We start from the raw sequence: 121,896 nt of genomic DNA on the forward strand, positions 1-121,896 counted from the left end.
CCAGGCTGAACAGCCCCAGCTCTCTCAGCCTGTTGAGAGCTATATTGTATATAAAAAATTTTTTCCCAACATTGTGAAATGTTTCAGTGGTTTTTTTTATACCAAACCAGTGTTTCAGAGAGCTCCTCAATATAAGTACTTGGTATAGTGGTAACTGAAAGCACAGTAACTTTAGCTCTTAAACATATATATATATATAAAACTGGAAAATTTCCAGAATGTCAGTGTTATTCCAGTAGGAGATTTTATTGAATGGATCATGCCATTGTGCAGTTTTGTGCCCTCTACTGCAAAATTTTCATGAATTTAAAATAAATCTTTTTTAAAAAGTCTAATCCAGTGTAAAAATTGTCATCAGGATCATTCCTGAGAAAATCAGTGGCCTGTGGGAAAGTAGAATGAAAACCAGGATTTATTTCTTAAGTTTTTACCTGTGTAGGTCTTGAAGTCTTCGGACATATCATGCTTATTCCACTATTTGGTTGCAACAATAACATAGATTGCACCTTACCCTCCTAAAAAATGTGATCAAACAGCTGCTGTTACGGGACTGCTGTGACCTAGCAGTGCAAGAACACAACTGTTGAGCTACAAATAATCCCAGATCCCAGGTTCGGGATCATCTGAGGAACCTAAAGGTGCACAAGTCCATGGGACCTGATGAGATCCATCCACGGGTCCTGAGGGAACTGGCGGATGAAGTTGCCAAGCCACTGGCTATCGTATTTGAGAAGTCGTGGCAGTCTGGTGAGGTCCCCGATGACTGGAAGAGAGGGAACATAACCCCAATTTTTAAAAAGGGGAATAAGGAAGACCCGGGTAACTACAGGCCGGTCAGCCTCACCTCTGTGCCTGGCAAGGTCATGGAGCAGATTCTCCTGGAAACCATGCTAAGGCACATGGAGAGCAAGGAGGTGGTTGGTGACAGCCAACATGGCTTCACCAAGGGCGGATCGTGCCTGACCAATTTGGTGGCCCTCTATGACGGGGTGACGGCATCGGTGGACAAGGGACGAGCAACTGACATCATCTACCTGGACTTGTGCAAAGCTTTTGACAATGTCCCGCATGACATCCTTCTCTCTAAACTAGAGAGACATGGATTTGATGGACGGACCACTCGGCGGATAAGGAGTTGGCTGGATGGCCGCACTCAGAGAGTGGTGGTCAACGGCTCAATGTCCATGTGGAGACCGGTCATGAGTGGCGTCCCTCAGGGGTCCGTGCTGGGCCCGGCCCTGTTCAACATCTTTGTCGGTGACATGGACAGTGGGATAGAGTGCACCCTCAGCAAGTTCACCGACGACACCAAGTTGTGTGGTGCCGTCGACACGCTGGAAGGGAGGGATGCCATCCAGAGGGACCTTGACAGGCTGGAGAGGTGGGCCCGTGCCAACCTCATGAAGTTCAACCAGGCCAAGTGCAAGGTCCTGCACCTGGGTCATGGCGATCCCAGGCACAAATACAGGCTGGGCGGGGAATGGATTGAGAGCAGCCCTGGGGAGAAGGACTTGGGAGTGCTGGTGGATGAGAAGCTTAACATGAGCTGGCAATGCGCCCTTGCGGCCCAGAAGGCCAACCGCATCCTGGGCTGCATCAAGAGGAACGTGGCCAGCAGGTCGAGGGAGGTGATTCTCCCCCTCTACTCTGCCCTGGTGAGACCCCACCTGGAGTACTGTGTCCAGTTCTGGAGCCCTCAGCACAAGAAGGACATGGACCAGCTGGAGAAGGTCCAGAGGAGGGCCACGAAGATGATAAAAGGGCTGGAGCACCTCTCTTATGAGGACAGGCTGAGAGAGTTGGGGCTGTTCAGCCTGGAGAAGAGGAGAGGAGGCTCCGGGGAGACCTGATAGCGGTCTTCCAGTACCTCAAGGGGGCCTACAAGAAAGATGGGGAAAGGCTGTTCAGTAGGGCCTGTTGCAATAGGACGAGAGGTAATGGTTTTAAAATAGAGGGGGGTAGATTTAGATTAGAAATTAGGAAAAAATTTTTTACGATGCGAGTTATAGAACACTGGAACAGGTTGCCCAGAAAGGTGGTGGAGGCCCCATCCCTGTAAACCTTCAAGGCCAGGTTGGATGAGGCTCTGAGCAACCTGATCTAGTTGGGGATGTCCCTGCTCCTTGCAGGGGGGTTGGACTAGATTACCTTTGAAGGTCCCTTCCAACCCTAACCATTCTATGATTCTATGATTCTATGAAATAAGATGCTGACCTTCACAAAAGCCATTTAGAATTGCCAACAGATTCAGAATAATTTCTACCCTACCTCTTCAGTGAAAGCACACCAAACTTGATCTATTTGAATGGAACATAAAGGACTCTAGCTCTTTTGTTTCATCTCTGAATGAATCAAAGGCCCCATTTTATCAGGTGTCCTATGACTTTTCTGTACCAACAAAATAGCACTGGGGCTTAGGTGTTCTAGAAGCATAGATGGTGCTACTAGCTTGCTACCGAAACAAGAGTGAATTAAAACATTTTGTCATACTGATACACGATTATGCACTGTATTGAACTTCACAAGTGACAATACCAATCATGTCTTACTGGAGATCTGAAACAGAGCTGAGGATTTGCATGCATTTTCTGAGAAATTCTCAAAAGCAAAGGTCTTATTTTTATAGCAGTAATATTCTTTTGGGGCAGTGGAATTTTAACATGTGGGATAAGGCATGATGGGTAAACCAAACATCTCAAAGTGTTGTAAGTGGGCATTTGCTATATCTGAAGTGAATATGAAGCTCTCTTTTTAGCTCCTATTTAGCACTTCTTAGGTAGTTACAACTGTTACTGAGTTGTCATTAAGTTAATGAGAGCTTTGCTTAGTTTGAAAAGAGCACAGAATTTGGCCTATGAAAAGCTTGGGGCTTGGTCCTGTTCTTTGTATGCCTGCTAAAATAATATTATTTTTATCTATAACGTGTTGGGACTACACAAGCTCAGAGCTATGTTGTTACATTTGCTTGGGTTTTGTTCTTAAATTTTCTTGGGTTTTTGTTCTTAAATTCTGAAATGAAGAATTGCTCCAGGCATTTATATAGTGTATGATTAAAACTTAAAACTTAAGCCAGCCAGGGTTCCGCTGGCTATTGAGAAAAGCAGATGAAGGAAACATCAAGAAATCATTCTTAATTTTCCAACAGCCAAAATCAGAGCCCCTAGTTGGATGAAAAGTTCCCTTCTTATTGCCTACAAGTAGTTTCTGTAATTGGCAAAATTGCCTGTTATTGTTTTAGTGTATTTGGATCTCCTGCGGTAGGTTTTATATGTTTGAGAATTGACTGGAAAGAAAAGCAGTGGCTTTCCGAAGTCACTGTTTCATTCACACAGACCAAGCTGTAGGTATGAGATTAACAGGGTCTGACATGAATGGAGCTCCTTCTCTCTCAGGCCTATTGGAAAACAAAACACATACCGGCATACATTTGAGCAACTGTGAGTTGACTTTGGAGAGCACTGGTATTTTTACACGATAACAGTCATTGGATTCCCTCATAAGTCTTTCAGTTCTTCATTACATAAGGACTTTTCCTGAACTGCAGGGCAGAGAGCAGCATGTATGTAATCCCTGTTTCACACTGATGCATCACATGTGCTTTGGATTTCAAACATCAATATTTGTAGGAACATACAGTAGGGCTCTTTCTGTGAGCAGGGATTGGATTCTCACACTTACCACCCTTCACGGACTCTCCATAATTCACTGAGCGTGGGCTTTGCTTTTCTTTATTTAGATTTTTGTACTTTAAAATTGCGCCTTTATATTTAAGTGCTGTAGAACCCTCCAATACCAATCCAGAGAACTGCAATGTGACATTTACAAGGAGAGGCGTTCTTATAGGTCAACATTGCTGTGTAGTCGTTATGTCTTTCCTAAGATAATTGTTTTAATAGATCTTACTGGTGAGGTTTTCATCACCACATCTGCACCAATTTCAACGGTAACATTGATTTACAGCAGCCAAAGGATTAGCCTAATCTGATTCCTGTCATACCTGTAGACAGAGAAATGTGTAACAATATTTTTAAGAGTGCCCCTTTATTGACTGGTTAATTTGTCTGGAATGGTTTTTGTGGACTCATCCTCTAATGTTACAGAGGGAAGTAATAAACAACCACTGGTCTCATCGATTATAGGAGGTTATGGTGCAGAAAGAATGCCAAGGTTTGCATACCCAAAAGAAAGATGTTGTAATCCCTGAATGTAAGTGTGACGTCTCCTTGGTGGAATCTAGAATTTAGTGTTAAGTGCCAAGGCTCCTGGTACAGGTGGGCCAAGATAGGTGTTTCAGAATGGGAATCAAAGCAACCAGTGCTGGGAGCAGCAAGCTACATACAGTAACCGGTTGGAAGTGTTAAGCATGGAGCCTTCTCTGAAACAGAGCTTCATATTCTAGACGGCATACAGGTTCTTCTGTCCATTCAGGATCCACTGCTGTGAATCATCTCCAGAATATAGGCACCTACAAGTCTTCTTCCAGATAACTGAGCAGGGCTCATTGTTTTCTTTTAAAACATAACTGCAAGCAAGGCAGGACATGCCTTTTGTGTAACAATACAGTAGCTAGTAATTTCACCCAGAAAGGAGGAGAGCTGAGTTCTGTGCCTCCCCACGCTCTGCTGAAGTCTAAGGAGCTTCAGCATATCAGTTAATAATAAGGCTACGTACTTGTGTGAGGGGGAGTCACTTTTGACCCCTGCAGAAGCTTTCCCATTGCTTTCAGACTTCACTAAACATCTAAATGTGACCAATTAAGCTATAAAAGGACTATATTCTTCTTTTAGGAAGACCATGGCAAAACTAATCATATTAGTACAATTGCACAGCAGATGTTGGCAATGTATGTCTCAATTATTTCACCTGCTTGGGTTGCAGGCTTCAAAGATCTCAACAGAAGAAAGTGTCCTGTTTCTAAATATGCTGTTTGCACTTATCTGCAATTAATCTGTAAAGAAATAATGAAAACCTAGAAAGTAGCATTCTCAGAGAGAATTGCACTCTTTTTCTTTTGTGTGCTCACGATGAAATGCTTGTGAGTGCTTATAATAGCAGACAGCTTCTGTTAGCTGCCTTTCGCCTGCTGAGTTAAACAGAAAGAGAAATGTTAATGGTCAGAGCTTGTCAGCAGTACATTGCCATTCACGTTTAGTCACACTTCACTATTGTTTTGTGTAGTTGTTAGGATACAGATATTTGCAGGGTCAAAAAGGGAGTGGATTCATCCCTCTGGAAACTTTAATAAAGTTTCAGCTCATGCAAACCCTGCAATACCCACAAAAATCAGTACACTGGCTTTTTAAAAGGTGTATCAATAAGCAATGTGAGAAATGCTTATAATTTCTGAATTATCTGCATGTAGTATTTTCTACTCCTTTTATAAATTTGTTTCTACTGTAGCATAAGTAAGAATACATTCTATTTTGTTAATTTTTTCATCAAGTGATCTCAGATTTCTTCAGAAATACTGATACATGTGAAGAAAAAGATGAAAGCAGATAACACTCAGTCACGGGGTTCAGTAGATCGGAATTTAATTCCATTCCTTCCGTGACAATGGATTATTCCCTTGATCTTCCTGTGCCTGGATGTAAAATAGTGAATTCTGCTTTCCTCTGTGCATCTTGTATATTTATACTGCAGGATCCTGGAAGCAGAGATAATCTCTTGCTATGTCTTCAGAAGGTAACTTGGTGAGATCAGGTGCATTATCTGATTTTTTATTTGTGATGTGGAGGCTATAGTGGTCACTCAGAACTGAGTGAATACCATTCTGTAAGTCTAACTTACAATCTTACACTCTTTAGATGAGGATAAAATTTGCTTTCCTCTATAAATCCAGTTTTTACTGGCACCTCTGCTAAAGCACTTTCGTTTTTACTGTGATGAGTTTCAGGTTTGGCATGAGTGGGCTATAGACAGTTGATAATTTGACCGAATTTGAAGTTATTTGAACAAGCTGCTTCAAAGTTGCAGAACTTGGTGAGGAGGAGAGAAAGGTATTTTAACAAATTTCTTCAGTGTTTTTTTTTTCCCCTTTGCTCTGGCCTACCAATCAAACAGACTGAGCTAGAGATGTTAAGAGTACTATGTAAAATCTGGTAGACTACTACAGGGACCCTAGTAGGCTGTTGAACCAAATAGAGTCCTCAGGCTGTTGAAAAGCATGTTTGGAAAGTGACTGCATTAGGAATTTTGGAATAGCATGCCAGAATCCAGCGCATTCCCAGAGGGGCAACCTATTCTGGTGTTTCCTTGCAAGTTCATTAGGCAGTTGGTTCAACCAAAGAGGTTACAAGCAGCACAGTCAGGCACATAGCAGAGTGTACAATGACAGGGATGGTGAGGATGACCACTCTAAGGCAAACAGGGGTTCAACAGGCAAAAGGGATCTTTACTTGAGTGCATTTTTCCATTCCTAACTAGGAGAATACATATAGCGTTGTCAAATCCCCAAATCAGAAATCAAACCCCAAAAAATCAGGAAACTGGCTTTTCATGACAACCAAAAGAAGTACAGGGCTTTTGAGCACAAGAAGTTTGGAGCTTATTTTCTTTGCATCTTGGACTTCTGAAGACAATGTTGTTTTTTTTTTCTTCTGCAAGAGTTAGAAACACTCAGACTCACTCCTGTGATATATGTGCTTTTGCTGTTATTGTTTTTGGTTTATGGCCCAAAATGTGATGCAGCAATCAATGACATCCACCTGAGATTGCAGCGTGCTTTTAAAGGCACCTCACGTTATCACCACTGCTACTTTGAGATAAAAAAAAAAAAGGCTTTTGGAGGCTAAGTTCCTCCTGATGTTAGGCAGGTACACCGCAGAGGAAGCCAAATCCCAGTTTTCTCTTGTCATGAGTGGGAGAGGTGAGGTGTGCATTAGCATGGGGTGACAGCCTAGCTCCAGTGTGAGTTCTATGTCATTTTACAAAGGAATAAAAAGATATAAGGACTGGATTTTAGACCTGAACTTTTATTTGCAGAAGCGCAGTATGAATGCAAATACTAAAAAGATGCTATTTGCCTTGGCCTTTGCCCCACAGTGGCTGGTACTAAGGGAATGGTAAAATGTAGCTTTTCCTATCTCAGAGTAACCAGTGTCTTAAATCATAATTTTCCCTGTATATTGGAATCAAAAGCATTTCAATATGCAGGAAATTATTTTAATATCAGCAACAGCTGTTTGTTATTGAATAGTACTGTGAACTTCAGAAACACATGAAGTTGTAAGGGGTGAGATTCCAATTACTTGTCCAGTTTTGAAATTTACCCATCAAATGAAGAGTCAATGAGTTGGTACTTCACTGAGCTGCACTAATCTTAACTGTAACCCTAACCAAAGCTCATTTAATAAATACTACTGTGTACAGAGCCTCTGCACAGTACTTGATGTAGTGAACTGCTTAACAGTTCAGGCAGGTTTGCCCTGGCCATCGCACTATCTGGCCTCTGTTCTCCACCTCCTGCCCGTAATCCATTTCATAAGCCACATGAAAATGGCTTAAGTTTTCATGTTAACGTAAGGGTGAGTGAGCCAGTGTGGGAATGACAAAATTCCTTTCCATTCTTTCTGAGGGAGAAGTGGATCCAGTGATTTAGTGCAGAATGACCTAGACAGAAAGAGTGCATTTGATTTTTAGAATGAAACATAAAAAGGACATTTTTCTTGAGAAAACCTTTGTGGTTGAAAGAGTTGTTTTAAACTTTCTGCTTTAAATCTTTGCTTGCTCCCAAAATACAGTCACAGGAATGGCAAGTAGGATAAGGATAGTTCATTGCTTCTGTTTATAAACTTAATGAAACCTTCCGTGAATTATCTGGGGCTGATCAGCAGATAAGAATTCCAGGTATTAAAAATAGATAAGATATTTAAAATTCTGGTTTTGTGGTGCATTGCCATGCAAATGAAACATCCCAAAATAGCCTATCAAAAAACCTTACCAAGGACTTGTGAGACCCAAGTTCACATCCTGGATGTGTTTGTTCTAGAGGAGGAACTTCAGTGTCATTTTTCTTTATGCATGTGACTGCCCCAGTACAGACTTTTGCCTATGCTAAAGCCTGCTTTTGCAGTTTGATCAGAAATTCCATCCTGGACCCGAATTTCCTGCTTGAAGTTTCACCTCAACCACTGCAATGTGGAAGGGTGAATCAGTAACTCAGCGAAACATTTCTAGCTGAAAAAAATGTAAAAGTATTGAGCAGCTCAAAGTGTGACTAGTGCTTGTGCTGATTTGTTCAAGGATATTGTGTCTCTTCCCAGTTCTTTACAGTTTGAAAAAAATGATTGAAAGTCTTGAATACCTGCCCTAGATCAAAAGGCTTAAGAAGCTCAAATTACTAATCTTACCTAAGTTAAAACAAAACACCCACAAGAGGGAGAGATTTCTGTTTTAATCTGTTAGTAAAAAAAATATTTTAACAGTTTATGTAACAGAATATAATTCACTGGTGCAATAACTTGCCTGAAGTGTGGTGGATTCTGTATCAATGGCAGATATTTGGAAAGACACCCATGCCTGACTTAGAAAGACATGGTACAGATTAACCATGTGCTATAAATAACATTGTTGCATAAATCTTTGAGTGGATTTGTATAGATGATCATAGTGATCTCATGCAGTTTTAAAGTTTGCCTGTCTATGAACCAAAATATGTCCTGGATAATGCAAAGTTGCATATCCTGCAATACTCCGGCTCCATCTTTATCCCATATCCTGGAACTTCTCTTAGAATTATTTGATATTATTCCTACCTGGCATTTTTGTTCTGCTAGCTATACACCCAGGGGTGTCATGCCAGAGTGCGTAGCATACCTTACTACACCTCTGGGTGGAGGAGAATCCAGATATACTGCTGCTTTGTGTGTTATTGGCCACATGAATCGTGTGCCTTGAACTACTTATGGAACAGAAAGCTTAAAGATGGCCTTTCTTCCACTATTAATTTAACAGGTCACTTGATAAATATGGAGCCTCAGGCAGACTGGATTTAATGGCCTCAAAATTCAGGTATACTCAGAGCAAGGGTTTGGTGTGGATTTCCTTAGAGGTTTTGCCTTTCTTTTTTGTTGTTATGTTATGTGCTTGTTGGAGACTCTGATGCCTGAGTGAGGTGGGATGACCGAGCATCTACAAACTCTGTTTTACAAATTCTGGTGCCTACTACCGGTGTTAATTGACAGTGTGCCTCCTTCTGCCTTTCTGGTACCATGTAGTTCTGCCAAGCCACGTTGACTCAGCCTTACATCTCCTGGCCTGTGCCTCCCCTGAGGCACGGAGCCACATGTTCAGCTCCCAACACTGACAGATGAAGGTAAACACTTCACGATAAGCAAGTCTAATGCTCCTTATTTGCACACCTAGGAAAAAATCAAAGTCAGCCATTCATCTCTCCTGTTCAGTAAACACAGAAGCTAACTAGGCTGCACTGCATGTGGTTCCCCAGGGGATTGTTTTCATAAGACTTCTTGTGAGGATTTTTGTTGCTGATTTTGAAAACATTTTGAGGTTGGATTGCAATGTGATGTCCTCATTTACAGCCTTTCCTGAACCATAAATCAAGGGATATGTAATTAAATGAAACAGATAGTCAAAACCTTGACTAAGCTGTTTATTGAGCCTGGAAGGGAAAGGGATTCTGTGGTTTCACAAAGATCTAATATAAAGATCTACTTATAAAATGCAGTTGTCAGGGTTCAGGTATGGTGGCATTAATGCATGATAGCAGCTAGCACTGTATGCTGCCTACTAAAGAAAACCATTTGCCTAGTAAAAAAGATGGTGTGTAGGACACTTTGCAATAAGAAATGAGAGCTGTTCAACTCAAATAACTGTGAATTATTTGTTTGGGGTTTTTTTTCCATGAACCAGAACCAAAACCAAAATCTCATTTGTGCCCCTCCCACTCCTAGCATTTTTTCTAACATTCCTTGTAAAAGGGGAGATTTTTTTCTTCTTAGAATCATATGATGTGTTGCATCTTCTAAGATACTTTAAAAGTTAGTTTTATGAAATAAGATTACCTGTCAAGCAAAGTGCTCTTTCTAGTTGAAAAAAGTTTTGAATCGGAGGAGAAGAAAAATATCAGTTCTTCTTGCTGGAAACATTTTCCAAATAGATGTTTGTGAAATGTTTCAGTTGGAACAATGCTGCATTTTGAGATCTTGACAAAAAGTTTCTGTGAAAAAAATCATTGTCATACCTAACGAGCAAAAAGTAGATGAGATTCTTGTTTTTCATATCTCATATCTGAGTTAGTTTATATGCACTAAGTAAGTTTACCTTCTTTCCCTCCATCTACCGCTCCCTTCTGTAACATAATTTAGGCAATCCCAAACACCATGGTAATGATGGTCACTATTACAATGGTTTGAGTTGTTTTTTTAAGGCCTTATTCTATGATGGTGGAGTTTAGAATACAAGGTGAGAGGTCAGCAAGTCGCCATCCTCCATGATTTAACTGATGGGGCACTTTGCTGGGTCTCTGCATTGTAGTACATTGCTTTCTGGAGAAGTGGGTGCCGCTGTACGTCTTGGGAGTGCTGGGGCTGACTTTCTTGGTTCTCCTAGCTCCTGGAAACGTCCCATTGCAGACAGACTGATGGGCCCAGAGGGTACACAGGGAGTCAGCAAGAACCGTGTTAGAAGTCAAGTCTGGACACTCTTTTGCTTCTTTTCTCATGTTACCTACTGATGCTTGGTCAACTATGTAATGCACTTGAATGCCACTTTACTGTTTTCACAGTACGTTTATATCCATATAGAGATACATGTATACATGTTTGTTACATTTATTATGCAACTATTCATGTAGCCAAATAGGGTTTCCTTATTCTTAGTTCTGCCTTGGAGTACTTTTAACTTTAACCAGTTGAGCTTCATCAAGTCCAAATTGTGTTCTTCACCTACTTTGCAAATATATTGTGAGCAAAATTCCTTAAAATCATGGCAGTGCATCCTAGGATGGGTATCTTTTCCTTTCTTTTGTCCCCTTATATTCTTGGACCCCATATACCTCATTATTGTTTGTTGGAATCTACATGTAAGTACTAAGTCACTACTGTTTTATTCACCACTGCCTTCTATTTGCTGCTTTTTCCCTGGCAAATGAAAAAAAAATCCTTAAAGGACCACACATAGCAGCTGATGCGTTCTGGATTGCCCCTGCTGAGGACATTTCTCTATGTCCTGGCCATCTGACAGTATTGTCAACTGTGAACGTTTGAAAACTCAAACTAACCCTGGTGTCAGGGGATGTACTGTGTGGAACTACGGATCTCTTCAAGATTGTGGAGAAGTTTTGAAAAGCTGCAGCTTTTACTAAGGTGATCAATTCAAGATCCTATATGGATTTGGGATTATTTATTTATTTATTTATTTGAGTTGCAAGAAATTCCAAATGCAAGGTTGAACCTGAAATGGTACCACCCCTCAAGGTCAGGGAGATGATCTCTCAAAATTAGCTTTTCCAGAAATCACTGCAGGGTTGTAGTTAGTACTGGGGGTAGGAAGATGGGCTGTGTGCACACAATGATTCCCCATCTCAAGAGCTGGCAGCAACAAGGCAGACTCTTGTTCAGTGTCTCCAGGAGGGTCAGTATTCAACAGCTGCTACTATCAGTGAATTCAAGGTATGTTTGAAGAGATTATATTTTACCATCAATTCCCTCCACTAACAGTGATATGTGGCTTGAGAGTGAGTGAAAGTTGTCAGGATTGAAGTTGTATGGGAGCATGTGGGAGAGCTGGGAGCTAAGCATGGAAGTGGCAGCAGTGAGTTGCAAGGACAAACTGTTAATGAAATTTTACACTGGCATTAAAGTTATTTCAGTCTAGTTTTTAAATTTGTAATAGATAATAAAACACACATTTAAAAAGAGAGAGTGCTTAAACCATCTTCTTAATGATCAGTAGGATCTTTTAAACTTTATCTGATTACTAATGCAAGTTACCAGTTCTGTCTCTTCAGAACTGAGAAACATGTGAGAATCATAAAGTTAAAATTCCACACACAAAATGTGTCTAGTTGGTAACAACCATAATTATACATGACTTAAGACTTGAGGCAGAGGTGTTGTCCAGGTACTGATTAAAGATGAGATACTGTCACCAACTTTTTTTCTAAAACTGAGTGTAGCAAAAAGCTCCTTCCAAAATGGAGTTTTTGCAGTGATTCTATCCTGCTTATCTGTTGGTCTGTGATTAACTGGGATCTACTAGGCTACATGCTGCCTGATAGAATACACTCTTTGTGTAGCCAGCACAAAATACTGGCTTGAGACTCTTTCTTCCCATTCCAGAAGATCTTATTGAAAATTATTTTGAGTTCACCTTTCTAAGGGGAACAGTATGCTTGCAAATTGGTAGGACTACTTGGTCAAAGAAAGCAAGCAAGGCTTTGCTAGGAGGAGAAAATATTTCAAGCTGTGCATCATGTACCATGTGCATTGGTTGAGACACCAATAAGCCCCCAAGCCCTATACTTCATCAGGTACCAGATATCAGAACTCTATGTACACCTCTGGCTGGGAGTGACTTGTTTCACTTCATGCATCTGCAATGTGTGTGTGGCACTGCAAAGTGTCAGAGGCTTAATGCTCTTGCTGTGATGCTGGCAGACAGGTAGGCAAAAGGGCAGCATTCACTGGCTGTGCCCCAGTTGGAGCTGAAAATTCAGCTAAGACTAAAAGAAGAACTGGTACACAAAGCTCTGCAAGGGTATGTTCTGACTTGCTGCTTCTTTTTAAATGCTGCCTTAAATCTGGATGGTACAGCTGATGTTTATCTTGTGGAGGGCTGGAGTATTAGCAGTAAAGCTCTGGTATGAAATGGATCACCCTGAATAACCAGGAACTGCACTAGAAACATCCGTACCACAAAGGCTGTACAAACAGTACTGGAGGCAGGCCCCATTCCAGCAGTCCTTCTGTGCTCTGCAGAGGTTTTGAGTGAATGCTTACAATTAAGCATGTGTTGACATGTTTTGCTGAACAGAAATTGATTTAAGTAATACATCTAAATGTTCTCTGAAACTTGAGCCTCTGTTCCAGGCTGCACATGATCTAAATAGCAATAATTTAAAAAAATATACTGAGAAGCTGGCTTTAAAGAATATTGTAAATGCTGAGAGAAGGACATCTACAGGTAGAAATTCTCACTGATCTGAGGAGGAATTATTATGCCATGTAAATGTGTAAATATCTCAGAAATGGAGTAAGGGTTGGGATTACTGGCCTCTAAGTGTCAGCTGTGAAATGAGAGCTATTTGGCTATACAGCAGTCCTTCAGAAATGGTCAGGAAGGTTTCATTGTGTGAGGCTTCTTCAAGTGTTTTACAGGGGAGGCTAAATGAAGTATCTAGTGTGGCACCTTCATCTCCTGAGTTCTCTGATGTTTGTCAAACTGGAGCACCTCTGGCTACTGATTTGTTATCTTTGAACAGCGTGTTAATAATAAAGTGCAGCCTGCCCAGCTTTTCTGTTTTGTTTTAGCTCACAGAAGTGGAGGAGTCAGGCTGCCCAAAGCCCTAAGTGCAGCATTGTACTTCACCAGCTACAAGTGTATAGTGTCCCTGGAACTAATTCTTGGACTCCTCTGGAGTCGCTCTAGATTTACACCAGTCTGAGATGGGAATCAGGCTGTACAGCCCAGCAATTAGTCATTTCAGCTTGGGTCTGTCCTTTTTGTTTCACTATTCTGCCCAAAGCATCTAAGCAAAAAAGATATTGGAAAAACATGTGATCAACCAAATTTATTATGTATTAATTTTGTGCATGTGGGAGTTTCTGTGGTTTACCTTTTCTGTAGGTGGCAAGAAGCAGGAAGCACATCGATTTCTGGCACCGTGTTCACATCAAGGGAGGGAAATGCCATAGATCGAGGGAGCAGGTCAGGAAGGGTGGGGAGAGAAGCAAACCACATTCTGAACATCACATGCCCAGAGGCCATGCAGTGAAGTGGTGCAAATAATATTTGTTTGTTTGAAATGTCTTAATTTGACTGAAAGTATGTAACCCTTAGGGTCATTTTGCAAAGTTACACTTTCAAAAGTGAAAAATAAGAAAACTATTATTTTTTTTAAGTCAAATTAAAAATGTCTCAAATGTCTTGATTTTTTTTTCATCTATACCTGTTTCAGACTGAATATATTGCTGAATTTAGTCTAAATTGCCAAATTTGGTCTTGTTAACAGAAATCCCTTCTCGTATGTCTTTGTAGTAGTTAATAAAATCTCTGACCTAAGATTTTAATGTGATTTCAATTCATCACAGAACAAAACATAACATCTTTGGACCCTCCTGACCTCTAAGAAAACCACATGGTAAACACTAAATTCCTGATTTAGCTCTATTTCCCCCCACAGAGTCTAACAATTTTCACTGATAACTATTATCATTAGCTGTCATTAAATAGCTTATGTACTGAACCCTTTGAGATCAATGTCAGGGCCTTTAAGTGGGTCCGTGTTGTACCACTATGTAGCCAGAAACCTCAATGCAACATGTTGTCATCTGCCTTTCCCTTACTGTGAAAGGGGCGAGTTGCTATGCATTGTTGATTCAGCTGGAGCTCCTGGGTGGCCCATGTGCAATTGGTCACAGGTAGATATATTGCAGCAGTGCAGACAAAATCCTGGATTACTGTGCTGTGGCTCGTTCTAGGAAGAAAGGTGTATCCTACCAGCCAACTCGTGATATATAAAAAGTATTTTTGGCCATTGGTGCTGTTTTGGCACCCAGAAACAGGAGAGGAGACCAAGAGGATGCTGAAGTAGCAATACTTCAACAAAGAAGAATGTCTCCCCAGCTATTCTTCAAGTCTTTTTCTCTTTTCCTTCTATCCTGGCTTGATCCTACCGTTTTTTATCCAAGAATTGATTTTTATCAATTGATGATATCACAGTTTAATAGTATCAACTGTGCTACATATGAATGGACCAGGATAGGGCTGCAGTTCTTAGCGTTTGCAGCAAAATCCACTGGCCTCTGATTTTATGTATACAATGTATATAGATGGTGGATAAAGGCCAATCACCCAGAAAAGCAAAATGTATAATGTCTCTTGCTCACTAGACAGGTGGGGATTAGCCTCTCTCCTCATCAATACAGCATCCCACTTCAGGAAGGCCAGGATATAGGTGGGCTGTGGAATCTCACTGACTACAAGCTCATTGTCTGATACTGAAGATAAGTTTTTAAACATTATTTGAAAGGAATGGCAAGATATTTTGTTTTCCAGTTTCCACAAGAGAGACTTTTCCACTTTGTTTATTTCTCCAGCTGAATAAGTAAGGAATCCAAATAAAATTAGTACAGCAGAGAAAGAGAAGATAAAGGATCGCATGTAGAACTTTTTGACACTGGAACCATTTCCTCTCCTTTGTATACTGAAGTTCACTCACGTTATTGCTTTTGTGCATCAAATGCAATGCACCAAGGAGAAGCTCCTTGCAGGCCCTTTCTGTGTCACCCTCTTTGTGCTTTCTTACATTACTAGGGATGTTAGTAGATCACAGCCCTAAGGGCAAAACAAAGTTCATTTGGCCAAACGTGGCCTTTAAGCTAGGCTGAAGAAGTATACTAGTATAGTAGTGGTGATCTCTGAGCTGTCTCTCTGCAGTAGCTGGTTACATAACTTCCCCTCCTATATAACTATAAAATGTTTGTGCTTGCAACATACTTTGATTTCTTTGTAACTTTGCACAAACCACAGGTCCTTGCCTGCAGAAAGACATCTCATGGTTGGGAAAACACCTGCAGAAGATGGTCTCATTGTGTAGTACAGGCTCACTGTGAAACTGTTCCATCCTTTAGAGATGATGAGCACCTCTAGGTTGATATTGGACAGCTGATATCTAGAATATCAGGCACTTGGATGTTACCAGATTCACTTGCAGGGTAGAGCACTAAGAGAGAAAACCACTTTTTCTTACTCTGTTATCTCCTGTGTATTTGTACTGGTGAAAGACTAAGGAGTTAATATTCAACAGAAATCAGTGCTTAATTACAGCCTACAGATACTAATAGTACAAATAGTATAGAACACTAGAATGATACAGCTGGCAAAGACAATAATTGATGTATTCATTCTGAAAATGCTCCTTTGTACCTACCAAGATAGAAATCCCAACGTCCTCTCTCCTCCTTAGCTGGTAAAACAGCTCCCTCTACTGAAGCTATGTCAGAAGTCTCGCCTGTAACAACCTGTGCTTCAGGTTCTTTGCCAAGAGCATATTTATGAGCTACTTTTAAAGAACAAAATAGATGTTTTCAAGGCCAGGTGAGATGGTGAACAGATAAGGGGAAGACTTTTTGTCTTTCCACTTGCACCATATCCCAGCTGTTGACAGAGGTGGCACAATTCACCATGACCATTCTCTTATACAAGAAAATAGCAGTATCTCAATGCTTTTATCACAGTAGTTAACAAAAACCAGACAGCTATTTTCAGTAACACACTGAAGAGATGTCTAAATTTTATTTTTAAATGTGGGTAAAATATGTGAGATGAAGAATTTCGGAAACTGAAACCTGTTCAGAATAGAGACGAAAGTATTATGAATGGAGTCTGGCCTTGCATTCTAGAGACCAGAAAGCCATTTTCTGGCCATAGGCTGATTGCTTCACGTCCCTGGGATGGGTTCAGTATTCCCTTGGCAAACAGGGATAATATGAGGATAAGTCCTAATGACTGTAGACTGCTTAGAAGCATTAGTGAATGTGATTTTGAGAAAAAGCAGGCCCACAACAACCTCAACTAGTCTCTCAGTAGTAAAACATTGATGATAAGTATTGGCTTACTCCATTAAAAAACTTAGACCCTAACCCTACTGTTGCTTTAATATGATTGGATTTTCAAGAGCATTCACTGAAAAAATATGCAGACAGGAGTTTATACTTTACCTAATCATCATGGTAATTCTCTGCAATATAAAAATAGACATTAGTTTTCAAACTGTCTTTAACCTATGATGTGGATCTCCTTGGTCAAATTTATAGAAAGACTTAAAAACAAAAGAGATAGATAGGAAATGTGTCCTGTATCTGATTATTCCCTCCCTTTAGTCACGGTGCCTTGTTATAAAAACTAGCTGAAAAGGTTATAATTTCATTTCACTGCAAAGTGAAATAAAGAGCTGAAAAAAAAATACTGCATTATGATAACTCTGCAAAAAATATTTGGAACTGTCATTGTTTCAATCAAAACATTTCAACATTCAGAAATGAAAACATTTCATGTTTTTCTCTGCCTGATCTTATCTGAAATACTTTGTTGAAATTACACAGAAAATGGGATCTGGAATACAAAAAGATACATATAACCATATGGTGGCAGATAAATGCTTTGAAATGCTTTGAGGCAGTTCAACAAAATGGAATAGTCTGTACTTTTTGCAGAACAAACTCAAAAAGCTGATTTTAGTTTTCCTGACTCAAAGATGATAAGTTTTTAAAGATTTCTCAAAATATTGGTATGGAGTAGACCTTTTCTTATGCTTTCTGGCTGGGTCTCTAGCAAGTAGAGGAGCCAGATCACTGTCTTCTTGCTGCCCTACCACAACTGTGATCAGTTGTAATACTATGCTTATGATAGGCTGGCAGCTGACCCAGGGAAACCTCAGTCTGCAGATGTGTTGGAGAGTGTTGAGAGAGCAGAGCCTTTGAAAAGAAGGGATGGAAAGCCTTAGATGAAATTCTGGGACTTCAATTGTTTGTGGGGTGTGAGATGTTCTTGACAGAGACTGATAAAAGAGAAATAAACAAAAAACATGTGGCTGCCTTCCTATGTCTCTTTCCATTAACAGAGGTTCTGTGGGGATTGAGAACGAAACATGATGCCAGCTCCTTGTGCCAGTTCTGGAAGGAGCTGAAAAGAGGCGTGTATCTAAAAGCTGGGACATCTTGTGTTCCTCACCTTTTAGTCTGTCTAGGTGAAAAGTATTGCAGGTGCCTCTGGGCCTCATTTACAAATAGTTCCAAATCAGTTTTGCAGGAAATGGCCCCTCAAGTGCAGAGCGCAGAAGGAGAAGGTGTTAGGAGGATAGCAGTACTGGTTCATCTTCCAACCTGGCAACCAATTGTTAGACATCCCTTCCCAAACACAACTTCTGGGGGAGGAGGAGATCGGATACAGCAGCAGCTCCCCATCACTCAGGCAGGCTCACTGGGACCAGGGCAGAACAGACCTAGAATGAGGGGAGAAGTACACCAAAGATTCTTGGACAGAGCAAGGCATCTATAATATTATGTGAGTGTGTGAGAGGAAAAAGATGGAAAATATGTTTGCAACCTCAGGACTAATGAGGCTTTGGAAAGAACAGATGTGAGCTGTCAATGCAGAGCTGGAGTGGGAACAGAAGAAAAAGGCTGTTGCTAAAGAAGTTTAGGAGAGAAGACAGACAATGGGGAAAAGGGGGAGGTCTTTAAGCGGGAGGAAGGAAAAGGAGACAAGAAATAAAAACTCAGTGTGGGAAGAAAAGGAATAGGGAGTCTGAGAGGTTAAAAGAGAGATAAAAAAGGGGATTCCTTGAAGAAAGAGCTGCATGAATATGTAATGCAGTTTTCTGATTTGATCTCCAGAGCAAATGAGTTTCCCTACCAGTTCCAACTAGCTGACAGTATAAATTATGTGCAGGTAGCTGATCCTCTCCGGGACCTTCCTAATTGATCAGGGAGCCTCAGTTGGGCCTGTTAGCTTAAGCTGTTAACTCCACAACATTGCTATGCAGACACAAGTCCAGTGTGGGGCAACTGTGAATAAAAGTTTGAGTTAAGTCTACAGTGAAGATTTACTCTGTGCATTTACAGACCATTTACGGCAATGTGACAATGATCTCAACTGGAACTATGGGCTCCTAATGTAGTGCAGGTAATACTTAAAGGAGAAAAAAATGTTAGAAAGGGAGGAGAAATGAAGTTATGCTTTTGTGGTCCTTGCAGCAAATAAATGGGTAATAAACCTTACATTTCTTGTGCTACTGGTTTTGACCCAGAGAGTAGCTAATGAAGCCTTATTTTCTGCTTGAATGCAAGGAACAGACTTGCTGTTGGACTTGCAGAAGGTCATTCAGTGATGCTGGTGATTCATGGTAGCAGGACAGTGGTCTCCTGAGAGCAGTCCTGAAATCTGAATTTGCTAACTGGAAATAATGATATTGTGGTGGAAGACTCTCATCTGTTGCCAGAGACTCTCAGCGGAAGCTTGTTCCAAACCATGTTTACCACAGATGTCTCCTTTCCTTTCTCTCACCAAGATCCTTTCCTGGCACATAAACATGAGAAGGATCATGCAATTTGCCACTTCTCTTGTACAAACAATAAAAATCTTGGAAATTCTGACTTTACCCAGAAGAGGCTTTAGGGGACACAAATGAGCTCTGTTCACCTCAGTAGTGATTAAGTATCAATAAAAGTTTTATTTATGTGAAGAAGAACTTACTGACAGCTAGACCCATATTTGAACCTCTCCAACCTCTGCTGGAGTCCATGAGAGCTGAACTCAGGCTCCTTGTTCCTGCAGAGGCTGGGAGGTTGTGGAGACATTGTTTGTGACAGACACTGGGGACAGAACACAGTTAGGGACTTGGAGGACACTGCAGAAGGAATGTGAGAGTGTATGACAGGCTTCTCTTCTCTGCAACTTTTACAAGATGTTGTAGTGTTCTACTAGCTTATCTTAAACAGAATCAAATTAATGGTGCAAAACCTTCAAATGCTTTGAAATGAAAACTGCTTACAGTGTCCCATTTAGCTTGTTTTGATCACTGTTGAAATCTAGCAAGAGGTTACTGCCTCTGAAATTCAAAGTGATTCGGAACAGAACCTGAGAAATATTCCAAATATTAAAAACAACCTCCTTTTGTTTCTCTGGTGCTTACTAATGCCTGCCATGGAAAAGTGTGCAAGCCTTGCTCTGACATTGAATGTCAGCAGCTAGCATCTTTATGATAGTCCAGTTCTTATAAAAAAAAAGACTTGCTCCTCTTATCTCCTTTAGCAGTAATACAGACTTAGAGAGATTTGGTTTGGTTCTTGGGGATTTTTTTTGTTTGTTTTTTTTCGATGGGAAATGAGAGGGGCAGTTGGGCAAAACTTCTATTTTAAGGTCATAAGAAGGAAGTTGGCTTTCTAAAGCAATTAATTGGTACCCAGAAGAGCAGATTTTGTGTCGCAGGTCTACCAGATCCTTCTTCTCAGTGACTTACCGCAAAGTACATGGTGTTCTGACTCAGAGACGTAGGCTACAGAGATTATCACCTGCTTCTGTCTGCTTCCCTTCTCTGCCTTGAAGATTTCTTACCCCTTGGAGAGTCCTTACACCACTATGTGAGTAGCTTAGCTGATCCTGAAACATGTGCTTTATTGTTGCAAGTTAGCATGATTTATGGACAAAAACCAAAATCTCTGTTGGTTTCCTTGATATACCAAACTATAATTTGTAGTGGTTCAGGATGCTAATTTCTATCAGCTTAGCTGTCCATGCTGTATGTACATCTGAGAAACAAATAAGTTGGACAACTCTGTCTCTTATTTTAATCTATCTGTATGTTTGTGAGTTGAGACCATCAGCAGGAATGCTTCCATCTTTCTAGGGCTGACTAAAAGTTGGTATTATTCAGTCTATATTTGACTGAAGATTTTTTTTTTACTCAGCTCTTTCACAAAAATATTAATTTTCAAGAATCTCACTGAATTCCAGGAGCAATGTTGCCTCTGTTGATGTAGAGTGTGTTACACTTGTTTTACCTCTATGTTCCCATAAGACAGTCTGATCTGCTCATAGCTTAGAAACTAAGACTGAAGTCTTAGTCCTATTTCCTCCTATCTCAGTAGCTAACAGGGAGTAGCTGTACTTGTGCTTTCCCAAGTACAGGAATAATAGGAAATTTTATTCCACAAGAAAACTGGGTATTTTGTATTCTTTTCTCATCTTACTGGAATGAAAAAGTGAAATCTAGAAAATTGCTAGTGGAAATACAAAAAAAAAAAAAAAGAGTGAGTTTCTTAAAATGTTTCAGTAGTTTAAAAGCATTGCTTCACTTTGATTTGTTAAAATTCTTGCACTTTGTACATATAAATTAAATTTAAAAACAAAATTTCACATTATGAAGAAAAAAAAGTTAGTCACACTTGCACATATTTTGAGGTTTCCCTCCGCCAAGCGCTGTTGTTTTCCAGCAAAGTTGCTTCATTAAGAAAATATGAACAACCTTTAGAACATCATACCTGTTTTTCCTCAGGACTGGAAGAAGATGACAAGGCTGTTCACAGTATATTCTCCTCCTTTGCACATTAATGTCTTCTTTTCAACTATGGCCTTGGAAAATCAGGCTGAAGCCTACGTAAAGCATCCAGCAGAAGGCTGGGTGATGTAGAGGGTGTGGTAGCCTGCAGCGTTCAGAAAATAATCAGCTCATGTCCTCAAGCATGAAATTTGATTATCCTCTCTTTCTCAGACCACATCACTGCGGTTATGTCTAGCCTTTTAAAAACCCTGTCTCAGTGCTTAGCTCTGTGCCCCCTGCAGCAGTGAACACCACCATCTGACTATGCGTTGTATACAATAATCTCCCTTTAGATTTATGTCACAAGCCATTGAATTTCATTGACAGCCGCAGTTCACATCTCATGAAATGGAGTGAAAGGATGTCAGGAATGCATGTTGATTTTCTTCTCCTCTGTAACTATGAATTTTTTTTTTTGATAGAATTCTCCCCTTTTCTAGAATGAATAAGCAGAACCATACTTTTCCAGTTTTCATCCCGTATATGGACTGGATTTACCGAACAGTGGCTTACAGGGAAAAGTGAGAAGGCGAGTGAGGGATGGGAAAGCAGTTATCAATTTCCTCTCGCTGAGTATTTATCAGTTCACTGAAGCCCACGGAGCTGTTTATCTTTTACAAACAGATGACTACCCGGGACTTTGTAGAAGGCAACATGAGATGATGATAACCATGCTGCTTTGAAAAAAATCCAAGAGAACTTAATGTCAAAGTAAGTCAGCATCTGAGTCACATTAGCAAAGACACATCCAGTTCCCAGTTGGAGAAGAGCATGTGTTAGCCATAGCTTATAAAGAAAGAAATCTCAGATGCAAGTGAAATAGTTCAGCACTTGCAAAAGAAAGCTAGGAGGAAGGAGCATGAAAAAGTAAGCCATGGCAGGAGTATGTTATATTCTACCACCTGCATTTCTGGCTGCCTTCAATTGCCTAAACCGTTTGACATGAATGGAAAGTGCTTTTGAGCACCAGCAAAACAGCAACCACAAAGATTTCCAGGCAGATGTTAATGGACTTTGTACTGAAAGCAGTGAATGGAAATACTAGGAGATGTGGAGAAATTAAAAGTAGGGACACTGGAAAAATAACTCCCCCTTCTACTCTGCCAGCGTACACCTTACATGCTGGAAAATCAGTAGTCATTTTTAAGCATGATTGTCACCTTTTGAAGGCATTAGTACAGCTCCATTCCCCTGCAACATAGCCATCTCACAATTTTTAATGCTTTTGTTCTTTCACATGAAGTTAGGTGATAATATAACGCTATGTAATACTATACAAATTCCCATTGTACAGAGAACTGATATACTTTGAGCTGCATCCCAAGCATGATGCAGCTAAGACTCAGTGTTACAATGTCTACCTTAGATGACAGGTCATAAAATGCAATTACAGTCCTGAATTAGGTGATCAGACTCCCTACACAATGCAAATTGAGCTGGAAGTCTAAAAATGTGTTTTCTGTTCTGCTGTCAGATCTGCAGCAGAGCTGCTAGGCTGCACAGTAACTGAAAGGGATGAGTAAGGTCAAAACTGTGCTTTCGAAAGAGTTAAACAGCTAAGTGTGAACTGGAGCAAGACTCCACTGGCATATCAGACAGCCAATATCCATCTGTCCCCTTGCAGTGATATTCCACCATGCAGGTTGGAGAATGCCTAAGTGGTGAATCCTACAGTTATGCCAGATTGCGCAACAGTACCATAACAAAAAACAGTTTAATGAGAGAAAAGCTGTATCATGCTGTTTGAAAAGCTTGTTCAAATTGTAGTTCATACTCTCCATGTTATTTCTCTTAATTTTCCTAGTAATTTCAATTTTTTAATTGTTTTTTTTTTAAAAAAAAGTCATTTAAAAATAACTATGAAGCTCTCAAATATACTTACCTGTATGTCTTTTATACTTTTCATTTTTAAAGATTGAAAACTTTTAAAAGATGTCTTAGTACAAGGTGCATATATGGATTCAGATTATTTAGGAGACAAATGAAAGCATTTCAGCTGGACTGTAAGAATGTCCATGATATGTGGATAGAGCTGGTAAGTACTTCATGTTTGGCAAACTGACATCTAGTTAGTACCACCCTTTGCAGCTCTGTTAAAGGATAAAGGATTCAGAGAAAGGTTAGGTTGGGCTTCTCAGGGGATACACATTTGTATTCTTTAGCAGCATTGAAAAGATTTGTATTTGCTCTTACTGAAATGGGAGTTAAACATAAGTGGACTGGGTTACCCTCAGAAAAGACAGACATTGTTTATCACTTCAGCACTACATGAGAATAAAAGCCAAAAAAGTAATTTGCAAGTAGAAGCCAGAAGATTGGCAGAACATGTTTTTTGTTCTTCTCTGAAGATCTGAAAAACTTGAGCACTCTTCTATTGCTCTGGCCTTTGGCTGCAGTGGAGGTGATTGTTAATCTCAAATAGCTTCTTTGTATTAGGAAATAGGTCAGTCACAGAAATATTCCAGAATCCCTCCTAATTTACACCCTGCTACTCTGATTCCGTAGCCCATTGCCTATTCCTTCTTAATGGTCTTTCTCTTCCTCCTCTTTTCTGGTTTTAAATTTTCATACTTGAGTAACGTGACATTAAAAATCAAGTCTTTGATATTTGACATCTGGCATTTTTAAAAAAATGCCATTGTTTGGATAGTTTTAACAAGTTAAAGGAGGGAAAAGAAGCCTTACTTATTGTGTTTCTATCCTCCATCCAGTGCTGTGATGCTGTTAGCATTTATGTGTTCCTGCCTAAAATATCTTTATGCTTTTTCTTTATATGTTTCTGAGATAAGTAATAATTCTCTCTCCAGAGGAATCACACAAAATCTCTCCCTTATTGTTTCATTGTGGGGTCTGCAATCCTCACAGATTTTACAGGTTGTGCTTATTAGGAGGTATGGGCTCTCTGCATAAAAGCCTAGTGACTGCTTTGGTTTTCAACACATTTCTCTTGACATAATATCCCCTGAAGATGGGTTATGTGTCCTCTTGTGCTCACAAGCCAAAACTATTTCTATTCTATCCACTTGGACGACTTTCTCATGGTCTGCTTTTTTCCTGTGTGCAGATTTCCACAAACAATTTTCAATACAAAGGAAGAGAAACAATAGTATTTTAAATGGATCAGCCCTCCTTTTCTATGGAGATTAGTGAAATCCCTGTGTTTCTAAACTGTTTTACATGTTGATCTCAGTATAATGCTTAAGTTCATATACAAAGAGGCACAAGACAAGTTAGTAAATAATAAAGAGATGCATAGCGCTCTCTTAAATTTATCTAGACAGGACAGCAGGTGGGTCCTGTTACTGCCCCCCGGTATGTAAAAGGGGTTATGTGTGCTTCTGAAGCAAATCAAAATCATGCCAGAACAAAAGAGTCCTGAAAGAGAAGTCAGCTCCAGTTGGAAGTTTAAGTTTGTTCTTATGTAATTGAAACTGGAGCAAAGAGTTGGAGAGGTATAAATTGGATTATATTCATGGTGTGTGCTGTAATGGGGCAGCATTGGCAAATTGTTCTCTCATCTTTTGCCCTGTTCTGACTCATCATTACAAGAGACTAACTGTATTGCATGAAACAGTATTGCTTGGGAAAAAAGTCTATCCCATCAGTCCTGTTTCAGCAACAGAACGATTATCGACATGGTGGTATGCTGGGGAGAGTAAAAGCAAGCTTCAGCAGTAGCATGTGTGTGTCATAAGACAAAGAACTAACTTGAATATGATGTTGTTTATCATGATCAGTAAACAAGAAATTTATTGTTAAGAAATTGCTTACCAGAACCTCTGCACTCTGGAAATTTCAAGGTAATCATTGCCCACACCAGCTTGACTTTTTCTAGGCTTTATGGGGTTAGGTTACAAGCATGGAAACTTTCATGTGTTGAGTATGCAATGGGAGAACTCTCTTATTGTTCCTGGAACACAGCAGAAAAGCATGCTGAGAACTGGAAGAACAACTTAGCAATAAAAAAGGTGAATACAACAAATAGTTCCCAGGGTATGAGCTTTCAGGCAAAGCAAATTAATTTTTCATCCCATCTGGTCTGCAAGTAATGAGTGAACCTCTAAATAACCAGAGTTTGGTTAAGAATTCAAAAACTGGAATCTCCCTGAAGTCACGATCATATGACTCTGTGCTTTATCTCCAGAATGCCTATTCTCACAAAACCCAAGCAGCACAGCCCTCATTAGTATATGGTACTAGATTAGTTCCTGAAACTAGAAGGACAACAATTACCACCAAAAAAAAAAGAAAAAAAAATTAGCACCATCTGCTGCAGTCTCCAGGTTGTCTTTGAACATTTCTTCTAGCATGCTGAGTGAGGTTGTGATAATGTTTGCGCGTGAGGTCTGGTTAGACTCCATTCCACAGCTTGGAAGGCTGTCTTGGAGCAGGTATTGCATTTAGACTTGATCCTGGAATTGTATCAGAGTGCATCACTGGCAGAAACTGTTAGCTGTGTGGAAAGTGGAAGGGCTAAGCAAAGAGATCCTGGCATAAACAAGTGCAAAATCAGTATTACTGACCAGAATTATGAGTTAGCAAGCTGGAAAAGCCTGACATTTCTTTGGGCATGTCTAACTGGCATGTTTGCTGCAGATAACCCAAGCTGCCACTGACTTGGCCAGAGAACACAAGACTAATATTTTCCTTTGTATAAACTGTTCCTGAGCTTTTCTCCCAAAGTATTGGAACATGCTTTTCTTCAATATAGGCTGGCATGACTTCTTTTTCCATCTGTTTGGGGGAGAGGGGCAGGATGGAATAGATATTTTTATTTCTAAAAATAAACATCTCAGTTACACAGCCAAAAAATTGGAAACCTTCACTCAACAATAGTATTTAGAGTTTCCATTTGCTTTGGCTTCCTCCTCTAGATTCCAGTGTTGTGAAAGAGTATTTGCTATTTGAGCAGTACATGTTTATCTGAATGAAAGCTTATCATGCCAGCCCAGGCAGTCAGCAGAGTCCGCCCCCCCCTTGGTGAGAGTGAGATCTGTTGGTTTAAAGAACAAAGTGTGGTAGGAGGGACTGCTCTCCTTAGGGCATAAAAGATCACAAGGTAGAGAATCCAAAAGAGAAGCAGATCCCCAGGGCAGCCCCTGTAGGTCATCATAGATGTCTGCCCTTCCCTTGTGCTTGCTTTTTTTCATGTAAAGGCTGCTGCTTTGGCAAGTGTGTGGAATGAGATGACTGGTGGCACAATGACAATTGCAGTTGTAGGCGCTATCATCTGCCACCTACTGAACAGTAATTAATAAGGTCTGCCCTGAACAATGCCACTGGCTTGTCGAATACTGACATGTGCAACAAATTCTGAAGGGAAGAGACACTCGGTCTGGGGTCCCACCCATCCACTCCCCCTCCTCCTTCTCCTCTTCTCACCCTACTTAGAAGCATTCTTTTTTCCCCCTTTTTTTCTTTTTCTTTTTCTTTTTTTTTTCCCACAGTAAAGGTTACAGTGTATAAAAAGTTATTGCAAAACGTTTAGTCTCTTTGGTCTATGTTTCAAACAATGTCATGGACTTCATTGGTGTGGTATAATTAGAGCTCGATTCTGAATTGACAAAGAATGAGACTTATTTGTTTATGTTGATACTTTGCAGCTCTAAGATTTCTGTATGTTGCTGAAAATCACTGGTTGCTTCACTTTGTAAGTGCAGCTTTCTTTGCTCAGTAATCACCTTATCTGTATTTTGTCACATTGTTTTCAAGTTTCATTTTACTACAGTTCTTCAAGAGACATTATTAGCCAGAAAAAAAGGAAAATATTTATTCTGTTTAATCTGAGGGAATCATTGTATTGCTGCTGGCTCGAAACATTCAGAGACATACACTATTTTTAAGTAGCGATCCATTAAATTGCTGTCATATTTTCAAGGTAACTGCTGTATGACACTGCCAGATCTGCATTCAGTTCAATTAATGCTCATCACATAGTGGGGTAAACCGGGTAGAACTCCCCTGAGCTTGGTGTGGTTATAATTTTCAGAGAGCCTAAACTGATATTTCTACAACTGAATATGATATTCAATATGAGTTCTGCTATGGCGTGTAAATTTAGATTAAATTAATCACTTACTAATATCTAACAACCCAAATAGGCTAAGAATTGTATTGCTTTACAGATGTGAAACTCAGAGCAGTATTAAATGTGTATTTATCTCACACAGTACTGTGGTATTGCCCTACACAGATAGACCAAGCCAGCAACATTTGAGCAAACTTCAGGGACCAGAAGCAATAAAGCCATATAAAAGTGGCACTCAGTTAAACTATCATGCTGATTGATAGCCTTCATAGCCAAATTACAGTCCAGTATTGGGCTATGTTACTGTAAGGATTACACTGCATCATTTAGAAGCACTGGCTTGTATGGAGATGGCTGCATTTTATGGTGTAAACATCTCAGGATTGTACAGGCTACTGCTAGACTGGCTGATAAAATGCAGATGAGCAAGCACATTAAAGCACAGCCGGCTCCTTGAGCTGACTACATTACATGCATCACTAGGACCTCGGTTGCTTGTAGTTCAGTGTGACATAAACACATAGAAGGTCAAACATGGGCTGCCTACCTCCTACCTTTGTTCTCTTAGTGAACACAGTGATGATGCTTTTCTAGGCAGAATACAGTGGCTAACTTTTCTTCTTAATGTGAAGCATACTTGGGCTCATGCTGAGGGTTAATGATGTTCTAAATTTATTTCCCCATCATAGCGTAGCCTTAGTACAGGGATATGCCCAAACACTTTAAAGAGGAATTGAATTTAGTCTTTAATACAGGAAATTCTTCATGTATTTATCTAAAGCAAATTTGAGTGTGACTGTAATCAAATTTACATCTATTCTTAATCATGCTGCAATTTTCACTTTCCATTAATTTTATCAGTTATATCAGTTGTAATTTTATCAGATGAGTCCCATGAAATTGTAGACAATGTGCATTATGTGATAGCTGCTTTGTAAGATCTGGAGATAGATGCTATTGACCCACTTCTGTGGAATACAAGACTGGAGAAGAAGGAAGAGACTTCCCGCTTCTTCCTACCAAAAGTGGATATAGATAGGAATTAACTGTCCTGAATTTGGCCACTTAGGATGAAAGTGAGAAAGTATATTTTATATATGTGCATACATATATATATGTGTGTGTGTATGTGTGCACATTTTCTTTTGTAGCAGTAGTGACTTATGAGAAGATTCTGGAAACTTGGCACCTTTCCTTATCCCGGGCCTGGCATTGTGCCCACTCTGTATTTAGAAGGAGTAAAAAGCTTTTCAGTTTCCCCAATCCAATTCATTATGCAGCGGTGCACAGGTTGCCACATGTGTGCTGTTACAAAGTCTCATGCAGATGGAAATAGACCTTGTCACAAAGTATAGGCATTCATCACTGCTGATGCTGAGCTTCCCCACTCGCAGAGTGATTAGCTGTCTTGAAGTTCATTTACAAACTGATCAAAGCCATGAAATGGGGCTGGCTGCCTAATGCCTGTTTATTCCCTAATGCCATTTGAAACAAGTTGGAAGAAGACCAAAGGGTGAAGATTTTTTAATAACACAGGTAAGAAAGGCCTCCTACTCTGAGATTTGTAAATCCCTTTTTCACTAGAATAAAAGGCAACTTTTTTTTTACAATCGCATTTTCGATCCACATGGATCCAGCATATCAAAAAAGCCTCCCAAACCTGAGATTAGATAGTATGTGATCAGGCACTACTCAGAGCAGCCATTGACTGCATAAAACATGTGGGAAGTCCTTAGAAGTTGATTATTTCTCATGATATCTGGAATAGTACAAGTGGCTGGACTGGCTCTTTTTTTTTCTCTTTCTGATCTGGACAGTGCTAGGAACTTGCAACTTCCCTTGAGTTCACTAAGGTGCTAATGGAATATAGGCAGGATTTAAATCTCTGGTTTGAACTGAGGAACTTTGAGATTTATGATTATTCACCTCTGAAGACTGTATGTCCAGGAAAATAGGCAATGGAGGAATTGAAACTTTCACAAAAAAAAGGGCTGCAGTGTCACTTAGAGTAGTAACAGGCAATCTCTCTGTTAGCAACAAGAAGGGTTATGCTGAGTAATGCTATACTGACCTAATCCACCTCCTCAAATGTGAGTTAAGTGTTAGTGTTTTTTTCCTAGATCTTTTTTGGTTGTTCAGTTTGCACAGTACAATCAAATAATTGTTGTGACAGCAGACAGAATAATACATACAGCAGAGAAATCCAGAAACCTTTTCATACTAAGAAGATACCATGCCTTTCCCTATTTGATGGTGCCATGACACAGCAATATACCACCTGCCTGCATTTCACTCAGATGGATGGAGACTCCAGTTTTTTCCGGTTCTGTTCTACTTGAAACAGTGTCTGCTCAAATAGATTCTGTGCCTCATCTTGGCAGCTTGGAAAAGCTTGGTTCAAAGGGTCCCTTTTTTGTTAATAATGATTCTTTTTCATTGCTGTCTCTATGGCCCCTAGTTCCAGCTGGAGTCTGAAATGGAAGTACTGTGTTAATGCTCCACAGCACAGGCTGGGGTTTTCCAGCCCAGCCAGATGCTTTAAGTCCTGGAAGCCTTGCAAAAGAGCCTGCATGTATCTGCCAGTTCAGTTGTTGCTTGGTTGTCTGCAGCTGTGGAGGACTGGCTTTGATGGTCTGGATGCCCCCTACCAGTCCTGTGTTCACACATTCAGATTAAGATAGTTTGGTTGTGATTTAGACAGACAGAAAACTTTTTTAGATACTTTCCCAAATTTTACCCTACCCTATTCACATAAGATTAATACTGGCAGGTTGCAGTGTATCCTGAGAATCGTATGGCACAAAGCTGTAAAGGCCAATGCTGGAAGCAGATTGTTGCTTGAAGGGGAAGCAGTGGCTGTGCATTCTTCCTTTTTGTACTAAAATGGTATTAAACTTTACAAACTATTTTTTTCTGGGTAGCTGATTCCCCTCTTGTGCCAGATACTTTATGCTGGTCAATGTACTGAGGAGGCAGAACTCTGTCTTTTACATGCTTTTACACTTGCAAAGAGAGGGCTAATGATAACTGCATTGAGTGCTTTATTTATCCTCACTGTTCTTGCATAGGTCAGTACTCTGGCTTGTGATATGAGCTTGGTACAGAAAAAAACCTACTCTTATTTCTTTATTCCAACATTTTTTTGCATCTTTTATCCAACAACATGTCAAGTGTCATGCTGCTGCTGCGTGTAAGGTGAAAAGAGTGTGACTGCTGATTTGTCAGATAACACGAGAGATAAGTGAGTATGAGCTAAGAGCTGTAGACATCGGTAGTGCTAAGTTCTGTTATAAGTGTACAACTTACAGGAGAGAGGTAAAAAAGAAAGCAAACATCTTACTATAACCCAAGTCTAGGTAGGAACAGGGAAAAATTATTTGTGCCAGCCCTCCTCCTCTCTCTCCACTTTCCTCCTACTGTTTTAGTACCAAATATAACCCAAACCTTTGGAGTGTCTCAGCTATTGGAATAAGATGTTGTTTCATGTCTGGTTTCCATCTGGGTCTGGAGGCAGAAATGCCGTAATACCACAAGACAAGCCTCTTGCATGCTACTTCTGATCATGGACAGGAATCTCGCCTGCCCCCCAGGAGGGCGTAGATGTGTTACAGGATTAGCAAGCATCTCCCAGAGCTCTGGGAAGTAGTGCAGTGTCAGGCCATTAGCTGCCTAGTCTGTACTTTCTTGGTTACAGGACACATGCAAACTTTCCCAAGCAAATCTATGCAGCATATGAGGGCTTTCCAAACACAGAACTGGGCCAGCTCGCGGCAACTTCTGTGAGCAGATCATGAAAAGTATTGCCTAAAATGCTCAATAAAGGTGTGTGGATCTTGGCTGTTCTCAATGGTCTTCCAATTAACAGCTCTCCCTGTATGTTATTTTTAAAGTCACAGACAAATATATTAACATACGAAAGAGGACCTTTGCATGAAAATAAAAATGGTATTTTTGAAAATATGTGCAAATCAGTCCAAGTTTCATGGAGTATGAAGATAAGAAGTAAGAATGTGTTATGAAGATAAGTAAGAATATGTTGTGATGTTGGTTACGTTTGTTAGTTTAAGAGCATTCTTTGGGCTTCTGTATACAGCAGCAAAATCCCTCAGTTCTATCTTCCCTTACCCTGACAAAGTGCCCTCATTAAGGGATTAAAGATGTTATTGCAATACTATTCATAATGTATACACTTTGCAGCCCCTCACATCTGTTTTCTGCAGTATTTATCTAATCATCAACACCCTTATTCATATTTGCCTTAGAGATAACAGGGCAGGATACCAAAGGATTCCTGGTCTTAGAGGAAATGACAGAGGGTTGGTGTAATGCACTAATTAAAGACTTCAAGGCCAGAGTAGAGAAATCCAGAATTCTGTGGTGTGGAGAGACGCACAGGATATGCAGCACTGCCCCGTGTATAATGGCACAGGAGCGATCAAAGCCACTTCATAGTTACATCCCAAGGAATATGCCTCTGCCAGATTACCCAGCTTTTAATAAGTGGCCAGTGTTTGCAGCCACATGTTAAGGGAGATGACAGGTTCTACTTTGCATGTGAGGAATTATGAGCAAGCCGGGCAGCTCGTGAGAGCAGAGAGCTTGCTCTCAGTAAGGCACTGACAGGTCACATGTGAGTGAGTCAGACTTTGTTCTCTTCTTGCTGACCTGTCAGTCATTTGACCGTCCTGGGTTAAAGAGCTCTGATGGCAGAATAAAATACAGTATGAAGATGCAGTCTGTATTCTTTTCAGTATGTAATTTCAGATATGCCTTCCTGTATCACTTCTGCTGCTAATACATAGAGTAGAAGAATGTTCACATATATCATTTGTGATAGAACTGGGCTTAGTGGCCTAGATCCCTGAGTGGAACTTAGGTTTCATTTTAAAAATTCCCAGAGAAAGAGAATTATAGAAAATTTAACTGCAGAACAATAAACATACCTTATAAGACAACACTTTATATTTATTTCATATATCTGTTCCCTCTGACGTGTGTATGTGCTGCATAAAATGGATTAAATTAATACAGATGATCAAGTCAAAACTCATGAATTTAAAAGTTGGAATCATGGAATAAGAGTTCCCCCCCTGAATATTTTTCCAGTGTTATTTACTTTGTTGAAGCCAGTGGATAACAATGAAACTCTTCCACTGGAAATGCTGCAAGTAGTTCTATATGGCATCTAAATATCACTTGTGAAGCAAGAGTTAAATGAAACACAAGGAAAGATGTACAAGGAGAGAGTTAAACAGTAAGAATCTGTGTAATAAACAGTAGTTACAGAGTGTTGGCTCTTTTTGTGGCCAGTGTGACAAGCAATTTGAGCATCAAAAATAAAAGCTTCTGAGCTGCTAGACTTAATGAATTAGAGTCATACTCAGAAGGGACAACTGTAGCAAACTCAGACTCTTGTGAACTGACAATGGGATACTTAAAACAAGTGCAAGGACATTTCAGATGTCTAAATATTACCCAATGCTTTGTAGAGATCTCTATGGCAGAGAGTTTTAAAGAGACATTTGAAGAATTTTAAGGTCACATGCTCTGCTGCTTCATCTGGCTAATGTCACTAGGAAATCAATTCTAAACAAATGAGTGCTTAAGTGTGTGTTAAAAGAATTGAGAAGACTTGCCAGAATCAAAGAGATTCAAAGTTTAGAACAAGATGGAGCCTGAGCCTGCAAGAACAGTTTATCCAGCCTGCAGGCTACTGCAGCTTCTCTTTTTCCTGAGCATCTCTCAGCTGAGACAGACTACATGAATTGTTTTGGCAAACAAGTACTTTCTTCTGTTACAGACCAAAAGAATATCTTACAGAAGGGCATGTGATGGATCCCCTCAAAACTCATGTCCCATAGCAGAGTAAGTCCTAGTATGAGACTGGGGATGCATATTGCATGACCAGAATTCTCACATGCTCTGTGATGTTACTGACTGCTTGTTTGGAGGATGCTGGCCTCTGCTCACTCAATTGACATACTTGCAGTTACCCAACAGGCCCTGCCTCTCTAACTGGCTATCAAGCTTGTCTGCTTGGGAAGTTCCCATCTCCGCTTTAGAGCACTCAGAACATAAACCCATACAGAGCTTTTGTAAGCTTCTGTCACTGTATCAACAGCTCAGTTTGGTTATGAATTTAGGTAAGAGAACTAGCACATGATCATAGACTCCTCTGACTTGGAAGTTTAATAGAAGCAACTGGAACTGGCTACACGATAAAGCTTCAGTAGAAAATCTCTTTTGAGTTTGCTCTGAAGTTCTGCTTTCTTTCACCTTCTCCCCACACTATATCTCCTTCATTTATAGTGACTTGAATTAAACATCCCTACTTGAACTTTCCTGAACTAACAGAAGTTTTATAGTACAGATGAGAGCAGCTATTCAGACACATTCCTGTTTTCTGCACTAAGAAGTGTTTATCTGCCACAGTTCTCCCTCAGAAAGTGACCTGGCATAGTGGCATACTGAAAATTACCTTAAGGACAGGGAGTGGAATGACCTTAACAGAACTGGTTATAGTCCCAAATTAGAACCTCTGAATTTCAGAGGGGTGGACAAAAGAGACCCAGAGCTGGAACCCAGAGATGGGCTAGCAAACCGTCCCACTGCAGTAGGTAATGCTACTTCTAAATCTCCTCTGTATTTCCTGTCATCCATGCACAGGACCTCTGGAGATGGTTTACTTATGTGGAAGAACATGTTACACTAATTCTAGTTTGATTCTGATTCTCACAGAAGTGGATTGGGATTTCTACAGGTTTCAATATGACAAATGGTGGGGCTAGTGGTTCAAAAGAGCTGAATTCTGCACCTACTTTTTTTCCTGACTTCCCAGGTGATTGTGTGAAAGTCAGTTTACTAATTTCCTCTTTTTCTCTTTCCCTACCACTGAAGCAGGATCTCTTTTGTAAAACCCTTTAAAATCTGTGGATGAGAAGTGTAAGATACTGGTTCACAGTGGTGAGAATATGGAGTGTTATAGTTACATTATTAGCAAAGAAGGTGACTTTTTTTTTTAGTTTTCTGTATCTGAACTGAAGATTAGGACCTGATCAGAGATGTGATTAGTTAGTTTTTCACAACCTGGCTAGGTCTCTGTCCATCATGCCCTGACAGACCCAAGGCATTATTAAAGGGCAGGAGGCAGCTGCCTTATGTTCTGTTACTGTCTGGTGATCCGAGGAGAGACAGTGGCCAACGTGAATGACCATGATGAGCAGCACACCCTGCTGCCTGTCACAGTCACATGTTAATCAGGGTACAGTAATTTCTGAGAACATTAATAAATACAAATCACTCTCCAGGGGACTGCAATACATTATTTTACCTCTCAACAATAACAGACCTTATTATCTTGCAGGGAGAAGCTCCTGTCAGGGCAATCAAGGATGGCCACTTTTAATGAAGACAAATGATCTCCTTCAAAGGAGCGGCGAGCCTTGATTTGGCTTAATGGCTCACTACTATGAAGCATGGATTTAATCAGAGCTCCAGCTTCAGTCACGCATGGGCCTTGAAGTCAGGTAATTGGAGGCAGGTGCTAAATACAATTTAAATGAAATGTCTAGTTAATAAGGACAGTTTGAAACAAGCAATTTATACCCCTCCCCCAAGCCCCAGCCCTCTCAGGGACATGAAGGCAGCCAGCTGTGCTCAGGAACCAAATGACTTAATTTCTCAGCATTGCCTTTCTCACTCCCAAAACTGTGCTGCTACTTTTAGCTTGCCAGATGTCCCAATTGGAGTGATCCTCTTTTGGGTAAGATGGGCAACAAAGGGACTGTCAGAGCTTGGTATGCTTTCTTTTTTGTGCTGGAAGAAGCAGCTGAGCCAAAATCTAGACATAGATGTGGTCCATAAGATTCTGGCTTTTAAGCATCTCAAAGTCCAGGAAGGGAATGAGAAGGAACAGAATAGCAGAGTTTCCCTAAAATGCGTATCATTGTTCATCCCTAAACTGTGGATCTAAATGAGGGGGTTTGATTCTCCAGGCTGTGTTGTGTAGGTAGTTTTAGTTGGTCACAACAGCTATGTCAAATTTGGAGTATTTGTGACCCATAATGCCTCTCATAATCCAAACACCGTGGCCCCTTTCCTCCCTGCTAACCTGTTATGTTTCCTTACAAGAATACAATCACAGTTCATGTTTATATTTCTATCTTTTTTCTTTTTGGTGAGGATAGGGCAGGGAGGAGAGCAGATCCTCTGAACTTGTGGGTGCCAGCAAGAAACATTCCTAGAACCCATGAGCTGTGTGCAGTTCCGTTTAGAACCATGTAGGAATTGACAGTATCACTAAGTGTTATGCTTTAAAGGAAAGTCTTAAAACATTTGTGTTTTTATTTTTTTTTCCTTGAAAACCCAGCTCATGGAGTCGCGTGCTTATGAAGTAGGTGCTTATGGCTGGGGAAGAAAATCTGAACGTGTTATCTACAACAACAGCAACACCAACCCAACACCTCATTGAAAGAATAAATAGTTCTTTTAGAGTAAATCTCAACATTTTTAAGAAAGGCCTGTCTTATTTTCAGTCACTTGATGCCAGCAACGCTGAACCTTACAGAGAATATAGGGAATTATAGGAATTTCAGTGAATTATCACTAATACATTTGTCATATTCTAGATTTTCAGATATGAATCAACAGGAAAACAAATTGGGTTTCAAACTCTAATTATCAGTTACTTAGTATAATAAAAGCAATAGTATAGGTACCACAGGATCTCCCTTGCCCCTTTTAGGTCTTTCTGCCATCTCTTGAAATTAACTGTTAAAAGGAAGCGTATTCATAACAAAAACTAGATTTTACTTCTGAGGGAGAAAGTAATTAGTCACTGGATGTGGAAGTATTTTCCATTAGCAATTTTTTAAACACAGGCTGGAATACAACTATGCCTGTAGGGACTGCGTGACTGGGAGAAACACTTCACTACAGGGAGACTTCTATGAGTCTCATTTCTTACCCAAGGAAGTACACACAGACAAGCAAGGACCATTCATGCGATTAAGGAGACAGAGATCTCTACATGCTTTCTCAGAGTGGCATGTGCTGTTTTGCTTTGCAGTGGAGCTAGGCAACAGGGCTGCCTCTTTACAGCAGGATCAAAGTTATTAAAGCTGAGCCATGGTAGGTGCACCTATTTCTGGAAGCGTGACATGGCAGTGATACTGGAAATTGATTTCTCTCCATTAATATTTTGTTATAGCAGGACCATTCAAGATTAGTTGCCCTCTAACTAATCATTTTTAGAGAAGAATTAAAGTAATCCTTGGCTCAAATTGCTCATTGAACTGCTTGGAAACAATAATACTTCCTGGGGGCCTCTGCAGTTTTGTCTAGATTTCAGGAAACCAAAGAGGTTTTGGCTTTTCAGATACATTTTGAAATTCATTGTTGATTTTTTTTTCATTCTTTTCCCTTCATCTGTTTTTGTTTTTTTTTTTTTTTTAACTGGGAAAAAACGATGAGCTATAATTAACAGATGAGAAATAGAACAATCTTGAGAAGGCAAATGGATCAAGAAGAGAGTCAGAAGTAAAATATAGGCCTTTTAGATTAGAATTTAGTGTTCAGCTGATCAGAGTCCTGCTACTCTTGTGCTTTATGACTTGAATTCCTTCCAGTAGCCCCAAAGGTGTAAGATTTCCCACTAGTGACAAAACAATTAGCAGGTAAAATGTTCAGATGGCCTTTCAAATTTACAGCAACATGGATGTGATTGCAACTCAAGTAGCTGCAAAAGAGCTGCCAGCTATTAGAATTACTGAGTCTAGCTAAGTTGAGTACCAGAAGCAGTGGAAATTCGATAGGATCAGCTGCACCACAAACTGAACAAGGCTGACTGGTGTATGAGCAAGTGCACTGAGTCAGTTGTGGTCATGTCTGTCTGTAGTGGAGGAGAGAAGCATTGCTCTGAAGTGGCAGAGGTTTGTGCTTCCGATCCCTTAATAATTTCCTACTCATGTGTGTGTAGGTAGGGTTTGTTGTGGACTTGCATGACACTGAATGCTGATGAGAGGGAGAAAAGAAGGGTAATTTGATTTTGTACCAGAAGGGGACAGGTTACAATGTCTACCTTGCCTTTTAAATGTTGGATGTTTCTGTGTACCTGTCAAAGCAAGATGTTTATGTCAGGAAGACAAACTATTATTCTGTCAGAAAATGAAGCATTGGAAATGCTGTAATACTGTATTTAGTTGTTGGCCCAGCTGAGGAAAAAAGAGAAGTTCCCAGAAGAAGAGATGGAGTTTGTGATAACTGTATAGATCACTTTTGTTGATGTAGGGAAAAACAGTGGAGAGAAAGCCCAGACTGGGGTTGTATTTCCCCTCTCCTCCTCAGGAAGCAGAGTCGGGATCATGTAATCACGGGGCAGTGAATGGTTTGTGTGTGTTCTGTCTGCAGTCATGAACTATGTAAAAATATATGTACACAACTCTCAGAGACAAGTCACACCTTGATGATGAAGATATTCCAGTTCTAGATTGGAAGGTATTTTTGTAGGCCAGGAGGAGAAAGTAACACTGATAGCTGCAGTTGGCAGGAGACAAGACTAGGGTTACCTGCTGAGTCACAGAAATAACATAAAACTAACTCCTGAGCTGAATCACCCTGTCACTGTTGTCAGCTTGTCAGGGCACCACAGAGTAAGACCAAACTGTGTTTGTTCTTCTGCATGCCCTTGGCTGCTCTGTACAGTGTAGGGAGCAATGTGCCCTCCATTCCCAGCTACCCAGGACAAACAGGCTTTGCTATTCTTATGGTCAAGGATCTCTTCATTACAATGTCATTTGTGAGTGCTGGCACAAAAGAAACCAACTGCCATGCTTTCCTAGGAGCAAAGTTGCAGAAATAAGGCACTAGGCCAGAGGTTCGTTTATACTGATCAGGATTCATTTTCCCAGCTCTGGGAGTTGCTCACCATGAGGCCAAGTCATTTTGTCACAGTGTGTACTTCACTGTCTGTGAAAAGCCCAGAATAATGCTACCAGCTTCTCAGAAGTGAAATCATTTGAAGCCCTCTGTGAAAGGTGCTATACAAGCCCAAGTTGCTATAGTCAAGCCAGCACCAACAATACCTCATGGAATATGTGCCTTTCATGTTTGTTCTGGTGCCATGAGGAACAATGGCTTTTCAGGAGAATAGATGTCTGCAATTCATGGTGAATTTCCTTCCCTTCTCTCATTAAAATCCATTCATTTCCAGTTCAGCCTCTTCATTCTCAAACATACATCTTGGATATTTGTCAACTTCTATTCATTTTACTTAGCCTGAGCATCTAAGCTCTTTGAGATGACCATTTCCTCTGATGGCAGAGCCTTAAGAGTGCTATTCTGCCAATTGGGATACATTGAGGAGAGCCTCTTGGCAATCTAGCTCATTCTTGGGGACACACATATTTGAGTAGTGAGACCTCAGGCATTTATGCTGTGCAAGACACCAAGAGGCTCAGCACTCAGTAAAACTTAGAAGAGAACCACTGCCTTGAAAAGCAGGATGCTTACTGGCAAGCGTTTTTCAAGATGGGTATGGAAAGCTGGCTTTAGTGCCCAGTTTAGGTCATGACTCCCTGTGCAGTTTCAGGCAGGCCACTTCATCCCAGAGTCTGTAGCCTGTAAAGCAGTTACACAAACATCCTTCTTGTGCATGTTATTGTACCTCTCTGCCTGCTGTGATGGGTGTTTCAGGTAGAGGAGAGCAGAACAGTGATGATAGTGTTCCCCAGTAGTATGTGAAGGGAGATTGACTCCTTTCAGATGAAACTATCCAACAGCAGTGAAATCATAGCAGTTTTGCCTCAGTAGCAATTCAGCAGTGTTTCATTCACTGATACAAAGAAAGGCTCTGTTCTGAGCTCCTTACGATTGCCTTTTTACCCTGTTCTCTTGAAAAGGTAAAGATGCTGTACGTCACTGGCACTCAAGAAGGAGGCTTCTGCTGCCATGACTCCAGAGATCCTTGAGAGCTTGGTGACATCTGGTGGGAACTGGAAGGATCACAAGCCTTTTGTGATCGTCACTCTCAAGTAATTTATAAAAACAAATTTTAAAACTATTCCCCCAAAAACAAGCCACAAAAATTTCTATTGACTTTATTCTCAGAATCACAAGAGTACAAAATGAAAACATGATGCTGTAATGGTACGTAGTGAACATTATATTATTTAGAGATCAAAGGGCTTGAAATTCTGGTGGGACATAACAGAGCTGAAATATGAGGAATTTGGCATTGTATTTTTGCAGGCATGTAAATGTCATCTTTTTATCAGTCTGGCCAGAATATCAGTATAAAAAGCGAATTATGCAGGCCACATTTGCTCATAATGCAGTGCCAGGCCCCTGTGATATAATCAAGCTTTCTCCATTGTGTTTAAACTTTGCACAAAGCACATATTTGCCTTAGCCTGGAAAGTATCATTGTGGTATGTTCAGCAACCCACTTGTGAGCAGTTAGATATGTGCATCCAGAGCTTGGATTAGGTGTGTGTCTTGCGATGAGCACAAAACTTCTGTGAAGGGAAGGATAGCGAAGTTAATGTTATATCCAGGTGAGGAAAGTGGAAATGAGTTGCTTGAAGTTTAAATTAATTATCTCATTGTATCTTCATGCAGATGCACGTGCATGAGTTTTGCCATTTTTTTCTACATCTCTTTAATCCAAGAGACGTGAGCACTGTTGCCTTTGCTCTCATTTCTGCAAGTGCGCTTTTTGGATGTAGCTGAGTACTGCATTTTTGCAGCTTCACAAGATGGAGCAAGTAATAACCAGCAAAATTTTCTTCTGGTGTCCTTTAGGTATTAGAACAATATGTCTCTTGAAGACAGAGGATTCCCTGCATTTGCCAAGGGTTTTGTGAGGATAAAAGGGAAGGAGTCTGAAATGTTACCAATCTATCTCCTTCATCCCTTTTTAGGATTGTAATGGGAAAGAATGGATATAGAAGGAAGAAATCAGGAAAATGGTGGTCAAAGTTTTCAGAAGCAATTGTGAAGGCTACACCACAGATTCAGCTACTACTGAGAATCCAGAATGTGAATACACAGCACTTCCTGAAACTCAGCCCCCCTTGATGAATACTGGACTGGTGAGTTTAAACAATCACAGCCTGTTGCTGCAGCCTGTTTATCTTTTCATCCTTCCGTAAGAAAGAGTTACATTAGTGGAGAAAGCAGGGTGGGTTTTCAGGGTGAAATCCATCAGGTCTAAAGCAGATATCCTCTTAGCTACTTAGGAGGAAGATTTTCACTGTAAGGATTCAGGTTGCTTGCCTTGAGCTCCTTGGACCTCTGCCTCCCTTCCCATGTCAGCTCATCTTTGTAGTGACATCATGACGTAGTATCACTGCTGATAACCTTATTAGCAGAGCCAATTGTCTGAAGACCTCTTATAGGAGGCTCCTTGCCATTGAATCAGCTCTGGTCCTATTGTTTATGACAGCACTAAGTGACCTAATTCACTCCAGAAAGTCCATCACACATATCCTCACAGGGTGATTTTCCCCACTGATACACCACTGTCACCATCCCTCCTGCTAGTATTCTGCTAGCCCTAGCCTCGTGTTCATGGAAACACAAAACTGCACACAAATGGGGCCCTTACTGAAAGCTCATCTAGTTAGTTAGGGCATAGTGAGCACACAGCATGAGTCTAAAGCTACTTGGACAGACCTTAGGCCTTTAATATAGCAGAGTCTTTGGAATTTAGTGTTCGGTGAGCCCATTATTTTAGCTTCCCTTACCAGCACTGGAGCAGGAAACAGTTTTGCTGATACTGAGGGTTTCGTGGTACTATTATGAGACAGTGGTAATCTGTTAAGTCCATACCTAGAGAGAAATCCATGTTCTCCACCAGGCTACACACATGGGGCAGAAAGATTCTCTTGCACAAAGCACAGACAGCGACAAAGGCAAAATCCCCACTGACAAAATCTCTAGTAGCTGTAAAGTGGTACTTAGTTGAATGTTTTTGATTCTATTCTGTAGACAGCAGTATTACATACCTGCATCCTTGTGCACTCACATCTAAACACACACATTACTGTGTCTTAGGTTGAGGAGTTAATGGATGTCTTGTTTTAGTGTAGATTATTCTGTGATTTGGCAGAGGGTGAGAACAAAGAAAAGAGGACAATACTCCAAGGAGTTAAAGAAAGGTCAGAATTCTCCCCGCCTGCCTCATTTCCTGCATAATTTGTTGGCAGCCTGCATCCATCATCAGACTCCTCCTGTGACATTGTAGGCTGGTGAATGCATCCATACTAGTGACAGTTTTCTCCCAGACTCGTAGAGATTGTATGTGTCTGTGATATGAGATGCACTGGGAATGGGTATAATCTCCTTCTTCTGGAAGCCAGGGCAATTGCAACATACAGGGTTGGTAACCCTAGCTGTTGAAGAGGTAACTGAGAATTAAAAGCAGATCGGTCACATCCCAGTCAGTGTTCAAAGAACAGTCTGACAGGAAGAGAACTGTTGGAATTTTGGAGGGAGGCCTCAAAGGGAATTGAACATGCATGAATTATGTGGCTGAAAGCTGTGGAGAGGGAGAACAGAATCACAGAATCATAGAGTAGTTTGGGCTGGAAGGGACCTTTAAAGGTCATCTAGTCCAACCCCCCTACAAGAAGCAGGGACATATTTGACTAGATCAAGTTTCTCAGCTCTGTCCAACCTGGCCTGGAATGTTTCCAGAGTTGGAGCATCTACCACCTCTTTCATCTATCACCTGTTCCAATGCTTCACCACCCTCATTGTAGAAGTTTCTTCCTTATGTGTAACCTGAATCTACCTCCTTCTATTTTAAAACCATTACCCCTTGTCCTATCACAACAGGCCCTGCTAAAAAATTTGTCCCCATCTTTCTTATAAGCCCCCTTTAAGTATTGAAAGGCCATGATAAGGTCTCCTCAGAGCAGCCAGAACACATCTCACAAACACATTAGTCACAGATCGTTTTTGCTTGAATGTAGTTACACTTTAAATGGTGGAAAAGAAGGGCTGAAGGTATGATTAAACTTTACGAACCTTGCATTGGTAAGAAGTGGACAAGTGAATGGGACCAAATGAGCTTTGATTAAGGACCAGCCTCGTCTATCAGCAACAGTGTGGTACAGGTCCTAGAAAGGCTAAGTGGTAACCTAGACTGTGGTAAGAAACTTTATTGTCTGTTCTCAGTCCTGTATATGGATTGCTTTTTGAAGACTTCTCAGGGAGCTGATTTGTGTAATGATTTTGAGGTAACTTGGACTTAAGCTACAGAGAGCAGCAGCTTTCATAACATTTTCTCTTCCCTGCCCAAGGCCGTAATCATTTCAGCTGGCTACAGGCTATTCATGAGTGCAGTCCTGATCACTTGGAGGTAGCCTAGCTGCACTTTGAATTCCTCAAGGACTTTACAAAAAAACTGTGAGTCAAGATGTGCAATCAGAAGTGGGGTGTGCAAATCTATTGCCCTATGATCTGAACAACTAAGAGGCAAGAACTGTTGACAAAGTGAAAGGAAGAAAAGTTTTGTTTAATGGATATTTTTAACATATTTACTTGTTGGTGGTGCTCCCATCTTATTCTGTGTCCCTCTTAGAACTCCGAGGAGATAATTGAATTTCACCAGATGCTTTGATAGAGCTCAAGCCAGTATTATGTAAGTACCTAGGAGGAGTCCTTGGATAATTGAACCTGGCCTTTTGAGCCACTGACAAAGTCTAGCAGAAGACATAACCCCAGGAGCCACCCACACTCTTAGCAAGGGATCTAAGATGATGAAGGGGAGTAGGTGGAGAAGTCTTCATGAGACTGAAAATCTCAGCAGGAGCTGGCATAGAGTGCTCTGGAATGAGCTGCTGTTGCCTAGAGCAATGTTGCTCTGAAGGAGTCAAGCATTTGTATTGAGCTGAAAGGAGTGGTCATCCCACTACTGCTGATATCTCAGGCTTTGTCTGGATTCTGATTATGGGAACAGTTTTAGACCTTTTGATCTAAAATTGCTGTCAAGCAAAAGGAATGATGTTCAGTCTGTGCTAAATGGCTCAAGTTAGGTGATACTAATAGAATTTCCAGCTGTGAAATAACCACTTTGTTCCTACTCACTGTTCAAATGATACATTAGCAGAATCCTACTCTTTTCAGGGGACAGACACATGCAGCAGAAATAGCTTACAGTCATGTGAAATGTTTCCCTTAATGAAGATAATTAATTTCCTAATAATAGAGACAGATGCTTGCTGCATTTACCCGAACTTACACACAGTGGTGGAGGGGAATGTGTGGTAACTGAAAACTGCAATAATGAAGAGTATTTTATGCTTTGTATTGTCTTCCTCATGTACTTCCTCGATACTTTGCAAGTATTACCCATGACTCATGCATCTCCTCTAAGACAGCAAAGCAGTAGACAAGGAAAATGAGGCCTGACCTTGTCTTGCAATGGATTATAGATATGGTGAAGAGAGGAACTCAGGAGTTCTGGAGGAATATGTATAGTGCTATTCTAAGTTAAGTAAACTAACTTTATTTCTTTTATCTACTGAAGGTCCAAATTCCCCAAAAGTCATTCAATTATTTCAGCTTAGGACTCAAAAAACCATCAGAAAGCACTGTTTGTGTTCCTGTTGAATACACAGCAAGAAGTTTTGCCTGGTTTCAGTGGATAAAATAGGTGTGAGATGGAGGCAGGATAGTTTAGTGAGAGACCGAGGTTCAGTTCTTGCCTCTGGAACCATGGCAGCCTCCTGAACACCACGACTGTGTTATCAATAGATGGTTCCTTTGATGACATGGTGCTAAACTTGGAGTAAAATCTGGAGCCAGCCAAGTGAGGTTTGGAACTTCCCTGCAAAGACTGGACAGTTTTGGATCTGTTGTTTCACTCAACATTTCCAGAAGTGTGTGAGCTGAGTTTCTGTCTGCTATAGGCATGCTTTTGCATGTGATACTGGTTGTGGCAAGATTCCAGGCCAGGCACACTCTCTCCTGATACTGTAGCCAAAGTTCCTGCTATTATCAGCTCTTTTACATATACAATGACAGCAGTTTCCTTGCACTAATGGTGTGGGTTTACTTTGTGAGTACTAGTGTTGCTATAGGTACATTTCCCTGATGTTCGTTATTTCCTATAGTGTCCTTGTCACTCATCCAAGGATTCTGGCATGTCATTTCTGCCTTGGGAGCTATTGGTCAGTGCACTGAATGGGCCAGGATGTACTGCAGCTGATGCTTTGCCTGGGCTAAATCTACTTCAACCATGAAAAACATGGTCAAGGGAACAGGAGCTTTTTTTTTTTATAGCAATGTAATGGGAAAGGAAGGCCTACAATCAATCGCTAGGGCTCCTTTCCAAGAGGGCTGAACAGGAAGGAGGAGGAATTATTATCTCTCAAGAGCACAAATATAGGGAGGGGAGGGAGCACAGGCAACTTCAGTTAATTGCTGGGTTGTGTAATGAGCTGGGGTGCTGGACAGCTACTGTCCCCATTGTGTCTGTTGCCTGGTTGGGGGTGTACTGCTCTCAGGCATTTTAGCTGGTTTTTGGGTTTTTTTTTTGTTTGTTTTTGAATGGTTTAATGAGCAAGCTAAATAGTTGTAAAATTCAGAGCATAATCCCAAAAAGTTCACTGTCCCTCAGGCGTGCCTGTATCTGGTGCTGTGCAGAAGGGACAATGAATTCTGAACAGCCACCTACTTTCTATGGGAGGGAGCTATGTACAGAACTCAGTTACACAAAGGGAGACACTGAAGAGAAAAGACTAGCTAACAAGTAGCTAAAAGACATCCAAGAGGTACTTCAGACTCTGCTTCTTGTCTTCAGCTCCCATATTGGCTTCTCAGGCATTTGTCAGTACCTAAATGGTATTAAAACAGCAGCCCTCTTGTGCTAGTAGACACCAAAACCCTGTATCTTCTGATTTCAGTAGACATGCAGCTGTTGGATGGAATTTTGTACTTTCTCCGAGTCAGTATTAAGGCCACTATAATCATACTAAGGCCACTATAATCATGTTAAGGCCACTGAAATGATTCAGAAATTGGAATGTCTGTCATATAAGAAGAAACTGAGAGACCTGTGGTTGTTTAGTGTGGAGAAGAGGATGCTCAGAGGGGATCTTATCCATATGTACCAATTCCTAGATAGGAGGGAGTAAAGAAGTAAAGAAGGCAGAAATGGATGCCTCTTAGTGGTATCCAGTGACAGGACAAGACACAATGGGCACAAATTTAAATACAGGACATTCTGCTACCAATTGGCTCGGCCCTGGCCAGCAGCGGGTCCGCCGTAGGCCCGGCCGAGTTCATTGAACAAAGGGGAGCAACTTCTAGCAGTTTCTTACAGAAGCTACCACCTTAGCCCACCCTCCCTCACTAACTAAACCAGAACATTCATAAAAACAGTTCTTGTAAAACCCCAGGAAGATTTGCTATTACTTATAATTTTCAGTAAATGGAGAAAGAAAGTGCTTCGTTCCAAAAGCACCCCTGCTTTAAGGTCAAGAGCAAGTTTATTCATAAGTTAGGCTCTTGTCAGATTTGGACACAGATCTTGTCAGATTCCTAGATACCCTTTTCTGAGGCAGACCGAATACTTCATTATCACTGGTTTAGGGTCTGTAGAACCAGCAGCAGTATGGCTGTCAGCAGCGTGCAGCACCTGCCTGGCCAGGCAGGCACTTGCCAGGCTAGAGTGAGAGCGCAGCATCCTGCCAAGCCCGTCTTTTGAGTGAACCTCGGTGAAAGTTCATGGAGTGGTTCTGTGCCAGCGGCTCGAGGGACGGATTGAAATTAACTCTGTCGCAGTAGCGATTTGCCCACAGATGGCAGTATTTGCTGTTCTTTTGCAGTACGAGCGGTATTTGCAGTTACTGTATTTGTTCCATCACAGAAGATTCTGTTGTTCAGTAAGGCCATAAACTCCAACCGAAAAGACAGTCAGAGAAAACTTACTGCCTCATCTTCCAGGCTTTGTAAGAAAATTAAAATGAAGCCTGATTGTATTAGTATAAGTTGTAAAAATATGAGTTGGTGCTTTTAAAAGTCAGTTATTGAAACCTGACAAAGCTCTTGTAGCCAATAGCACTCATTTTGGCATGTGTCAATATTTTAAGGTATCTTGCTTTTGGAGATGAAGAATTAGAATACACAGAGCCATCAACATCATGCAGTCCTGAGTCCATGGAACTCAATGAAGATGTTAAAGAAAATGGAGACACTGGTTTCCCACTACTCACACATGATTTTATGACTTAATAGCTATAGATGGTTGTCCTTGCTATACTTGCTTTTAAATTGATATGAAATGTTAGATGTAAAAAACAGTCTCAGTGACAGTAAAACAGTTACTTCCTCAGAGTAAGATGATAAGATGTGCTGTTCCGTGGACCGAGCTACTGTTTGAACGTAGAATATCACTGACAAGATTTTGTGCTACAGTACGAATCTAAGGACTAGCAGGTGTTTACTTGTTTTGAGTGCTTGTTATGACAGGCACTGCCTCCAACAAATGTGTCCTTTTTGTTTGCATTTGTACTGCAGATTATCCTGATTGGTGCCTAGGCGGTAGAGTAACATGATTTAGAAATACAAACAGTATTTCAGTGCCACTTGAGAAGTAAGCAGTGTGACCACAGGCACAGACCAATGTTCTGTACTGTAACACATCTCTTGCATGTTAGGATGTATGCAAGTTACTGTTAGAGGATCTGTTGGAGTGAATCTGGAGGAAGGCCACGAAGATGATCAGAGGGCTGGAGCCCCTATCCTATGAGGACAGGCTGAGAGAGTTGGGGCTGTTCAGTCTGGAGAAGAGAAGGCTCCAGAGACCTTATAGTAGCTTCCTAGTACCTAAAGGGGGCCTACAAGAAAGCTGGAGAGGGACTTTTGACAAGGACATGTTGTGATAGAACAAGAAGTAATGGCTTTAAATGGAAAGAGAGTACATTTAGGTTAGATGTAAGGAAGAAATTCTTTACTGTGAGGGTGATGAGGCACTGAAACAGGTTGCCCAGAGAAGCTGTAGATGTCCCATCCCTGGCTGTGTTCAAGGCCAGGCAGGATAGGGCTTTGAGTGACCTGGTCTAGTGGAAGATGTCCCTGCTTCTTGCAGGGAGGTTGGACTAGATGACCTTTAAAGGTCCCTTCCAACCCAAACTATTATATGATTCTATGATTCTATGAAGTTCCATCTGACCACTTTATATGCTAAATAATATCACATCAGAAATGGGCCAGAGCAGTGTGATCCTGTGGTCTGTCTGAGGAAGGATACTTTTGTGTAGGCACTGAATCAGAGCTTATATCATCTGGGTTTAGTTCCCATGTTTTCAAAAAACTCTGTAGACCTTAGACAAGTCACCAACCCCTGCCTTACTTACCTATGGCTGAAATGGGGCAGTAGATCTTCCTTCCTTTCCAATTTAGCCTCACCTGTCAAGTAGTGTGAGGTCTTTAAGGAGTGGTTTATCTCTTGTTCCAAATGAATGGATATCAATGAGCCTTGATCTCCATGGGAGTTTTGTATGAATAAAGAACACAGAACTGGGACTCTCATTTGTGCTATGTATGGAGGAAAATGGTGTATGAGCTGCTGGATGTAGCCAGACTCCCTTATACTTAAATGCTTCTTACCAGTCTTCCAACTGTTCTCAGTTCATCTACACTTTGAGCTCAGTGGCCCCATCCGTAGAGGATATGAGTGTACCCAGTAGTGCAGTGTGAAAGAGGAAACCTGTGAGGTGCAGAGAATCTTGTTTAAGTGGTTTGGCTTATTCAGGAAGTCTGCAAGTAGAGCTGGAAGTTGAATCCCTGAATCCTACCTTTGAAAGGGAAGCTGAGAACAGATGGATCCTTAGCATCTCCAAGAGAGCATATACAGCAGCCACATCTGCCAAGCACTTTCTTGTGATGGTTCGTTGTTTATTTCTGCAAACATAGTGTCTATTGTAGGAAGAATCTGTGTCTATTATTTCAGTCTTCCCCTCCTCAAAATTTATCTGCTGTCCCTAGGCTGACTGTCAGCAGTGAAGCTCATGAGCGGTGCTAGTACTGAGGTGACCAGCCTTTAGCATCAAACGTGTGCAGGACCCTTGCAAGTCTGCAGTTTTCTTAGAATGTTTTCAGGCTGTACGTTGAGAGACTTGCTCTGTAGGATTGCTTTGGGACTGTGACAGATGGAAGAGCTGTCGCCCAGCATGTGGTAAATTGCACCGATCTGGCTCTGCTCAACGTTGTTTTGAAAGGCTCTGAGATTTTCTGTGGATGAAAGTTTCTTATATAACAGATTACAAAATATCTGGAAGGACAGTTCTGTTTCATCTTACTCTGCTAACAGTCTTAGAGGATGCGATCTGTGTAGAAGTCTATGTCTCATCCAAAACAAAGTTCAGTCTGAGTGAGGATGTCGTTATGGGGATCATAGCCATAGTATCTATTTAAAACCATTTAATTATTATAGTCCTAAAGGATAAGAATATGGGATATGGCAGAATGTCTGAGATGTCAGTAATACCTGCTTTAAGGGAATGTACAAAAGGTACTATCATCACATAATCTGCCCTTAAAGAAAATTTAAATATGAGCCCCAACTAATAAAAGATTACTTTCCCTAAAGCTCTAACTGGTCAGTAGTTACATTATTAGAACTGCTTTTTCATAGAAAAAAATTGAAATGAAATGCAATTCAGTGTTTTCCGAAATAATTTTAATATCCCTGTAAAACAGGAAAAGCTTCTGTCAAACAGCAAACACTTCTGTTGAACAACTGCAAAGATGATGCACATATGTAAAGGAACAAATAACACCATAACTATTGTCTTCTAAATCCAGACTGCTTGTTCTAAAACAAAGGAAAAACACCTTTGATAAAGTACAGGAATGTTTTCACTGAGAAGCTTTTTAAAGTTGTTGTGATATAAAAAATGAATTGTGCATTCATGTGCAGTGTAGTGCATTCATTGCATAGTAGTACATGTGCAGTAATTAAAATCAAAGTGAAAGGCCGAATACCAACTGAAGGTAACAAAGTTATGAACAAAATTTTGGCTGATGACACTTGACAAAACTGTGCAAATAGTACTTTATATGCAAGATGAAAATAGTAATTGCAGAATGTATGGAGTGTAATGCTTCTGGGAAGGCTCGAATTCAATGAATTTAAGACAAAACATTGAATTATGTTTATGTTTATACCCATGTAAGTGCAGGGTTACTCCACTAATTTAGTATTACTCTGGATCTCTATCAATATGTTTGAAATTAGAATCTGGTTTACATCATAAATTCCACTTCTATCTTTTCCTGACATTCAGCAGACTATTTGAGGGCAGAAAGAAAAAATGGCCCTTGGCCTTAATTATAATTGCATTACAATGGCTTTTTCTAAAAGTCATACTTTTAATTTATATTTAATCCCTCATTCTTTCTGTAACCATAAACCTCTCATTCATAAGGAAAATAAACAGCTATTTTATTGTCTTGGTTCCACTGCAGTTTTATATTCAAATACCTGTTAATATTTTTTCCTTTAATGAAATCAAAGAAATTTTAAAAATATGTACAATTAGTTAAATAAGTGCTGTTATAACTTCCTGTGTTTAAAAGTTACTCTTTCAATGCACATCTAATAACTTCACTTCCATGTATATCACCTTCTAGATAAAGGGCTTAGAAGTAGTACTATAGAAACGAGTACAATCTTACAAATTTGAACAGCGGATTTCTGCTCAAATCCATTCAAACTTACACTAACAGAAACACTTTTTGTAAGAGAAATAAACTGTACAAAGTTATTTACTCTAATTTAAAGATCTAATTGACCCCCTACTAAAACCAGTGGGACTTCCCATAGATTGGTTCAGATCCCAGGTAAGAATTACAAGCTAGTTAATCAATGGAAAGGATCGAGGGAAGAGGAAATGTATATGCGTGCCACAATGCACACAGTCATTTCATCTGGCTTAGTATTCCATTCCTTTTTACATGGATGCAAAATGAAAGAATACTGATGCAATCTACAGCTGTTCATATTGCTGGGAAAAATTAATATTCCATCAAATTATTAGAATGCTCTTCCTGCTTTGAAGAGAACCAACTAGGACTTAAAGGCATCCTATTTTTCTGTTAGTTTCTTGATTTAAGATGTGTAGTGATGGTGGTGGAAATTCCTGGGCTGGAGTGATGACTGGAAATAGTTCTACATCGTTCAAGGAAACAAACATAAACAAATTGAGTCCACACAAAAGCATAACTACTGTAGAAAATACTGATTTGCAGTCCAGAAGCCAATAGTGCACAGCAATATATAAGGGACAATTCATCTTCCATCAACACTAGCAGAATCTTAGATCTTTATACTTGCCCTCTGGAAAGTAAAGCTAACTCCAAAGGCTGCTATCTCCTTGTCACAGTCCCAAAATATTTTCCTAACAGTTAATAGGTGTTATTACACAGCACATGCAAATTTTCCATGGCAATGTAACAGCAGTGTTGCAGTGCTGGCTGGCTGCTTCTCCAAACTGTGAGCCAAGGCTTACATGACTTACCCAGAACATATTAAGTAAGATTGTGAAATGCCTTAGAAATAAGAGTAATCTAACAAAGCATGTCATATAACACTTGTCTGTGCTGGCTTGACATCTCTATAAAGCAATTGTTGAGTGGTCCCTGAAGTCCAATGGCAATAGGGAAGAGTCATATTGCAGTCAGTAGGAATCCACTGCTTGAAGGTTCTGAAGGACTTCCAACACAACCTCATAACAGAATAAATACTCATCCTGCATGCAGAGACACCAATGTGAAACACCTGGTTACATTCAACATAAATTTTAAGCAAAGAAAGATGGACTGGCTGAAGTCCTGTTTATAACATCAGCATCTTTGTAACATGGATACAAAAAGATATTTAACAACATCCTTGTTCTTTTTGTTCTATCAGTTGTAAAAGTTCAGGAACGCTTTCTTATTCAATGCAGTACATGTAAGCATGTGCTCAAGTCTCATTTAGGTCAGTGAAGATTGTATCTTTGCTTAAATTTAAACCCATGCTCTATCATTATGCTGAAAAAAATATATTAAAGCATGTGCTAAAATATTTCCCTATAGGAAGAACTTACCCTAGTCTTGTCTTGCTTTTCTTCCCACCACCTGTTTGCTCTAAATTGAGTTAGCCACATCTTGTATTTTCCTGTGTGAAAACTCTTTTCAGGGATAGGTTTAATTAAGCAGTAGAAGGGTTTACTGAAGTGATGATAACTCATCAATAGCAAGAATTCAACTGAAGGCCGCAATTTTGCAAGGTAGAGTTTATAGTATCTCACCTGTTTTGTTGATGATCCCTGCTTTTCTTTTTGCTTAAAAAAAAAGAGGGGAGGGGGGCTGGTATCGGTACTATATTGGTGCTTTGCTTTTATTTAAACTAGTTAGTAAGGGACAGACCTTTCATATTTAAATCTAGACTCCACTTACGTGGAAGGCTGTTATTGTCCTCACATGAGAGGGCTTTGAGCTCCAGATTTATCAAAGCATGTGGATATGTACCACTAATTGAAGCTTTTAAAAATAATAATCTAGTTGAATATTGAGAACTTACCTTAGTTTGGATCATGCCAAAACGCTGATCTCTCAAATCTCTCACTATCTGCTTGATGTTGAACTATCAGAAGAGAACAGTTTTTATTTTGTTGACATGTAAGTTATAAAGAAAGATTTAAGCATGTTGAGATAGGGAAGCTGTGACTCAGTTCTTTTACAAATATTATATTTGTAGTTATTATCTTTGTTGTTTAAAATAACAAAAGCTGAGTTTATTCCATTTTGTTAGAATTAATTCTACCAGGAATTACTCCGGTCTAAGATACTCCCACATGTTGTTGACATCCATACCAGTTTGTAATACTTAATGATGATCTGTTTGGTACTTACACATAGATCTTTTTCTATATAGCTGAGCAGAACTTCAATACACAGCAAAACTCCACTTCTTCCAATGCCAGTGCTGCAGTGAGCAACAATAGGTCCTGTACTGTGAGCTTTTCTCATGTAACAAATAAATTTTACGAGCTGCTCAGCCAGTTTGGGAGTATTGTTATCTGGCCAAGTGGTAAACTGCAAATGACTTATAATGTGCTTCTCTTCTGTCTGGAAGAGAAAGATCAGAAATGTTAAAAATGATCAATCCTAAGACCGATTTTCAAGGAATTCCACTGATAAATTTTCCTTCAGCCTCATTCTTAGTAAATTCTTTGTCTACCCTACAACCCTATTAAGGTTTCTTTCAGGTTTTCAGAAATGCACTCAGAAGACACAGACCTAGGAAATTTACTTCATATAATTTTGATGAGATACTGAAGTTACTCTGTTGCCCCAAAGGGATGTAGTTATCTTATTTGTTGTTTAGAAGGGAAAACCAAAAACATTTATTATCATATACTGTTTACTAAAATTGTTTTTGTAACTGAACTAAGTCATATTGATAGAAAAGTAGTAATAGTAGCCGTGATAGTAAGATCACAAATGCTATTCTGGCTATCAGATATAAAAGAACAATTTGTGATTAGATACTCTAACATAAAAACTGAATCAACTAAAAAATTGTAAACTAAAAAGTTTACAAGAATAATCATAATGTAGTTAAAATAAAGAGTATTGTTGATTGAATGATCTTGGGACAGTATTTCTTGTTGCCAGCTTGCCAAAACACATTAAGCTGAATGCAAAAGAACTACTTTACCATCAGAAGAATTTGAATGCATGTCTGGATTTCTACTGAAGTAAACTTGTGGCTTTCTGCAGTAATTTGATACTGGTCCAAGACAAACATAGCAAACATAACTTGTCCATTGAAATAATCACATATAATGGCCCAACTTCCCACATTAATAATCTTTTGAGAAGACTCATATCAAATGCTTTACTATGGTTCACACTCAGTGACATAAGATGAAATGTTTTCTTCATATAGAGAAATTGTTTTCTTGATGGAAAAAGACAGCAAGTTAGTCTAGCACAAGTACAAATCTTTTAAGTATTCCATGAGTTAATATATCCTGCAGAAATTTTTGCAAACCTTTAACTAATATTGAGGCAAGACTCATGGACATATAGTTGTCTCTATTTCCATGTCTTACACCTGGTTTCTGTATTTGTTCAGTTTCTAAAAATTTTCTGCTAGATTTGTAGTATCATGTATACTCATGTCTTTTCATGAGTGAAAGAAGTATCATTTATTCTAAATTCTAGGTTGAAAACCACCTTCTTCCCCTCTTTCCTTTCAGCCACCATTACAGAATATGAACCCACTCTGGCAGCCCTTACCCATTTGAATTGATGAGAACAGTAAGCAATTCTGCAAAACACTGAACACACCAGCTCTATGACTACTTTTGGACTAATTCTTGGACATTCTTGTCCAAATGTATGTAATGTTGGGTTCATCGCTTGTGCAATGAGAAAAGAAGCAGCATCTCATTAACCCTAATTTCATGCCTGTTATTCAGATTTTTACATTCCTAAAAAAACCTGAGCAAATATTATACAAGAAGCAAACAATAATACTAGTATTTACTCATGTAAAATATCTAATCAATTTAATTGTATATGAAAGTATTAAGTACACTCAACTTACCTGCTTGTTGATCATTTCTATTGTTCTAATTATGAAGTATTCCAGAATCTGGTAACGGTCTAGCTTGAGATGGAAATTAGCTAGGTCTATAGAGTCATGGGGAGGTTCAGGCCAGTATCGATGGCATTTGACTTGACCTAGCTCCACTTCTTTTGTCATCATGGCAATCACATCTGATTTGCTCTCCCAGACCATTTGCCAGAAATCAGCCATAGTGGATGGCAGAGGCCCTTGGGTTATAATATAGAAATGTTCTTCTTCTCCAACTTTCATTCTAATGTAACTTGCGTTAATGTAGCCATTTTTTTCTCCCAGAGGAACTCGTGTCTTATCATCTGTAAAGAAACAGAAAGTTGCTATTTTAGCTGTCAATCTGAAACAGAGTTCTGCCATCTCTAGCACTCAGGACATAGGGAACCTCAGCCTCTAGCAGCAAAGTATGCCTCTGGATTTCAGAATGTATTTGGCTGGTAGCACTAACATTAATCACTGCTAATAGGAATTCCCACAGATAAATTGTATGATTCACTGCAATTTTATTTCTCTTAAGATACTTTCATAACACTCTGACAAACCTTCTAATTACCATAGAATTGATTGGCAGTAATTCAAAATGGTGTCTCCAACACTGCTTTTAATATATGGCATGGGAACATTGTCACAGGATATTGGTGTTATAAAACAGGAAGCTTCTGAGAATGAATGTATACTGTATCACTAATACAGAAACAAATTTTGCATCTATTGTCCTGCTGCTGCAGCTCAGAAAGACATCAAGGGTCCAGAAAGTGTTCTGTCATACTTCTCAGGGAGTCATTGGCCAGTACATTATTTTTTTTTAAATCCTTGTTAACAGCAGTTATTCTACTCTGAAAGCTCTGATTGGATATTATGCTTTCAAATACATCTGAAAGAATCTTTGTCTTTCCAAGAGCTATATAACTGCATGATTTCCACTGTACTTTTCAGAATTCCAATGTGTCACAAGCAGTAGAGGTAGCTGTACATTTAAATAAATTTAAAGAACTGCTATTATATTTCAAGTTACACTTGCCTACAGAAATGTAGTAGATCAATATCTCTGAGAAAGAGGGAAAGAAAGACCAAGACAGCTGCATTGTGGAAGATGATATTTCAGAAAATTACATATTGTGCAATGCAGACATCCGTACATGAACTCATTAGTGGAGCTCTCTGTGACTAAGGATGTGGTGGGATTTGTTTGCTACATCTCAGTGTTATAGCTGTTTGTTTTCCAACGTCTTTGTTCACTGAATGTACATTCTCATTACTGTGCAATACTTACACGGAAGAATATCTTGGTATCTGTTTTTATCATGGTTTTCTGGTGCTTGGCCAGTTCTGCAGTCATCTATTGGTTTCACATGTTCTAAAGCCTAGATCAAAGAGAAATAGTCAATCCATGGTGTTCACATCCTTTACAGACAACCTTTACAGAGTCAGTATGAGCAAATTTTACTGCTATGTGTGACCCAAAACTGGCAAACAGATTTCTTACAGAAGAGAATCAGGACATCATTCTCTAAACTTCTAGGCAAGGAATTCAAATTGTTTTGTATTTTCTTCAGCCTGCACAAAATTTCTGGGGTTTTCAAGTGAGATTTCCAGCCTACATCCTCAGCTCCTGTCATTACAGATCCCTTATATTGCTGTAAAATAGATGTTTGGAATAGTGTCTTGGCCAAATGTCAGAATTCATAATTTATAACATGCTGACTGCAGCACCAACTATTGCACTGTTAACAGGTAGTGAATGTTAGTGAGTACTTTTCAGTGACAAAGTGGTGTATATAGGGAACTGCATCAATGATGTTAAGTGCCAATCATGTGGTTGTTAAGCACTTCATAGCAGATTTAGAGGAACAGAATGCAGTGTAGCTGGAAGCAGGAACATGCGAGTTAATTTCATTTACAGTTTTGAGGTACCTTCACTTTTCTTTATTCTTTTACCTATTTGGCATGCATTGCACAATGCTCATCTATAACGTTATGCCCCTATACAGTGTATATGGACTGAAATACATGTGACAGTTCTTTAATGTCTTTGTCAGTTACTACAGCTTTTACTCACATAAAATATCTATTGGCTTTGGTAACAATTGTTTTCCCTATTAGATCTTTATGTTTTCTGAGCAGACGTGTGACTCAGCATATAGTATGCTATGCCTACATCAGTAACGGAATGGAATGAATGGAAATTAATACATGCCCTTGAGCCTTCAGAGAAACTCAGCAAATCCTATGCACTTGAGCCTGTGGGATTTTGTACCCGCAATGTCAGACCTATAAAGCAAGTGAAAGAAACTGATAACATTTTTATTACTATGGAAAAGTGGTAGCAATCTGTTTCACTGGTGATGGGTACATCCTTTAAAGGAAATTCCAGTACTGTGTTGAAGAGTTGTGAAATAATCTGTTCTTTGGGAATTTGCTGATAACTGAGTACTCTATTTATATAATGAAACAAGATATTTTATATGCTTTTCTAATTTTACACTTTTTCATTATGTATATGCCATCAGATGTAATTATATGTTTTCATTATCTATGGAGGTATGTTAATTTTTCTTTTTAATTTTACAAAGTTCCTGACCTTAATAGCATCTTGTGGCAATGAGTTTCATGGATCACTGGAGCATTGTGTGAAACGTTTTCCTTGCATTTACTAAGTGTTTCAACACTAGTGAATCCCTAGCAGCATGGATTTCTTGCTTTAATGCAGTCTCTAGAATAGTTCTTAGCCAGATGTTCAGCAGAACTAAGGAGGTAATAGGAAGAAGTCAGTCTAGGACAAAGTGGTTCATACCCTACTTTTGTATATTATTTATTTTTCACTCCATGTGGGCAATATCTTTGAGCAGGGAACAGTGTAAGCCTGACCTGTGTGGAAAGAGAGAGATCCAAATACTGTAGCAAGTGAATCTCCCATACAGTATGCAGAAGGCTGCTAAAAGTCACTTTCTTAGCTCTGTTAAACACTCAGATCTTAAAAAAAAGAATCACACTTTACCATAAACTCCGTTAACACCTCTTGATTCTCAATTCGCAACTGAAGGCCTCGAATAAGACCTGTGATGTCAGTCCTGGCATCCACTCCAGTCAGTGATGGTTTAAAGTTAATTAACTGAGTCAGTTCATCTCCAGAAGCAAAGGTTCCACCTATATATCAACAAAAAAAATAAAGGTGTTTTTAATCATTATTGGTCACAGTGCAAAGTCTTGGCTTTAAAAACTAGGGAGCTGCACTACTTAAGTACATTTTGATGCTTATACTGTGGAAGTGAAACAGGAAAAAAATATTTTTGGCTTATTTATGTTCGCAGCAGACAGAAGAATAAGTCAGCACCATGGATACAACCAGCACCACATTTGATATAATTTGGAAGCAGATCCAACTATTGCAACTTATTGCCTCATACAGTTTCTAATAATACAGTCTGATTTAAATAAACTGTTCCTGCAGAACTGTAAACTTTAATACTAGCTTATATTGGTATAGGAGACTCTGGCCACATCTTCACAGGGAATTATCTTCATGTTTCCAACTTTCCTGAAAATTAGTATTGCCACACTCCACTACTAGGAATAAGCACTGCAAATTCTTCCTCCCTGAAGTAAGAAAATGTCTTCTGTTCTTTTCATGTTACCTCACACTCCACTTCAAGAACAAGATGTGAAGTATCTTTGATGCACGAAAATGAGGATTCAGTTTTACTAATTAACTCATCCTGAAGTACATGTTCTGATCCGAAAGCTGACAGATTAAGAAGATGGATAAACATTTATATCTCCAGAAATATCACTACTCTACTGGAGCAAAACTGGAGTAAAACAGTAACTTGTTTGGTAAAAAATAGTGGTTTGAGGCAGAGGAATTACAGAGTTTGTCCTTTTAGTCATAGGCTACTGTTAGCCAACAATAACATGCCAGCTGTCTCAAAGAAAACCTAATGATCTGTTCCACGGGTTTCTGGTAGGCTGAATACAAGTAACAATGCTCTGTTTTCCTCATGTAAGATGTCATTGCTACTCTTAGCTAATCTCTGTTAAAAAGGTGTGGTGCTTGCTATGCTTTTGTTCGGGCTACAGCTTGCACCCGTCTTGCCTGAGCGTCTAAGACACCTTCTGTTCACTGTCTGTTCTCTAACTCTCACTGACATGAGGGTGTTTCTACTAACTAATTGAGAGTGCCAGTGAAGACAGATCTCCCACTGCAGATGGAGTGTGCTGTTTCCCGTACACCTCTCTTTACTTCCAGATCAAGTGATATAAAACCCCCAAACTTTGAGCATGTAGTAGAGGATAGATTGGTTATAATTTTCTGTTTGCTAGCCAGCACAGCTTGGTGGTGTGAGGGAGATAACTGTGGTTTACTCCTGATGAGAGCCAACAGGAATGCATTGCTTCCACAGGGCAAGAAGCAGCATTCTCTGTATTTCAGAGAATCTATGGGATACGCAGAATCCTCACAAGTTATTCTTGTTTGGGACAGAAGCAGCTTAATTTCCTAGGAACAACTAGGCAGATTCTTTCTGTAAACTGCCTTCTCATATCAGAGGGGCTTTAGCACCTGAGCTGTGAAAGTGCTTCAGTATGTGTTTAAGCATGTAAGTTCTAATAACAAAGTTATTATATGAAGTGAAATTTGGTGATTCTTGGAACAAAGTTTTGAGGTAGATAGATAGAATATGACCTTTAATTCTCTATTTTTTGTGTATTTCATTTACTTGCTTGAGGAGTTGTATGGAACAGTGAAGGAGAGAGGAGGATGATTTCAAAAACCTCTTGCATCCAGTGATAAAAAGCATATTTTGTACCGTCGAACTTGTTCCATTAATTCTCAAAGACTTCCTTGTCATTGCTTTTTGTATATAAAAAAGGCTTTCTACTACATCCAATTTATCTACTGTATCTCTTGTAAGATAATCCATCTGCTTTTATTTTATTCATTTTGGGACAAAAAAAAATCTAAATTTTTAAATTATGCACTGGGAAACTCCCACAAATTTGCTTCTGACCCAAATTTTTTTTTTTTTATTTGGCCACTGAGTCATTTCTTTGCACCATCCAATAGTGCATAACATGAACAAATGTCATTATGTTGTTCAAATTAATTCAACAACTTTCTTTTTCTTTTCTTTGCTCAGTTTGTACACCTAATTGAGTACAATCAAGGTATTCAGAGATTTTCCTTTGGGGAAGGACATGATATAGAACATTATTTAAAAAAGAAAAAAAAAAGAAAATCCCAACCAGAAACTAAAAGAAAAGACACAAAAAATCCCCATTAAAAAATAAAAATAAAAATTTGCTCCTCCTTTTGAAACTGAAGTTCCAAAGCAGAGGCGCTCAGAGCAGTAGCAAGTGGGTGATGGCCACCAGAGCTGCCCTCCCTGTGTTCAGCTAACTACACTCAGACGCATGTTCCTTCCTTCTAGCAGTTCTCCAGAGGAGCTGGAGAGCTCCTGATGTAGGTCATCTTCTTATGGATGTTGCAAAGGTTTGATAGCCTTCATATGTATCAATGGTAAAAACTGTGTCCTGAGTGCCCTGGCCTTTGAGACACAAAGAGCAAATTCTTCACTTATATACAAGGGTTTAGTGTTGTTCTCACTGTACATATGCAGAGGAGCTGGCCTATAATGTTAAAGAAACAAGAAAAGTTTTTGCATGGTTACTTCGAGGTAGAACAGAAATCCTGTGGGGCACATCATCATCTTCATTGTTCCAGCTGTCTGACTCAGACTGCTGACTCTCTCTCCTGCAGCCTTCGCATTCTGCAGATTTCTGTGACCTGTAAAACAGCATTAGTTGAATGGTCTTATGGAAGCAGAGGAAGCTTTGGTAATTTGAACTGTACAAAGGTTTTGATTTTAATCTATTTTTTATCACTTTTAACTTGCTTGAGCAACTGTTTTCAAGAATTAGTGTGAACTCTGAAGAACATAAGTTCAAGGAGTAATAGCAGCATTTTGTCTGGAGTAGTGTTTGCAAATATAGCTAGTGAAAACCACTACTATCTATATGTGGTATTTTTTTTTTCAAAGAGTTAAAAACATACGTTGCATAAAAAGCTGCCCCAAAGTGATTTGAAGTAAGGTTTGTCACGGTTATAGACAATTTTTCATGTATGACATTTTTCAGTTGTTAGGCAATCATAGCTAAATAGCCTTTGCTTGTTACGGTTTCCTAATGTACTTAGAAAATTTTAGAGCACTTAAATATGTTTTAGGTAGAAGATACTCCTGCAATCCAGAATAAAACTATAATGTGTGGAGAATGAGTAAAATACTCCTCTACTGGCTAACTGATACTCTCAGACCCAACAACTTAACTGTGTTAGTAGGCTTAAGTATGTCACAGTCTTACATTATCCCATCCTGTGTATGGTCATAATACATAATGGTATAAATAGTAAAAGGTACACTTAAGAGGGAGAATAAGATCATAAGTAGCAGCTTTGCAAATATCAGTAACCACTGCATGCTGTGCATGTTCAAGTTACACAAAGCTTTTGCAAGTAGAAAACAGAAATATCAGAAAACACTGGTAATACAAAGATTCAGGTTAGAGGATAGGCACCAGAAAAACATCCTATTTGCAAAATAACCAGAAAAGATACTTGTTATCCCTATATATGATAAGATAACTTTGTATTAGCTATAGATACATTTATGCATCTTGCACACAGAGCAAGATAATTTAATAACAATCACACCTCATTACCTGGTATATCACAAGATAATGTTCTATTAGGATTGAGATAATAGCAAGTGGTACTGAGCCATGTTTACATGGATGTTCTCACTTGCAGATGCTCTCAAAGCGTCTTTCAAACTTTATCTCTGCAAGCAGGTAAGTTAGGGAAGATTTAAATCCCTAATTGATTGGCTAAATATTGTTCTTACAAAATTTTAAGTTTTAAATGTACATATTTAGTCTTTTTTTTTCCATTTATGTGGGTTACAAGTGATAAAGAAAATTATCATATTTCATATATTCTGCATCATTGTAATAGATCAACCGCCCATGTCTTACCAACACTCCATTATTCTTTGATTGTACAGTAGATTTAATCATACTGTAAAGCATACTTAAAATTTGAAGTAAAATTCTTCTTTTCTTATACTATGTACTTTGGAGTAACATCTTCAAATTCTCATGATTCCCAGATGTCTGGAGTTCAACATCTGTATCACTACAGCCACAGTAGCACAGAGTTCAGCACAGGCTTCAAGACCTGCTTGGAACACTTAGTAAAACCCACGGGGACCCTGGCCACACCAGCGCAATAGTGCTACCACTGTTCTGTGTCCTCCTCAGCTAGAGAGGTTAAAGCTAGTTCCAGCTTGTCTGCATGAGCTTTTACACCCAGAAGCCTCCATTTCATTTGTCTTAGTAGTTGTGTGGAAGCTGTTTAGCGACTCTTACTGCAGATGGAGCTGCATTCCAATAGAATGTATTTCTGTCATTTGGGACACATGAGTGCATTGGCATACCATATTAGAATAGCTCTGGAAAGAAAAGAATACATTATCCATACTATTTATTTTAATAGTTTTACTGCATTTGAAAGAGTTACCTGTCTGAAATGTTACTCATTATATCCTTATAGTCTTGTCCAGCCAACTGACCTTGCAGAGAGAAATTGTGTGTACTTTCTGGATCCTGCAGGTTTAAAATTAAAAAAAAAAAAAAAAGCTGTGAAAAATTGGTACACAGAAGCTTCAAGAATATAATTACTTTCATCAACATTCTTTGTTATATCTGACAAAAATGTGTCCTTCCCTGAAGACAGAAAGGTAAAATAGAATAGTTTCCACTTTCAGAAGAAAGTGTGTAACTTTGATCCAGCATTGCAGTATGTACTAGAAGTAAAAAGCTGCATCAGCTGTATTTGGGATTTTCATAACAATACAACCTCCAGACATCTCAATAACTCAGCATACATGACTAAATTTTGGAAAGGTTCATGTTGGTTATACCCTCTCTGATCTCATAAAGAGATCATGGGAATCATGAGTCACACTTTACTCTTCACCTCCCAGCTCCTGGCAGCAGAAAGTACCAATGTCTGAGATGGAATTGTTGGTAATCATTTCCTTTTTTTTTTTATCTCAGACACAATGATGCAGCTGTTAGAAGCAGGGTGCAGCTGCTCTACTGAAGAACTCAACTAACAGAGAAGGCAGACCCTTGATCACCCTGCATACGCAGCAGAAGCAATGTATTGGTGGCTGGTTTTCCATCCTAGAGGATGATAAGTGGGTCTTGCATTTAAATGATGATGCAGCACATCTGCTGTTAGCATGTGGAAGTGGCTCCTTCTCAGTCATAAACCTTGATAGATAATTATATAAATTTTAGTTCAGAGTGGTGTTTCTTCTTCTTTCCCTGATTAATATTCCAGATGCACTCAGAAACCATCCTGGCACGTTATACAGTATAAACTACTGAATGCCCCACAGAATCATAAAAATAGCTGCCACTTATACCTTATTTTCTTACTTTTGTGCATGTATTTCCCCATTAGAATAGGGGAATTCATGGCTGCCTGCTTAACCATGAATTCATTTACCCAACTTCTGCACCTGCTGACTACACTGACTGGAGAATGCTATATGGACTTTTGTTTTTTATTTGACAAGGAAAGGTATTTTGCATCTATTTTTTTTAGTAGCTTGTCATTTTTCAAAGTCTATGTCTTCAGAGCAGATGGCAGCTATGCTTTATAAGGTGAAGCATAAATAGTTTCTATTCATAGGAGACAGCTAAAAGCAAGCTGGAAATAATGAAGAAGAGAGAGTTAATGGAACCAGTTCAGCAAAAAATTTAAGCATGTGCTTAAAGCTAGGCATGTTCTGTGCTGAACTAGATAGACTTGACCACATGTTTCAAACGAAATTTGTGCCTTATTACCTTGCTAATTCAGGGATCTATCTCCCTGGAATAAACGATATTATTTCTTGGGTGTACTTCTTTGTCAGATCACAGACATGACCTTGTTTTGATATTACATTTCACCAATCTCTAACAGTTTCGTTACAACACCCATTCCAACAGTGTACTTAAAACTTCCTCAAATAAATTCCTCTTCAAGGTTTTCTCACCCTATTCAAGTCAAGGATTTATTAATTTTTTCTTTTTCTAGTTTGATTATATTGGTTGAGGCACTTTTTTTTTTTTTTTATTTGTTCTAGAAGATAAAACCAACTGTATTTCTCATATTTTCTGAGGAGAGGTTTTACAGTTGTAAACTTAGAAATAATAGATGCTGTAAAATATGATCTGGAATGTCTTACAGGACTTACTAAGATTCAAAAACATAACCCTGTTTGAAGAAGTTTGGGTGCCTTGGAGTTATGAATATTAATGGAAGATAGCTGAATATAAATCTTTTAATGTATTTTGTTTTAAAATACTGAAAGGATGGTAAAATTAATAAATCATTCATTCCAATATTATAAAGCACCAGAACTAGACTTGCACATGCCACCTTCCTTACCCCTGCCCTTTCAGCATATATATTATACTCATCATATGCTCTTCTCTTAGTGGAATCCCCTGACATTCAAATGTTAGCAGTTCCAGTCATTGCAGCACACTTCCCTCACATTAATCTTTTTTCATTAAGAAGGTGTGGTTCTTGCCTGCATTGCAACAAACCCATTTTGTAAGCAAACATACCAGTACATTGCCTGATAACTTCTAGAAGCCTGATTCAGATTTTACCTTGGTGCACATCTGGTTGGATTCTTCTTCTTCCTTGAAAGTGAGAACAGGCTGAGCTTGCAGGCTTCCCTCAGCACTATCTTAATACCAGAAAAAAAAAAGTAAAGTGCCTATAAAGCATGAAAATATAGATAACATTTCTTCTGTGCCATGCACACCAGAGGACTTCGATCTTCAAAGAGGCACTGAGATACAATGCAAATGCCATATATTACCAGTGAAGAAGCCAGCATAATTCAGGTTGTCAGAAGATATACTGAAGTAGACCCCTGTATCAATAGCAGTTATAAAAAACCTGAAACGGGATTTAAATCTGCCCTCCCTAACCCAGCCCATTCCTTTGCAGTGCTAAGGGACAAATACCATACATTAACTTTGATGCCAGTGCTTCTATAATAAATACCATTGGGTTTTTCTGGTCCAGAAAAATAGCTTAAACTTTCCAGCAACTGTGTAATTTAGTAATGTCATATGACATGCAAATAAATGTCCTCACACCTAGTTCCTTGAGTTTGCAGAGCGGAGAAAAGGCTAGTCTCACTGAAGTGAATAGGAATATTTCCACAGCCCTTACCAGAGCAAGAGGTTCAATCAGCCTTTTTATAACTGTCCACCCTTCCATATTTTTTTTTGCATCATTAACCCCAAACATTAAACTAGAATAGAGATGGGGCAGTGAACATCCTCCTTCCAGGCCAGTGCTGAGCATAGCTTTCTCATCCTTATGAAAAAGCTTTGCTCTTGAAACACAGAGTGTAGCTTTCAGTAAGTGAAGGAGCGTCCAGTGCTTATAACACAGGCTAGGAATTCAAGAGGATTAGGTTCAGTCTAAGATACTGAAAAAAAAAATGAGATCCTTGAACCCTAGAGGCAGCTGCTGTCTAACAGCAGAATTGCCTAAAATACCTGTGCAGGTAAGTTTGCATCAATAAAGCTGACTAGATGCATAAACTTATACTGTTAAGTATATCCAAACCCCGCAGTCACCTCTGCATCTCTTCCTAGTCAGTGGAGGAGAAAGCAAATAGCAATAACAGTGGCTTCTTGCCTGACGGGACTTGAAACAAAGCCTCCAGTTTGTAATCAGGAGGCCAAAAGATGCATTAAGGAGAAATTCTGTATTCTTCTCACTGAAGTTTCTCCACATTATAGGAAATGTTTCAGTATTCAAAGAAAAAGAAAGTTGAGGAATATAAACCCATAGTGGATTAGTAATAGTATACCCTTGCTTCCACTCACAGCTTTAATTAGTATTTAAATTTGAGTATTCAACAGAGCAGAGCCTGCAGCACAAGTTTCTTCCATTAGTGTTAGCCAGCTCTCTAAGTACTGCCCTATGCAGGTGGGTGTGCTCTTAAGTTAATAGCAATCAACCTGGGAGCAGAGGCTTCTGGGTTTGAACAAGTACAAGAAGGGAGAGAAGCTGTTTGCCAAGCAGAACAGGAGGTGTAGTGCTTCCAAGAGATAAGGTAGGAGTGCTGGGATGTGAAATTTGTTGGAAATGTATTTTAGCAGCTGGGTCAATAATTGGCTGTGATTCCATCAGTGAGTTGTATAAAATTGGGTAAAATTAGACCAGCAACCTTCATGACTTAAAAACATAAGCTGAGTTAAAGCACCTTTGAGGGTCTTGCAGATTTGCTTCTGCTATTCCTAGACTTAGAAATCACTCTTGGGCATTCCTTCCCTGTGGTCCTATGTCTTGAGTAGGAGCTGCAGATCAGGGTGAAGAATGCATTTGTATCTACAGCTATGAATCAGGACTAACTGTATAGTTAATAATATTGAATTGTTTTTCTAATAGGAAGGCTGAATTCAGGCAACATATAATCCCACTTCTATGATGTACTGAGTGGATATAGCTGCTTACCACACTCTACTTCTGTGTTTGTGGAGGAATGTACACTGTTGCTTTGATGGCCTGAATAAGCCCAAAGCAAAGCCATGCTTCGGCAGACAGTGAGTTGAACAGTGCCTCGAGCCTTGCGCAGTAAATCTATAACTGTTTGGCGTGGCAGACCAGACACAAAAGTTTCATTCACCTGAAAAACACAATGATATGTACTTCCAGATTCCTGTAACAGAATGCTTTTTTTTTTTTTTTAATCTTTATGTAACTTCTTCGCACTTCATGTGTCCTCATCCCCTTTTGTTTTAGTAATTTGCTTGATCCTTTCCTCTCTACTTCTTTATACCATGACTGCCAGCAATACACCCCAAAAGTATAGTCTGCATCTCTTCTGAGACACTAAAAGGACATTTTTTTCCTGCCACTCTTCAGATGGAAGATGGAGGAGAGATGGAAGTAAATGAAAAATAGAAAAGCAAACAAAAATATTTAAATTCCTGGAGGAGGAAGAAAAAATAACTTGGGATAAAGAGAAAAAAAATTATTTATATTAAAAGGTGGTTAAGATAGAGCTTTTGAATCTTTATTTAAAATCTTACTAATTCCAGTGTTTTTTTGCTTGTCTTGATAATACCTAACTGGCACTGATGATAGGTTCCTCCCAGTATCCTCCTGGTTAGCTGTTATATGCACACTTGGTCAGTTAACTCTTGTTTCCTTCATTTTTTTTCAAGTGTAATCATCTCTGGGTACAGTTACACTATGGAGTAGCTGCATTTTGCTGCTTGCCCTGTTATACTGGGCTTGTTTCTTTGCTGGAGTGCCCAGCAGCCACATTCCAGTTGTAGAAATGCCCGGTCCCACAGGAACGGCCCTCTGACACCCAGGAGCCAAGGGACACCATCTTCTATGTGTTACGGTGCCAAACAGCCTCAGATTTCCAATCTGCACAACTTTTATACTGAACGGAATGCTCCTTGTAGAGTGATTACAGAAAATGTAGCCCAAAACAAAGAAGAAAAAGCATTACCTTAAGTAGGATGTCACCAACTTGAAGCCTCCCGTCTAAATCTGCAATGCTGTCTGGGCTGATGGCTTTTATTAGGATAGCCCTGCCATTTCTTCCACCTACCAGTGCAAAGCCTAGGCTTCCATTTTCTGCTTTTTCCAGCTCAATCTTAATAATGAAGTCCTACAATAGAAAAGGATGCACTATAAAGTGGAGTTTAAGTGTGTTTTGTTTGCATTTTTAATACCAGAGAATCCCATTATGCTTCAGAGTCCTCAGTGGCTTGTGTAAATTATGGGATATGTCCCCTTCTTGAATAGGTGTATAGAACTTCCAGTGATTAACATAGTAGGTGCATGTATGTATCAGCATGAAAAATAGTACATACTTATTTCCATAATATTTTTTAATAATTGTTGGAGGGGAAAATAACTTCTTAAGAGCACAGAAACATGTACTTTTGTATTTGACATATTATAAAAGGATTACATCACCTTCACTGATAAACACGTCACTCATGCTGACACTCCAGCATGATAGTAATGCAATACATACTCCATTCTTTTGTTGTTCTATAATGAAAATCTTAATTTTGCAACCCCAAAACACCCATTTATTTGGCTTTAGCACTTAATTCAGTTTTAAAATCAGGTGTTTTTTTAGGATCAAGTATTGTGTCAGAAGTAGCAGCAACCTAGAAATGTTTATGACTTTGCAGCATGACTAGTTCCAGTGTTGCAAATAGCATCCTCAGAAATTATTTTAGCAAGCTAAATAGATAAACCATCATGGATTAAATGGTGGGGAAGAAGCAGTAATGGTAATGACTTAATCAAAAGTGAGAAAATGTTTCCAATTTTTCTGCCAGGTTGGTGGTCTAATTTTAACAAGAGACAGTCCTTTTTTTGCAAACCACAATCAAAAGAAAACTAGTAAATCTGTTCCCATGAAATATCAGTCCCAATGTGGGTAATTTCAATTCCAGGTAACATTATTTTCCACATGTTGGCATGAACAGAAGTGATGTTTGCACTTGTAAGAATTTTGAAACATTGTATGTTAAGCTTGAAAATTACTACTTCTTTCAAAGAACACACCTGTATATTTTTGGAATTCCTCATTTAAAAAAAATGGCATTACTCTTGCAAATTCAAACCATTATGGTTTATGTCCCAAAGGTTTAGAGTAATTTTACCCTCTTTTCAAATGTTCCATCTGAGCATTTCACAATGAAACATATTAATCTCAGGTTTCAAAGACTGTTGAGGAAAATGCTTTACAATTACAATTACACTTATTTTCACCAGAATACCACACTGTGACATTCAGTATGTTTTTCCTGTGCTAATTTCTTTCTAAGCTAAAGATTAATCTTGTAAGCTGTGAAGAGTACCATGAAGACCTAATGGAAGGGCTACACGACATGAGTTGTACTTATATTACCGAGCTGGTAAAATAGTGATATTATACATTGAAAAACTGCAATAGGAGTCTGACCGCAGGAAGTGCTCAGTGCATTGTAGTCCATAAATGCTGAAGCAATTCAACACTTCACAGGACACTCTCCAAATGCATTATGTTCGCATTTTCAAAGAAACTGGAGAGGATACAAATACATTAAATACCACTATTGAAAAATCTCACTCCATGTAACTCACTTCACCTGATGGACTGTCTGACACTTGATAAAATTGTCATTTACCTTCCATTCTGGACAATCAGGAATGTTTTGCTGAGCATCACAGTTTGTTTCCTCCAAATGTTTCTCTGTGAAAAAGCAACCGCAATTTTTACTCAGTTGTATTAGTAAAATGTTCTAAAGTCTACACTCAAAATCATATTCAGAGACATAATAAAACATTTTCTATTTGACATGTAAAATGCAAAAATATTCCTGTGGGCTTACACTCCTGAACTGTACACTGAGCCTTCTGCGCACTATCCCTGTCGGCTTATTACCTCCCACTGAGCAGATTCCAGAACAAGCTTTAAAAGCTGCATGTTACAGGGTCAGAGACACCAGGTGGACAACAGGTAATATATAAATGTTTTCTGAAAATTTGAGGGAGGCAGTTTTGTTTATGAAGAATTAACCTTTCTCAGGTGCTGCCAGTACCACCTACAGACTTACTTTCTTTCAAAGAGAGGGCACAAAATTTTACAAACTCTAATACAAACGTCCTTACCATGTTGGTGCAGCAGATGCTGTTCTTGGTTTTCATTTGAGAACGAAATACTGGCTTTCTCTATCTCAGCAGGTTGCCCTAAAAGCATACATGTAGGTTTGTTCTGACAGGCCTCCTGCTAACCTTCATATACACAAGGGAATGTAAACTCTGTGCTTAGATTATGAAACAAAGCACCAATACCCAAAATGAGGCAGTTGGAGATGCTACTGCATTATTAAGTATGCCAGTTTGCACAGTGATATAAACAATTCTGTCATGAATTGCAGAGATATTGCATCTCAGTCATTGCTATTTTTAAAATTGTAACAACAATCAGACATTAGACTGAGTCATGCTAGACACGTGGCAATGATCAGGCAGAGGAAGAAGCAGGATGTTTCAGTGTCTGCAGAGATGAATATGCAAGAAGACAATGTGCATTTCTTGACACTCCCACCTCTAGCCACCCACCCCACCCCCAGTTTTGGGGTTTTGCTTTATCGTATCTTGGTGATCTTAGTTGTGTTCCACAAAGTACTCTTAATGTATGAATGATAGAAAATAATGAGTGCTCTGTGTTTAAAAAAACCAAACCAAACAAACCAAAAACTCCCTGTTGCATTTGCAATTGTAGTATGCATTTCTGTAATTAAGATAGTCTATAAAATGAAGGCTTTCTTCCTTAATAGCAAATTATCACTGATTTATCTATAAATCTATCAGAGATGATAGCAAACAGAATGCCAAATACCAAATTACTTTAGATTTTTTTGAAGTGCCTTGTAAAAGGGAAGACTCTTGCTTTATAAGAAAGGCAGGTAAGTGTACCATTGTAGAGTTCATACATCTGTATCAGAGCTAGATCAGATCTGATAGCTATTTTGAAAGTGTCCTGAGAAACCTTGGAATCTGCCAAGCTCATGCAGCAAGGATGTGTAAGCAATGTCCTACCAGGATATGCATTTACCATGCTTTAGTTATGCCACAGTAACTAAGAGTACGCATAACTTGTAGTCTTGTAGTAAATTAAAAGAAGCTTGTTCTTCAGTAAGTGAAGTAAGCTGCTTCCGTTTATGAAAAGTTGTTGTAGAGTAAGAAATCTGTAACTAGCTTGACTTGGAATAATTTCTTCAGGTAGCCATATGCCAGTATTCAGATGAGTATAGGCATATGAGAAATTATGGTCCAGGGTTACTTTTTCAGGTCATCTTTGCATTATTAAAAAAAAAAAAATCAGATATCCAGTCAGGTAAATGAAATTGTGGGTTAGGCCTTACAACACTCCAGCCAAATGTAGACTGGAAGGTATTACTTGCATAATACTGTGTAAAGTGCTAACATACTTTTTATGCAGTGACATAGACATGATACCCATCCTTCCACCTGATGGTGCAGATGCAACCTCTGCTTGCTGAGACTTCTTCTATTGTTAGAGCAATTCTGGTCAAGTCTTTGTAGTGCAGATGATTACTGAAGTCGTGTCAATTATAGTATTAAATATCATCCCCTGAGAGGAATGCTTTTATACTAACTAAGGTATATTGGTGCTGCCTGTTTCTGATTTTCTATAGATTTATTGATACCCATTTAAAAAGTTGGTCTACATGATGAAGTAGTGGCTCAAAAAGTGCTGGAAAATCCCGTGGAGAATAGTTTCAATCAAAACAGATGTTGAAATATGACCACATAAAATTCCTATTTAATAACAACAAATTAAAACCAAAAAGAAACTGACTATGCAAAATGCAGTAAATATTTTTAAATAGAAAACTATACATTTTATTTCTGTCCTTAAAGAGCTACCAAATTTTATTCAGATCCTTAGAATGGCCATAACAGAAATACTGAATGCCAAGTTACAATCTGTTAATAACATTTTAAATGCAATGAATCAATACTTTATGCTTATTTCCAAAATTAGAAGTGAGTTTTGAACTAAACCCCAAAATATTAGCCTTACTTACTATTTTCCTGCTCTATAGGAACCACTGGATTGCCATTTCTGGGGGCAGAAAAAGTGAAATATGTGAGCCATTAAGAGCTGCATGCTTTGTAAAGCACATATGAAAAATATATTTAGAAAGTCAGTTTTCTAAATTGCAGTTGTATTTCTATGATTTTGTTAATGGTGCTTTCCTAAAGAGCATTTGTATCAGAATATAAAATATTTGATTGTATTTAACAACAGTGAAACATTTTATTGAAATGGATTGGGTAAAGAAAGAACATGTTAAACCTTCTGTCCCAATACAGAACTGCTTTGTGGTACATTTTGAATTCAGCTTTGGTTCCTCCTCTATAAAGTGGGAATCATTCTCCATAATTTCCTTTACCTTATTTCTGTTTGTCTCCTTAGATTGTAAATTCTTAGGATCAGAGTGTGTTGCCTACTAACTGCTTGTACAGCAAGAAGTATAATGAGGCTGCAGTTTTTTCACCTGCTAGCCCAGTGCAAATTAATAAAACTTTGATAAAAGTTTGAACTACATTAAGATAGCTGTGACATATACTATTGCTAACTTTGGTTATGTAACTTAGTTATTTACATATTTTTTGGGTTACTATTTGACTGTTCCTCTAAAATCTTTGGAAGCTATTTCTATATCAGTCCAGGACCTCTGCTGATGCTCTGTCAGACTGTAGAACACAATAAATCTAAAATGCAGCCAAGAACCAATGAGGGAAATTCTTAACTTGCTGTAGATTAAATGCTGTATTTTAACACCTTTCTAAAACATTTGTCTGTTGGAAGTAATTCAGAGTTTTCCAGCAGAGGTAGTTTCTTGCCTGTAGCTGTGAACATGAGAATGTATGGAGAAGGTTGGCACTAGTGGTGGAAATATAAAGAAGATTTTCCCTGGAGAATGGGATATCTGAAAGTGGTGGCCAGCCTCACAGTTAAAGGATTCACATTTGTGTTTGGATGATGAAGTTTAGAAACCTGCTTTAATGTTAGGATTGAGATTAAGTATGCTCAGATTTACCTTGTAGCTTTGATTTGGACATTCTGGGTGGCAGCTTCACACACTCTCACTGCATCATCCAGGCTAATGCCCTCAGTCCACAGTCCACAGATGTAAACAATCTGATCTTGTGGCTGCAAACTGCCTTCCACACTGGCAGGAGAGCCAGGCACTATCTCTAGCACATAAATACCTTGCAACTTGCTTCCAGCTCCTCCTGTCAGCTTCAGGCCTAGAATAGTGCAGAGAAAGCATCTTTTGTGGCTGCATGTTTTGAATTTCATTTTCAGTGACACACAGCATAATGGAATAGGTGTTGGTCACAGAAAGATAAGCTGAACAAATCACCAACATTGTAAACAACGGTATTGCCCCAGTGAGACAGGGTATAAGAGCTGGACTGGCAGAGTGAAATGCAATTAGATGTTAAAAAAAGTATGGAAAAAACCCTTAAATTGTCCATCTCTATGCTTCAGCTATTCCATAGTGCTTTATTTCCCCTGATGCTGAATAGTAATTTGAACAAGACACTTATAGCAGTAACTCTTTCATTACCAGAGTGCTTAAGTGCCTTGCAGTCTTTAGAGTGACATAGGGAACAGAGCCTTATGAAAACTACGGAGATACCTATGCAGTGCAAAACAGAATTGTGCAATGATATTCAAGCAACCTCTGAACAAGCTAGTTTCTGAACTGGAAATGGGATGCTGTACCTGAGCAAATACAGCTATACTGTTTCCTGGGTCTCCAGCTTTATCTGCGTGCAGTACTCACCACATTCTGCAGGAACACCAAGATACTCACACTGGAGATTTCTTTTATCACTTGTATTGCACAATGTAGAGAAAGCCTTGTGTCTGTGGTCAATCAAGGGTTTGAGTGGATATTTTCTGAATGGCAAACTATTGTACTAACCAGTGGCTCATCCTTCTTAAACTTTGCCTTTTTAAAATTTTTTTTTCTTTCCCTCCAAATAGATCTTTATGTATCTCAGCAGGTAATAGACATTATTATATAAATATCAACAACTTTTGAATATCAGTAATGTTAAAATATAAGACTGGACATATGCCGGAAAATTCAGCTGATAAGGTGATAATACAAAGATAATTTTTCCAACTATCTTCATTGGTCTAATAAAGAGATATTAGCCTTCTCTTTAAGGAATTGCCCAAAAGAAAGCTCTCCCTTCCTTGGCCATGGGTGATGGAGGAGAGCATAAAGGTATCTTAGAAGTGCTGTAATCCCTGTACAAAATAGTATGCCTAGTATTTACTACACACCTAGCTGTCCATTGGCACCTTTTGTGAGAGTAATTTCAGGAATCTCATGTGGCCTAATAGAGGGATGTGGATCATTGTCAGCACGAGCAACCACAAGGTGCAGATCAGGAGGAGAGCTTTGCAGTAAAGTCAGAGCTTCGGTGCATGGTAAAGATGTGACATCAGTTCCATTCACCTAAATGACAAATGGGTAAAATGATGTCATAGATTTAATTGACCATCATGTACTTCTCCCTCTACTCTAAACTTTGCATATGAATTTAAATTAGTTTTCATTTTCATGTTATTGCTTTGCTGTGGTATTTAATATCAGTGAATGCAACCGTTAAGATTGCAGTAAGATTTCTTGTCTGAACTTTTATTTTTTCTTAATGCAGAGTTTTCATAAAAATAGCTATTTATTCTTGAAACTCAAGGTCTTGTAACAAAAAACAAGGAATACAGCCTAATGCAAGAAACTGAAGATGAACCAGGCTGGAAACAAGCTTTATTCCTACATTACAAAGGACATAACTCCTGCATCCTTTGTATGTCACTTATCTTATGACATAAACTGAATTAATGTAATTTAAATCAAAAGGCATTTCATGTCTTGGTTGTCTTGCATTGCTGCTAGATGATTCATGTTATTTGCCTGGTCACACAATCTATTCAATCTGAAATTTGTCCCACTGAAGTCAGCAGAATTGCATTTATTATATGATTCATTTGCACTTGCATGCCTAAATATGTGATAAACTGGACCCTACGGAAGGAAGAATACCGAAGCTAAATGACATTGATCTGCAAATATTCTCTCCTCTGTATAAACTCAAAGGATTACTGTACCATAATGATTCTGTCTCCCCTTCTTAGTCTTCCATCAGACAGGGCAGGCTCATTCAAGATTTCATCAACATACAGACAGTTGTCCACTTTGTTAAGAACTACAGAGAATCCATAACCGTTGTTCTCTGACTTTGTTAAAGTCACAAAGATTTCCATTTCCTATTAAAATAAGCACAAGATACATTTGATGCAGGCTTTTCTGTTTTATTAGCATCTTCCCTTGTGCTTTACATGCAGATAGGAATCAGTTCCTCAGATGGTATAAATAAGAGCATACATAAGGGTTTCTCTGATCTGTCACTGCCTTATTCCAGACCTAATTTTACTTCTTTTTACCTAAGTGGAGTACCATGATGATTGATTGATAGGGCCTAATAAGGCAGAGAATGCCATCAGGGACTGAAATTTTGGCATTTGAAATGTGTAAAGCAAGGCTTGGAATCCTCTGAGCTGACAAGCATTGTGATAGTAGGGTGCAGAGATCATTGTTGTTATTGCTGCCTCACTGAAGAAAATGGCTGGACCTAAATTTTGTCCTCAGTGCTCTCAAATTAGTAGGAATTCAGAGCTCATTAGTGTCAGCAGGAATGCAAGATGTTCAGCATTTGGCAGGACTAAGCCCTATATTTTGAATAGTAATTAGCACAAGGATCGTACTTTCTTATCAGGACATTACAGTAGTATCACTGTAACAAAGTGATTTTCCACATGGGTTTAAAACACAACAAGTGTTTAAAGCACAACCCAAGTAGTTGACTCCAATTAATTTTAGAGGCTACTAGAGGGCTTTTAGGCCTTTGTGCACTGGGAATAATCTGCAAAATACTGGAAAGTTGAAGAAATATTAAGGTGGCCTTAAGGCAAATGGTAAAGAATTCTGGGCATAGAAGAAGGTCTGCTTTACTTGAAAATTGTGGACATTCAGGAAAGGAAAAAAAAAAAGCCGCACAGAAATAATGCAGATAATGAGTTAAAATTAATGTTTAGGAATATTGCATTCTTAAAGTTGTTTCTTTTCCCGTGTCATATTCTACCTGTTAATAATCTGGTGCCTATCACATACCCTAGTGCAATCTTCCTTTTCTTCCTTCTCTTCCTCTAGTTCCTCCAAGTCTTCCCATTCATTGTCACAGCCATGCGTCTCTCTAGCAGGCAGGGATGAGGAGAAAGGACCACAAACACGTGGTTGTGGGGTTACCATGGATGTGGAGAGTGTCTCGGAGCTTCCTCCCCATGAAAGTGAGGTCACAGATGTTGAGCTGATAGTGAGATACTCTTCATCAATAGGGGTTAGAGAGAGAGTTTCAGGCATACATTTTGTGTTCGATAGGTCATCATCACTCTTATTAAATATGTGGCTGGAAAATAAAAAGATTGCAGTGCTGGGGTTTTCCTCCTTATGCTTTATTAGATGGCCACTGAAAAGTCTAGTGCTTATATAAGTAATCAATATTTTGCAAATCTAGTTAAAAGATTTAAAAGCTTTCAGAATTTGAAAACAGCCTTTGCAAAATCTTGCATTTTTTTTTAGGCATTAATTAGTACTTTGGTTGTTTCTTGAGAAGAATAATTGGACAATTCCTAGACTATTAATGATTTCATCTGCCATAAACAACTTAACTTATCTGGTAAGTGGTATGCACATTACAATACTACTACAATTTTCATATTTGCATTTTTTTAAAAAAGGAATGCCAGCCACATTCCTGGCTTCTACAGGTCTCTCCTCGGTAACTATAGCGCAGACCAGAAACATGAAATAGAAAATGATTCCTGTCTCTCCATAAAAAATACAAGGCCTGACTTCTCTTTGTAAGACTGCTTTCATTCTTATGCTTGCCTTGAAGCATAAGAGTTGTCCTATGGAAATCAATGGACTTGTTCAGTTACTTGAATTAAATTATTACTTATTTTATTCTACTATATTGGAGACACAGTGTTCAGCACTTTTAATGTTCAAGCCCAGACTGTAATCGTATGTGTTGTGTTTAACGGTTGTCATTAATGAACTCTAATAGACTACTATAGCATTGTCTCCTGTTAAATTTACCAGTAAAGCTAATAGAAATGCTTGAAATATTTTTAAATTATTTTTTTCTTCATATCAGTCTTTACTGAAATATTGCTAAACCTCATTCATCTTAAAAATACTTAAAATGGCATTGCTTTAATTAATGCTTCACATAGCAAAGGTGCCATGTCATTTCATATATAAGTCACCTAGGATTTTTTTTGCTCTCTGACAAACTGAACTGCGTCTGCCATCTGCCAAGCAAATGTATACAACTAAAAGGAACATATTTTTTTTTGTCTTGTATGAAATCATAGAAGATTCCCAGTGTTAAGCTCTTGTTTAAAAAGTTGTCTATAGTCAGAAGGATAATATAAAGCAAAGTAGCAAAACGGGTATTTTGGCTGAATATGGCTAGTAGCCTTTGATGGTATTTTTGAAATACTGATGAAAACAAGTAAAATTTAAAGGCTCCTGCTGTATGCCCTCAGTGAGGGAAGCAATCTAGTCTCTTAGCTCATAGCTGTGCAGGGAGGAAATGAGAAGCTGGCTGTCTCCAGTAGCACAGCAAAGCTGAGAATGAAGCTGACAGTTTGTGCTTTAATAACTGGACAATAAATACTTAGAATCCAGTGGAAGACGACTGGGATAATTAAAATAAATATTTAAGGATAATAGAAAGTGCAGTCATCTCCTTTCTTTTGGAAACGGGAAAGAAAAGAGTCATTTCAATGGACTTTGGTCAATGTGGGTGTCATAGAAGCTGTCGCGTGCTAGTGGAGTGTGGACTGACCTTCAAAGTGTATGAAAGGTGCTTGGCAGAGCTACACAGGCTCAAGGCAATGAGCCAGCAGTGGCTGCTTCCTAGCACAGCTTCTAGCCCATCTCTATATCACCGTGAGAAATAAACATGAGCCTTAGTCCTGCAGGCCCATACATGAGCTCTACAGACATGCTCAGCTTTCTTTTGGAGTATTGTGACCCCTACAGCTGACTTCACAGGGGAAAACTATGGGTTAAAGTTTTTCAAAGCATCTTTTTCAAAGATTCTTGTTGGTGGCAATGAGAAGAGTGAAAGGAATTTTCCATCTGAAACCCTGAGCATTTAAAATTTATATTGGAAGATTTCTACACTTCAATGAACAGTTTTGAACTATCTGAATAAAACAAATTTCTTATTAATCAAAAGGAATTCCTTAATTAATGGTTATGTCCTTCTGGGTTTTTTTAATATGTTTTTAGCTGGAAGGATCATTTAAACTGAGATTACATTTAAAATATTGTTTAAAATGCATGCCTGGCTGTTTAAAATAGCTGCTCTGGCTGCCTATTGAAAATGCAACAGCTGAAACTAAACGATACTAAGAATGTACCAAACAAAAACATTTATTTCAGAACTTCCTTCTTGGGAAGAATCCAAAACTTTTCTTGGAATTGGTATTTTCCCACAAGAAACGTTGTTTTGTTGAAACTATATCTCGTGGCAAATATGTTTGCTACAGACATATTTCTGCTGGTTTTATTCTCAGCAGTAGAGAAGCATTTATGTAAGCAGGAGCTTCGCTCATGAATATGAGTGAAGCTTCTCCTCTCAAGAGAGAGGAACTAAAATTATGAATTGCCATTATGGTTCCACTCGACTTGCAGTCAGCTAGTGCTGTGACTCCCCAGGGCCTGGAATCTCTGGTTCTGTGCTTGATCAGTGTCAAGAGTAACAAAAGGATTTCAAGTGACTATGTAGAAAAAATAGAAATTAGTTTCTAGATCAAATTACTAAAGTTATAAGTTAAAGGTCTCTAGAAGACCTTTAACTTGTCTTTCCACCACTCCTTTCTGTTCTGATAATTTATATTCTTTTGCACTGGGAAAGATGATTAAAATGGAATGGATCGTCTTCTGTGTGCCAGTGTCTGGTATATCCAAAAGAGTGTAAAAGGAGGCTGAGTCCGTTAGCACTGTATTTTATTGTGCAACTCCTCTGGCTTAGGGCTTCTATTGGCTTCTGAAGACCGGAAAATAACTTTTTGGTTTTGCTCCTTGATCACAGTTTGTCTTCTGAGTTTTTTTTATATTCTCTGAAAAAATTTGAAATTAAAAGATCATACAATAAGAAGGAAAATTTTGGTGCCTATTTACGTCAACTCTGAGAAAATTGAAATTAAAAGATCATATAATGAATAAGAAAGTCTTTGGTTCCTGTTTAAGTCAACAAGAGTTTCAAACTGCAGCCAGCTTCAGCTGAACAGCATAAATGATTGCATTAGTGCAGCACTCATACAACTGTCTTGCAATGCAGACTTACACAAAATTCTAATAAAATGAGGTAAATAGACACAGCAGATTAGGATAGTCAGAATAAGAGGGAAACTCAAAATCTTCAGTAATCAGCAGTGATTAGAAGCAGAGAGCCCTGTACTTAAACCTAAGCAATTCACTTTAAAAATCTTAAGAACTGAAGGAAAGTCTGCAGAGCAGATTACAGTATTCCTTACCCTTTGGCCCATCCAAATTCACATGGTGAGTAGCAGTTCTGCTTCACTTCTTCCTCTAGGGACTGGAAGACTTCAGAACTGGCAGCTTCTTGATGAAACTTCCAAAGATGCTTATAGAAAGTCTCCCTGGGAGTCATAAGTTTCTGCATGGGCTTCTCTTGAAACTCGGCTTCCTGCTCTTCATAAGTTGAGCTATCCTCTTCAGGAGGTTCACTGAAATCTGCTGCCACTGGAGAATCCAGGCAGTCTTCGAGGTCTGGAGAGGTGCTACCTCCATCACTGGAAGACTGATCCATACTATTTCCTACCTCTGTACTGCCCGGGACTTCTGCTACAAACTCCTTAATTGGAGATGGTGCTGGAGTCTATCAAAATAACAAAAAGGTTAGTGTAACTCCCTTTTTTAATCTCCCATCTTCTTTCCTTTATGAACAAAATAATTTGAAGAGGCAATATCAATAAGCATCTGAATATGAAAATACCAAATGGTAGCTGGAAGGGGGTTCACTTTTCACAATGAATTTTTGCTAGAGGTTGCCCCTTTTTTATTTCTTTTCATATCATGCCTCAACTCTGTGTCTATATTTTCTTCATTGTGTAGAAGTGGCTTCCAGTTTTGGCACATTGCAAGAGAGCCACAGGAGCCAATTTGTTTTCTGGAGATGATCCTGACAGTCATTTCTGTCTACCCATGGAAAGCGCTTATAAATCCTGGTGAGACAGGAACCGTGTCTGGGCCATTCTGCATGGAGCAAGAGTAATGCAAATGCATGTTCATTATAAGAGTACTTGTGTATGTGTCCATGAGTTGTGTTCAAGAAGCAGGAATAATAATGCTAGCACACCTAATGACACTGTTTTAGTCTCTGGAGTCTACTGGGTTTTTTTGTTTGTTTTTTTTTTTCCCTGTCCCCTGACTCTGACTCTTGCAGATTCTGTTAACTACCAATATCCAGTTGAAACCATTATTTCATTTATATAAGTTTATTAGGAGGTAGCCTGGATATTACAAGTTTTTTTTTTTTATTTTCCTATCATTACAAGGTCACGAGTTATAATAGCTGCAGTTGAGAATATTTGTAGTTTCTGGCTGAGGATCTAGTATAGCATTTCTAGAAGCATCACTAGAAGATCTGCTTGGGTATGTGCTGTGTCAGATTTCTATTATTTTGGTTTTTAAGGAAGAATCAGTTGAACTCTAAAGGTTGAGTTGAAGCCAGAAAGGGAAATAAATGGAATAAAGGGGTGTGGAGAAAAAGGGATGATTGTTTTTTTCAAGACTGGATAGAAAATATATTAGTGTTTTTTGAGGTTTACAGAAGCAAATTTACTGACAGAAGCTTTGCCTTACCAGAGCACTCTGCTCTATTTCTGGAAGAACACCTTTTGGTGGTCTGCAGAATAGTAGTACGACTTCTGGAGGAGCTCCTCGCAACAAGTGCAGGACATCCTAAGCAGGAAGAAGGAATATTAGATTTCTTATGGAACACCGTCTATAGTACATGTGATTTTACTAACTGGGATGGAGACAATTTTTATTGTAAATGCCAAATTTGTAGTATTTGTGCCTCTCAACTGTGTCTGTCGGCCACTACCCTATGATTGTCATATAAGTGGACCATGTTTTTTATCTGAATAAAACTAAAGTCAGTTCTCTTTACAAACTGTTTTTCCACCAACAGACACATATGTTTAAATTATTTTTCCTTTCTTGAGGAAAACAAGATTTTCAGACAAATGCATTCAAGCTTTGTGATGTGGCAGGGACACATCTCCAGTCAATCATATCAGCATAGCTCCACAGACTGCCATATTGACATAACCAAAGGTAGACTTTCTCAAAGCCCCTCCTTGACATAACATGTATTCAGTGGCATTCAGCTTTCAGCTATACTGGGAGATGAAATACTTAATCTAAATGAAAAAAAAAAAAATGCTGTAGGCCCAAACACCCCATCTGCCCCTCTGCACAAACTGAGTAAAAAGGCTGTGAGTCAGAGAGCAAGACAGCGCTAGAAAAGGACAGACTCAAGGTCAGAAAATATAATTGAGTACAATCACAGCACTCTCCTGGGTGTCTAGGACTTACAGCACCTTCTATTTTGCCATAGCTATTTAATGATAGGAAGAACCTGTCAGTGGGAAAATTGCATTATTTCATCACTTCTGTTTGTTACCAATCATCTATGCAATATTCAATGCATATTCATATACAAAACCCAGGGATTTTTCATAAGGGGAAAAGATTAGATGAAAAAACCTATATCTGCATATGGTCCTTTTTTATGATTTAATTTCTTCATGTGAGTACGGAATTTCTCATTCCAGGTAAAAAAGTTACACTACATTTGCCTCACCTGGTAGAGGTTTGAATCTGGGGCGTGGTTTTAGCATGACATTGCAAAGCACAAATGACCACAGGGAAAAAATGTTCCAATTGTGCATAACAGCAATAAAGAACCCAACTAATTAACAAGTGGTGTGCATCTAACAATAGATGCATCAGTAGTACAAAGTTACAAATTAAATAGTGGAAGAAATTCTGTATAAGAATTCTGTTAGGAAGGAAATTCTCCAGAAGAATTCTAAACAAGAATCCTACATAGAAATCAGATTCATTATATGCAAATTCTGACCCCCTCACGTGATAATTAAGTTTAAATGAATTTCATCCCATTGTCTTATTAACATATTACCCATATGGAGTCCCAGTGATAGTACTGCCTGGTACCTGATACAAGAGTCCTTGAATAGGTTTCCCATTCACAGCTAAAATGATGTCTCCGACTTCAATTTCACCACTCTCTTCAGCTGGCTGCCCAGGAAACAGTCTTTTGATCCTGAAAATAGCTCCTCCAAAGTGTTCGCAAGCATCTCCTTCCATTTGCAGAACACTAAAGCCGAGGCCTCCAGAATTCTTTGTCAATTTGACTTCAAATGTATTATCTGTTCAAAGCAGGGATTGGAAAAAGAGTGGGAGCCATGGCATATGTACCCCCTGAAGGAGCTGATGTAAATTATACCCTCAGCAGACCTTTTCCCTGTGTGCTGCAGAGGTAGATCTACTGATACTAATGGGAAAAGAAGGGTTTGATGTTCATTTAACTTATGTGAGCTCTTAAAATTGCACAGGGAGAATGGGGAGAACTGGATTCTATTCCACCATGTGTTCACAGACTTTATGCCATATGGTACAAGCTCCTAAAGGAAGAAGCCTTTTGTACCAACATAAAAAGGTTCAAACGCTATCCTTTTCTGACATTCTTCTTGGGTAGGTCTTACTATTCTGTAGCTGTCTGATGTTAGTTTGTGTCCTTCATTAACCAGCATAAGCTAGAATCAAAGCTACGGCTCTTTCCAGCCAAGAACAAATAGCATACTTGCAGCTGAAACCCATTCTGGTAGGGACAATGTAGAGGGGTGGGAAAATATGGTTCAGACTTAGTGTTTATGAGACAGCCTTACAGTAAAAGATTTCTTGGCCAAATTCAGTGGAAGTGATCTCTGAATCTTCTGCTTTTAAGAAATGAAGTGAGGGCACCCTCCAGTCCTGGCCCTGAGGCAGCAGTTCACCCAGCTTCATCACTGACACAGCATCAGCAGTTGTGCTGGCCGTGCTCTCTTTGGGTGGCAGACTAGCAACATCAACACAGCTGCTTCCTGCCCAAGAGTGCTGTAGAGTACAGACAGGGATGTCTCCTGCCAGCCCCATCTCCTGAAGGCTGAGAGATGCAGTATTGATGCCTAGCATAAATTCTGCTATTTCTAGCAACTGTAACTCTAAGTACATGAGAAATATTTTGCTCAGAATTGATTTTTGGTAATGCCATTAATATTGCACATTATATTTTTATTCGGTGTGCAGTTTTCCTTCCAGCCCACAGAAATTTCATAGAATTATTTTCATTCATTCCTTTCTTGCACATTGTAAGAAGTCACCCTGAATTCCTTTTTTATCGCTCACCATCTGTCAAAAAGCAGCAGTCCTTGGTACCATCTGTGAAGGATGTTGCCACAGAAACAACTGCACATTGATCCTCCTTTCTGTTATTAGCAGTCCAGCATGGCTCTGCCAATTGGTAGTTTCCCCTTTCTAGAACCAGCTTGGCAATCTAAAACAATGATGAACAGGTTCCAGTTAAGCAGTGAATCCCTGGCTGTTTTTTTAGGAGAATGAGGTTTGATGGGGTGGGAGGAAAGCTGTTTTTGTCCCAGCTTTGCTACTGTGCTATTAAGTACAGTTTATTCTACTGAGTATCTTATTCAGCTCTGCTGTTGTACAAACCTGGCCAGATTTCTTAAGGTGTTCCACAGCCTGTTTGTGGGTGATGCCACAGAGGCTGATGCCATCTACTTCCAGCAGGCGGTCACCTGAGGCAAAAGAAAACAAACAAACAAAAAAGGGTCAAGTTCCTTTGATGTTCAATGGGTGTAAAGGTTGAAGCTACTCACGTTACAATAGATGCTCACATGTGTCGAATTATGTTACTTTGTATGAAAGCAATACTGCTTGTTATACAGCGTTCTGTAACTAGCACTTAAAACATACCAGGGTATTTTGTAAGTAAATACAGTGATAGTATCTGGTTATCACAGCAACACTGAAAGTAGATGTTAGAGTCACTAGCCTGACGTGCAGCTACAGAGAGTAACTGCACAAGGCTCCTGGTTCTTCAGTGTACAGGGACAGCCTGAGGAATGATGGATTGCATATTACATTTCAGTTATATGACCTCCAATCCCAAATGTGTTTCATTTTCCCCGTGGCAAGCATTCCACATTAACATTGAGTTCTGCAGTCCAGAGTTTTATTGCCAGACATGTTACCTATCTTTATTTGTCCGTCCTTATCTGCTGGTCCACTGGGAATAATTGACTTCACGTATATCCCACCGTGACGCACACTAGTGTTAATTCCACCCTGCAAAACATATTCCCACAGATTAGAGTGGAGTCTTCACATGCTCTTCCTGTGATAAAAACTAAAGGAACTTACACATGCATTGCAAAGCAACTGCTTTGGGATTTACTTTTTTTTTTTTTTTTTTTTTAAATATAGGAAAAAAAGGAAAGAGGATGTTACTCCAAAGTGCCATCTAGTTGTAATATACTTCCCTAGGCAGTAATCTTGTTCTATTTTCTCAGGAGAAAGCAATGCATTTAGAATCATAGAATCATAGAATGGTTTGGGTTGGAAGGGACCTTCAAAGGTCATCTAGTCCAACACCCCTGCAAAGAGCAGGGACATGCCTGACTAGATCAGGTTGCTCAGAGCCTCATTCAACCTGGCCTTGAATGTTTCTAGGGATGGGGCATCCACCACCTCTCTGGGCAACCTGTTCCAGTGTTCCACCACCCTCATTGAATTTTTTTTTTTTTCCTAAAATCTAATCTAAATCTACCTCCCTCTATTTTAAAACCATTACCCCTTGTCCTATCACAACAGGCCCTACTGAACTGATTTCTACATGGCTACATAAAAAATACTAAATGCTCATAAATTTTCCCTGTGCCAACATAAACATGAGGTTGCATCTTTCAATCAATCTCTAGCCCAGCTTCCAAACTATGCAATATCCATTCAGCAATCATTAACCTTTCAGACAATATATAAAGCATGGACCTGAACTTGTGCAGCCACTTGAAAGCCTACAGCTCAGAGGAATTCCAGATTAACCTAAGAATCACATTCTGTCCAGCTACATCCCCTGGCCAAATTCAGATGAAAAAGCAGCTCTCAGTTTCTTCTGCGGGCAATTAAATGGCTGTTGTTTCCCACGTCCTTTTAGCCAGGACTGTAAAGAGATCTCAGCCTGGAGGGGTAAATTCAACTTTGATAGCTAGGACAAGGAGTTATTTCGAATGTGGCAGATAGTTTTCACCTTCCCTAGTCCTCTAAATATATGGAGAACTTTATTTCCTTAGGAAATTATTATTAGGAAACAAAATTGGCTAGGGCCCTTTCTCTGGCCTTCAGAGTAAAAAGCATGGTGTACGTTGAGTCCACACAGCTGAACTTTCAGCTGCCCAGCATGGGATGGCTTCTGCTATTCTGCTTGTTGAGGCACAGGCCAAAGCCATATCAAGGGCTGTCAACAGTTAAACGGTGCCTGTGGGCCACTGCCTGAGCCCCTGCCATGGTCCTGTGTAAGCTGCTTATACAGACATAGCCTTTGAGTTTCAGGGAGCAGCAAAACCAGTCATGACTTAGAGAATTATTTGTATCACTGCATTTTCTAGAGACTCTGGCTTTATCCCTCCCTGACCAAACTCCACTTTCAGTGGTAGATCTTGTTTTCAAATTGAGTTGAGGAGGGCTTGTACTGCCACATGCTTTATGGTGGCACACTTTCACAGATTCTATGGGCAAAAACTGGGGAATGAGCAGAGATAGTACTTTATGTTTTCTTTGTCAATCAATCAGACACTTAAGTTTGAAACACGCCATACTAACAGTTTTTGTTACCAGCCTATTTTCTATCTTTGTTCCGCAGATATACACTTCCCTATGCCTTTCTTGATCATGTAACAGTTTGACAGATAGATACACTGAAAGATTAACAGTAACACTTGCAGTCACACTGATTCCAAAAGTCCCGTCTTCTTTAACAAGCTCCACAGTATAAATTTTCTTTGAGTTGGTTTCAGATGGAGATGGTAAGTGCGAAGAATCAGCTTCCTGTCTCAAAAATATAAACACTAATGAGACTACAGCATCTCAATAGAAAAGGGAGAAAAGGAAGAAAAAAAAAAAACCAGAGAGTTTCCAGAGGGTATAAAGGGTTTGATCCTGCTGTCACTGTAGTAAGATTGGAATGGTACCATTTATACCTCTGACATTATTTCAGGCTTACACTAATGTTACTCAAAATAGAATCTATCTAAAAGTGCGTAAGCTAAGTATAGATAGGGAGGATGTCTTGTAGTAGGATATTAGACATAAAATATTGCTGTTCTGTGTCTGGTTGAAAACTTAAGAGATTGCAAGAAAATAATCAAAATTTTGTAGCTCTGCTGGAGAAGGGAGAAGAATTTTTAATAACATTTTGTGGAACAGTTTCCCCATTTTTTCACATGTTCTAGGTGTCTATCATTTTGACATTTCTAGTGTAATTTAACAAGCAACATCTTCCAAGGTTTTCTTTCTCCTTTCCTCATTTTTGTAATTTCTCTGTTACTTCCCATTTTTAAGGTAGCTGGCATGTTGTTAAGACACATGCTGGGCATAATATTACTGAACGGCATCAAAATCTCAGTTACCTCCATATCCAGGCTATCAGCTGAAGGAACTGGAATCCTAGGGCCCAATTTTGGTGCTAAATTCCAGGAAAGAGCCTTCTCAAGTTCATCTATATTTATCTCCTGTTCTTTGGGAAGAGCTGTGTGACAATCCTGAATCTTTTTTCTCCCACTATCTACACAAGAGATCTCAGATCCACTAGTGCTGTTTCCTCTTGATAGATTCTTTTCTTCATTTAATCCTTCTTCATACATGTCTGTAAAGCCATACCAAAATAAAACATTGCTGAATGCAAACAGTAAGTTAACTTGAAGGCAAATATTATTATACCTCAGCACAGGAGGACAAAGTAACTTCCTACATCAACTGGTTGTGAAATCAGATCTAGAAATGAATCAGTCATTGTAAAATGAAGCGCTGCTATTATAAGTGTGGGAGAAATGTATTTGCATGAAGCCCACTGCAGAGGACTATGACTTTCTAGCAGAGAAAGAAATGCCAATATACCCCTAGTATTCAGCAGTGCAGCCCACAATAGATCTTCTCACACTGACTGTAGAACAGAGATCACATGATACCTACTAGAAGTTGACAATTTTCACTGCTAGGGTATGGTTACTATAACTGGCACTGAGTAGCAAGAAAGTACTACTACATCCCAGTGCCTAACAAATACCAGTGTCCTGAGTTAGCTATTAGCATTCCATAGCCAGCAAAGGCAATTGCCTTTATACCTTTGGGTTGAGAGATGATGAGCTCCACTTCATCAGGAGAATTCTGTATGATTTTAACTGCAGTATTAAATGAAACGCCCTCAAGACTAATATTATTGACAGAGATGAGTCGTCCTCCTTAAAAAAAAAGGATAAAAACAAGACAAAGTACATCTAAATAAGGAAATAAATCCAGAGTAGCTAACTTTAAACCATGAAAGTATTTTAATTCTAATTAAAAACTAAGGACAATGACCTGGTTTGATATTTCCAGCTCTGTCTGCAGGTCCCCCAGGGATAATTGAAGCGATAAAGATACCAAGGTCTAATTTTCCTACATTTTCTCCTCCAATAATTACAAAACCTGCAAAAATGAGATAGCATGAGAATGCAGAGACACTGGCAGTATCAGAAAAGATGAACCTTAGAAGCACAAAAGGCTCTTACTCCAATGGCTTAAGTTCCCCAGAGAATGGGGAGCTCTGATTTATACTGCATCAAGGTCTTGATTTGGGAGACCTTTAAACTCACATTATAATTAAAGTGTGCTGGTGACTTTGGGAGCTATTTAAATATAATTTCTCAATAAGAATACTTTCCTGGCTTGGGACTTTTAAAGGTTCCAACTACTTTCTTAGAAGAGCCATAAACTATGTGGACCTTAGCATTTAACACCTGCAAGAAGAAAATAGTATAAAAGCTCATTAGATAAATTCAAACATTGTTCTACATTGTGTGGTCTAGGGCCCCTGAGTTGGGCCATGTAAACTTCTAATGGATACGCAAGCAATATCTAAGAAAATTAAATCTATTGTCAAGTAGTTCAGTTTTACTATCCTAGCTCAGAATATTCTGCCTATTACAGAATATGTTCTTCTCACTGGTAGAATAGTTGGGTTTGGGATCAGGATATTCCACACAGACTTGCACCATTTAGAAATCTGATGTTTAATAATATTAATAGTCAGCTGTGAAACCTGATGGTCCGCTGAACTCTTCCACAAGAACAGGATACAGTGCAATAGTGTATTATATAACAAAAATGTTATCCAAATAAGAATCCAAAAGTTGTAAAAAAATCATATTAATCTTCTGTACATATTTTGCACCCCCGCAGGCAACACCTGAAAGGTTTGTAGAACATCATCTCCCCCTGTGTAAGGCCTAAGATAAATAAAATCACTGCACATATATTTCAGATACAAAACTAGACCCTTGTTCCATTCATTCTACTCTCAGCACTTGGTGTCCTTGACCTCTGTAGCCTTAGTTAATCCTCTGAAAAAAAACTGTGGTCTTGATTTATGTGTTTAGTCCTTTCCAGTCTCAGAAATTCTAAGTCCTTCACAAAGTTTGGTAGTCTTATTCTATAAGAAGAATAAATGAGGTGAAGAAGATTACAATCTTGCTTAGCTTGAGTCAGCAAGTATCAGTGTTAGCACCAGAATCTGACAGTCTCAGTAACAAACATAACATTCATGTTCCTTACTTACCAAATCCATTCTTAGGGTCACGTTTTAGGCTGACACAAATTATTTCTCTTTCTAGACCACTTAGCAAAACTTCCTTTTGGATGGCTGGTGATCCAGGTGCTGCAGAAACAAAACAGCTAGAATAAATGCAGATTAATGCAGGGAGACAGTAGATTCATATAGTATGCAAAATGGGGCTTCAAAAATTAAAAAAAAAAAAATTTGTCCTTCAGGAAGGAAGGTCAAACAAGTCTTTGGAAATTTGCATTCTTTAGAAAAGTGTATGTACAGTAGCTGTGTGAGCTCTTCCTATAATGTTCCTTTCTGGGAGAGCATACATTTATCTGCAATGTTTTTATTAAGATTAGGGTATCTAAAGAGTCAGGCATGTAGCCCTCATTGAATATGAGGGCGATTTGGACACAAAATCTCCTGTAGGTTCCTTTGGAAACTGCTTTTGCTCTGTAGGTGCAATCCAATTAGTTATGGTGACTTTTGTAGTGTTAACACAACTTAACATTGTACAATTGTCACACTGTATTTAAAGTACAGTTCTAATTTTAAAATGGACCAACCAGATCATCATAGCTTCGTATTCCATAGATCTGCTCACTGTGTGCATGCAATATGGCTCCTGTTAGAAAATTAGGTGTCTAGTTCTTATTCCAGTTAGTGTCATGCAAGAACAGAGGAAGGACCTGGAGCCTATGCTATCTCACATGTTATTTATTGAGTTGCAGATTTCAATTGCAAACCAAATAATGACTTCAAAGTATAGGGATATTGCCCCACATGAGAGTTCTGGGTGTACCAAACTACGTCTCAGAAAAGCGTTAGGCACTATTGATAGAGTAATTTTATCATGAAGTCCCTTAGTACTGATCCTGATGGAAAGCAGGAGTGAAAAGGAAGAAAACACTTTTTATTGCTAAACTCTGGGCTAATTCCCAGGATTAGAAATCCAAAAGGATATTCTTTAATCTGTAAACAGAATATAGTTTGGTCTTCTGCTACTGAAACAATAAATATGAAAGGGTACTGTCTCTCTGTGATTATTATACTCACCACTGATTGTGTTCTGAGTTGAATGGATAGAGAGGTAGTCATAACTCCTTTGCTTTCCATTCAAATTGATGTGCATTTCTGACTGGGATAGCCCTGATGTGGATCTGCACGGCAGGAAATGAATGCTGCATTACAGTAACAAATCAGCAAAGGTATTTAGTGCTTTTCATTGTCATTAGTCTGTCAGAGCCAAGTTAGGAAGGCACATGTTTATAGCCTTGCAATGAGTATTCTGATTTCTAGGCCACATTTCATTGTAGGGGAGAGGTAGTTTATCCTTGCCAGCATTTGCTTCCAAATAACAGCTGCCATAGACCAGTCACATCACGACTGATTTCCCTCTGTATTTCTCTCTGAGCTGAGTGTGGGCATCAGGAAAAAACAGCATAGCCTCAGCATGATTCATTTAGCCCTGCTGTCCATTTAGACAAAACCAAGTCTGAAAGTTTTCCTGGTAGTTCATGTTCTTCTTGGCTCTATTCTAACTCTTACTATTCTAAAAGGAACTAGGATTCATCAAAGGCCTTGAGACTGTGCAGCTATAGTTACTGCCTACACTGGTGAATGTACCAATGCAAATGAAAAGGGAGAAGTTCTTACACTTTTCCCTATAATTTGCACCTTTAGAGGTGGAGAAATCGATTAGGTAAGAGCTGCTCAAAACCAGCTTCTACTGTGCATTCTGTTCACATACTGCCATTTCCAGAGAAGGTACCCAGACATTAAAGATTTTACTTTTATTCTCCCTTTTTTTTTTTTTGTCCTTCTCCATAACCCAATAACTGGTTAATTCCTGAGTCTGGTACAAATTCAAATGTCACTCTTTTTCAAGTTCTTCTCTGTTCGACTGTTAGCTTCCTGCCTATGTTTGCACTACTTCGGGCACCATGAAGCCCCAGGCCTGATGGGGCCTTTAGGTGTGACCACAATAAAGACTGCAAAAAAAAAAAAAAAAAAATCTGCCTTACAGTTTACCATAGAGGTTTGCAATGATATAGTCTATGACTGAGTATTCTTACAGACATTTAAAGGAATAAGGAAACCTACCTACCTGCCAAGATTGCTTTTGTCTCCAGTCCTGTTGCTGGCTTCCACACTGAGGTTATCACAAGATTTGCTCATCATCCCAGCAGAAATGTTTTCCAGGTTTGCTCCATAAAGCACGTTCTCTGAACGAGACAGTCTCTGAATCAGGGCAAGGTGTTCACGCTGAGCTGCGTATGCAGAGTGTGATTTGTCTATTTCCACAAATTTACTTTCCTCTGAATAAGAAGGGGGAGAGGAGGTGGAGGGAAAGAGAAATCCACTGATATTATCTCATTTTTTTAAGCTCAGAGGTGCTTTCTGTCTAACCTTTTGAACGTACCAGCAAAAAAGATTGACATCACAGATACATTTGTTCTGCTATCCTTGAGGCTATCTAGGCCTTGGATTAAGTGGAAAGGATTTCCAATACATTTGTTTCATAGAAAGTATATGCTGTATTTAGATTTCACTTATCTGAATTATAATGCAAATTCACTTTCCACAAAGGCAAATGAAATGTACAACCCTGTATGATTTAAACCTGTATATCTCTGTAAAGTATATTTTGTAAACATTCAGTTTATGAGAAAGATCTGTCTGTCAGAGACTGAATTAGCCAGATTGATAATTCCTATCATTCATGGGCCCACCACTGCAATATACATATATCTGAGAAGACAGGAGCTCTACTAACACATGCTCTCTTAAGGTCAGAGAGGGGCCAAGGAGCTGGCTGTTTGCTTAGAGTGATTTCCACAAGTGAAGTTGCATAGGGGACCATCTTGGTGGCAATGCTTGCCATCCAATTTTCCACCTCTGCGTGAAATCTACTACTTGCTTAATGACATCTGGGCTCTGTTATAGACATGTCTATGCTCTCAAAAGATTGTATTTCCCTGAAACAAGATAATGCTGGAGGAGGCATTATTAATTTATTTAGCTTCTCAACTGGTGGGCTGGAGAGAGGATTTGAAGGAGAGGGGGACAGCAGGCAATTGGAGACACATTGGAAAGAAAAACAAGAACCCTACATGGCACAGGCTAGCACAAATATCAGCTTTAATTCTGCTTGTATGTGACAGCTGACCTCCCGTGTGTTTTCCTAAAAAAATATTAGCCTGAATGCAGCTTTCTAGAACACGACTCTGCAACATTAAACCTCGGCTCCCTCTTTCGTCAGTGACTTTGATCAGGGGCATGTGTTAAGGCAGCAGAAGGCTTAACTGTCCACAGTATTAGTGAGGTTTGAGAGTTGCCATGGTGATTTCAAAGTAGGGGGTTGCTGTTAAGTTTTGAAGAGATAGTGACTTATACATCCAAACAGTGAAGCAGAAGGAAGAGTTTCTCTCATGCAGAAAGAGCCTTGTAGTCTCTTACAGCCTCACTGTGGTGGCAAAGGCAGCATTTTGAACTACTGTCATTGCCTTCACAATGCCTTTTTTTTCCTGGGACAGCAAGCTCACAGCAAACCTCAGAACCCGTAGTCACATGGTGTGTGTAAATCTGGCTTTTTTCAGTGATTTGGGGTGCTTGTGATCAGGACTTGGGTTAGAATTTTCTTAGCTCTCAATCTTTTTGTTGTCTTGTATATGGAATGTAGTCATTTTTATTAAGATGTATTAACACAAGCAAATGTGACACAGGAAACTATGATTCACTATTAGCACTCATTTGTAGGCTACAAATTACAGTCCTACTAAGTTATGTTTGAAGCAACAAGAGCCCAAGGTGTAAAAGGTGCCTTGAACCTAAATGTCATTGTAGCGCCTTTTTCCATGGTAACAAATTTGTGCAAGTGGAATTTCACTTCTCATGAAATAATTCTAGTGGGAAAGAAGCAATATATCAATCATCCAGTTATATCCCATGATACAATCTGTTGCTAACACTTTTACAGCTTTACTAGAGAAAGGAGTATCCCAGCAGACAAGGCATGACACTTGATTATCTTGCTATGACTCACTGGGTCAAATACTCAGTGGTTGTAAATAATCATGATTCTGTTCAAGGCAACAGCTAGTGAAAACTCATGTTGCTCCACTGAAGTAAAAACAGATGACAGTTTTCATCTTAGGCTGTTATTTCTTATGTGCCTCAGTTTCCACATAATGATCCTGGCCCCTCTTTACAGACCATGCTGACGACCATGGGTGAGAAGTGCTATGTAACTGCCCTGCTGTTCTGCTGACCAGAACCTTGTCTTAGAAATGATGAAGAATCTGAAATCTAAGGAGGTGTTACTCATATCTTTCACAGACATGGCAAAATCTAAAATAAGAGCAGCTACCAGCTACATACTTGAGTGAGCATGACTGGTGTGCCTTTGGTTTAGTGGTTTTGTCCTGGGACTGAACTATAGGGTTGAACTCATGTCTTACAAAGATAATCAGTTAACTAAATTCAGCTCCAGTGTTTCTGGACATTAATACAGTTATTCTTTGTGGGGGACATTTCTCAGGTTGCATTTGGGATAAGTCTGATATGTTTCTCCAGAATTCTCAGCAGATTTCCTGAAGGTAAGTGTAATCATGCTTTCTTTAAACATCTGAGTTCAGCTACATAGTTATTATCATCAGAGAACCCCTCTCCACCCCCTGCACATGCCCACTCACAAGGACAGGCTAAATTAGACTTCCACACCTCTAACTTCCAGTGAAGTAGGAGACATTATTTTCTAGTCTGCAAATGAGAAGCTGAAGCCCAGTGAAACTGATGTGGCAGGTTCTGATTCTCAGCTTCACTGAATGCACCTTTCCTAAAACCTAACCTTGTCCTATGGCCAGAATGATGAAAGTGCATTTATACCTCACCTGATAAAGTTTGCCGAAGTTGCCTAGAATTCATCTGTGCATTGAATTTGTGCTGGGCAGAGCAGAGGTCTAGTAGATATTTACACGTCTTTGCTGTATCGGTAATGAAGGTGTGTTTCTTGCCACTGAAGCTGCTTTCAATCATGAATTTTTTTCTCTACAGGGAAAAAAAAAAAGCACAGCTTGCTTCATATATCAGTTATTACACTGAGGCACTGAAAGTTCATTTGTCTGATTTTGTTACTTTGTCCAGTGCAGGTTGACAGAACTGGCAAAATTTGGCCCTACAGACGTTAAAATGATTAGACCAATTTAATGTGAAAATTAAAATATCTTCAAGGGGTAGAAGGGCCATTTTTGGGAGAGCAAATGGGCTGAGAAATGTGATGCAGGTTGATACCTACACTGTATGATGGCAGATTGATATAGCTCTGATAGCAGAATAACATTTGGAAGGGGTCACAATCTTGTCACCAATACTGGTTGGTTAATAGACATCAATACACTAAGAGATGAGGATGGGAATAAAGAGATCTGGAAAGAGGGAGACATGATCCCATGACCTGATGTAGGTAGGAAAACAAAAGAAAAAAGGGAAGTAAAAACAAGAGAGGAATGAATATGGAATATACCATAAAGAGGTTTGACATAGTCTCTGTGATAGTTAACACTAGATTATTCAGTTTTATATTAATTTGACTCCAGCCTTGGAAAAAAACTCCAGAACTAAACCTCACTAAGAACTGGATATCTTGGTATCCACATCCAGATCCAGCCTTAATTTTAGACTGTTTGCAAAAATGACTTGCCTGTACAGAATTAGTCTAATTCTGGCTCTGAATGCAATGAATTTATCAAAATGACAGGCAGAAATGGAGTAAAGTAGTAGAGAAGAGATTCACTTGGTTCCAACTCACATGAGCTGAAATTCTCTCTGTTTCACGCCACTGGAATCTTAAACTGGCAATTCTTGTGTGATTTTTGACCTCGTACACAATGATGCCTTTGGCACAAATTCCCAGGATGATGTCCCCTCCTGCTCCTTTCTTCTCTTGGGACACACGATAGAATAACACTCCGTATTCAGGAAGCTGCTGAGTCACCTTGTAGAGAAAAGTGCATTTACCATGTATTATTCAAAGGGAGGCATGGGAAGAAAAGGTAGGTAGATGGGAAAAGAAATGGTTTTGAGTGTCTTTACTGAATATTCTTTCGCTCTGTCAAGAAACCTTTGAAAACCCTTACCAAATTTTCATACCTACTGCCTCACAGAATCATCACCTTACTTTGTTTGGTACGTCATAAAACCATTACATGCATTAATTCTCCATGTGTAAAATTGAAATAACACTTTCCCACACACCTCATTGGAAGAGACAGGATGATTATGTAGCTTCCTGCACAATAATGTAAACATTACAGTGGCGCTGAGGTACTCAGCATTGCTGCTACTTGGCACTTGTGTACATTTCTGAATAGAAATCCATGCAGGATTAATGCTGCTTGACTACTGTTAAACCTTGTTTCTTTCAATTTTCTTTTTTGTGTCTTTGTTTCCATGAGCAAACTCAGAAACCTCAAGGTACAGCAAATATTATGACCTTAGTAAAACTGCTAATACTTTGGTGCTAGGGCTACTCTGACATTGTTATGGGCTTGTGTGGTTTCCTTTCTATAATAGTGATGACCAACTGGAAATCTTAACTGCAGTGACATCACAGCTCCCAGCCTGCAGTGAACTCACTTGGGTACATATGCCCATTCCTTCATGGCTATCATCCTTTAAAGTCAGATTTTATAAATTTCCGTTACCAAGAATCTTAAGTTTGCAAAATTGTACCTCAAAGTATCTCACCTAAATATATTAATGACTTTTGAGGGAATTTCACTGCCCCAGAATTCCCCTTAGTGCCAGGCTTTATAGTTACAGATCTTCAGTGTTCCTTCTTTCTTGCACAGTGCTCATTGCTGAGTGAAAAGTTAAGTAGGATGATACTTCAAGGGGCAGAGGAGCCAGCTTCTGGCCCTGCCATCTGATTGTGCAGAGGATACTCTGAGGAAGTCACTCACTCAGAGATTCTGGGTGTTGTTGCTTATCTTTCTACCTCCTGCACTTGGCCACAAAATGTCAAAATGTGACTCAGACCCTTTACAGAACTATGGAATATGAGGGTTTTCCATCCTGTTTTGTGATCTGCAGATCAATATGAGTTTATTCTAAGACTTTTTTTTTTTTCTGGGAAGCTAATGTAGAATCCCCAAATGACTTTTCAACCGTGAATAGAGATTTTCAGTGACCAAAATAAAACACTTTAAGAAGATCTGTTTTTCAGAAACTATCCAGAGCACATAAATGTTCAGGTCCTGAAAACTGGGGCATCTATAATCACTAGCTGAATCTGGGTTTTAATTTTTAATCCCTTTCACATTTGGAATTTGCAAGTTCTTGCCATGGGAGCTTTCTCACTTTGTATGATGTGTTGACTCCTTCTACAGACTTACTCATTGAAACAGATACTAACAAAGCTGCTTTTCTTCATTGGATTTGCCACGCATGATGGGACTGTCATTAAAGCAAAGCTTCAATCTATTTCTTCAGTTCCATTGACAGTGTTAGATGAGGAACTAACATAATTAAACAGCCACTGAACTAAAATGATGCTATAAATAAAAGCATGTGGCACTGCAGGAAAATGGCTACTGATATTTATCCATTATCTAATCCCTGATATTTTTCATTTGATGGAAAGCAGAAAGGGGGAGAAGGAGAAATTAGGGGAAAAAATTAAATTCCACATCATAGTGACACTGTAGAGCTCTAGAGAAATGGTCATGTGAGAAAAAACTTCAGATAACCCCTTCTTTACTTCCAGGGTTCACAGATATTTTTAAATAAATAATCACTACATGTTTAGGAAGTGGCTGAACAGCTGCTGTGGTTTCAGAAGTCAAGAAAGTGCGTATTCCCGTGTTTTATAATCTTCTCTAATACATTCAGTAGGTGTATTTATGATAATCTGGAACCCAGACATGTTGGTAACATGCTGAAAATTTGCATCAATGCTTAGGATGTTGAAAATGCCCTGAAATGTACATTAACCCTTTATAAACTATCAATGAAAGGAAACCTACCATATAAACGTGATGTAGAGTGACAGTAACTACAGCAGAATGAAATTCTGAGGTTTTTCTTTACTATTCAAATTTGTTCACCATATCTAAAACCCACTGTTTCAGGCAAAAAGGAAATAATAGACAATGGTAGATATGGGCTTTCCATCACAAAATAAATAAATAATGTTTGAGGTGTGGCAAGTTACCTTTAAAAATTCTAGTTCAGCTTCATCTTCAAATAGGGAACGATTCATATGATGTAATTTAGCAAGCTCTCGCTGTACATATGCTAGGGTCATTTTCTCTATTCGGCTTGCTGGAATGTAGTCTTCAACACGAAAATAGCTCTTTCCATGCATCTTTGGGAGAAAAAAGTGAAAAAAAAAAACAAAAGAAAGAGGAGGCTTTTGTCCTTTCTTGACTTTTCTTATTTGGTGCATTTCCATTTTCAAGGTGACTCATATGCGGAAGTCACCCTGTTGCCATTTCCTAAAAGAAGATGGGGAACGGCAGGTAGTATCCTGAGAGTCAAATGTGCCTCTTGCACCTGTGTTCAGGCAGGTGCTTGAAGCATGCACCACTTCTCTGTGCAGAGGGGAGAAAAGAGCTGGGCCTACAGGCATGTCTGTAGTCTTGCACTTAGAGCTGTCAGCTACAGCTGCATCAGTACAACCTCCAGCAGGGGACCCAGTGCCGGGATGGACCCGACCAGATGGATCAGACCACTCAGAGTTCAATTAATAGAGCTACACTGATTTATCTAAGTGAAGATATGGCAGAGAACATAAATGAGTATTTTCTATACACTTCAAAACTAGGATAACTAATTCAGATATACCATCAGCGACCTTCCTGTCTTTGCATTGTGGATCTGAGCCTACATACAAAATAACTGTGAATTTATTTTTTTTCTTCCATGTTTTCTAATATCTTTAAGCCCCTCTGCACATCCAAGCTGTGCCTATGTTGGAAATTTTCTACAGATTTTCTGGAGTTTTTTTTGCAATGCTATCAATTATAAAGGACCAACAGTCTTTCATCATTCTGCCATATTTCCTGCCAAATTTGTCTGGCTCATTACTGCTCCTTAATCAGGAAAATGTTGGTTTGTTTTTTTTTTTTTTAATTAAATATTAAATGTCATTACTGAAGGACTTAGCTGAATTTATGTGCTATTCACATTTCTTCTTTAAACTCTATGTGACAAACAAAAGCTGCAAAAGCTGTTGAGAAACCTCTGAGAAATAATATATTATTTATCCACACCTCAGAAACATAATTGCCAAGCTCTGCCTGTAAAGCCAAAGCGCCGAGTTTCAGGGCAGTCTCATCATTGCAATATAATCGCTCCTCCAAAATATCTTTACGAAGCTGCAGGTAAAACTGATGCCTTGTCAAGCCATGCCTGGAACACAAAAGGATTTAGGAACACAGGAGAAGCCTTGAACAGCCACCCTAAATGTTACTGGTTTTCATGCAGTCAGCAGAACCATGCACTTACTGGATAACATTAAAGTGGTTGACAAAGAATTTTATTCTTAAAAAGAGTGTGAAATTAATGATGGAGGTTTTCTTCTTGGGTTGGTCATTCCAGCCATCTGGGGCCACTTTGTAGAGTTTCGTCTCCTCATCCAAAAAGAAGAATTCTTTACCTGAAATGAGAGTTTTGGGTTCTGTGATAAATCTGGAGATACTTCAGTAGCTCAAAGTTCTGCTGTCTTGTGCATCACTAGCAATAAAAAATAAAATGGATCATGGATGTCAGCTGAGATTTATTTCTCTGTGTCATGGCTTAACTTATTGCTTCTTTGATGGAGAATTTAGGATAACAGTGTGTAACTTAGAATTACAATTTTTAGATGCTGGATTCGTATGGTATCTATGGAATCACTCAGGAATTGATGGGACTTGCATTCTGCTCACCATTCAGGTTGTGCACCCCTTTGTAATCCTCATGCCCTACACCCAAGGTATGCTGCTTCTCAGTGCCTCATCTGTGCCGGCCATGAGAAACGGGCTAGGGAGATGTGGGTCTTGTAGATCGAATAGCTGAGCTTGTACTCCAGCTTATATCTAGGAACAAAGGCACTCAGCCTTCCTCAGTACAGTGCTTCCTGGAACTTCTGCTGGAGCTACATGGCTCAGTATTATTCCAGTGCAAGGCTGAGACATAGCCTTTTCTGCATGGGAATATCAGCCAGTAACAGTATGGCTGTGGTGATGCACAATCCTAGGGTAGACATGCTTTACATCAGTGCAGTGCTGTTTAAACCAACATACCTTACTTTAGCTTAAGCTTTGGATCTACTTTTCATTTGAGGATCTTAAAGGATCTTACTGGAATTTATTAATAAAGTGACTACAGAGACACTAAGGGAGAGAACTGTTCCTGCAGTTAGCTGTGTCTCGTTACCTTTCAGGTAAGCCAAGCCAAAGTAGAAATGTTCCACCAAGTTTGCATATGCCACCACGGTGTTGAAAATATCTCTTGCCTTGGACTTGATGTCACATTGCACCTCAAGGCACTGCCCATTGAGTAGAATCACATTGAGATCCCTTTGGGACAAATAGGATTTCCCTTTTTTAGTCTAAGAACATGTAACAAAGAGTGAAAAATGAGTGTTAAGTATAAACAATGCAAGTTCCATAGCATTTTACTACTGAGGCCCCTTAGTCTTCTGATGACCAATACCTGATGGAATTGGTCACCACAATATGCTCTATTCCTTGCCTCCCTTCTCATAAATTAATATCCCAAACATTTCTAATTTTTTAAAAAACCCAGGGAATCCCAACAAAATGGCTGAGCATATTCAGACTCTACAATCACCAGGGTTATTCTAGATTTGAGGGTAATTCCAAATTTTCTTTACCCTCATTGTTACTGCTGTATGCTGTCAGCCTTTTACCTTATCTTAATGAAAGGTAGAGGATGTGCCTGCAAACTGAAGTCCACAGCATATTTGCTGTATAATCTTTGTCTCAAAAGTCTTGTGCTAGTGAACGTTCTTAGCTGAGAAGGATAAATTAAGCTATTTTCACACCAACAGAAATAACTATGTAGCACTGAGAATTAAATTACCTCCTTTCAAGTCTTATTGAGACTTATTTCTCTGCAGAAACCCTAACTTGGTTTAGGAGGAGAACATGGCAAGGATACTGGGTTGGGACTCAGATGCAACATACAAAGAGCCCCAACTAAAAGATCACTAGATTAGTTCTAAATTCTTTATGTTCATACTTACCACAATTGATCCAGGCAGCTGCAAGGTCACTGGTGGTTCACTAGACAAAATAATAAATTCTGGACCTGAAAACTGTAAGGAGGCAATTTAGAGATTTAATAAATGTCTCCTTAATGTAATGAAGATTCCCAAACACCAGTACCAATGACACCCATTTCTGTTGATTTGTATGCTGTAGCTAATTTACTTCAGCAAATGCTGATTGAAAACTTCTCTCTGTTTGGAGTCCTTTCTGTGTGGCCTCTCTGGGGTCTAATTAAGGCTAAGCTCATGCCTTTTCTTCTGTAAAGACACTTAACCAAGATCCATTTCCTTTGCAAGGCAGCTATTTTCATTATACTTACAAAAACTTAATTTCTTCTGAGATCTTTCCCCATTTGATTCCCAAGTTACTACGAGGACAGTCACAAACACATACACGTAAATACACACCACTGTGATTTCATAAGCCTAGCCTCTGTAGAATACCAGACTAAAATGCAGAGCTTCTTTCTTCCCTGTAATGAAAGTTGACTGATATTTCTTAATAGCAGACATTGTATTATTTTGCTTTAACTTCAACAGATATTAACAGCACAAGATGCTTTGTTTTCTTGCTGAGCATCCGCCTCAAGGAATTTTCATATTGGTTTTTTTTCTGGTTCATCTATTCTTTTAGATCCTTGAAGGAAATAGCAATAACTAAATGTCTGCAAGTAGTAAGATGTAGATTCTTCCAGTCATTCTCTATGACTTAGTACCTTAAGCTATTTTGATTTTTTTTTGAGAAAATATATGGTTTATTTCATAATGCTAATATTGCCTTGCCAACAAACAATGCAGTTTTGTATCACATATAAAGAGAGACTAGCACTTTGTTGTAACACTAGCTGGACTCCTTCTGAGGAACTCAATTATTATCCCAGCAAAAATGATAACAAAATTTGAAACTACATTTATATATAAAAATATAATTTTCCAAAGTATCTAATTGAAATTCTTGATCAAAGTTCTGTCACTGGTCAGTACTGAGCTTGTGAACTGGGAACAGGTGAAAGGACTCACCAGCCCAAAACCTGTCCCTTCTACTTCCACAACAGAAAGCTCCATGGGGAGCAGCATCGTGGAGTTTTCTGTGATTCAGTTATTTCTGGACTTTTGTGATCCAACTGCCAAATAAACATTATCCTTCCCATTTAACAGAATCCTACAACAAATCAGCAGCTAGAAATAGACCCTTAGGTGAACTACTATTTTGGCACATACACTGCTAGCCTATGCTTTCTGTCCAGGCATACACTGTTTAAAAAAAAAAAAAAAAAAAAAAAAGGAAGTCCTTGGAGTACCCTTGACCAGCAAGGGTTTGGGTTCAGTGTCTCTGTAAATGTTTTTGCTGTTCTGAAGCTCCTGTCAAAGTGGTTGATGAACAGAGTCCATATGGTGTTTGATGCTTGCAGAAATCACACATGTAGGTCAGAGAGGGTTCAATTATAAGCTTAGTCTTTATGGACAAGCGCTTTCACTGCCTTCAGTTATGAGTTATCACAAGTGGATCATGCCTAATTTGGAGTCTGTCAATTTAGAACACTCATCTAATGAGATGACTTAGTAGCTAATATGCACATCACTGGTGAATAACTGGATGAGGGGTTTCTCTTTAGTGATATTTACATTTTGAAATCAGCTTATATGTTTTTCATTAGTCACCTTTTCCTTCCTGTGGAACAAACATTTCTGTGATGCAGCAGCTGCTGTGTAGTCCTTTGTAGACACGGAGAAGGTGGAACCTAAACTTAGCAGGTTCTGTCTGCTGTTCTTCTGAGTTCCACCAGGTATTTCTTCTACAGCACTGACTGACCTTCAAAGGAAGTGTCATAGTGAGCAATATATATAGCATGCAATCAAAACAACACAGACTTGAGAACAAAGAGCTTAAGGTATCTTGAGTGATAGAATATTATGAAATCCAGGGCAATGTCAGTTATAAGTTGTTAAGTGTTTCTTTACAGAAAAATAAAAATATTTTAACAGGGATAATATTACTGATGCCCTTTATAAATAAATCTAAACTATGCTTTAATTCAATAACAGTCCTTTTTTTTTTTTTTCATTGAGTGAGCCAGATCTAGCTGGTTTAAGTCTGGTGAAGCCAACAGGCAAATAATTTAGCCCCATGCCTTTCTGGGAATTCTACAGGATGAAGTCAATTCCTCATTTCTTATTTTCCAAAGCAAAAAACTTCAGAAAACCATAACATTTGTTGTTAGATTATTCAGAATTTTCCAGGAATAGGAACTAAATTATTTGACTACTAATTCATTAGAATAAATTAATGTCTTAGGGAACTGAGGGATTTTTTATTTTAATTAAGAGAAAGATGTGTGAAATCTCAGATCAGAAACTTTTAACCCGTAAGGTAATGGTACATTTTTGTTAATTACATTCTTAACAAATGCCTAAGTCACACAGAAGCTTTTTTGTTATCCCAAAGTTTTATCCTTTTCTTTTGCATGTTGCAGAGTTGCTTCAGGGAACTATTTGGGGAGTTTCAAAAGGTTTTTAACCTTTTAAAGTTATTGGAGTAATTGCTGATCTCTTCTCCCTGGAATACAGTGACAGGACAGATGCGAATGGTTCAAAGCTGCATCAGAGAGGTTCAGAGTTGATATTAGGAAGCATTTATCTACTGAGAGGGTGGCCAAACACTGGAACAGGCTTCTTAGAGTGGTGCTCAATGCCCCATGCCTCTCCATGTTTAAGAGGCATTTGGACAATGCCCTTAATAACATACCTTAACTTTGGGTCAGCCCTGAAGTAGTCAGGAAGTTGGACTAGATAATTGTTGCAAGTCTCTTCCAGCTGAACTATTCTGTTCTGCTGTGCTCTATTCTATTCTATCCTAGTTTGCACTCCTCTGTCTATAAAGATATCTAGGTATTTTTGTTTCTGTCAATGCAACTTCAAAAAGATCAACATTCAACTAAGGAATATGCCTAAAAATGACCTGAAGTGAGGTTTGTGAGTATAAAAATACTGTTAGTTCAAAACCCAAGATGCTGTATTAAGACGACTTTCTTTTCCTGTTGAAAACACTTCCTATTATTAGTCCTGTGAGGTGAGAGATGCCAGACTTGACAGCCGTGTCTGCTTTATATATAGGCCATAGCCTTGCATATACCTACAAGCTTAACTTTGAGATGTAAATTATGTCAGCTGGACTGCTTACAGAAGTGAGCATGATGACATTAGTAAGCTTTATAGATAGTAAACTCATGACTAAGTTTTGTGTTCATTATCCTCCTATATGGGAAATCAGTGGTTTTCAAACTAATTATTTCAACTCTGCTGTTGTCATGGTACTTGCAATAGGATGGTGATCTTGGTAGAAATTCAATTGCAGATGCTTACAACCAGAAGTGTGGTTTACAGTCTCTGAAGTTCTATGGGAAATAGCTTGCTGGAAATTTGGAGGAGAATTCATCTTTCAGCAGAGGAGGGGAACATTTTCTTAGCAGCATGATTTTTTAGATCAAGGATATGAAGATGATAGCCAGGCTGGCAGTCAGAGGCATGGCAACTGCTCCAAAATACTCAGTAAATAAATCTTTCGTTACTGATATCCTTGCCAGGTATGTGATGCATAAATAGATGTCTCTATACACATATGTTTACGTATGTGTCTGTAGTTAAGACAGGTAGACAGAGAGTTCTTTCTTCACAAAAGTTGCCACTATCCTGCAACCTGCTTGTAGTTCTTTCTTATTGCAGGTTTAGAGGTGTACTGGGGTGTCTCACATTGCTCAGATTATCATGGCTGATTTATCAGGAAGTTCAAACTGTTTACTCGGGATACATTTAATTTGGGGTTGATCTAAATGGAGCATTTCCTGTGAGCCTGAATTACTCATGTCATGGTTAAAAGAAGAAACTCCTGTTTAACTGGGTCAAGAACTCAATTTAAATGGGATGTCTGTAGGGATTACATGGTGCTTAGCTATAGGATTCTGGTCTTTGCGGTGCCTAGAGGCTAACAGTACTTACATCTCTTCTTCAAACAGCCATGCTTACAGCTGCACTATCCTAACACCCAGCCTAGAAAACTCTTGTTTGGCAGCAGTGGAGTTTCTCTGGCTTTTGAAAAGGAGTTAGTATCAGTCGTATAATTCTCAGCTTTCATTATTTATGTACAGGGCTGCTGTACATGCCATGGCTAAAATTAGGCTAATCTTCAAGACAGAGCAGAGGTCTCTACTGTATCCCTGGGTTACCTATGACTCTTCAGTAAAGTGGCGGGACAGAGCTGGATATAGTTGACTCAAGTGAGACAAATCAATCTAAGAACAGAGATGGAAATGCAAATAATTCACTGAAAACGATGGATCATATACATAGTCTGTCATAACCACTCCAGAACACATCAGGCCTCTGCTAATGTGACAGCGAGGCAAGACCAGATCCAAAATCTGAATGTAGACAAATATGGACTCTGCAGAATGCTTTGCAGTGAAAACAATGACTGTTCATCCCTTCTCAACACGTTTTTCACTTCCACACTCTGTGTGGAGCTGCTTCCCAGTTGTTTCAGTCACAGCAAGCTATTGCTGCTTACCTGTGTGATTCTGGTGGAGACACACTAGGGGCAGCTGTTCTGGGAGGCCAGTGACATCTGGCAGGGCACAGTGGTAAAGCGTAAAGGTGGAAAACTTCAGTGTCCTTGTTTTCTACAGATTGTTCAGGGCCCAAGCTTCATTTCACTAGAGCGTTTGGACTGCTTCGCTTGGAGCCAAACTGAGTCTAGGTGCACTTTAATTCTACATAAACAATATCTATTATCAAAACAGGTTCCTATGGTGATCAAGGCATTTTCTGATAATGACATTGCCACACTAGTTGTCTGCTTCACTTGGTAATAAAACAGCTTCCATCTTTTAGGAATATGACTTTTGATTACCTGTTTATGAAGAGCTTGTAGCTACTTTGTGTCCTTGACCCGCTAAGTGTTGGGTCCCATGACCTGTGCGTCTGTGGAACTCTCCCTGAAATGAATAAAGGAAATTTCACAATTGAAGCAATTGTAGCAGCACTCAACATCAGATATTGGGACAATTACAACAAGGAGGAAATTTAGATGGGCTACTTCCTCTGTTGTGTCCTTGCTTGGGCATGATAAATGGCTATTTGATATGGCTAAGTGAATACTATACCAGCAGTATTCCCACTTCTGTTGTTACTGTTACTTCCTCCTCATAACCCTGCATGTGAATGTAATTTGGAAAAGAGCTGTGTAGGTACAATGGCTGTTATTTCCATATGTATGGGGGTAATTTCTGAAACGGCTTTTGCTCTTCAGAAATTATTCCCAGTATTCTTTGTTCTTCTGTTTCCAGGCATGAAAGTAGGAGTGGGAAAGCCATGGAACTTCTCTGGCTTAATCAGAGTAGGATATAAAATCACTGAAATTAAAACTGTTTGTAGATATTCCACTTGTTATTTGCTACATTAAATATATTGTGAATGTTTTTACATAATAAAAATCTGGTGGGAATATAGGATGGTTTGTGAGTCATTAGCAAATAAGATTTGTGCATTTTTTCACTTTCATTCATCTTTGCTGCTACAGAAAGGAAAGGCATTGCTTTGTCCAAATATATGAAGGCTGAAACTTAGAGGTAGAAAAAGAAAGAGTTATGCAAGTGGTAGTTCTGTGAACACTTTTTCTAGCAGCAGAGATGTTTTAAATCCTTTAAAGAAGGGTGGGCAGGTTAAATTTTTCTTCACTTGGATCATTTAATTGATATTTGAAGAATTGCATATCAGACTATTACATAGGCAGAATGATAGAGGTGATAAGATGACCTATGTGGAAGTAAGCATTTAGGTCAGCTTTTTCTCTGGATAAAATATCCATGAACTACACCCAGAATTCCAACATGAAAACATAACATTGAATTCTGGTGTACCAAACACCAATTGCAATTTTAAAAACTAGAAAATTTACAGTCACATTGTTAAAATATGCATAAACATGTTTTTTAAGCTGCAGATGGCAGACAAAATATGAGATTTGAGGTAAGCCAAATACTCAGGGCTAGTTACCAAAGTTAAGATTCAGTCCTGTGATCTGAAATTACATTCTTTTTAATGAGAAAGCCTTGCAAAATTCTCTGCTTACACTATAGGTTTCACGTAATAGTATAAATATACTTTTACAATTCCCTTTAGTTTTTGAGTCTCAGCTGTTATGGCAGTGGGACAAGTTGGCAAGTTTCAGTGGCCAAACTGCCGTACTTTGATCACAAATCCAACACATTCTGATATTCAAGTAACATGTGACCATCAAAGAATTTGATCCTGTAGATGATTAATTTACAGTATGTTGGATTAGCTTCTAAAGTACAGTCTGGATAGAGATATTGATCTCTCTTGATAATGATGTTCTACTAGATGCTAATATTTATTTTCAGAGAAAAGTGCATCTTTCTAATATGTTATCTCATGACAGAATGTTTGTGACAGACAAGCTCTCACATTCTGTGTTTTCTCCTGTATTTTTAGAGTTTTGTCTTACAAAATCCTGAGTACATACAGCTACCAGTGTTTCAGTGGAGATTGTTACACACATAAATTCACTGGAATGAGCATTTGTCAAGTTTATGACCAAAATTTTTTTAAAAAAGACTAACAAAACAGGCTCCTGAGTTTACCTTCATGATGTGCCACTAGCTATGTGACTGACACATATGCGTTACAGAGGGAGCAGCTGCAGTCTCAGGTTTTTATTGCTGCTGATATTGATTGCAATTCTGGAGCTTCAGAAAAGCACCTTTCAGAAGGAGAGTATCAACAGCAGTTGTATGAGTAACTTCACCTTCCTCGTCCTTGGGGCTGAGAGGCTATAGCATAGGTTTTTTTCCCAGGTTGCATTTGCTTTCTTTTTGTGAATTATCTCCTGGCAGATTTGTGATAATGCAGTGGGCACTCAGGTTTTTTTTGCCATCTTTTCTAGGGAAATAAGTCCCTTGAGAACATGCTCTATGCCTTTTATTTTTGCCTAGTAAATTTTAAACATTTCAAATTTGGAGGAGTGTGGGCAATATGTTCCTACGAATTTCATGACAATCAGCAGCTGGAGAACATAAACCCAAATTAACGCTCCCCAGTGAGAAAAAGCAAGAACTACTCAGCAGTTTTCTGTTATTTATAGCATAAATGAACTAACCAGTCAGTGTGCATACCTTATTGCATCATAACTGATGTAGTGGACGCTAGGGTTATTGCCTTAGGAAAGAAATTTCTGGGATAAAAAACCCACACATGCTTACAGAGCACGTTTGAATCTATGCCATAGGAGGACATAGTACTGAATTTCTCATGGAGGCTGATAGAGTGAGGAAATAAACTTCGATGTACAGACGTAAACTTCCACTTCTGGGTCTGGAAACTCAAAAGTGCCTCAGGCAGGATGGAAAATAAAAAAAGAGCTGAAAGCAGATGGGAGGGTGGGTAACTGTGGAATGGAGAATAGAAATAGGCAGGAGTCTGAGAACAGGGACCTCTCCTTTTAGGAGACACTGTTGACATTTGGCAACAGGAACTTTTTGCTCTTGGGCAGTGTGAACATCCTGTTTAGGTGTCCCTACCTCAGATTCCAATTTAAACATGAAGATATACATGCACAGCAGTACTCTCCTTCCTGCTGAATTCCATTCTTTGCTTCATAGTATCCCCCCACTCTGTGATTTATGTGGCTTGGCAAGGACCCTGACTCAGTGTCTTCAGGGAATGGACCCTCTCCCAAACAGTTCATTTCATGCTGTTCCTGCCACTAAAGGATAAAAGGTAGAGCTAAGATTTCAACTCTGATATCTCCAGACAAAGTAAATCAGATGAGCAGCATTGCAACCTGGCATTTAGCACAGCAAAAACAACACACTGAGCAGGAAATACAGAGTGGCTTTAGGACAAAAATGAAAAGAAAACAAAAGGTTGTTTGGTTGTCTTTTTCCTTTAGATTTCAGAATTAGTCCCTTTGGTTTTGAATGGGCTTGAAGAAATATTAATCCCCACCATTCAAGTCTTAGGTATTATTCATAGATTCAACTGATTTCAGTGCAGCCATCCTAACATTGCCCATCATATTTGAGTAGCTCCACCATTTCTCATCTGTTTCAAGACCCCATGTGCCAGAACATGGTGTCAGGCTTTGTCTGTGATCTGCTGAACAGCTTCACCTGGCAAAGGGGGCATAAAGCAAGAAAGAGGTGAAGGTGCTGCATGGTATCCAGGGAATATATAGCTTTACAGTAGGAAGCAAGTAAAAAGGAATCCAGTATGAAAGTATCTTTCTTCTCTGCAGCTTAGCACAAATATATCTCCCTAGTCACGTAACCACAAGTGCATGGGAGTACCTATCACTTGACCATACGTGAGTAGTCTCATATTTCAGGGGACAAAAGAGATGACTACATCATTCATAAACATAATCTTTCAGGAAAATCTTACCTCTTCTATGTCCTCGGTTAGACAGTATCAAAGACGTACTTTCTGAAATACTATTAGAGTCACTGTAGTCGACAGAGAGTTGTCTGTAATCCTCTGTTGACCGACTATAATTCATTAATCTGGACCCTTTGTCTGGAAACAAAAAGGAAATATGGTGAATCACATACTTTGATTATAAATCATTGTATCTGCATGATAACATAAATAAGATTTGGCTTGACTAATTTTTATATAGTCCATGGCTGTTTGTCTTCTAATCCGGACTTCAGTTCCTTATGGACCAAGGAAAACTTGGTAACTTCATTCTATTATGAAAATAGTTCTCATAGTTTTCCTCAACCATTCAAAATAAAATCAATCTAATATATTAATTCTATTCTACATGTTTAACTGAAAGGTTGTGAAGTGCAGATAACCTGCAGATTTCTCCTTCCTTATATCTGAGGCCCAAAACCTTCAGCTATAAAGTATTTTTTTGTGTGTGCAGAATGGATAGTGCCCAGACACAATCCACTACCAGACTTGACTGCAAAAATTCAATTAAGGGGTTGTCCTAAGTCATTAGAAAGTACATATTTCTGTTGCACCCTAATTTTACTTTGGCTGCATTGTCTCTTGTCCTTTTCCAGAAACTCTGAAGGTGGTAATTTTTAATTAAAAAAAAAGAAAAAGAAATGGAAAACTGCCTTGAAAAGTGTGACTCACACATTCTCAATGTAAACAACATCCTGATTCACTGAAGTCCTTCAGCAAGTGTAAGCCACGTGACCTGAACCTCTAGAAAACACATAGATCACCCCAGATACATACAAGTAGAAGGGAAATGGCAGGAATTTGTGGCTAACAGAGGCTGAAGATACAAGCATCCCTTTTGGCAGCAGCGGTTTTCACCAGCTTATGCCAGTGTCAATCTGTAAGCTCAGTATCTGAATAAGTGAGCCAGTAGGATTTGAGGAGTGGTTTGTCTCTGTGTTTTTGAAAGAATCTCCTCTTCTTATGACCAATAATACTTAATAGAAATGTTCAACAGGTATTTCAGTGTGTGTTTAAATCTAGCTGAAGTTAATGAAACCTATATCTGATTTGCTGATGAGGAGTTGGATTGTTCATATGCCTAATGTTGAGCATATCCAAAAAAAAGCCTGCACAGCTTGGGTCAGCCTTCCCCTTGCCACAAAATCAGAGATTTCTGTTGAAGTGAACAGTGCAATATGAAGACTAGAAAAAAAGAACTATCTGAACCTGAAGTCCACATTTAGTTACAATTAGAGAATTCCTCTGAGAGATAAGAAAATCTTGATCTTAGTCAAATGAAATGTGAAATTAGTATATGCTGGTTTATTTATATAGTGAGCAGGATTTGGCCTTGTGTTTTGAAATCACTCCAGCAATCCATGTGTGAATTTATAAAGCATCTTTTGAATAGAAAAATGGAACCAAAATAAAAAAGAAACCACAAATCTTTGCCTGAGTAATCAAATAGGAAGGATGAATATATATTCCTTAACAGTAGCAGGATAATTTCACAGAATCCCACTCTTTACCTTCAAAAATACACTGGAGTGTACAAAGTACAAAAATAGTTTTGAAAGTAGTTTTTTTTATATGCACAGGTTTTATGCAAAGGGCTTTAAGAGTCAAATCTGTGCAAGCTGATTCGTTATCATTGCTTCACAGCCCTCAGACTACTGTCCTTTGAGGAAATAAGGAACAGAAACCTTGCTGACTTGCCTTAGAGTCTTTCCATTATGAACTCATTTATATGTAAAGCAATAAATATCCTATCCAACACCACATGTAATCACTACAGAATGAAACTAAACAATTCACCTAGATTGGAAAAGACTCAGAAAAGGCTGGCTGTATCCTTATCTGATAGTTCAGATTATAAGCCTTTCATTACCTTGATGAAAATTCATCTGGGAGGACAGTGGTGAGGTGTCCGATATTTTCTCATGTAGCCTTTTCCTTATCACATGACTTCTGTTAAGCTGAGAGGCTGTGGTGTCTTCGGTGACTACCCACTCTACCTAGAAGACAGTAGTAGTGCAAGTCAATGTCATATGATATGTGGACTTCAGACTCTCATACTGAAGTGATCCTTGCCCTCTGCTTGTCAGAGCGCTGCTGATCTGCTTGCTGTAAGCAACATGATCTTCTCAGATTAACACAAAGCAGGATTGAGTTTTGATGGCTTCATGCTCTCATGCTAGCTGTGTTTAAGAGGGGACACCCTCTATTACAGTCGGAAATAGAGTAAAAGAGAGTGCAAGGGAAAAGGTAATCTCAGAATGTTACTGAATAGTGGCTGAAAACAGAAAAAGAAATATTTGCAGTGTGTTTTCTTCCAGCTTGTCTTCTTTCATGCAGCTTATCAACAAAAAAGGTTTGTTGATATTTCAAATCTTGAAAAAGACTGGTGCTCATTTATTAGACTTCACATGGTCAGGCTTGACTGTATAGCAAATGTTCAGCTCCACTCAAGGACAATGAATGAAATTCTTAATATGATATAAATGTGATTTCTTTGAATTTCACAAAGTCTGAAACCAGAATGGCAATGGGGAAATCTTTTCTCTTGTGTAAAAAGTCCATTCCTTTGGTCAATGTGATGTCTCTGTAATGGTTATGATTGCTTCTGTATTAACCAAAGAAACGAAGATACTCTGAGCACAAAAGCTAGATTTGTATCATTTCCCAGGACTGTAAGAGTGGTGTGAGAGACGGCTTCATTACCTCATTTGCTTGTACGTACGCCCACTCAATTTCCTGCTTAGAAGTCTAGAACCCAATCTCACTTCCTTAATTCATACAAGCATTAACTTCAGGCAATTGCTCACCTGTACCCCATGTTGCTGCTCCCCTCTCTCATCAAAGAAAATGAGATTATTAGAGTATGAGTGTATTACCTACCTCACTGACACTTCCGACAGCAAACTGGACCATCTTCTTTACATAGACATTTGCTGGTAAGGAAGCAGATTCCTTCTGATGTGCCTCACATGCTTCCAGAATTGATTCAGGAGAAAGTCTTTTATGTGGCAGATCTTCACATAGTGTCAGCAAGAGCGTGTGTAGTTGGTCACTCAGCTGGAGGGACTGAATCAAAATGGAGGTACTGTTAAATGACATCTCCTAGTGGTTTCAAATCCTGTGTAAACTGTGACCAGGAATTTCTGTAAGCCTTTCACCCTGAGTGAGAAAAGGACACTGAATTCCTTTAGAGTTGCAAAAAATTCCTGTTTGGGTTTGCGTGGCAAGATTTTGGTAGCGAGCGGTTACAGGGTTGGCTTCTGTGAGAAGCTTCTAGGAGCTTCCACTATGTCCCATAGCGCCAGTGCCAGCTGGGTCCAAGATGGACCCACCATTGGCCAAGGCCAAGCCCATCAGCAATGGTGGTAGCACCTCTGGGATAACATTTAAGAAGGGGAAAAAAAACCCCAAAACTGCAATTGCAGCCAGAGAGAGGAGTGAGAGTATGAGAAACAGCCCTGCAGACACCACTGGCAGTGAAGGAGTGGGAGGAGGTGCTCCAGGCACCAGCGTAGAGATTCCTCTGCAACCCATGGTGCAGTCCATGGTGAAGCAGGCTGTCCCCCTGCAGCTCATGGAGGCCCATAGAAGAGCAGAGATCCACCTGCAGCCAGGACCCCATGCAGAGCAGGTGGATGCCTGAAGGAGGCTGTGGCCCCATGGAAAACCTGCACTGGAGTAGGCTCCTGCAAGACCTGTAGACCAGTGGTGATAGGAGCCAATGCTGGAGCAGTTTTGCTGGCAGGACTTGTGACCCTGCAGCCCACACTGGAGCAGTCTGCTCCTGAAGGACTACACGCCATGGAAGGGACCCACGCTGGAGCAGTTGGTGAAGAACTGCAGTCGGTGGGAAAGACTCATGTTGGAGAAGTTAATGGAGGACTGTCTCCCATGAGAGGGACCCCATGCTAGAGTAGGGAAGAAGTGTGAGGAGTCCTATCCCTGAGGAGGAAGGAGTGGCAGAGACAACTTGTGATGAACTGACCCAAACTCACATTCCCTGTCCCCTTGTGCTGTTGAGCAGGAGGAGGCAAAGAATTTGGGAGTAAAGTTAAGCCCAGGAAGAAGGGAGGGGTGGGGGGAAGGTGTTTTTAAGATTTAGTTTTTATTTCTCATTATCCTACTCTGATTTGATTACTAATAAATTATTTTTATTTATTTTCCCAAGTTGAGTCTGTTTTGCCCATGCTTGTAATTGGTGAGTGATCTCTCCCTGTCCTTATGTCAACCCATAAGCCTTTCATTATATTTTTCTCTGCCCTGCCCAGCTGAGGAGGATAGAGTGGCTTTGGTGGGCACTGGGCATCCAGCCGGGGTCAACGCACCACAATTCCAGACAGGTAGCATAACAGCACTAAGTGAAGCCTCTAATGGGATCCAGGATAGCCTTGGAGGGAACTGATAAGTAGAGTCATCAGCTGGTACAGGAGCTTCTTGGTGACAGACAACAGCTCAGTCTGCTCCATAGCTTTGCTAATTAGACTGTGAATCTTAAAGATTCATGCAAGTAAGATGTGGCACTATTAGCTGCAAAAAGGTAAGGAGTTATACCAGCCAAAATTGTCACCATAGAGACCAGATACTTAAATTTTAGAGTCATTTAGCTTATAGAGCCTTTTCTCTTACAGTGTGTATACCCATGAAAGGGAGGTTAAATTTACTAACAGCTTGTGCTCTTCTAATCAAAAGAATGCAATTAGAAGCATGGATATAGAAATGAAGAAAAATGTATGCTTACAGATCTTTGAAAGGATTCTAGGTAAGCAAGAAATGCAAAATTTCAACTAGCAGAGATGCTGGTAGAATTTGCTCAGAAATAAGGAGAGTTACTTAGTTTTATTGCAACATCTCATTCTTTGAAAAAGCACATAAATGTGCACAGCACCACAATCATGCCAACATTATGTTTTTCTTTTAACCTTTCCTATCTTAGAATCATAGAATCATTTATGTTGGAAAAGACCTTTAAGATCATTGAGTCCAACCACAAACCTAACACTACCAAGTCCACCACTAAACCATGTCCCTAAGTACCACATCTACATGTCTTTTAAATATGTCCAGGGATAGTGACTCAACCACTTCCCTGGGCAGCCTGTTTCTTATTACAGTCTTGAAATAAATAATCTTCATTCTTAAAAGGAAAGTACAATTCATCTTAATAGGGAACAACTCTGTTTTTTGATGAGGAAAGAAAAAAAAAAAGGTAAAGATAAGGCCTGACTAAATTCCTGATTTGGATGAACTGGTATATTGGTGAAATCTGGACCTTGATGCAAGCTTTCCAATTCTTTCTAGTGGTCCAAAATATAAGCCCCGACTACCGAGACTTCAGATTATGCCTCTCAATCTTTAAGCCTACCAATATAAGACAGAATTAAAAAAATAAAAAAATATTTGTGTTACTGGCCTGGTTTGGAGGAACCTGGTAGTCTGCTGACCAATAGAGAGTCATTCCCAAGGAGTATACCAACATCTGTCAAAACAGAAAAGGAAATCCTTCATGAAGTCAACATTAAATACAGAAAAGCCTCATACTAGAGAGACCATCTTTTTTTTTGTCTTTGGTCCCAAAATGGCAGAAGCCAGATATTTTTTTAAAAACTAGACTAGAGGAAACATATATAGAAGTACAATAGTGACTCTTGGCTTATGGACTTGATAGCATGCAATGAGTATTGTTCAGCTTGAGGGGCTGAGCCAGGCTGCCCTCTATCCAATGATGCCATGAGTAGGAAAAGAAATTTGTACTCCTTTCTTAGTTTTGAAGTTCTCCCATTGGCAAATAAAGGTCTCCCCTACATGTAGGACTGACTAGCAGTCATGTCCAGGAAGAGGATTACTGGAGTAGGGGTCATCTACTCCAAAGCTTCATGTTTCTGCATAGCATCTAAGTGATCAGTTATATGGTGATCAGAAACTACCGTGTTCTGCCTGAGGGAAATATGCACTGATGTGATCCTAGTTGTATTTAAAACTTTTAGGTACCTGAGTGTTGGATGTTACTGTCTTGCCAGAGAGACTCATTTGGCAGGGAAAAGAAAAGTAAATCGTTAACAAAGCTGAACATATTTCTGCCTTTCTGGGAGTGCTTCCACTCTGATTATATAGATACTGCAGTCCTGCTGCTTCTGGGATTACAGTTACCATATCTGGTCAAACGTCATGTTCATAGAAATATTCTTCCTTTCTGTGGGACTTTATAAATAATACATTTCTGCAGACCTTGAGTGCAGGCTTCTCTTGCCAGCTAACCTACCCCGCACGCACCGGAGCCCCACCGCGGGGAAAGCAGGGCATCATACGGATACCGCCAAGCCAAGCCTTCAATTTAATGCTGCGCAATACAGGGTTAAATACCTGTACACCTGCTACACACGTGAACGCACCTGCCCCCCTGCACCCATGGACCCATCCATGCCCGCCACGCACCTGCCCCCTGCACTCATGGACTTATCCGTGCCCACCACGTACATGGACACACCTAACCCCTGCACTCATGGATTCATCTGCGTCCAGTGCGTGAGTCGCCACGGACCACCCCTCCAGCGTACATGCATCCCTTCTAACGTTACCCCACACTTGAGGACTGATGTTCAGAATTGATTTTGATGTTGACATGCATGCTAGTCTAATGGTGAGAGCTGCAAAATACATGAAAATATTTCTAACTGTTGCCTAATTTGTTTAGCATTACTAGAAATGGAGTTTGACAGCAGATACCTGGCATGGTGCTGCATTAAAACCCACAAGCTTGTCTTCATGAAGTACTGTCAAGATTTACTTTGTAATATACCTTACCTTTGTTAGTCCAACGCGCTGGTTTTTACTTTGTCTGTGGAGCAATTCTGGTGCACTGAAAGGGACAGCTTCCGTCTGAGATGCATTGTTTTGGAAGGACAAACTTCCTTCAGCATACAGTAGTACTGACCACGGACAAATCACAGAGATGCCAGGGTCTGAAAAATGTTGAAGAAGATAATGGAGTTTTTAGTGTTGAATTTACTGCACTCAGAAAATTGTACTGCTGGCATCTCACCTGCATAGCCAAATCCATCACTGAAGTTTCCTGGAGATGTACCCAGAAGTCAGTGGAATCATGTTCATTCATGCCTGGCTGATTTTGCCAGCTGGAATTCAGTGATGGTTAAAGACTTAATTTCTCTCTCACATATTTTCACACATATAAACAATATATTGATTTCAGTGGATTTCTGAAGCCTAGGAAAAGGCAGAATTACATCCCATGGGTAGATTCTGGAGATCTTGACATTTTTGGTAGATCTTTTTATGTGAAGCACAAGAGAATATCAGAAGAGAAGAACATTCCTTCCAGTAAAGCATGAGAAGTTAGCTTCCATTAAGTTGCATGACCATGGTACAAATCTCTTCTCTGCGGTGATACTTTTTTGTTCTGTGTGCTGCTTATAGTCACTCAGCTCTGCATTTTAGCAACTTGTCTTTCAGCATATTGTGTCTAGCAAAGCCAAGTTACTCTGACAGAAAGTCAACGTCAGGATTCTCTTTTTATTTCCATTGTACAGATGAAACTGATACAGAGCTCAGCTGTGATGACTACACCGTGTCAGTCAACAGAAGCAGTAGAAACAAACTTCCCAAGTCCCAGTGCTATAACCAGCTAAGCTTTTCTTTGTGTGGAAATATCATTTCCAACTAACCTGAACTTTGAGATTTTTTTTTTTTTTACCAGAATGCAAGTGTGAAAACTGCCCAGACTAAAACTTAGACAGATTCCACCAGTAACATGATCAGCCATGACATTTTAGCTTTATTCACATTCAGTCTTTCTGTCTGCATGTCAGTTCTGTTAAAAGAGAGGGGATATTTCAAACGAAAGTGTTTTCAAATGATAAATGTAGACTCCTAAACCTGACACGGTCCTGAGGAAATTAATAGGCATAATGTCCCTGACCAGCCTCACTTACTTACCCCCATTCTCTGCCTAGTTCCAGAATCCAGTCTGAAGTATGGTGTAGAGTGCCTGTCTCCAGCTCAGCCACAGCCATGCCTTGCCTGACTGTAGACCTCATTGATCCTGACCCAGAGGCTGACTTCCCAGCTTGACCTCACACTTGCCTTGTATCATTGGGCTGTCTGACCCCGGTTGCCCACACCAGACCTGATCCTGACTCAGCTTCCTAGATTGACCTCGGACCTGCCTTGTCACCACAAACTTGTGTGGTGGTCTGGATTCTCAGCTGTCAACCCCAGACCTGCTCTGCTCATCTTATTTGGGTACTGTGGGACAGGGGCCTGGCTGGCACAGCCCCTGCCCTGCCACCCTTGTAACTGTGCTTGGGTCTGGGCTTCGTGTCTCTTAGGGAACAGCTTGCCACTTGCTGTTCCCTGAAAAAAATCCATTTGAAGGTGTCTCAGTAAAGGACTGGATTCTTCTTGTAAAGGGCTGAGTACTCTTAAAAAAATATCACTGCAGAGATCCACTGAGGTTGGCTCCCGTGGTCTAAAGCAGGAGTGGAAGCAGGAGGATGTGCAGTCTTCTGCAAACACTCCACACTTGCATAGATACATTAAGTGAATTTGACCAAAGACATCCAAGTGATTTCATTAAAAAATTCAAGCATTTAAGATCAATCTCTTCACTTTAGAAAGAGGAAAAGCTTAATTAACTATGGCAATATTTAGATATAGAGTCCCTGGAAATATAGGTAATTAGAAAAAAAAAAAAAAAGGTTGGCTGTTGAACCACTCTCTTCAGTCTAGACTGTGAGAACAGACCATTCAGATCACCATAGAAGAGCTCAGAAACATGCCCTAAATGGTTTGGTATTTTAGCATTTAAAAACTATATATTTAAAAAATGGCTACTAAGTTCTTATGCATGGTGACCTTTATATCAGGAAAATGGATGGTAAAAATGGGTAAAATGTTAAGCTGGGAACTCATATACATCTAGGAGGTTTGTATAGCCAGAGGACCCAGACATTCAAGACTTACAGACCACTGGTATTTGCAACAGTTTTGGTATTTACTTCTTTAGAAAATTAAAGGTCTAAAAATTATCAGCTAGCCTTCTCTTTTGCTCCTTCCTCATTCTCTGTACTTTTGTATGCAAATACAAGTAGCACACGCTGGGAAGTTTTAGAAATAGATAGCCAGCTTGTACTTTAGCCTTGAAGACTACCTGGCCTTCTGTAATGTTGGCCTGTAGACAAGTCAGCATACCTGCCTAACGAGTCAGTGCCCAAACACACTGGAAATATTGCTATAGCAAGTGGTGCTGACCATCACCAGGTCTAGCAGGATTTATTACATCAAGCACATGCAGCGCAAACACGGTGGTACTAGCCCTAAGATGCTGATTCCAGAAAAAATATAGCTGTAATTAAGCAATGTGGAGCCAGAGATATGTCTTAGTCAACTGGGATGATCGCATGCAGAGGCAGTTCACCTTTGCTGCCCTCCAAGAAACTGGAGCACTGAGGATTCAGCTTCAGAATGAGTCCAATTTGGACTTCTAGACTTGAGCTCTCTAAAGACATGTTTGAGTAGCCTTGCACTTGACCTATAGACCAGTTTGGTTCTGCATCCCTACTTCCTCTTGTTTACTTTTCATCTTCTGATCATAATACCCTAAATTTATCAGGTGCAGCATAGGGAACATAGGCTGACTATCTCAATAAGTCCTTTTTTTTTTTTTTTTAAGCAAGAGATCAGGAAAGCATAGTGTCAGCTTAGTGTCTGGCATATAGTTAATAAGCTGTGATGGACCTGAACTGAATCTATCCATGTGGTTATCTCTGTGCTGCACTCCTTTGCACATTCCTGGTGCATGTCTTGTTTGGGCTGTTCTATCCTCTTGTCACACTAGATAGTAGAGAATTGATGGTATAGTCAACCTGCTATACTGTTCCAGTCCATTAAAAACTAGTTGGTAATAAAACTTCACCCCTCCAGCTATAACAGAAGTTACACATAACTTGTTTTCAGTATTTTGCTTCTACATGCTCATGAGGTAAGAACACATCTCATTCATTCTCCCCTCAAAAAGGAATATCTATTGTCATAAACAGTTCTCAAAATGTGAGAGGTTGCTCAGCTGTGCTTTCTCATACAGCTGGCCTGCTTGGCAAGCATTCATCATGATGACTTTATGATAAGCCATTATGATAAGTCAAATTATTATCAACAAGGATAAAAGTCTCTTACTAGCTGAATGAGGAGCCATGTGAATTTGCCTGTCCTCCTCTATCAGTACATGAAGGACATGATCCTAGCTGGCAGTTCATTTTTTGTGTGTGTGTTATTCAGACTTTAGGAAGACTCTTTTGTCCTGTTATATCATGTGTAGTTGTACTTAGACACATCTGATGTGTAATTTGAAAAAAAAAAAAACAAAACCAAACCAATTGTGTGATGATCTTTTTTTTTGTAGACAAAACAGTCTAGATGTAATCACAGCAGCACTGAAAGATTTCTCATTTTTATTAGCAATATGCTATTATTGCCATTAGTGCTTTTTGTCTCAGAAAAAAAAAAAAATCTCAAAAGAGCTAAAATAACTCAAGAATTAATTTCCAGCAGTAAGAACTATAAGAAGATACTTTCACCTCACCTTTGTGAAGATCCTCCAGAAGCTGCACTGTGGCCAGGTACAAGAGTGCCCATATTTCTTCTTCCTCCAAGGGGCTTCCTTTTGCCCACAGGACCTCGGCCAGTGTCACACAGGAACTGCTCATGCCTGCTGCAATACAAACCAGATTTTGGATATGCTAAAGTAGACTGAATTTGCTCAAAGCAAACCATACTGATTACAACCGTACCCTTCTCTCACAATAAGAAATATTTTGTGAACCACCCTGCTTCTTTGTTCACAAAAAGTAGGTATTGTTGATCTTTATCTTAATCTGAATAAAATTAACTAAAGGAAACCAAACTAAGTGACATACTGTAATCTTTTTCAGCCATTTTCCTTATCATTTGTAACCAATCACAAGATTCTGTGAGGCAAATAGTTTTTACTCAGGAGATCCTTCATTAATATGTACTGTTCAGACTTTGATAGTGGTTATTTGAGTGACAGGACATTGATTTTGCTGCTTCATTTGATGCTCTTGTCTATTGAAACATGACAGAGTTAATCTAAGAGAAAAAGAATGGCAAAGCAAAAGAAATGCATGAAAGGTTTATAAACACAGTCCAACAGAGCAATTGAGTTTAATTCATTGCTCAGCAGATTGATCAGTACAAGCTTGTAGACTCTTACTGAACTCATTGATGAGAGATTTTCTTGGTCAGATACCCACGACTCAGGACTTGCAGTTCATCCATACCAATATACATATAAACTTGCTTTGTTCCACTAAACCAAATTAAAATATTATTCCCTCTATGAGCTGCTGAATAGTAATTTAGTGGCTCCCAGCACACTGCCCTATCTGACTGGTATAAAAAACCTCACATACTGCAGAAGAATGTTGGTCCACACACTCTCCCTGTTTTGTCTCAGATATAATGCAGCATCAGATCATTTAGAAAAAGACATCCTGTAGTGAATCATAATTTAATGTCTTACTCATTGGAAAAGTATTTTCCTAACCCCAGCCAACTAGAAACTGACATGTGACTTGAAGTATCAAGGCTTATTTTCCTCCAAATGATTTATCATATTAAATATTGTCAAAGAAGGTTTTGTTCTTCACAAATGTGTCTAATTTTTCCATTTCACCAGTTACAGATTTCTGTAATTTACTAATCTAGGCAGAGCTGCTCTAGGTCTACAGACCTGAAAGGAAAACTGAATCCAAGCGTACAATTTGCTAAAAATTTTTGAACTTAATTTACACTTGTGTGGTTATTATCTTGTAACAGTGAGCTCCATAGGTTCATTGTATGCTGTGTAAATAGGGGCGTAATAAGAAAAGTTGGAAGTGATCCATCTGTTGCTTTGAGGCTCTGACACTGTAGACCACCAAGTGAGGACATTAGAGGCTAGGATGCTATTGACATGTCTAGGATTATAAATGCCACTGTAAAATGACTTCACTTACAGCCTGAAAACAACGCTTACCCTCTAACCATTCCATCACTCTCTGTACATAGCCCACTTACTGCTAGCATTTGCTCTCTGCCTGCAATAGAATTTACTGTCTCCTACAGCTGATTTCTCTTCCTGACTCTTGTTTTTTATGCAGTCTTCAAGGGGTCACTGCAAGAGCATTACAATGTTCTGCAGGACCAACTTGTTGCTGATTAATAGACTACTCAGACTTTGATTCAAGGGGTCTTGTCAAGGCTCACTAACTTCCAAACAAGGAATAACAACACTGGAAGAATGATCCCTTGCTGCAATCACTATGGGATTATGGACCAACCTAGTGACACTTTAAACAGAACCAGAATCCTAATTTTAGTCTCTGTAGCTTCAAAGGATAGTAAAGCTTCTTAGGAACCTAACCTTAATTAGAAGAGACAGACAAATCTTCTTAATCTAAGCCATAGCCATTTCTCTCAGTAATAAATTACTGTGATAGCATTTCACTTAACCCTGTGGTACTGAGGCTGAGCAATGAATTCACATCCCCAGAACTAGAATCTATCTGGCTTCTCCATATGGGTAGTCCACCAGACTGTACATAGTTCTGTTTTATTTGAGAGTGTGCTGGCGGAAGGGGCACTGCATCCTCTATTTTAGATAGAAGTGCCTATACCAAGTGATTTTAGTGCTGATATTTCTAACTAGCTTATGTTACTCACAAGTAACTATCCAGAGTGCAGGTGTTACAGCTTTATAGAGCCAAAGTGAAATCAGCAGTTACACCAGGGCTGCTTAACTTTTGTAATGAATGTTTTTTTTCTAGAAGTAAGGTCTCAGATCAGTACTAAGTATGACTTAAATGAATTCTGCTAGCCATGATGTGCAAACTTCTAAAAATTATTAGATTTTACGGCCATGGAAATCATAATCTCTTTAAAGTGTAATAAATTATTGCTTTAATGAAATGTAGAGTTAAGCAATGTGTTATTTTACAAGAAAATTGGCAACTGATTTTTAAACACACTCAGAATGCCCTGCAATTCTGGGCTGTATTTTTTACTTTTGCTTTACAAGACCAGTATGATGTGATATTTGACAAAGATATAACTGTGTGAGTGCCTGAGGAAAAAAATACATTTAATTTCCTTTTATAAGTCAGTCTACACTATGTATATGATATGAGAGTATAAGTGATATAAAGATATTTTTATCATTGTAGCACTGCATATATTAATGGTCCTCAATTAAATAAAAACTGTGATCCAAAACCAAACAATTCTGACCTTCAAAGAAGCTATAACCAATAAGGCAAAGTAGACTAATTAGGAGGCAAGGAAAAAGTTAACAACAACCTTGCAAAAAGGGACTTGATTGTTCACAGTAACACTACACATCAGGAAATTATGCTAGATCTAGTTGAGCCTGCAAGGAAAAATTAGAGCAGCAGAATGTAATCACCCACTTTGGAGTTTGGCCAGGATAGAGAGGTTAACGGTTTTGTGCCTGGAAAAAATAGCAAAGGGCTTTCAGTGTCAGTTCATGCTCTGAGGTCAAAGGCGAAACCTCTGCTGACTTCTATGGAAGAAGATAGTGCCATCCAAATTGGCAAATTAGCCTAAAATATCCTCCCCATTCTAATCTTTGCAACACATTCGTTCATTACATGGACTGTCTCAAGTCAATAGGTTTTCCCCTGGAAGAATTTAACCTACTCTTCTTGCATAGATATGAAAAGTACACTGAAGTGAGGCTAACCCATCATTTTGCCACAAACATCCACCAATTTATCATATTTCTTTTTAAACTATTCTATTCTATTTCAGTACATTTTGTTTTATTGTATATGCAAGCTTTCGTCCAAACAGTTATTGAATTCTAGGGTTGGTGAAAGAAATTGAATTTATTATAAAAGATGATGAACTACAGCTTTGCATCTGAATTTAACACTTAATAGCAATCATGCATTAGTAATTTCACTTGCCAGGGCCACTTTACATGTAATTTGGCTTTATTAGATTTGGTAATCTTATTTAGTGAAATGTAAGGGAGTAACTTGGCTTTTGTCAACCTTCATCTTTACTTTTGCTGCTTTGTTGACAGTATAACAACAACAAAAGAGCTAAAAGCTATTACTTTTGTAGGAAAACTAACTTTCCCTTATCAAACAAAATCATGTGAATTAAACATCCTTAAGGAGAATGGGCCACCTGAATTCCTAACTAAATGGCAGCCCTTTTCACACAAGCCTATCAGAGGGAATTTACTGGCAAGTTGTTTCAGCTGTAGAAATCAGTTTCTATAGCATTAACGTCTTAGTCCATTACCTGGATGATGGTGAAGAAGCAGATGAAAAAGGGGGATCATAGGACATAGCAGTGAATAAGACGGTGAGGAAGGAGAAAT

General features: G+C 39.2%; 1 protein-coding gene and 2 long non-coding RNA genes across 5 annotated transcripts; 1 reads left to right on the plus strand and 2 right to left on the minus strand.

Moving 5' to 3' along the window:
• Positions 1-16,466: 16,466 nt before the first annotated feature.
• Positions 16,467-25,298, minus strand: LOC147600093 (uncharacterized). 2 transcript variants are annotated; one of them, XR_015259097.1, is made up of 2 exons: positions 25,058-25,298; positions 16,467-18,187 (listed from the first exon to the last, which is right to left on the minus strand). It is a non-coding gene; the product is annotated as an uncharacterized LOC147600093 (long non-coding RNA). The 2 variants fall into 2 exon arrangements; XR_015259098.1 differs by lacking the exon at positions 25,058-25,298 and adding an exon at positions 21,228-21,477.
• Positions 25,299-28,610: 3,312 nt separating this feature from the next.
• LOC147600094 (uncharacterized) lies at positions 28,611-63,230 on the plus strand. The gene is made up of 4 exons (XR_015259096.1): positions 28,611-28,850; positions 34,678-34,840; positions 40,232-40,402; positions 62,065-63,230. It is a non-coding gene; the product is annotated as an uncharacterized LOC147600094 (long non-coding RNA).
• Positions 50,993-118,195, minus strand: FRMPD2 (FERM and PDZ domain containing 2). Of its 2 annotated transcripts, XM_086752589.1 has the most exons (46): positions 118,072-118,195; positions 114,279-114,436; positions 112,888-112,953; positions 110,358-110,543; positions 109,348-109,474; positions 107,445-107,576; positions 103,894-103,978; positions 100,650-100,800; positions 98,964-99,035; positions 98,132-98,306; positions 97,220-97,370; positions 96,985-97,123; positions 95,925-96,077; positions 93,522-93,707; positions 92,605-92,761; positions 89,820-90,030; positions 88,769-88,872; positions 87,725-87,823; positions 86,488-86,595; positions 86,253-86,369; positions 85,539-85,774; positions 84,853-84,957; positions 83,106-83,199; positions 82,564-82,649; positions 82,243-82,390; positions 81,010-81,224; positions 79,630-79,728; positions 78,279-78,643; positions 74,839-75,133; positions 73,776-73,934; positions 72,948-73,122; positions 71,686-71,896; positions 70,666-70,703; positions 68,720-68,797; positions 68,236-68,300; positions 66,555-66,716; positions 65,546-65,717; positions 63,676-63,755; positions 61,526-61,611; positions 59,622-59,737; positions 56,954-57,102; positions 55,229-55,319; positions 53,923-54,257; positions 52,221-52,436; positions 51,889-51,951; positions 50,993-51,073 (listed from the first exon to the last, which is right to left on the minus strand). In XM_086752589.1, exons 1-46 carry the CDS (start codon positions 118,193-118,195, stop codon positions 51,002-51,004), a joined length of 6,612 nt encoding a protein of 2,203 aa, XP_086608715.1. In that variant the 3' UTR covers positions 50,993-51,001. The 2 variants fall into 2 exon arrangements, with proteins under 2 accessions (XP_086608715.1, XP_086608716.1); XM_086752590.1 differs by lacking the exons at positions 70,666-70,703; positions 71,686-71,896 and having other exon boundaries at positions 107,445-107,570.
• Positions 118,196-121,896: the final 3,701 nt, after the last annotated feature.

The sequence above is a fragment of the Chlamydotis macqueenii genome, chromosome 7 (assembly GCF_036417535.1).
Source record: "Chlamydotis macqueenii isolate bChlMac1 chromosome 7, bChlMac1.mat, whole genome shotgun sequence".
Classification (NCBI taxonomy): Eukaryota; Metazoa; Chordata; class Aves; order Otidiformes; family Otididae; genus Chlamydotis; species Chlamydotis macqueenii.

Coding starts and splice junctions, on each gene's coding strand:
- FRMPD2 (XM_086752589.1), bottom strand. CDS start 118,195: ATGAGCAGTTCCTGTGTGACACTGGCCGAGGTCCTGTGGGCAAAAGGA. Junction 107,577..109,347: donor CCAGATGAATTTTCATCAAG/GTAATGAAAGGC, acceptor TTTTGTTTCCAG/ACAAAGGGTCCAGATTAATG. Junction 71,897..72,947: donor AGGTGCCAATGGACAGCTAG/GTGTGTAGTAAA, acceptor GCACTATTCTAG/GCCTGAAGCTGACAGGAGGA.